The sequence below is a fragment of the Diuraphis noxia genome, unplaced genomic scaffold, assembly GCF_037042655.1.
Source record: "Diuraphis noxia isolate RWA-SAM2 unplaced genomic scaffold, SU_Dnox_SAM2 contig0002, whole genome shotgun sequence".
Classification (NCBI taxonomy): Eukaryota; Metazoa; Arthropoda; class Insecta; order Hemiptera; family Aphididae; genus Diuraphis; species Diuraphis noxia.
The window spans coordinates 48,473,977-48,611,935 of record NW_028301712.1 but is presented as its reverse complement, the minus strand read 5'-3'; the positions used below and the strand labels follow the sequence as shown (position 1 = coordinate 48,611,935).

At 29.1% G+C, this 137,959-nt stretch overlaps 11 protein-coding genes, 2 long non-coding RNA genes and 2 pseudogenes across 20 annotated transcripts; 8 read left to right on the top strand and 7 right to left on the bottom strand.

Moving 5' to 3' along the window:
• The first annotated feature begins 17,456 nt into the window (after positions 1-17,456).
• On the top strand, positions 17,457-37,306 carry LOC149058597 (uncharacterized). The gene is made up of 3 exons (XR_016190223.1): positions 17,457-17,660; positions 18,842-18,900; positions 37,169-37,306. It is a non-coding gene; the product is annotated as an uncharacterized LOC149058597 (long non-coding RNA).
• A 2,232-nt stretch (positions 37,307-39,538) lies between these two features.
• Positions 39,539-41,113, bottom strand: mRpL24 (mitochondrial ribosomal protein L24). Its single transcript, XM_015517594.2, has 5 exons — positions 40,832-41,113; positions 40,589-40,774; positions 40,313-40,515; positions 40,113-40,249; positions 39,539-39,894 (listed from the first exon to the last, which is right to left on the bottom strand). The coding sequence occupies exons 1-5, from the start codon at positions 40,931-40,933 to the stop codon at positions 39,758-39,760; spliced, it is 765 nt and encodes a 254-aa protein (XP_015373080.1). The 5' UTR covers positions 40,934-41,113; the 3' UTR covers positions 39,539-39,757.
• A 187-nt stretch (positions 41,114-41,300) lies between these two features.
• frtz (WD repeat-containing and planar cell polarity effector protein fritz) lies at positions 41,301-46,563 on the top strand. The gene is made up of 12 exons (XM_015517593.2): positions 41,301-41,691; positions 41,820-41,955; positions 42,026-42,206; positions 42,268-42,565; positions 42,705-42,807; positions 42,868-43,092; positions 44,635-44,894; positions 44,949-45,157; positions 45,283-45,406; positions 45,479-45,818; positions 45,880-46,006; positions 46,122-46,563. The coding sequence occupies exons 1-12, from the start codon at positions 41,609-41,611 to the stop codon at positions 46,199-46,201; spliced, it is 2,166 nt and encodes a 721-aa protein (XP_015373079.1). The 5' UTR covers positions 41,301-41,608; the 3' UTR covers positions 46,202-46,563.
• An 874-nt stretch (positions 46,564-47,437) lies between these two features.
• Positions 47,438-48,901, bottom strand: mRpL48 (mitochondrial ribosomal protein L48). Its single transcript, XM_089219335.1, has 4 exons — positions 48,555-48,901; positions 47,963-48,204; positions 47,794-47,896; positions 47,438-47,733 (listed from the first exon to the last, which is right to left on the bottom strand). Exons 1-4 carry the CDS (start codon positions 48,573-48,575, stop codon positions 47,542-47,544), a joined length of 558 nt encoding a protein of 185 aa, XP_089075461.1. The 5' UTR covers positions 48,576-48,901; the 3' UTR covers positions 47,438-47,541.
• A 34,060-nt stretch (positions 48,902-82,961) lies between these two features.
• Positions 82,962-84,927, bottom strand: LOC149058596 (uncharacterized; annotated as a pseudogene).
• Positions 84,928-85,715: 788 nt separating this feature from the next.
• Positions 85,716-86,191, top strand: LOC149058595 (uncharacterized; the record flags this gene model as incomplete). Its single annotated transcript, XM_089220920.1, has 1 exon — positions 85,716-86,191. A coding segment is annotated over exon 1 (459 nt), but the record flags the coding sequence as incomplete, so codon positions are not given.
• A 23-nt stretch (positions 86,192-86,214) lies between these two features.
• LOC149058594 (uncharacterized) lies at positions 86,215-87,139 on the top strand. The gene has a single exon (XM_089218413.1). It carries the CDS (start codon positions 86,264-86,266, stop codon positions 87,137-87,139), a length of 876 nt encoding a protein of 291 aa, XP_089074539.1. The 5' UTR covers positions 86,215-86,263.
• Positions 87,140-91,659: 4,520 nt separating this feature from the next.
• On the bottom strand, positions 91,660-98,175 carry LOC107170873 (ATP-dependent RNA helicase DHX30-like). The gene is made up of 17 exons (XM_089219093.1): positions 97,953-98,175; positions 97,753-97,826; positions 97,321-97,565; positions 96,911-97,057; positions 96,608-96,671; positions 96,421-96,544; positions 96,141-96,351; positions 95,720-96,064; positions 95,482-95,646; positions 95,202-95,407; positions 93,971-94,175; positions 93,693-93,898; positions 93,382-93,605; positions 93,054-93,246; positions 92,805-92,991; positions 92,658-92,725; positions 91,660-92,059 (listed from the first exon to the last, which is right to left on the bottom strand). The coding sequence occupies exons 1-17, from the start codon at positions 98,012-98,014 to the stop codon at positions 91,897-91,899; spliced, it is 2,889 nt and encodes a 962-aa protein (XP_089075219.1). The 5' UTR covers positions 98,015-98,175; the 3' UTR covers positions 91,660-91,896.
• A 104-nt stretch (positions 98,176-98,279) lies between these two features.
• On the top strand, positions 98,280-104,908 carry Sec5 (exocyst complex component secretory 5). Its single transcript, XM_089219094.1, has 17 exons — positions 98,280-98,589; positions 98,643-98,934; positions 99,007-99,199; positions 99,266-99,383; positions 99,455-99,669; positions 99,743-99,858; positions 101,572-101,705; positions 101,763-101,833; positions 101,909-102,055; positions 102,118-102,326; positions 102,398-102,512; positions 102,584-102,739; positions 102,806-102,910; positions 103,598-103,924; positions 103,999-104,183; positions 104,246-104,305; positions 104,405-104,908. The coding sequence occupies exons 1-17, from the start codon at positions 98,481-98,483 to the stop codon at positions 104,505-104,507; spliced, it is 2,655 nt and encodes an 884-aa protein (XP_089075220.1). The 5' UTR covers positions 98,280-98,480; the 3' UTR covers positions 104,508-104,908.
• Positions 104,909-105,276: 368 nt separating this feature from the next.
• LOC107170874 (ciliogenesis and planar polarity effector 2-like) lies at positions 105,277-108,121 on the bottom strand. Its single transcript, XM_015521083.2, has 5 exons — positions 107,954-108,121; positions 107,693-107,882; positions 107,074-107,339; positions 106,854-106,990; positions 105,277-106,781 (listed from the first exon to the last, which is right to left on the bottom strand). The coding sequence occupies exons 2-5, from the start codon at positions 107,793-107,795 to the stop codon at positions 106,553-106,555; spliced, it is 735 nt and encodes a 244-aa protein (XP_015376569.1). The 5' UTR covers positions 107,796-107,882; positions 107,954-108,121; the 3' UTR covers positions 105,277-106,552.
• A 4,549-nt stretch (positions 108,122-112,670) lies between these two features.
• LOC107170877 (small COPII coat GTPase SAR1B-like) lies at positions 112,671-115,003 on the bottom strand. Of its 5 annotated transcripts, none has more exons than XM_015521088.2 (5): positions 114,825-115,003; positions 114,247-114,305; positions 113,852-113,971; positions 113,474-113,772; positions 112,671-112,847 (listed from the first exon to the last, which is right to left on the bottom strand). In XM_015521088.2, the coding sequence occupies exons 2-5, from the start codon at positions 114,287-114,289 to the stop codon at positions 112,731-112,733; spliced, it is 579 nt and encodes a 192-aa protein (XP_015376574.1). In that variant the 5' UTR covers positions 114,290-114,305; positions 114,825-115,003; the 3' UTR covers positions 112,671-112,730. The 5 variants fall into 5 exon arrangements, with proteins under 5 accessions (XP_015376574.1, XP_089075939.1, XP_015376575.1 ...); XM_089219813.1 differs by having other exon boundaries at positions 113,852-113,987; positions 114,825-115,002; XM_015521089.2 differs by lacking the exon at positions 114,825-115,003 and adding an exon at positions 114,667-114,818.
• Positions 115,004-115,077: 74 nt separating this feature from the next.
• On the top strand, positions 115,078-117,979 carry LOC107170875 (replication protein A 70 kDa DNA-binding subunit-like). 4 transcript variants are annotated; one of them, XM_015521087.2, is made up of 9 exons: positions 115,078-115,308; positions 115,750-115,815; positions 115,912-115,959; positions 116,051-116,253; positions 116,379-116,582; positions 116,650-116,809; positions 116,882-117,062; positions 117,131-117,243; positions 117,623-117,979. In XM_015521087.2, the coding sequence occupies exons 2-9, from the start codon at positions 115,783-115,785 to the stop codon at positions 117,839-117,841; spliced, it is 1,161 nt and encodes a 386-aa protein (XP_015376573.2). In that variant the 5' UTR covers positions 115,078-115,308; positions 115,750-115,782; the 3' UTR covers positions 117,842-117,979. The 4 variants fall into 4 exon arrangements, with proteins under 4 accessions (XP_015376573.2, XP_015376572.2, XP_015376571.2 ...); XM_015521086.2 differs by having other exon boundaries at positions 115,078-115,418; XM_015521085.2 differs by having other exon boundaries at positions 115,078-115,580.
• Positions 117,980-127,270: 9,291 nt separating this feature from the next.
• On the top strand, positions 127,271-129,069 carry LOC107170871 (uncharacterized; annotated as a pseudogene).
• Positions 129,070-129,143: 74 nt separating this feature from the next.
• On the top strand, positions 129,144-130,219 carry LOC149058593 (uncharacterized). Its single transcript, XM_089219809.1, has one exon. The coding sequence runs from the start codon at positions 129,723-129,725 to the stop codon at positions 130,047-130,049; it is 327 nt and encodes a 108-aa protein (XP_089075935.1). The 5' UTR covers positions 129,144-129,722; the 3' UTR covers positions 130,050-130,219.
• A 1,850-nt stretch (positions 130,220-132,069) lies between these two features.
• LOC149058592 (uncharacterized) lies at positions 132,070-132,515 on the bottom strand. Its single transcript, XR_016190162.1, has 2 exons — positions 132,278-132,515; positions 132,070-132,211 (listed from the first exon to the last, which is right to left on the bottom strand). It is a non-coding gene; the product is annotated as an uncharacterized LOC149058592 (long non-coding RNA).
• Between the last annotated feature and the right edge of the window lie 5,444 nt (positions 132,516-137,959).

Here is a 137,959-nt window from a genome sequence, read left to right as displayed (position 1 = left end):
TTGAAATTTTCATTTCAACGGTGTGTCCGTAACTCACCACCATACACGTTGACCACCGACATCGCAGCAAAATAACTTTATACCTTCACTTAAGATTCATTTCCAATCGACCCGATCTGCGCTTGTGATACTAATACCACACTCTCTTTAAGGGACTCTCAATCTCTGTGAAAATACCTAGTACTTACTACTACAAGTTCTCTGGCAGAATCAAACCAAACTGCAGATGAGAGCGACATGTGCTGAGTATTATCTGCATTGTCATTGTCGTGGTTGTCGTCTGAGGTAACAGACTCAGACGAATGATACTGAATCAGTTCTATAGATGAACATACAACCTCATCAATCAGCCCATCGATCAACCCTCTAAGTGAAATTTCTGATAGTACATAAATTATCACATTATCTCTTTAAATCGAACCATTGTCAGCGTTACCAATTTTTGGATGGTTTTTATTTTATACTACTGCCATGATAGTAGTGGTATTTAAGAATTGCCCCTAACGTCAAATATTAATATTATTACTATGTATGGCAATAATATTAATAATTGTACAGTAACGTGTTAATAGAAATATAGGCTAAACACCATCCCCACTAAAAAATCGTTTGTCACATGCGATGATTTAACATTTCAAATTAAAAAAAAGCGTTTAAGTCGTGTATGTCGCTCTGCTATACAGTAGGTTACAAGTGGGTTACTGTAATGGATGGAATTAAATTTGAATCCAATGATATTATATCATTGTATACGAAAAACGATTCTGAGCGAATACGGTTTATCTGTCTAGGATATTTGCATGGTGGATAGAATATACTTATATAAACATTCGGTGAAAATGTCATGTATCAATGGTTTAAAGTTACATCAAAAACCAAAATCGATTTTGTCGAAAAATGAGTGTGCGTAAAATTTCCCGTTTTTCCCTTAATTTTTAGTTTATTTTTCTCGATTATTTAGAAAAGTATTTATAATTCTTCACTTTTGACCCCCCCAAAGTACCAACTAAATTCACTTTCTGATCGAACGAGGTACTGAAGTCAAAAATCCAAGCATTTTTACTGCCCCAAAACGTGATGACAGACACAAAAAAAAAACACACATCATGGTAAAATCGCTCCGCTCAGAATCTAAAAAAATAAATAAACAATGTAATGCGTAAATGTTACAAACATATAATTTATAGTAATTAATACTATATACCGGGTGATTCTCTTATCATTGAATACTCATTATTTCAAAAATTACTAATGTTTTTGAAAATATTTTTTTACATAGTTCCAAATTGTTCAAAAACTAACGTTTTTAATAACAAAATGTATTTTAAAGTATAATTTTTTAATAAAAACGTTGGTTTTTACAACTTGAAACTATATATAAAATAATATTTTCAAAAACATTAATAATTATCGAAATAATAAGTGTTCTATGGTAAAAGAATCACCCGCGGTATTGTAAGTTGTAACCTAATGATAATTAGTCTAATAATTAGATTGATACAGGTTGAGCAAAATTTAAATTTTTATTTTTGCACTACGATAAGACAAACAACATTTTTATTGGAATATTTATAAAATAGATAATACATTAGCGGAGATTAATTAAATGTGACTTAGTGGAGGTAATAAGCCGTAAGAACTACCTCGTGCAGTTTTCACCTAAGCTATTGTGAGTAGCAACTTGCGTTAAAACTGATTTACCACCGAAAACTTAACTTACAGAATCTTGGCATAAACTCGTCTTAATATATTGGTTATTATAATACTATAGAAATAAATTTGCTATAAATAGTTCATAATTTATCTATTTTAGAATATATTAAAACAGACAGGAACTTATATTATTATGCTGTTACTTATCAAAGTTCAAAGTTCCAAAAAATTTGAAATGAAACGAAAAATATTATTGAAAAGTTTATACGAGAAGATGTTGCGCAGAGAATTTCAAAGAGAAAAAGAAACAAAATTATCAACGTATTATAAAAATAGTGGGTAAGTGGATGTCGCTCTGCTGTACATTAGGTGGTGGGGTGGACTTCTGACTAGGGTAGGTTAGATTTGAATGCAATGATAGGTATCATTGTATACGAAAAACGATTCTGAACGGAAATGATTTGTCAGTCTAGGATATATTATATTTAAATATTGTCATATATTCTATTTTGAAACAAATATATTATTTTTCGATTAGGACGCATTTTGCATAAGGCATGGTTAAGCAATTTTTCCAAAAACATTGCATGTAGTTTAGTAGTTATCATAATTCATAATACCTTATATTATCATAGATACCTATACATATACCTGATTTCATAAAAATTTAAAATTCAAACGCACTTAAAATTTTTTCTATAACGACGCTTCGAGTTTTCTCTATAGCTATTTGAAGGAAAACTTAGTGTTATATTTTTAATCCTTAGTTATAAACACAAACATTTTTATGATTTTTCAACTTCAAAATTACTTGTAAATTTTTGCGTTTTCGACAGATTTCGTAAAAATTTTAACTATAAACGCTTATAAAAAAAAATGGTGACTATCGATTTTTAATTTTTTTTAGCTACAATTAGTTCAACTCATAAGGAACCTTGTATTAAATTTTCAAGTTCTATTGGTCGTCCAACATTTTTTTACCGACACTTCAAAAAAAAATTCTCAAAAAAATCGAAAATTTCAGTGGTCTATAAATAACTCAAAAAAAGTCGAAAATATTTGAAAATTAAACTGTATATAGATATCACTTACATTAACATTTGGTGAAAATGTCATGTGTTTACAGAGATTATTTTTTGAATTACAACCATATAAAAAAATCGACTTGGTCGAAAACGCTGGTTTTGCGTAAATTTCCCGTTTTTTGGTCATTTTTTTTTTGTTTTTCTCAATTTCTTTGAAAACTGATGGAAAATGTTAACTTTTGACCTTTATAATGCACTAAGGATATTCACTTTTACATCGGAAACCACCCCCAAAGTTTGAAATTTAAGCATTATTTCGACTAGTTATGCTGTACACAGGCACAAAAAAAAAACACACATCATTGTAAAATCAATACATTCATCACTTCGTTCAGAATCTAAAACCTTGTTTTTAGAATTTAAAAATCGATTCGTGAGTATGGTGTATTAGCAGAGTTCTTACGAAGAATGTCGTTTAAGTTTTAATAATATTTTATTTTATTTTTTAATATCATTTTTTTTTTATGTCACGATACTTACTCGTCATATCTTATCTGTATAGATTGTAAATATACTATTTTAAATTTAAAAAAAAATCTTGTTTTGTAAATATAAAAACAAACAAGAAAATTAAAAACAATTATTTTTAAATTAAATTATTGGGAACAGAGGACATATTTTACAAATTATTATAAACCACTTAATATTAGGTATATTCAACATTATATTTTACATTAACAGTGATTTGTGAAAATCATAGAACCTAGTTCAACCATGATGCAAACATCTACAATGGTAGTCAGTGAACCTCCATTTTTTTAGGAGTATAAATAGAAATTAACTTAAAAAAATGTAATTTTAGATTCATTATATCACATGTGAAAATTATTTTTATTTATATTAATGATCTATTAAGATTGTCAAATATCAATAATAACTATAAATATTATTATTATTAGGTATTGTTATTATATTATTATTGGAGTCTTTTCGGAAAGGCTGATTCAATTTATCTCTTTTCGTGCATTTCAATATTACATTGAATATTTTTCAAAAGCGTAATAGTGTATTATCTTTTTTTAAATAAAGAAAATTGCATTTTCCCTGCTATTTTAAATATACTTAGCAGAACAGCATTTAACATTCTGTAACTATACAATTGAATCTCGTGATTTTTTCATGGTACGAAAATTAAAATTATTAAATTGTAGTTCCTGCATTTATGTTTCGATAAAATTCCGATCTCGTTTTATCTAGTATATTATTATGTATTAAAAATAAATAATATCATAGTAAAATAAATTACAATAAAATCGTTGTACGTTCTATTCTGATTAAACTGCTGTTATCGTTTTGTCGATTAAAACCCTAGCATCAAATTAATAATATCATATACCTAGGTGCCTACATTCGTATCATGAGATCAGTGAAAATAATATTGATTTATGTCGGAAAATATTTTTAAATAGAAACATTTCGATGCGATTCATGATGTTATTAATAAGTATTATTACTGCAATGGCGTTGTTTACAATATACAAATCTAGTTGTGTATAGCATCTGTATGTTCTCGGCATTCTAAGATTTCTAAAGACCGGTGACCCGACTACGGTGCCCAATACTTCGTTGCCAGTGTTCGAGTTATGTTATAATAATAATACATATATATATATAGGTATAGGGTAGGTACCCTGCACACCTAGTTAGAATATAGTTCATATCTGACCCTCGCAAACGCAGCTCCTCGTCTCCACGCCGACTGTGGTTTCTTTATTATTCGCAATGCTGCGAAATTAACGTCCCGGAATCGGAATTTTACCAGTACAATGCCGAGCTGAAAATAAATTGGACAAGTTTTACACTGTGCAACAAAAGTTTTCACAACTCGAAAAACCTGTTAACGACAACATGACTTATTATACGGATGCCCGGCACGCCAACTTTATGATATATACTATATAAATACTGCCATTCCCTTTTTTGTTTAATTAACCTAGCCCTGTAACAGCACTAGGAACCACTGTTGTTATTCATATTCCTACACTGATATAAGTATTTTAAATATACTAAATCCTAATGAAATTTTGGAATTTTTTTACTCTTCACAGGACAAAACAATATCGAGTGACCGTTATAATAATATCATAAACGTCATGTATAATAATATTTAATTTTCGTCATTTTAATATTTTCTTCGCTCATAAAACATATTGATAATCAGCAGAGTTTTACGAAAATAATTATCTTCAAAAAATATAAACTTTTTGCAATTCACATTAATTTATTACAAATTAGCTAACTTCAGAATAATTATTCATTTTTCGATAGAATCAGAAAATAATATAGGTACAGGTAGTCTTTTAAGTAAAGTTTTAATTACACTATAAAAATGTGGCTGGTATAGACAATATCATAATCTGGTATTTCCAGATATCTCTTGAGGAATAAAAAAGCTCTAGTTTTCTAAAAGTATTACCATGCTTTTTGTTTGGTCCTTTTTCTCATTATAATAACAATATTATAATCACCAGCTTGACCATAACAGTTATACTTTTACATTATATTATTAAGTACATAGCTGTTTTATTCATAAAATGTTCTTTTGTCATATCTATTGAAGTAGGTATAACATTTTTAATTTTATGATAATATATTGAGCATTTCGTTTTTGAAACAAATATTTCTATTTATACTGACTAAAATATTCTGGATATTCTAAAATGACCTAAAATTTTCAAAATTTCAAACAAATTAAAGATAAGAACTATAAATTCCACGCCAAGCGCGATCTGTGATTAGTTGTCACGCTTTTATTTGATGGCGCCATCATACCTCACGATTCATCACTTTATTCCATTCGTTCACAGACTTTCTTTGGTTGGTAATAAGTAATAACCATACAGTCAGTTTGTAACAGTAACCCAAAATATCAATGTATCTTGGAAAAACTACTAATTTTGTTTGGTGCGTACCTAATATTATCGTCATCAACGATTCACGCTTATGACCAATCAATACTTAATTGACTGAGAAATTTAGTACATATATTGTAGGTACCTTATATTTTAACTGGTGAATATTATAATGCACTAGTCACACTGGTCATTAGTTAGTTCTGGGATTCCTTTACATAGATTCGGTTCGCTCAGCCGGCACAAGGTTATAATCTCTAATACTGCTCCCCATGTCAAACGTGCCACTCATGCATTGTTTATGAGCGACAATCGGCTTAATTAAACCATTTAAACCGATCGGCCAACTTTGTTTAATAACTCATCTATTGTGGCAATTATATTGACCAATGGCATCAACACGGTACGTTGTCAAAAGGTTTAAAGTGAATTTCATAATGCAAAATAAACATCACGCAGCATACAAATAAACATAAAAACTAACATGAGATCATATGTAGATATTCAATACACACCAGGAGCCTATTTTTGGGGTGCTGGTGGGCTGAAGCCCAAGTTCCAAGAAAATCTAAAAATTATTTCCATAGCCTATGAATGTTACTGGAATAGTTGTGAATTGCGTTTTATAGATTTTAAATTCATATCTTTATTTGTTACCTATTATATATCATCGCAATGTTGCTCATGGGCAAAACTTTACCATGGGAGAACGAATACTGGGTATCATATAGATACTAATTTAGTTGATAACTATCGCCAAGAAGTACGTCACACACTTTTCTGAAAATTATTTTATCAATAATTATTATTTCGTGTACCTATACTGTAGGTATACGAATAAATATTTACTCTATAACAGATGAGCCAGGCGTTTAAACATATTATTTAATACGGACATTTAGTATCTATAATATACATTGTGATGAATTTTATCTCATTAATATATTAATTAATATAATATGTTTATTCTACTGTATTACAATATTCATTAATTTTCATTCAGCACCCCCTCCCCCTCCGAAATAAAATTCTAGATACACGCCTGATACATGCTGACTACCGTTTTATATATCAACAAAAATAATTAGTTGATAGTAACACTTATAGTTTAGTGGCTTAGTTCCATTTGTATTTCAAACTGTCTTGTGAACTTGTCTGAGCTCACTCATCAGCATTTGTCATTTACCACCTCGCATTATCTTCTATCACGGCGCCAACGGTCACGACCGACAATAATGGTCGGCAACACAGTAACGTATTTATCACGGTCTTAGGTTATTTATCATTAATTTATCATGCCATCAGGAGTGTCCGAGTAGGGAGATAAGGCCACGGAACTTTCACTGATACTGAGTTGTATGCACGAAACAATTTCTTTCTTTCATGGACTAAAGTTTAGATCAATTTGATTAAAACTTATTTTTTCCAACTTAACGATTTCGGAAAACCATAGTCGCAAATTTCAAGGGGACTAGAGAGCTTAGTTTCCCAATATCCCATTAGACCTCCCAAAAAACATACGGTTTTTAGTTGTGTTATTAAGCCCACCCTTCACTCAGATTTATGATAAAAAATTTAACTTACCTTGAAATTGTAATGTATATGTGAAAAAAACTCAATAGTAAAAATATTTGAAAATTTAACATATCATAAATAAATAAAAAATTTTGATATCTGTATGATAACTCAGTTGTAATAAGAGTCATTAAATTTGTTAAACTATATATAATTATACCACTCAAGGAAAGATGCAAATAAGTTTGGAAAAAATTTTAAAATAAGTTTTATTGTTAGCAAAATATATTATTATAATACCTAATGTATACAAGTACCTATTATCTATCACCTAATCAAGTGGTATCCATTCTAAGGACGTTATATGTATATTTCATTTTTAATTTCATTATAACTCTGTATTTAGTTATGTACAATATTTAATAGTATACTCGTTTAGTATAATACTATACTAAAAATAAAAAAATATTTTTTTGTGTTTTATTTTCAATCAACTTAAATGTATCATCACGAGACGTTATCAATTTTAATTGAAGTACAAGCAAAACAAAACAAGTACATAAATAATTTACATTTTGCAGCATAAGTAAAATTTTAGATTTTAATACACTCAGAGCCAAAACATATTTCATTTTCTGTGAATATTGATGACATTGAGTTACTAAAACTTCAATCGAAATATTATTACTATAATGAATGAGAATGGCATATTCTTGTGATTACACAATTATTATAATACTATTTTCAAATATTTGCTTTCGTTCTGTGGGTGCTATTATCAAATATCAACCACAATACGTCACCGTGATGAAAATGTATGTATATGCTCAGTGTTCACTATTTAGATTAATCAGTCAACTCCAATCATCTTTAAATTAAACAGCCACCATGCACTATAGCTATTAGTTTTGGCAAAACACAAATTTGTAAATCATTACCAGGTATACTTAACTTATTGATCAATATATTATTATGTTGATAATATCGTTAAAAATTAATTTTTATTTAAATATAATATTATTATTGATCAATAGTTAATAATACTAAAATATAATTTATATAATAATTATCACTCAACAGTTTTATAACATTTTTATTTACTTCAGTAAGTTAATAATAGTTTTTAAGGTTTTTGGGGCTATAAAAATACTATTCAAGTTATTATTCAAATTCAATATAATCATCTCAATTCATTTGAATTAACAAGTAATATGATATTATAATAATAAATAATAATTAATAATTAATAAGATGTATAGTGCTATAAATTATAATATTAATATATTATAATAACTTTGTTGTTACATCGTAGTAAAAATACATGTATTTAAATAAGACTCATAAATAGACTGTACTTTAAATATTCCTAAATATATATATTTATTCAAAAAAAATTTAAAAAAAAAAAATAATAATAATAATACTGAATATCATATGATTTTAATAACTATTTAAAGTTAAGAAAATGTAATCTTTGAATATAGCCAAAAGAAGCTATTAAAAGATTCTATAAGAAATATTTAAATTGATATCATCTATTTTATATTGTTGTTAAATCAATAAAACATTGATTGACGTTTATTTTAATATGACAAACTAGCTGTTCCGGCAATGATTTGCTATTGCTCGTTTTTTAAATATTTTTTTATTATTTTATACATTATTTTTCCTCATTTTATTTTTACATTTTTTCTAAATTTTTATTTTCAGACTTCATTTAATTGTATAGGTTTTTACTTTTATATTTTCCAATTCTTACTCTTAAGCTTCACTGTACACTAAATTGGTAGTGGTATTTGTAGGTGGCAAAAAAACATTGATTTTCAGGAGATCCTACTCGAGAAAGGACAACATAATATTATTACCAGGAGAAAAGCACTCTTTTCTTAGGTCGGAATCGAACTAAGAAAAAGTTTGTCTCTGGGATTTATTTATTGTAAGGGCAATCGATATCTTTAGGAAACTTTGAAAGATATAGGCAAATCCGTGAGCATCATTGAGATTCACGGAATGTGGGTGAGCTATCCGGCCGATAAACCGTTGATAATAAATAATAATTATTGCTGGGCGACGGTATTTATTTTTCTATCAGTACTTATTTTGATGAGATTGACATTTTTAAATTCAAAATATTTTTTGAAGAGGATATCCGATTTGGATAATTTAAAAAATAACCTACAAGTATTGAAACAGTATTGAATACGAAATTATTTATTTGGATTAGGATTATCAATACAAAGGTATAGATTACATGGTCTGATATAAGTCAACATTTCTATTAGCTTTTAAAATTCAAAAAAGTAGTTATAATGACATAACTACAATAGTTGCACATATGCTACCGTGAAGTTTTTTGTATACATTGATATTTTTCTTTAATATTGTAGAACATTTTTTTGTTTTATTGTCATAACAGCATGCGATAAATGACATTTATGACTAATTTTCTTACACATTGGATTACATTATTGAAGTTTTAGTAGGAATCTCTAATTTTTTCAAGTAATAAATATAGCCTATATTACTCAGCGACGATGTACTATTTTAATAGTGAAATAATTTTTTTAATCAGTCTAGAAGTTTTTAATTTTATTCGTTACATACATACAAAAATAAAAATCTTTCCTCTTAATCATATTATAAAGTATACAATAACTAAGTGTCTAATTCAACTAACATTGTTCATAGCAAAAGAATAAACAATTAATTAATGATAAATCAGAAAAATGAATTTAATAAAACCAATTAAATTAGAATTTTACAATAGTATGGGTTGTTTTTTCAAATAAAAAAGTCACTCAGCTATAATTTTTCAAATAATAATCAACTGTGTCCAATCTTTAACCGAAATCTTCCATTAGAGAGATAGATCGAAGCATTTTCTTGATCTAACTAGATGAAAGATACACAAAAATAAAATTTAAGCTGATAGCCTTCGCTCTAAACACAATTTAAGATATGAAAGAGCTGCAAGCCCGCAAAGTTTAATTAGTGTTGAAATTAGAAATATTTCACTTATTGTCGTGTAAGAGTGTGCATTACGAGAAAAAAAGTATCATAAAATATATTTTTTGACACCAAATAATATAGCAATCCCAGAAATCTTAATTGTCCTAATTAATACAGCAGAATCCTCTCGACACAGCTACTCACTAATGACATAACTTAACTGCTGCTAAGACGTATTAGGGTAAGTATCTATATTATAATAAGACCTGTCTTAACTAATTTATTTTGGTTGTTAGCTTACTAATAAACTTGATACTTTTAGTTAACTATGCAGTGCTGGTAATTTATATTATTCTATGTAGCCGAAAACCTTGATTCGTGTCACCTCTAATTTAATTTTTAAGTTTTCAATTAAAAAAACTATTTAGTATCTTAAGTAGTCTAACGTTTTAAAATAACTAATGAGCATACCATTAAATCTATTAAATCAATTACCAAATACTTATTTGAATAGATTTTAATTCTTAAATAAATAAATGCAATTAAATTAACAATGAAATATAATTATGATATAATTTTTTTATAATCAAAAAAAACAATAATATACTTTGGTTTTTTCATCATATATATTCTAATATGTTTATCATATTCTCTAGTAAACTTTTTGTTTGAATCAATAAGGTGTGTACCTACCATGATAATTTAAATTACTGTAAACGGTGAATTAATTATAAATTCTGAATAAGATTAGTGAGATTTTCAAAGATCAAAGAAAAAACAAGCATTGGCTTATAATTAAATAGAATAAAAGTTAGGTAAATAAAAGGAATCTCAACTTGCAGGATTGTTCCAGGCCCCGGATTCTTTAAATGTTATCAAATAATAATCAAATAAGCTGCCATATTTTTGAAAGAATTTAAAGATGTTAAATGTGTATTACCTACCTAATATGTATCTATGACATATTATGTACCTATGATGGCCATACTACACATAAAAAAAAAAAAAATTGTGAATTCACTAATCAGATTTCCCTAGACTTCTTGTTTAATTCTTTTTAACTCTTTATCTGCAGTGTCTAGATTTATTTAATCTGTGATTTGTTCAAGTAATTTAAGAACCGCAGTTCAATGATAATAATATAAAACAATTTCGTCGATTGCTCATGCAAACAAATTAAATTGAAAGATCATAGAAAAACTTTGATTTTTCATAATGCATTTTTTTTAACGTGAAAAAAATAACGAATAATATTTAAATGTATATTATGTGTATATCCATTTACTGGGTATATATAATGTATTCAATGCTCATATTATAGTTTTAATTTTTAACATACTTACTTATAATATTTCAACTACATATTATTTTTGTAAAATAGCCAACATTTATATTTCTCAATCATAAGAACTATAAGTCTACTATGCAAGATAACTTGTTTCCCAATGACTTATGTCATCGCGGATATTGTTATTAATAAGAAAAAGATTCAAGTACAAACGAGTATACAATACTGGGTGTTATTTGCCATTTAGAAAATAGTAAAATAAAAACCCTTAAAAAACCACACCAGCCTGGTAAAAAATTGTAAGACCGAGTAACTTGGTAGGTGAGTTAAGCTTTATACACATTACCCACCAATACACATACACATAATACACACACCATTTTGTATAAGAATAACAAAAATGTATTAATATTCGATCAAATCGATCGAAAAAATTAGTAGTGGTATAACATAATGTTGAAAAAAAACCACTGACTAACATAATATGAGGTTGAGGTCGCTAAATACAAAAACTTGAATATTCAATTTAAGTTCAACATTATAAGTTTAAAATCGGGTTTAAAGAACTTTCAGCACATAAACATATAGTTACGTAATTGAGAAGAAATACTTTAAGTTGAAAGTGAAACTGTATAACTTAAAAGTTAAAAATCTGAATTTAAAAATAAAAATAATAACTAAAATAAAAATAAAAATACGTCTGTCAGTCAATTCTTGTGTGGTATATACTGTATATTTTACAATATTGAAAACTTACGAGTTATGAAAATGATGTAAGATGGGTTTATTTTACAGACTGAACATCCGGCATTGAGAGTGAGTTACCGCTTAGAAAAAAAATCGAAACCCTTAAAAATCAGCAACGGCATGATGGAAAATTTGCGGATGCTTCAAACTCTATACACACATTACACACGCACGCACACACAAATAACACAAACACAATATTCGACCGGGAAAATGAGAGAAGTGGTTGGTGTATAAAGTCAGAAAAAAATCACCGTGTAAATGCGAGCATACGAAGTGCTCACTATTTGTATTGTGCTTAAACACAATACACGCGTACGCGATAGGTAGTTATATACATACACAGTAATGTACATACATAGTATAATAGTATTATTATATTATGTCGTACACGTGTAAAATAATAATAATAATATTAGATTTCAAGCTAGTGGCACCGCGGCGTGCGTGAAATAACAAACGGTCCGCACCGACGGGATTTTTTTTTAAAACAATAGCCCGCGAGCTCCGCGTAAAAATGCATCGGCAGCGTGGAGAATTGTGTGCTAAGCGGACGTGCGGCTGCGAACAAAACAGCTGACGCGATTTGCCATCGGCCCCGATCTCGGCCTTGGTGTGTGGGCAAGGGTCGATGGTGGCGTGGCAAAGAGGTGAGAAGGAGAAGAATAAAAGAGACTATACCATGTCATATATGTATATGTATACAGCTTCAGAGCATCCTTACATACACTGCACACAGCACGCACGGCGGTTATAAAAGAACATTTGACATCGAATATACCCTCTCCTCCCCCCCCCCGTACACACGACCCCTTTTCTTGGCCACTCTCACTCAACCAACCCTCTTCTCGGCCCACACCTTCACTAGTCACGATGAATCGTATGCACCCCAACGCTACACATATACACGCCGCGCGCCGCTGCAGAACCGCTGCCACTGGTCGTGCACTACATACTCGATCTCGATGGACGCTTGATTTATGACACTATTCCCATTGCTGAGTCAAGATTTATTTATAGACCGTTTCAATATTCCACCGCCGCTGCCGACTCGATTTATATCGGATAAAGCAATAATAATAACAATAATATGCCAATATGCGGGAATAATCATCTAGGTACTCTGTGTTTTTTTTCCGACACTCAACGACGTAATTCGAACAAAACACGTGTAGAGATCAATGGAGAGTAATAGCCGAAGGTGGTAGCCTATGATATAGATATATATATATTGTACGCGATTCGTTGACAACAGTATTATTACTTATTATAGCATCATCATTATCGCTAACGCCGCTGCATGCCGAGAGTTGAAAAAAAAGGATAGGTACTCCGCCGAGCAAAAGAAAGAGAAAATGACGTTTTCAGCGATTTCGATGAAAAATGTTTGAACTATTTACTGGCTCCATAACGATAACCGAACATTTTCGAATAAAAATAAGAGGACATTAACAGTCATATATCACATTCGCTGTTGGAGTGAAAAGAATATTATAATGCACGGTCTCGGTCGTTTAATATTATATAATAGTATATTTAACTAAAAAAAAACATAATAGAGATATATTAGAAGAGCACTTAAGAAACATCGTATAAACAATAATATACGGCAAGCACATGTTCAACACGTACTGTAGTGTCATTCTTGTAAAAACACTTTAAAAACTTTGAAGTGATCGAGAATCTAATAATAGATGAACGGATAAATAAGTATTAAAAAACGTCTAAATCGTATATGCAGAGTTGGAATTTGTTCATTAATAGCGTCTAGTTAAAAATTCATAAACATCCGAAAACTAAGTTTTTAATCAAGAATTTAATATATACCTAATACTAATCTACAATTTTGTTTAATAGATGCGATTCGTGGTTATATACGTAAATTTATCATATTAATATATTACTATAGATCACAACTTAATATTATTATGCAAGTAAATAAAGTAGTTCTTGTCATTGTCATTGTCATTGTCTCAAATATAATATTATAGTATAATATACTTTAGAAAAATCATAAACGAATATCGATTAAATAATTAAAAGTAATTATTAATAATATTTGGTGTTAAATAAGTATGATTTTATGTGAACTCGGGGAATTTAAATTTCTTATGACTTGGAACTAAAAATAAAATCGAAAACTTTGAAAAAATTAAAGTTGAAATAAGATACAATCAGCTACTGCCTATATTCTATAAAATAATGTTTTCATTACCATAGTGCAATAATTTACTTATCATTTTTATTTTGAAAATAGTCGTCCACGCGTCATTTCATTAAAAATAATTATGTAGAAGTGCAAGACCCAGCGTAGTTTTTGAAAACGAATAGTAGAACAATATATCTAACCAACCAGAAAAAAAATGGAAATCATACAGGAATGGACAATGATATTATTATTATAATATTATATAACATAACTTATAATGACTTACCTTAAGATAACATTCACCCATTTAAGCCTATAGGCTATTGATGACTACCATTATGTTTAAATTATGGGATAATGCTATACGTATTTTACTTGAGATCATAAGTTTATATTTATTGTTAAACTTTTGAAGTAATATGTTTTACATTTTAATGCACCGGTGATGTTTATGTATAGTCTTCTTAAAAATACGTTTGTACAAAACCACGTATGTATTGTAACATTGTGTACATAAATTAGGTATACAACATACATAAATAATATTTGTATCATATACATATTATATTATAATATAGGTATGTAGATCTTACCTAGATGTGTATCTTCCTTCCTATATATATATATATATATATGTACAATATGCATATATTATACATTATACATTAAATCATAGTGTTATGATTACAGTGATATTCTGCATATTAACAATTCCTAAGCTCATCGTATATTCTGCCTCAATGATGTTTTTATTTGACGTTTGCAATCGTCGTAATTTAAGAGTAAAGCCCGAAATGAGAGCCTTTCCTTAAAAAAGTGAAAACGTCAAGACAATACTTTGACTAAATCAGTCATTAAATATAAACTATTACAATGTTTTAGCGAGTGCAACCTGTTTCATCCATTATTTCACAAACGTATACGGTTTCAAAAACATTTTTAAAGTACTCTGCCTATAAACAGTTTTAAATACGTATACAATATTACTGAAACAAGAAACGCGAATACAATTTAGGTTGTAGCACAATTGTCTTAAATCCAATTTAGTGTAGGTGTCAGTTGTAACTGGATAGTGACAAATGAAAAATTCAATGATACTTATATTTTTGTTTTGTTTTGTTTTATTTTATTTTTTTACTAAGGACAGAAAAATAATTCATGCTGAAACTAAAACATCCAAAAATATATCATTAAAAATCCGTATTAATTCACCAGAGACCTACACACAACAGATGATTAATTAAAAATATACAAATATATTAGAATATTATTTTATGTATTTTTTTTTTCAAATTATAATGAAAATCCATTTTTATTTTTCAGTTTATATTTTCGTACATAAGTTGAAGATGCGTTTAAAATACAAATATAGAGAATATATATTATGTAATATGCTTAATATACTGTATATTATATTATTTGATTTAAAATCTTACCAGATTTCACAGATTTCTTAGAAACTATTTTATCGTTTTAAACGATCCTTCTCGCTAATTTAACTTATTGATTATTGTTTTTATTATTATTATAATATCAAATTGTAGAAAAAAAATATTTATTTATATTTCTTATTTATTAATATAACTATTTCCTTATATACATAAATGTTATACACTATTTTCTATTAAAAATATTACCTAATAACTATAACATTGTTTGATGAAATATTTTATTCTTACTTTCTTATATTTTTTTTACTGTCACTCACAGCCAGCATCATAGGCCCGTTGGGATTTAAGAAATTCTGTTCATATAGCTATCATTATTAAACACGTGATCAATAAACAAAATTAACCGTCCAAACATGAAATTGTACGGACAGAAAACCAGTTCAAAATTAATTGATACTAAAATCAAACAAAAAATACTGCTACAAAAATCTTGTTTAATGTGTGTACTATTACAAAACACTAATTACGAATTGGCTGTTTTAATATTATTTAACATATTTTAATATTATTTTACAAATTCAGCTAAGATATTTTTTAATTTTTCTTCGGACATATGTGAGTTTCATTTGAATCTAATAAAAACCCGAATTGCTTACATTTTACTAATGCGATAAAAAGTATTTTATTACATGCTTCAATTACTCTTACAAATGGGAATTGTAATTTGTTAACTCATCAAAAAGATTCTCTGTTATTCGTTAAATAGAAATGTAAAATACCATATTATATCAAACAAGATGATGAAGAAGCGAAGAGTCAACCATCAAATCACTTGTAGATAATGTTAGCAATGATTCGTTTAACAAAAATATTACTTAGAAACAACAATTTATTCTTCTAAAAATTCCACCCGGTTTAAAAAAATAAAAATAAAAATATTATTAATTATTACACTCTTAAAAATATTGTACGTTTAACCTAGTTCGTTCCTCCTTCGATGGATTACCGGGTATATTGTAATACGCTATATGCATATATACGGTTTGTAGATTCATTTGTGAGTCGGTCAAAGTCTGCCGCTGATTGAATTTTTCAAACCTTTAAAAATTCTTAATCGTTGTTTATTGTTTTTAAAATCTGTTGATAGGTTGAATTCAATTATTTTAAATTAGCAGGGTATATCTATAGCAGATATTTTATTTAATCGCATTAAATACAATCCATCATGCCATTTTTTAATTTAATATTATAATGCCTGATGTCCTAATTAAATTAATCTCGAATAAAATGCAATTTAGTATAGTGTTAAACGTCAACTTATCGTGTTTTTCCACAATAAATTGATTGTCAACTCACACATTTTTATTATTTACAAAAATTAATTTCTCACTAATATTAACTGTTGTAATGAACAAGGTTCGCCAAGTGTAATTATACATGAAAGACAAACACAGCTGTATAAAATAATATGCGAGAATATGGCATATTAATTTGCATGTATTATTACAGAAACCTAAGGCCTTAATGATTTAGTGAAAAAAAATGTACATAAAATAACACTAGGTACGTCATATCCGGAACATTAAATAAATATTTTATTTGTTCTGGTTTTTCAATCCACATTACCTATGCATTTTTACAATTCGTATTATTACATTAGGGGCGTGACTTATTGTTTCAGGTATTGTCACAAGGGTTGCAGAGGTATTTTCAAAGCCAACCAATCAGAACGCTATTTTCTATATCTAACGTAATTTTATTGATTTACGCAATCAGCAAACGATCAATCGCACTCTATTGCATACGGTGACTAAAATGCTACAACACACACGATAATATTATGTTCACTGTTCAGCCTTCGTATTCGTCTATAATACTATATTGATCGAAACCGGAAGTCGTTACTTCGTCAGCGTTTCTTTTAAACTTTGTCCAAACAATAAAGTCGTGGAATTCTGTATCACACTATATCCGTATTGTCAAACTCCTTAGAAGGAAATCGCATTAACACACTCGAATTATTGAGAAAAGGTAAAAAACCTATTGTTAAATAATTATTTACAATTTATTAGGTACTTCGTATTACTTGATACTTTTTTTTGTTAATGCTAAGTTCATTATTTGATCAATTCTCTTCCATAATGAATATAAAATGGCTTATTACCCATCCAAAATTTTCATATTTTTTTAACAAGTGTTTCAATAATAATTGCTAGTTATTGTAAGGAAAATTTGGTGCTTTAAGAATTCAATTTGAATAGGATGGTTTATACTTAACACTTAAGTGTTACGGGAATGTAAGTAATTTTGTAGGTTTTTTAAAATTATGAATACGTATACGTTGATTTTTAGTTTTTTTTTTAACAATCTTATCTCAAGTTTTTTATTAACAATGAATATTTCATTTTGATTTTAAATAATTGTTCGAAATGAATTAAATTAATATCCATAATTCCAAATTTAAGTTATTTAAATAATAACTAAAACCTTTGTTGTATGAAGCTTTATTTTGAAAGTTGTAACTTTTTAAGACTACTAATTTTCAGTTAGAATAAATTAAAATATTAGAAAACCTAGTTTTATTGCTATACAATTTAAATAAAATTATGAATTTTTGTTTTATCTCAATAACACAAACTCAGTAAAGTAAAAACCACATATTTATTATGACGCCCACACCCACATGTATTGTCACCGTCTTACAAGTACGGAACATTGCAAATTTTACGCTCAGCAGTTCATATTTAGCTGCGTTAATTAAAAATTTGGATTAAATTAACCTCATATTAAAAGATAAGAATATTATTTAGACGACCTCATGGGTATTTTACTATATTTTAGTTTTAAAGCGATAGTTATGAGTATTTTAAGATATATAAACAATTTACAATTTTAAAAATAATCATGACTTGCTTTAAAATTAAAATATAATAAAAGCCCATGTGATAACCTAAATGTAACCTTTAATTTTTATAAATGATCAATTCATTCTAAAATTTAAGCTAACAGAGCTAAATTTGAACTCCTACGCGTAAAATTTACTATGTTATGCACTTGTAAGATGAAAACAACACATGCGGGTGTGGCATCCTCTTAAGCGTATTTAAGTATTTTAGATTCAATGTTTTTCTTGCATATTTCTGCAGCAGCATGGCTCTGTTCTTACATGCATATATTTTACATTAAATAATATATGATAAACTTATTTTTAGAAGAGCTCAACTTAGGCGATGACATCGGAACAAGTCTTGGTTCAAATCCAGACAACAAAGTAAGCACCATACATTTTTTCAAAGCAACACAAATGTTATTGAAAAGTCTTTCTGAGGTAGAATAAAGTCCAGACATTAGACAACTACTTTAAGTGGTAAAAATATTCAAGTATGACATCCTCTTAATAAAACAAAAGATTATCACATTATAATACGATGCAATTAAAACCACTAAACACAAGTCTTAAGTTAACTAAATGTAATATATTTTTTCACAAATAATTTTTTAGTTTTTAAATATGAAAGTAAACAATAAAACAACTAGGTACATAATATTAATGTTATTTACACTTGATTATTACACAATTATTATTTTAGTAGGTATTTACTTTTTAAATAAACCAATATTATGTTGATAAATTTCAAAAATATGTGTTGTACCCTGTAGGTGTATCCTAACTTTATTTTATTTATTTTTTTTAAATATCCAAGTACACATTACTTTATTACCTGATGGTCTCATCGGGATCAGAACGAGGTCACATACACCTAGAACAGTTTCCGGATTTCTAGTACTACATTCGCCCCTCAGCGTGTCCATGGGGAAATCTAGCACTGCAGGTATTCTAGACTGATTAGGTACTATGCAACTTATTCCCAGAGCAAGTCCACTAAGAATTTTGGTATTTAATATGAAAATTACTGATATAAATTATTATTTTATTAATACCGTCGTGTACCACAATATACGAACTATTTGAATCATTTAGTTACTATGTATATGATTTACATCATTAATTCTGTACAGCCGAAATTAATAGCTATGTGTGCAAAATAAATTGGTCGTAAATTTAAAATGCAACAATTGTATTTTATAAAGTATTGTTAATAGTTATACCCACATAAACTTGCGTGATAATTAAAATAAAATTACCATGTTTGAAATTATTTTCTAAACCAAAAATCACTGATATTTTATGTAGCTATACAGACAAAATACTGTATTTAACGTATATTATGCATTAATGTTTCCATAGAGATAACTCTTAATTCAGAAAACGCAAGCAATCATTATAATTTATAATATATGCATTAAACTCTAAATGAAAATAAAATTTATAATACAGTATTATATTACGTTTTAACTTTATTCCGTTAATTTTCATTTCTATACGGATATAAATCAATCTGAGAATATCATCAATAATTTTTAAATGGAAATGTTTGGTGATTCAGATAATTCTTTACGAAACAAAGGCTGCAGGTAAAATATAGCTTTTGTGTCTAAATTCAAAGTATAGATAAATTTATTTTCTTTATGAGTAATATTGATAAGTATCTTATATTTCTTCTATTATATAGAACTTAAATCTGAGTAAATGGCATATGGGTCTCTGTGATAAGTGCTCTCATCTGCAACTTATTCTGGTTATATTAAATATAAGAAATTCTATTCATAAAGAAATTTTCAATTTATTTAATATTTGATCATATAAAAATATTTCAATATTCTAAAACTTGGAAAGATAAATATCCAATGTGTAGGTATTTACTTTTACCAATAAAATGCACTCTTAACGTTATATGATTTATTTACCATCGATTTGCGAGCACAGACTCAGTATAGGTAGATATGCACTTAATAGCATGATGATGGTTTTAATTACACAACAACTAAGTAATAAAGCTGCTATTTACTGATAAATAATTTATTTTAATTATACTCTTTTGTGTAGTAGACCAGAAATAAAATGCTAAACATTAGCTGATAATATGTCACTAATAATAAGTCGATAATTATTCGTATGTCTAAAGAATAACAACAATAATAATTAATAATATATATTATATACGATTATATATTATAACTATGATTACACGTGCTACTACTACATTGTAGGATTTGTATTCAAAACCTTTTTGACTTTAATTTTCTTTTGTGGAGGAAAAAATAAAAATAAAAACAAAAAGCAATTGTAATTATCTATCTCAATTCATAACATTGAAAAAGGTTGACAAGTGGGGCAACATGAACGTTTTCAGCCGCTATACCCTTTTTTTCTTCCCTCTCTTTCTATCTCTTTGCTTCCACGTCTATTCCGCTGGCAGTTTTTTAAACAAATTATAATTTGTAAAATACGTGCTACTGAAAATGAATACGAATAACACTCTGCTGCCGAGAGGACGCGGTACGACTGGCGGCGGCGTGTGCGGTTTCGGTTCACGGGACGCGTACAAATGTGTCCGTTTAATTAACAACAGTTAGGCGTAAAAAGTTTCGATGGTGCAAAAAATCACATCGTTAAAGAATGATATAAACAAAACTGTCAGCTAGTGTCAAGTGCAATAAAGACCTTGCACATCTCGTTCTATATAAAGTCAAAAGGTTAACTGTTGATCGTTTATTACGAGCAAAAAAAATACAATAATAATAATAATAATAACAACGAGAATATGGCAAAACAATGTCTATATAAAGCAAGAAAATTAAACATTGTATCAACCTTTTGTGCGTGAATAAATTTTATTGTTTAAACGACTGAAAGACAAAAGAATTTAATGCGATAAATTATTTTATAAATCAAAACCGAATGTGCTGGAAAATATATTTAAAATAAATAAAAATTTAGACATTACAGGTTTGGGAGGAGAGGGGAATTAATACATGTATAGTCGCATAAAAGTCAACGAATAAGACGCATTATGTAGGCATGTTTTACTGACAAATTATATAATTGCAAGCAGGGTGGTTCGTAGTTTATTTCGATTTTTCCAAAAAAAAAAAAAAAAAACAATTAACAAACAAACACAATGAAACTGCAGTTTTTTCTACTATATTCAGACATCGCGGCTTGTTAAGGTGTTCATTAATTCCTATAAGCTGTGCTTATTTATTTATTTCGTTGTCTTAATTAATGTATACAAGACGAAATAATAATATGTACCATGCTTATTGCATCGACATGAAAACTTCAAGTTACAAGATCCTATCAATATGTTTTTCATAATAATATAAGTAATATATTGTGATATTATCCAATATATTGTAATATCATCCAATATCATCCAACAGGAACCCACTCAAAAAACTTAAAATTTTTAAATTATTGGAAGATAATAATATTAATTGAAGATTTTTATACTTTGTTGGTTGTTGTTTTTACCGAGAACTACCAAAATTATCATAGTTTACAATATTAGAACTGGAAAACCTATTATAGTCAATTAATCTTGTAAACTGGGATGATTTAAAACTATTATTCAGAATTTGTGTGCTAAGCAGTAAAAATTGAGTTTACTATAATACATATTATACATCGCAATACAGTAATAAAGGCAAAAACTGTATATTTTTTTTATTGGTTATTAACTTAATATTTAATATGGCACATAAAATAAAAATATTTTTTTTTAAATCGCAGGGATGGCGGGGATTGAAGGTATAATAGTGGCAATTTATTACTATCTATAATTAGTTTAAAAAATAATATCAATCTCATCATGCCGATTAATCCGGTTTTCAATTTCGATTCACGTGCATAAATTTACCGTCGATTCGTATATAATACACTTAGGGCAGCCGCAGCTCGTCGATCATACTCAGTCTGTCACTGCAAGTACCTCTGTGCCTTTATATCTATCTCGTTCGAGTAAAAATACAACTCAAATTGATTTAGCGAAACTTTCCAAACAGTACTATATTGAAGTTATCAAAATGAACATTAGAACGCACGTTTTTCAAATGTCAAAATATATTGTTATGAAAAATAATCTTGACATAATATTAAATTATATAGGATGATTTACAGAGCATAATGCTCTGCACCCCCATTGACCCCTTTTCATTAATAATGCAGTTATTTAAAATCTCGTTTTTGATATTTTTCTATATACGTCACGATTACCTATATTCTCAAATCTCTATGATTATTAACTGTACTAGATACTTAAAGATGATCATATGGACATACAAACTTTTTTTTTTTATGAAAACTACACCTCTTTTATTCTGTATATTTTTAGTGGATATTTTTTCTGAAAAATACCAAACTAAAATTCAAAAAAGTCATTTTTGAGTTATTTAACTCTGTGTACTAAGAATAATAGGTCCATGAAAATGGATTTTATAATATATGAACGAGATTTAAAAATATTATAAATTATAATATTTACATCAATCAGATAGGTTACATTGAATATCTGTTTTGTATGTATTAAGCAATATTATTGGATTAGCCTACAAACACGTATCACTATCAGGTATCTATGATAAAGTATTACACAATCGAGGTATCGGGTCATATTATTTTCTGAATATATATACATTTTCTATTAAAAACCTAATAATTTTAATCGTTTGAGTTCTTGAAATGCGTACCACAAAAATGAAATTTTAAATATTTTTTTATAAATAATTTTTATTCAGTTAAATTTCAAAATAGTAAAGGAAAATTATGATCATCTAGTAGGTAGTTACATTATAAGAGCTTGATTTGAGGAGATAAGACATGGTTTGTTTAGAAGGGCGAGGGATCTGAGTTCCCAAGTCCCACCCTCTTTTTATTCCAATTTCCAATGATTCTGTATAGCTATCATTATTATACATGGTTTTTTTTTTTTTTTTTTTTTTTTATTTTAGAACCATCAGCAATAAAACTATTATAGTTCGACAATTAGATTAAAACGATAAATAGAATTTGTGTGTACAATTTAAACGATAACATTGGTATGAATATAATGTTAATAATAGTTTTAGCATATATAAAATAATAGAGAGAAAAAAGATAAGATAAAAACATAATGAGGTGATTATTGTTAACAATGATAAATAATAACAACTAAGCAACTTTAGTTAGAAGTGAATTGAGGACTGTGGTTAGCAGGGAGATAAGAGGACTAATAATAGCGTTTAGATTGGAAATAAAGTTGGACAGAATGGTTGAGATGGGTGGAGATGAACCATTCGTGTTGTGATTTTTCGTTGCTTCTGCGTAGTTTTTCAGTTTGATAGGAGGAGGTTCGGTTGGAATGTTGGCCGCCAGAGGGACTGCTGGAGGAACCGGTGTATCATTATTATCTGTGTTATTCATTTTTCGTGCAAGGCGCCTCTTGAGATAATATTTTTTTTCCTGCTTGAAGGCTGGGCAGCCTCTATAGTTGGCGGTATGAGCGCCGGAACAAAGTACGCACTTGGCCGGTATGGCACGAGATTTGGTGCATTCATCAGTGGGGTGGTTTTCACTGCATTTGACGCAACGTGGTTGATGGTTACACCAGTTACGAGTATGTCCGTACATTTGACATTTTTTGCATTGGGGAGGTTGGCGAGATTTTCTGGGCTTTTCGATTATAACTATGGAGTTTAATAACTTAGTTACTTGAAATATTTCTAAATTATGTTCCTTTGGTTCAAGGTTGATTAGAAATAGTGGCAACGGTGCCTTTGTTTTTTTATTCTGAATATTGCTAACGTTAAGGACAGAAAATCCCAATTCATCAAGGACTGTCTTGATATCCACGGTGGGAGTGGAGTAGTGTAAGTGGCGGATTACAGCTTGAATTGGACGTAAATGTTGAGGTGTGTGTGTGTGAAAAGACACACGGCTCTTATTAAGAATAGACGCAGCATTAGCAAAAATATTGTAATTGGCCGAACGAATCGTTATGAATGCCATAGAAGACTTAAAGGTAACTGCGTCTGGGCCCAAAATGGAAATAATATCATACTTGAGCTTTGAGAAGTTAGTGACATTTTTAATGTAGATTGTCGGAGCGCTGTGGCTAGATCCGTCGCTGGTCGGTTGAGTAGACGTTTTCTTTGAATTATCCCCTTGAACTAGTAGCTCATCTGTAACTGGGGGTGGACTGAATACCTCTGGTTCGGAAGTTGTGCCATCCTCGAGGGCGGCAAACCTATTTGGGGTGACAAAAATTTTGCTTTTCTTTTCGTCAGTTGTTGGAGAAGACAGAGATGACGATAAATTGCGTTTATTGTGCGTGTTATTTCGATACATATCGAATGGCCGCGTACCTATATAGTTACGCAACAAGCAGGTAATTGAATATAAAACGCATGACGCTATCGGGTAACGATAAGGAGTAACATGCGTGTTTACTCTACGACGGTCGGCACCGAACTCATATTATACATGGTTATTACCTTCACTTTATTAATTTTAATTTTTAATCGGTCTATTAAAATGTATTACCGTCGATTTTATGGTGATTTAATTTAAATTATAAAATCAATAGTATAAGCCATTAATATTAAATTACTATAAAAATTTACTACCCACTATAAATTTGTATGCTTCATTTTCTCCGGTGCTTTTCGTCAAATAATAAACTCAAAACAAGCATATTTACTTTTTCTTTTATATATAAAACTATTAGGTGCATACCATAAACGCACCTACGTAGATCATGTCAATTTTTGTATTTATTGTTCCAACAAATATTTTTATATCTCATTTTTCTAAATTTGATTATTCTAATGATTGGAGAAGAAAGTTTAATAAGGAATTACAGGAAGAACTGGGCCTAGCGCCAGTCACTAGCTACATAAAGGGACAAAGATTACAGTGGTTTGGGCACTTAATGAGGAGAAGCAATAGAAGAAACTATAAGGGCAGTGATAGAATGGCAACCAAAAGGGAAGAGACCTCGAGGCAGACCAAGGAAAAGATGGCTTGACATAATAGAAGAGGATCTTAAAACTGTGGGAGTTAAAGAATTGAAGGAAATTATACAAGATCGAGAAAAATGGAGGGACATAGTGTTGGCGGCAAAAACTCTAATAGAGTTATAAAAGCCAGTTATGATGATGATGATGAATTTTCTAAATTAGGCCTTTAAAACTATAACTATTTATTTTATTCAAGTTTTCACAAATAAATAATATGTATTATTTATAATTTTTCTTTCTTTTAAAATTTTTACTGGGATGGTTTATCGTTTAAGCTATATAATGTGTAGTACTATAAACATGTCAACACAAATTGTTAGTTCACTATTGTTACAGCAATTTATCGATAATAATATAAAAGGAAAACATAAATTTGTGTTTTTGTGTTTATATTATAATGGTGCATATAAATTTTAGTTATATGTACCTATATAAGTGAAGAAAATACGAAAATACGTAAACGCTAATTTATTCTCAATATTTACAATTGTCTTCATATTAAGCTAAAATATTAATACACGTTTTTATCTTAAACCTCCTCGCATGTTATAAAAAAGTTATAACTTCAAGTTACTGTTAGCGTGTTCCATGAATATGTACATTAGACTGATTTAATATATATATTATATGTATATATATATATATATATATATTCTAAAAATATCAAAGATTTCTTAAAATTTGTTTAAATACATAGCACCGAGAAATGTTTAAACGAAGTCACGACGAGTTTAATGGTATAAGTAAAATACATGTATGCATTACAGATAAAATTAGGATAGTAGTATAATTATTAATTATATTTTGATTTAATTTTTAATAATAATAATAACAATAATGATAATTCATAATTTTCAAAAAATAATGTTACAATGTTTGTTTGACTTACTGATTTTGATATAGTTCACCGCTAAGAAAAACCTTTTTAGTAATCCATTATACAGGAAAACTTATTAAAACTCTAATAAGTGTAATTTTATTTAAATATAATAGTATTTTGTGTAAAATATCTAAAAATAACTATTAATTAGATTATAAATTTAAGGTTTAGTCATAAAAGTATAATACTGATTACTGAATGATGAACAGTAGTTTTTGTTTTTGACATACCTATAATGTATATAAATAATACAGCGTACGTTTCTTTTAAGACTTACTTATACATATTACACATTAGATACTTATTAGTGGATAAATGAAAAAAATAGGATTAAAAATTGTACGTGCACACATTATAAAGCACGAAGATTCTATAAAAATATGTTATTTTATTAGCAAACAAATTTATTTCTAAATTTTAACCAAAAATATTTATTTTCTACCATCTTTTTTAAGATCTTCTTCTCGAAATTTGAGTCTTATAACCGAGTTTTTCACAATATCTTAGGATATTTCCGGATCGTTCCAGAAGATTTTGAGTTTATTAAGTGGCTGAAACTTATATCCCCGAGTCTTTTAAGCGGCGTCCATTGTATTATAATATATACAAATTTTAGCTATAACAGAACTTTTGAAGAAAATTTGTAAACTAAAAACAATCTATAATACCTAATGATAATATTTATTTATTTTTTTTTTTTTTTTAAATTAATTGTTTATGGCATCAACTACATAATTATTAGTCGGCGTTACATATTAAATTTACATTAATTACTTACATATTATTTGCTTTCTACTTATTACTTATAGTTAAGGATTTACATTTTAATCTAAGTTTGAATATTTAAATCAGTTGACGCAGTTCTGTTGAGTTGACGAAATTGAGGAGTTTATTGGTCGTCTCGGGAGTGGGTGATAGCGTCTCGTATAGTGTATCAGGTAGTTTTAATTCAATGCGCCTTTCACTGAATCGATGACATTCTGTTAGTATATGCTTGACTGTGATGATTGTTCCACACGTTAGGCATGGTGGAGGGTCTTCTTTGGCCATGCGATATCCGTGTGTTATGCGCGTGTGGCCTATTCGTAGGCGGACAAGAATTACCTCGTCTCTTCTGGACATCTCAAATGATTTGGGCTATGGTAGTATCGAGTGTTTTATTTCCCTTAGTTTATTGTTATCACATTTCGACCAAAGGTTTTGCCATTCATCCATGTACTTGAATTTGGTTGAGTTTATCAAGTCTCTGTCCGATATGAGGGGGCATACTTCAAAAGCGGTGGTACCTGTTGTTTCTTTTGCTTTTAGATCAGCTTCTTCGTTACCTCTTATGCCGACGTGTCCCGGGATCCATGCGAGTGATATACTATTTTTACGTACATAGAGTTCATTAATTATATGGCAGATAATTGGTTGCGACGTATTTAAATTGTATATGCTGATTAAGTTACTTAAAGAATCGGACATTAATAGATATTTCTTATCGTTAGTACAGAGAATGCTTTGAATGGCTATAAGTATCGCTAGGGCTTCTACAGTATAAATACTACATACCTCATCAGTTTTTAATTGTATGTTTATGTCATTAGATATCACGGCTAATCCTGACTTCTGATCGATTTTCGACGCGTCGGTATATTATATCTGTGTGTGTTCGGGGTACGATTGAAGAAGTTCGTAATGTAGACCTTTATAAATATTCTTATCAGTAGTATTTTTGTTGTATAACGATAGACTAAGGTCTATTATATTTTTATTGAATCGCCAAGGGGGTGTGCTTTGAATTGTATTGTTAATTAAGGTTACGTTTTTAATAATGAAATCTTGTTGTCTTTCATAAATTAATCTGAGATAAGATGCATTTATTGGTTTTGCCTGGGACCTTTTTTTAAAGATTTTTTTTGTACACTGGATTCTCTTGGTGTTTGGCTATTTTTAAAATGTACTTGGTTTCGAGCTGTTTTCTTCTTAAAGAAAGAGGAGGTTCTCCAGCCATACACAATATGCTTGGCACTTGGCTACTTTTAAATGCACCTAAAGATAAGCGAATGGCGAAATTTTCTATTGTATTTAGCATTTGCATGGTTCTACGGTTAGCCGCTCCGTAGACTATTGAACCGTAACCAATTTTCAATCTAATTAAGGTTTTATATATTTTAATTAGACTGTCTGCATCAGATCCCCATTCGGTGTGAACTATTGATTTTATAATTTTAATTGATTTGAGCGTATGGATTCTTAACAGTTTGATGTGTTGGCACCAGTTGAGTTTATTATCAAATGTTAACCCAAGAATTTTAACATTGTCGCAGTAGTCAAGTGTTGTCTTTTCAAATTTAATTATAGGTTTGGTTGTTTTTCTTTGACGGGAGAAAAGTATGTATTTGGTCTTGTTCGGAGAAAAAGTGAAACCTGTTTCGAGGCTCCATTTACTTAACTTATCCAGTGTTAGTTGTATTTGATTTTTTATTGAATTCATGTTTTTTCCTTTACAATATATGTCAGTGCATCATTGACGAAAAGTTTGATCACCGTGGATGGAGGGACTTGAGTTGACATTTCATTAATTGAGTTGAGGAATAATGTTACGCTTATAGATGATCCTTGTACTACGCCATTTTCGCTTGTGAACGGTACGGATAAGGTATTTTTAATTTTTACTTGAAATGTTCTATCATAGATGTGATTTTTAATAAATTTGAGCATGTTACCATGAATGTCGAATTGTTGCATAATTTTTAACACCCTATGTCTCCAGACGGTGTCGTAAGCTTTTTTAAGATCAAGGCTTATCAGTATTATATTTTGATGGTTAATTTATTAGCGCGTCACTGATATCCGTCTGCAGTAAGGTTACCAGTATATCATTAGTAGATCTATTTTTTCGAAAGCCGTGTTGATGAGTTGACAGTAAATTATGTTTTTCAAGATACCATATGAGTCAATGATTGACCATCTTTTCTATTATTTTACTCATAGTGTTAAGTAATGATATGGGGCGGTAACCTTCGGTGGTATGCAAGTCTTGACCATTTTCGGTATAGGCACGACTATTGCTTGTTTCCAGTTGTTAGGGAAGTTTCCTTGCACCCATAATTTATTATATATTATTAGTAGAATTTCTTTAGCTTTGATAGGCAAATTTTGAATGAAAACGAACGGAATATCATCAGGTCCACAACTTTTGCTTTTCATTTGATTCAAACTGTTGTTTAATTCTGATAAGTTAAATATATCGTTAGCGCAATACAGTCGTTATTAATATTCATGTTTGGTTCGTATATTATTGGATTATTTTGTTCATATATATTTTTAATTGCGAGGAATCCATCATTGAGTTGTTTATTACTGCTATTCGATTTGAATTTGTCAAATTATGTCAAATGGCTCCGTAACTATAGCTCCGTCATTAACTAGTATTTAGTGTTTTGGGATGTCATAGCTGTGAAGGTTTGTTTGTGAGAAAATGATTGTGTGTTGGAGGAAAGATTATGTTGAATAGGTGGTTGGTTGTGATCCATTTGGATTGGTGTGATACGAACAGTAGTACGTACCTTGTGAGTATATTGCAGTCGCAGATGTAGTGTAGCACACGCGGGAACCGGTTGCGCACGTCTTTACTCGTTGAGCGGTACTCGCGAACTGTAATGATAATATTATAGTGTTCAATGTGTTCATATTACAATAATTACAAAAAAACTTTTTTTTAATAATAAACGTCAGTGAGCTAATGTTCTTAAAAATAAATATTAGAAAAAAAGTTTCTTTTTATATAGAAATATTAACGACCGTGTGTATTCACTTTAGTGTCACTTAGTTTTTAGTATGTGCTAACCTATAAATACTGCCGTGCTGGTATGTCAAATATGTACAAAAAAATCCAACGTTCAAGATGAAAAAAAATATATATATTAGAAAAGTGATTATACCATAGTCTGTGCCATCATTTTAATTTGGGCACATGTAGATGTCCGCGGATAGTATAGAAAACGATCAAAATAATAAATTACCATTTATCCCTTGTCATAAACTCATAGTAACAAAATGATTTTTCAGGACTGGGCAGTCGAACTAACCTGAAGTAATACAAACTTCACAGTGAGTTGTCTACATTCATGAGACGTAAAACACTCATTATTTGTAAAAACTATATACTTTTTTCAAAATTTTAGATACATTATGCTGTTATGAAAGTATATAAATTTTTAATATTTTTCACCCTTATATTTATTAGATAAACCAGTATCAACTTTTGATTTTTAAATGACAACCTATATTAAAAATATCATAAATTAATAAGGCTATATTTTTAATAAATTGTCGCGTTTAAATTTTCATTTTTCGTTAATCCGTTGACGAGATATAGTCTCCCAAAGTTGGATGGTTTTGGGGTGGTGTTTATCCTGTGTAAATGTGTTTACCTATTTTGGGGCAAAACTTAGGCTTAACTATCGTTCTTACTGAATTTATTTGAAAAGTGTATTATTTTTTACGCTAGAGTACAAAAATCCCAATTGCTGCGGCCGTGGTACTGACATAGTATAACACATTTATACACAATAACACCACCCCAAAACCATCCAACTTTGGGAGACTATACCTATAACTCGTCAACGGATTGACGAAAAATGAAAATTTAAACGTGAAAATTCGTTAAAAAAATAGCCTTATGATATTGTAACATAGGTTGACATTTAAAAATCAAAAGTTGATAGTGGTTTACCTAATAAATATAAGGGTGAAAAATATTAAAAATTTATATAGTTTTAGAACAGTATAGATCTAAAATTTTGAAAAAAAAAGAAATTTGAAAAAAGTAAATAGTTTTCATAAATAATGAGTGATTTACACCTCATGGATCACCCTATATATATATCAACAGTAAAATGGCCTATGGTAATGACTAATAAAATATGACGTGCGCGTTATTCCGCTAGTCAAGGTTAAACAGTGAACACCGCAAAAAAATCAAACTATAATGAATATTAAAAATTAGGAATCAAAAATTTTAATTCCAACAAGAATACGATTATAGATAATTTTTAACGAAGAAAACTAGGTATTTGTAAGTTCGTCCATTTACGAGCTATTTATTATTTTTTTTTAACAAAACAATAATTTTAATCGTAATTAGTAAATACAATTATTTTACTTTACGTTATGAAATATAGCGAAAATGAATATGAATATTATATTAAAACAAAACAATCAAACCATGGTACCAATGAACACAAAAATCAATAATATGCAGAATTCAACAAGCCAATTTTAATTTTTCACGTAACTATAGGATTGCATATTAAAAGGTATAATTTTTTACATAAAAATGTCGATCGTTTCCATTTATTAATTTGATTGTATTAAAAATATTATGTCGCATTATATTTTGTTTTTTCTCCAGAAAAATATTTAAACTTAACCCTTAAATTAGTGGTATAGAACTCTCAAGCCTAAACTTTATTTCAGCTGTAGGTTTTACTTTAAAAATACCTTGTGATTTTAGATTCTGAACGAAGTGATGAATGTAAATGTATTGATTTTACAATGATGTGTGTTTTTTTGTTTTTTGTTTTTGTGTCTGTAACTCTGTATACAGCAAAACTAGTCAAAATAATGCTTCAATTTCCAAATCGATTTTTTTATATGGTTGTAATTCAAAAACTAATTACTGTAAATACTTTAAATTTTTACCAAATGTTTATGTTAGTTTTATCTATATACAGTTTAATTTCCAAAAACATTTGACTTTTTTTGAGTTATTTATAGAACACTGAAATTTTCGATTTTTATGAGAATTTTTTTTTTGAAGTGTCGGTAAAAAAATGTTGGATGACCAAAAAAACTTGAACATTTAATACAAGTTTCCTTATGAGTTGTTCTTATCATAGCTAAATAAAATTAAAAATCGTTAGACACAATTTTTTTTATAAGCGTTTATAGTTAAAATTTTTACAAAATCTGTCGAAAACGCAAAAATTTACAAGTAATTTTGAAGTTGAAAAATCATAACATTTTTTGTGTTTATAACTAAGGATTAAGAATACAGCACTAAGTTTTCCGTAAGTTTTTCTTCAAGTAGCTATAGAGAAAACTCGAAGCATCATTATAGAAAAAATTTTAAGCGCGTTTAAATTTTAAATTTTTACGAAATAGCGTAACGATAACGATTTATCCTCAAACGAGTCAAACAAATCATTTTAGTTCAGAATCGATTTTCGTATACAATGATCCTATCATTGCATTCAAATTTAATCCCATCCATTACAGTAACCTACTGTACAGCAGAGCGACATCCACGACTTACCCATTTTTTTTTCTGAAATCACAAATAAATGTTAATTGTTTTTGGGATTTCATTAATACCTAGATAGTTAAACAAAAACTCCTGTGTAAAATAACTTTTTTTTTACTTCGTATATAATATGTTAATGATTTTTTTAATTGTTAGTTAAAATATATTTTACCTAATACATATTTTATTTCCCCGTTTTACCATTCACCATGGAAACCAAGTATTGATTCAATACAAAACATCTTTTTTTCTATTGGTGTACTATATAAATAATTATAATAAATAGTATATACATTCAATATGATGGGTATAACGTCTTAAATCTTAATTCTCAACAAACAACTACAGTCTAGAAAATTATTACGTATTTCTAATGTATACCGATTTATCGTTTTAGTATTGTCAATATTTGAACTCATAAATACGTTTATACTTCAGAATTTAACTAGTATAAATATATTTATATACTAAATATTGTATAGTATTATATACAGGGTGTCCCACGAGGATTTACCCATTGCAATATCTCACGAAATAATGGAGATATTAAAATTCTGGTTTTGTAATAAAACTCACAGAGATAAGAACTACAATTTACTTCAATTATTTAACATATAAATACGGTTAATAATCAATTACCTATTAATTAATAGTGGTATTTTAATTATGTCTCGTTAATCTTGCAACCGCAGAAATCACGGTAGGTACTTGGTATGCTACACCTTGGCATGTACGTAGATAGTAATTTTCCTTGATCCTAACTGTAGTACAAGTAGATATAATATACGATACACTATTGTACAATAATAGGTATGTCGTATATATAAGTATTAAGTACATCCAGGATAGCCGACATGTATACGGTTTTGTTACATCCCCCCTCACAAAAAAGAATGAATATGTTTATTATAAAATAATTTTTCCTTTTTAGAAAAAAATACATTACATAATAATAATACGAGTATCATTGGTGAAACAGAAGACGACGTTAATTTTATTGATGACAAAAAAAAAATTAACGAATTAGTCGTTAATATTCATCTCAGACTATACATTAGTGTTTTTTCTCATATAAAAATAATTGTTGTCCTTATAAAACATAACGTAAATTAAAAATATAAAAATTTATTTTATTTTATGTTGCATCTTTTTACATGAATGCAGTTTAACGCAAATGGTCAAAACAAACAAAATTTATGAACGATTGCGTAAAATTGTATATTATAAAAATATTATTTCATTTGGTTAAAGAATTTATTATCCTCTTGTATATTTATTAATCTAATTCAATCTATGGTAATGGAATGTTAAAAAATTTAAATTCACTGGAAAAGAATGTATTTCATTTGTTTTTTCTTATGTATGCCTGTGAACATTTTTTTTTCTATTTCGGTTAGAGGGAATGCTCCAAAAGTTTCGCGAGATACTATTTAATATCAGGAATCAATTGGTGTACTTCGAATGGAAATTGTTTCACGACATTCTCTCAATAGTTTCCCAAAGTGCGAGGAAAAACTGAATTGGCAGGCGTCGAAGTTTTTGAAGGAATGTCTGCAGCGAGCATGGATTTTACCAAGCTTAGCTCGAAATTGTATTAAGAATTTACTTCGTTGCAGATGCAAAAAAAAAACACATATGACATCGATTAGATGAAAGATAATATTTTACATTATAATATTATTGTTGCTATAAAAAATGTTTATATTTCAATATAATATTCCCTTGACGCATTTACGGTAACACGGCGGTTTGTGTAGGCATTTTGGCTACACCACAACCATGTAGTTCGTCATCTCGATGTCTCGTAAGAACGGTTTATTTAAAAATACGTTAAAGTATGATACATTAATATACCATCTATTATAATAGTTAATGTAAAAGACATATTTTAAGACAGTTAAGGGGCTTGATTTTTTGGTATTTAATCAGATTTTTTTTTTTAGTTTTTTATTAGATATAAACAATCTGTACAATATTAGCACAATAAGCTTATTTGATGAGAGCATAGAAAACAAACAAAACAGAAAAAAAAATTAAATTAAATTAAAAAATAAATAAATAAGACATGAAAGGTGTGATTAAGCAGCCACCCATTAGTGACTCTTGACTATTGATTAATTATTATAACTACATACAGACTTTAGTCATTTAAGTTTTGTAAAAGGTCACAGCACCATTTCCTTTTTAATCTGCGGTTAGGATTTCCTGGGAGTGTAAGGATGGAAAGATCTTTTATGAGAGGGTTTGGATGGGTTTGAAGTCGTTTGTGAAAACGTGTATAAAAAATGTGTGCTTCCTCTACAATAGTTCTCATATGAAGATTGTTATGAAGAGTTTGGTTAGAGATATAAGGCGGGGCATTAGATAGTCGTCGGATTGATATATTTTGGAATGTTTGGATTCGATTAGTGTTGGATTTTTCGGCAGCACCCCACAGTTGGAGTCCATACGTCCAGATTGGTTTAAGTAGAGCTTTGTAGATTAATAGTTTGGTGTTAAGGGTGGAGCACTTATTTCTAATTAAGAGAGGTCTGAGCATGCGCATGCGATTATTTAAAGTTAGTCGTTTGGTTTGTAGGTGTTTATTCCATGTCAGTATTTTATCAAGAATCAATCCTAGATATTTTACAGTATCGGAAGTGGGAATTTGTACATTGTTAAGGGTTACGTTTGGACATATCCCTTGTTTGAGTGTGAACGTTGTGTGTATGGATTTATTTTGACTCGCCATTTTTGGTACCAATCGGATAAGTGATTTAGATGTACTTGTAAGTTGGATGAGGCAGTTAGAGGATTCTTATTAATGGATAAAATTACTTTGTCGTCGGCATAATCGGCTACAATAGTTTGTTGCGTGGTGGGTTGGTCAGCTACGTAGACGTTGAAGAGAAAAGGGGAAAGTATACCACCTTATTGTGGTACACCCGCTTTAATTGGTGCGATTCCTGAAATCGATGAGTTGTATTGGACTTGAAAGTATCGATCAGTCAAATAAGATTTAATTAATAAGTATAATGATGAGGGAAGAAATTTTTTAAGTTTAAATTGCAAACCTTTATGCCACACTCGGTCGAACACTTGTGCTACATCTAGAAAAACACAAGAGCAATATAGCTTTTTTTTCCAGGGATGTAGAAATAACATCAACAACTCGATACACTTGGTGTATTGTGCTATGGGAGTTTCGGAACCAGAACTGAGTATTTGGAAGTACATTGTTACTGATAATATGCGGTATTAAGCGTTTTAAAATAAGTCTTTCCAAGATTTTTGAGAGAAATGGCAAGAGACATAATATTGGATTTAATCAGATGAGACGATATTTTAATCAGCAGGGGAAGATAAATTATTAAAACAGTATATACTTAGAATATTGAACAAACAAAAATAAACTCTTTCTTTCCAATTACATAAAAAAAGTGACTAAATGATGCGTAACTGTGTAATTTTAATATTGTTTTTTAAATTTTTTAAATTTTTCGATACATAATTTGTAATGCAGTAGAAATCATTTATAAGTTTATAACATTGATTTGTTGACATATTATCTGGTTTTATATTGCCTTAAAGTAAAGGTAGATCTGAAAAAATACATAGGTAGGTAAGATTTATATGTTAAATTGTATTGGTAGTTATCAGTTATGCCAATGTCTATCGGTTACACTTGATTTTCTTTAGGATCTATATTAATTTTACCCCTGAAATGTGTGCATTTCCTGTATACAAATTGAATACAATAGTCACCTAAAAATAGCTTAAAATAAAATACTGAGGAAATTTTACTTTCGATCCCCTAAATACCAACTAGATATAATTTTCTACAAGAAACAACCGCAAAGTTGAAAATCAATGCAGTATTTCTACAAAGTAGATTATATCAATCTTTTTTAACCCAGCGATGGTTTACCTAGGTTCTTCCATAATTTGAACATGCAGATGCCGAATTTTTATTTTAGACATTGGTTCCTATAACCCTTAACATATATTGATTTAATACGATAATTGTATAATTTAAATACTTTGGATATTGTATTTTAAAGTAACATACAATAAATAAACAGTGGTGAACACTCTGTCTCTCATGTCTCTGAAGAAAAACAAATTTTAATTTTAATTAAATAATAAAGCAATATATTTTGTCAGCTTAATAAATTACGATATTTGTATCATAACACCGTCGCGTCGTGTCGTAAATCGACTGCAGTGTACAGGCAATGAGTTGAAAAATTGCAAAACCACAAAAATATCATTTTGTTACACTTAAAGTAGTTCACGGGTCATTACAATAATATTGTATAGACGTATAGTAGATTATTTTTTTTATAAAAAAAACACATTTTCGACGACGATGGAGTGAAACTTGAACCTATAGGCAGGTACTTGTAAAGTCCAGTAAATTGTAAAAAACAATAAAAATCAGTGCACAAGAATAACGTGATATTTGTAACCTTTTTGGTATTTGTTTTTCAGCAGTCATAAATGATAATATTTTTGATAAAATACATAGACTAATCGCAGCAAAGGCCACTTTCATATAATTGGATTGGCGACTGGCGAGGATGATTTGCAGTGACAAAAAGCTGCGCCATGGCCCCGTGTGCGGTAGACATTCGGTAAAAAAAATATTTTATATTTTAATATTTATTTTTCAACTAAAAATAAGTTTTAAAAAAAGTCCGGAAGTCATTAAAAAATAAATAAATACTTTCCGCTGAAAATGTTGAGTGGGTTTTTCCACTTCAATGTAGTTGATACACACAAACACACAAAAATATTATATTATATAGTTTGAGAGGTCGATTTCGGACCCTCGGCTTTTGAATATAATAATAGGTATAATATAATAAAGCTGATGGCAAGACTTCCGCTTTCCAGCAATACACTCGTCATCCACAAGACGTCTGTCAATGTTTAGCTGGTTTGTGCACGGTATCATCTTCAAAGGCCTCGATTGTAGTCAACAAAGAAACCTTTTAACACGTCTAATACAATGTACACTATAATCCACGAGTTTTTTTTTTATTGTTAAAAATTTTAACCAGGCACGTATACATCGATGGTGGGGGTGGAAGGTTCACGAAATTATTTTCCCAGTATAGTAACATACCTACTTACTTACTTCTGAACAAAAGACATACATAAAATTTTAATATTTAGCATAATAATAGTCACATTAAAAATAATAAGTAAAGAGGATGAAATTTTCGCTATACAATTTGTATTGCTATATTTTGTAACCCCCCCCCCCCAATTTTTATTCTGTGTACGTGCTTGATTTTAACATAAATTATGGTATACACAATAAGCCATTTGTAAAAACCTTTTTTTCCAAGTCGATTATTTACTCAGATAATAATAAAATATAAAACTGTTTAGTCAAACCCTAAAAAATAATATGCTCTGAAATTTTAGCAATAGGTGATTTTACTCTAAAATTGTTCAATAATCTAATAAACAATTCTACATGCTGCACATAAACCTAGGAGCAAAAAATTGAGCTGACAATTTATTTTTAAGTGTATATTATATAGATAACATTACTATGATTTAATTCATTATAATTATTTTAATAAAACTAGCTAATCCTGTGCACTTGTTGCTCATAAAAAATGGCAACTTTTAGAAATTAGGATTGTTCAATTCCTGTTAAGTGAAAATCGTTACAGTAAGTGTTACTTATCTTGGTAGACAATGTTCGAAAATCTGATTTTATGTATATATGTACAGTAATACCCGGCAACGTACGCAGGGATAGGGTTCTAACCTCTCTTAAAATGTTTTCTTTTTACAAAAAAAAAATTATTTACCACTATTTCAATACTCAGCGTGGATCAATAAAATTGTTGGTAATTTTTATTAGATATAAAATAAATTGTTGATTTATTATTAATTATAATTTGTCATTAACTCATAACTAATTATATAAAAACTGATTACCAAACAATAATGTAAATTATTAAATCATGAAAAACCTTAACTAAACTAAAATCCTGCATACGCTACTAGTTGTACACTTGATCTTCCTAAATAACTAATAACAACCAATAATAAATAAATACTAATTTCTACTAATTATTTATCCTATAACCAACAACCTTTTATAAACAAAAAAAATGTCCACCAAAAATCTTAAAACCCCCATTTGAGCACCTCTCTAGATAATAATAGAAAAGTGGAAAATAGTTTACATCATTCTCTTAGACCTATTGGTGCAGTTGTTTCGGAGGAATTTAGCGACATTCATTTTCTATTGTGACATGAGATATTTATATATTATATGTATATATATTTTATTATTATGGTTTCTATTAAAATGTATTAATTTTAAACAAATACTAAAGATACCATTCTGGATACAATTAACATTACATTTATAAATTAAATTTAATTAATTAATATTTAAACTTAATAACATCAAAATTTGAATTGAATAATAATTGTTTCATACATATTTAATATTAACTGGGTAATCACTGTGCATAACGTTGAAAATTAGAAGTAGGTATTGCCTTTTATTAAGCTCAAAAATTAATGTATATATTTTGAACTCTACTTTTCTAAAGAAACAATCCCAAATAATTTACTTAATGATAAATATACTCCAATAAGTAATAACACTTAAGTTTCAAGTTATATAATCCAAACTAAACATAAAGTATATTATTCTACATAATATATGAAAATAATTCATAAGAACACCATCATAAATAAAATACTAAATACATTATCAAAAATTTTTCAAGTACTTTATTTTTGATGTAGTATTACATCATAATTCAAATTGTGAATAAAATACCACACATTACGCGTTTTGTTATTAAATAATCAATGTACACCATATACTAAGCTTATATTTATTATCAGAAACATTTCAGTCGTACTTTAATGATATTAATATATAACTTGAAAATTATTTTCATAAAACAAATATATATATAATATTTAAATTAATTATAATGGTTTGTTTATTAATAACAATTAACCATTATTCTAAATGAATTAAACATTAATGAATTTATTTAACATAAAACATTTCTAAACTACTTGAATTGTTCACAATCAATACCAATAAGTTGGAGCTGGAATTCGATCTTCTTTAATACCCATTTCATCCATTACATCCATTTCAAATGTTTTCAATAAAGGTGAAAAAGTTATTTTTTTTAAATCGTCTTCTGTAGTATCTTTTACAGATTCTAAAAATAAAGCATACTAATATTAAAACAAAAATTGATGAAAAAAAGTTGTACAACATCAACAGATAAGTTCTTTATATTATAATAATAAATCTCTAAAATGGTTTACTAAAATTAAAGTTAATTGCATTTTAAATGTGCTAAATAAAACTATTGAAAAGTAGTTACAACATTTTGTTCAGATATTCTCATTTTAAATCCACAAAACATATACATACCTTTATAAGTATTCGGTGTCTTGTAATCATAAGTTTGCTTAGCTAATGATGGAATTGGAATTATCTTTCCACTTCTGGTTGACACTCGTACTTTATCACCACTCTCTGTAAATCTCCATTCAACAGAACAACCTTGCCTAAAAATAAAATAAAATCAAAATACCTACTAATTAGGTTATTTAAGTGAAGTGTTTACTCACAAGTCAGACGGATCTACTAATGATACCTCACTAGTGACTAATAGTGGATTTTCTTTCATTTGAACCATGGACAGGTGCCCTTTATAATGAGAAACTTCTTCTAGTTCACAATTTAAACCATCCACAATCACCCAATTGCGTTCTTGAATCACATGTCCAACAATTCCCTGTTTTCCCTTATCAGGTCCAACCAAAATTTCAACCTATACATGAAACATACATAGGTAATCTGTAATTCTGTTGTATTATAAATAAGTATAATTGCTCAATACTAACCCTATCTCCTTTAAAGATTGACCATTCTTTGATCGGTTCCAAAAATACTTTTGGCTCTAAATCTCCAAAATTGTTTTGACTACTAAACGGCAACGTCCAAGGCCTGTGGTCAGAAAAATGATATTTTTTCTTTTTAACGGCCCTTGGCAAGTAACGAGGATTGTTTAAAGGTGTTTTCCATACAACCTAAGTGAAACATTTTCATTAACAGAATTACTTATTTCTCCTCTTTCGCACACTTACCCTTTCCATGCTACGCTTGATGTACGAATCTGGAAGATTCGCATACTTCTTCGTCAATTCTCCAACTTTCTTAAAGTCTCTTAAGCAATCCGTTAGTCTCATCGTGTAATATTCTTAAGCAATAATGAAACTGTACTAGAAAAAAAAATTGTGTATCTAAGACCGTGGTCCGCACTTCCGCAGTAATGATGAGAGACTAGAGAAAATCAGAAATCTTAAGTATATCAGAATTCTTAAATCAGTCTAGGAACATAGATAACCAGATATAAAAGTATATAGCTAATCGCTGCAGCAGCCGCTATATAAGCATAGATAATATATTTATGTATATAAGTGACTATCACATATAACATAATCTATTAATCTGTGCTTGGAATAAAGAATAAACGACGTAGCAGGGAAAACTATTTCTACTGTGCTACTTGTTGATTATATTTCCGCTATGTGATTAAATCACTGATAACGAGCAAATTATTTTGGCAACAATAATAACACAGAATAATAATTTGTTATACTTTCGAATCATAATAATTATTATTCTTTAAATAACTGTAAAGTAAACGGAGGACTCAACTTCCACTACTTCGAAAAAAGTAAAACCTACAAACACCGATCGTTATCTCACGTGCATTTCAATTTTTCGGTTTGAATTATTGGCATTTGGTTTGTTTTTCGCCTATAACTCCATGGTCGATATTATTATGTGACAAATCCATTCGTAGCTCTGAAAAATGTTCAAATACGTCTACACACATTTTATTTGATTAAAACAGTGTAATGCTTACATTCGTTTGTGAATGTCATTACTGGACGTTGAGAAACGATCTTACTGTTAGCTACACAGATCTTAGTCACTTCAAGTACGTACAAGCAATAGTTTCGTCGATCTCGCAAGGTCAAAAACTATTATTTTCATTTCATTTCTATGGGTTCCCCATGTTAATCTATTATATTATGTCATGTCGTTAAATGTATAATATCTGTGCAGATATAATGAGAAAAAAGAAACGGAAACATCTACAGACAAGATCATCAAGAAAAACTATGTGGAAGCGATCGGATGTAATTGGTCTGTGTCTAATAAGAGACCGTTGAAATTGAGAGATTTGTTAAAATATTTTGAAGTGAGTAATTAATAATGCATCTACCTACTATGTCTTTTAAATAATTGATGTTTAACACCTTAATATTCAGAATGAACTAAACGATCACCATTTGATTGCTGTTGAATGGATAAAAAGAGACAGAATCGCATTTATAGTTAGTAACGGATCAACTATATTCGTCACATTTGATCCCGTTACTTGTGATATAATCGAAATTATTACTGATAAATTTTTACAATCAAAATTTCAATGCGAACAATTCATTAACGGTATGTCATGACTCAATACATTGTTTAATAGAGTTATAAAGCCAAATATATTCTTTTCTAGTATCATATGCAAAACAAGTACTTTTATGCTCATTTTCGGATCATAAATTGGGCATCATATATTTTGGACGTTCATTCGATCGCACACTTAATAAATGGTCATTTCTAGATCCAAAAATTGGATTATTTGATTTTAGCAATTTTACTACTAATAGAAAAAATGAACGAAAGATTACATTTAATGTATCTGCAACAATGGTGGCCACTTGGTCCAAGTCATCAATAAATGAAGTTTATCCGTGGAATCCTTTGGTGAAAGATGAACATAGAGCTAATGTTCATGTATATAAAATTATTGGGTAAGACATAAGAAATAAATGTTGACCTTATACTCGTATACTCATATTATACCTGTGCATTTTATTAATATAACATCTAGGAAATAAAAATAAATAAGTACCTACATTGTAACATATTTATCCACAAATTTATGTTTAGGCCTCGACTACAACTTTGTTGCTATTATCATACCAAACAAGATCCTATTATTGTATCATTTAGTAAAACAATATCAAATATTATATTCATTTTGGAACAGAAGGTGAGTATTTTTTTTTAAATAAAAAAAAAATCATTAAATATATAATGTTTTGTTTATCAGAATTGCAACGACCCTCGTTTCGATTTTAGTACGTATGAAGTGACTAATACAAAATTACATCTAGTCAAGGTAGTGACAATTAGTCCATTTGATTGGTGTTCTGCTACCATAATAAATGCCTGGTTAAACAAGGATGACACACGTATATGTTTTTCATATAATGATTCCATACTGTTTATCCACAATTTCAAATTATCTATCACATGTTCAGTAAAAACTGCTTTTGTAAGTAGATTGGTTTTTATTTTTCTTATACTACTATTAAAATAATTTTAAAAAAAAGTGTAGTATCCAAATAACTAACTATCACTTAAAAAACAACTATTAACTTGCATTAATATTATAGTAAGTTAAAAATGCTTAATAAAAGCTTTTTATATCATAATATCCACTTTAATTCTACTACAATAAAATTACAGTAGAACTCCAATTATCCGGACTAATTAATGTCAAGGGTGGTCCGGATAAGCAAATATCCGGATGATTGACATATGATATATCAAAAGTTATATACACACGTAACCATAATTTGATTATACAACAACTGACTTACTAAGAATAATATTTATGTATGTGTGGCAATATTGTAAAATGTTATATGTATATGTATTTTATTATCGATAATTTTTAATATACCTACGTTGGAATGACGGATATTATTAAGAATAATATATATGTAGTACCTATTCTTTATCTAATCTAAAAATGATTATGAAACATGTGTATGAATAACGGCACGTGCCGTATTTTACTCGTCCGGTTAATTGGACGCCCGGATGATTGGCGTTCGGATAATTGGAGTTCTAATGTACTTATCAATTCTCCACATTAGAGATACCTGCATTAATAAATACTATTATCATTGATATATATTAAATTTTAAATAATAATATAATTATACCTAATTGTTTATTTTTCATTATTCATTAAAACTTATCAATTATTATAAACAGGGCTGTGAATTTAATGCATTTGCATGTTTTTTTGCTACACTTTATAAAAAAAATTTTGACTTATTTGTAATTCAAATACTAAATTTTATTTTGCATATTTTCGCATATTTCATGGGTTAGGGCATACAAATGCATGTTTTAATAATATTTTTGTTTAAATGCTTTTTTTTCGTAATATTTACATTTTTTCGGTCAATCTTATAGTAGGTATAAACTATAACTTTTATAGTTTTATCGAAATAATTCTATTTTTACTCGGGTATTTAATGTATAATATTATTGACTACCTATTGTACTATTGAAGTCGAGATTAAATTAATTTGCTGATATCAACTCGACGAAGACCAAGACTAGTTAAGATCAATAACTCATATAATCATATCAAGAAGTAAAAATACTAATATTTAAACTAAAATTAATAAAAAAAACATTTACTAATGAAAAAAAGAAAAATAAAAATTTAATTTTTGTAGTTTTTTTAGCATATTTTAAGAATTTTTAGAGCATATTTTGTCAGATTTTAGTGCATACATGCATGCATATTTAATAGTTTTTAAGTGCATTAAATTCACAGCCCTGATTATAAAATAACTTTTGAATTAAAAATTATAAATGATAATTAATAATTACTTATCATATAGAATATCGCACATAGTAATCTTAAACCCAATTTGTATAAAAATAAAATATATTGATGCTAAATTATGTCAACTTAAGTGCTATATAGGTGTTTGCATGTTAAAAATTCAATTTACAATAAATATATTGAATATAATGTGTTTATTACTAAATTTGTGTATTTTTAATTGACTAGCCTGTAGAGTATTTGGATTGGCATCCCGATGGTAATGTGATTGCTGTGTCAGATAGCAATGGTAATATACAGTGTTACGATTCGTGCTTGTCGTGCATTCGTCTTCAACCATTAACAGAAGAAACAAATTCATCAGCTTGGTTAGATTTTCAATCCAAAGTTGGGAACCGAAAACTTTTCTCCATGAAATGGATGCCATATGAAACAACAAAACAACCTGTGAACCAATCTGATGCTGTTCTTCACCTTATATTTGAAAAGTATGAATATTTTTAATATGTTTGGTCCTTTTAATTATAATGTTATACATTTAGGGGCCCTGTGATTGCCATTAAGGTTCTTGGCATTGGAAAGTTGTGTATAAATCAATTGGTTTCCATGTATTTAAATGAAAATGATGTTGATCATGCGCTTAACTTTCTACTGGGACTAGATTGGCATTCTGATGGGCCACTTTGTTTATCAACCTTGCAACAAATAACAAATTATTTGTTTCGACTGTCATTTACTCCTGTAAGAGAAGGTAATGTGGCTCTTAAGTATTAACTATTAAGTAACCATTAACTTGAATATTTCTAAAATTAAAAAGTAATGTAAAAAAGAATAATTACTTGACTCTTTAATAATCTTATATTATATTTACAACAGTGCAATTACAATCTGCAATTGGTAGTTTCTACCAACCTATTATACCGTTAAGTGAAGATGTCAAACACGAATATTTTGAACCTGTTCGAAATATTGCACGTCGTTTTTTTCATCATTTAGTGAGGTGCTTATAAATTAAATTTATCAACTGCAATTTCCGTTAAAAAATATTTTACCAAAAAATTGTTGATTACAGATATGAACTTTATGAAAAAGCTTACAGTCTAGCTATTGATTTGAATGACAGAGATTTATTTATGGATCTGTATTGGGCTACAAAATCAGGGATTGGCACTAGAGCTATGGCAACCATGGCATTGGAAAAAGCAAATCAAATTGTGTCATCAGAATCAGACGATTCACATTCTAGTCAATCGTCTGATTGTGACTGTACAGACTGTCATTCAAATTCCCCGTCAAGCTCATTAAGGCCACCTTTGCCAAATGTGTCCATCGCAACATCTTCTCCGTCATTGTTCATTCCATCAATATCTAACAACAGATCCCTGAACAATGTTACAACTATAAGTGTACCAGTATGTAATAGTTTTAAATAAAACCATTTTAATTACTTGATTTTTATTTTATTTTTCCTAGTATACTGCTTCTCATGTTGAACACGTTCACACAAAAAATATAGAATTACCAACAACTTCATTGGATAGTGTGCCACACTTAAAATATCCTTTTGAACAGCAATTACTCACCCAAAATACTCGTTTAGGTTTGTATTAAATATTTATTAAATTATTTAAATAATTATACTTTATTCTAATTAAATGTTTTATATATATATATGTGTGTGTGTATTATATATTATCACATATATAATAATTTAGAAAACAATCAACAAAGTCAAATTACAACTAAACCGCAACCTGATAAAACTATTAAAGTCGTCCATTTTGGTATTGTATGATATTTTTCCATCAAAACAATTTATATTTTAATAATATTAAACAAATATATCATTAGTATTAGTATTAACTCTAAAGACTGTCTAAATTTACATCGGTGGGTTATGGATAAATTTTATTTTAGATACTTGTTTATAAAGTAATGTTTGACAACTTTTACAATGCCGTCCATTTAATATAAATATATTTATGGCTAAAAAAATAGATTACATGAATACTCATAATGGTGGTTTGGTATTTATTTTATGAAATATATGATATACTTTTTGTTTTTCTTGCCAATTTTACCAAATTAATGCCATATTATGTACTATTGTTAAAATATATTTTATTTATTATAATATTATTATAAAAATATTTATGTAATAATTATTATTATTGTTACACTGTTTATTTATTAACATATATATATATATTTTTTTTTTCATTATATTATTGTTGTTATGCAGTTTATTTAGATATTTCATTTTACACCAAATTAGTTTTTAATAAAACATTTATTTTTATACCAATATTAAAACAATTTTTTTTTTCTCAGATACCTTATGTATATTTAACTATACTCTCTTTTCACAAGAAAACTTGATTGATTCGAGAGTACTAAATTACCTCCAGCAGGCTCATCTATGAAATACCTTCCACATAGTCAATGACCATATGTTTTTGTAGAAGATAGGCCACAATCAGTTTTTTTCACAATCCAATTTTCTCGGGAAAAAGAGAACGAGTATTTTGTAATTTAAATATTTCAAAATACAATGGAATCAGCTTGTAATGATTTTCAAAAGACCTAGTGATTCAGATTATTATATCCAATTGATAAAAACATTAATGCATGTGTGATATACAACCAACTAAATAAAGGCAGAAAATTGTTATATCCAGAATATCATACAGCAAAGTAATAAGTGAATTCTACTGTAATTTTATTTGATTATTTGATTATTTAAACACTATTAAGTCTATGTTATATGATTCTATTCCAATTTTTAGACTACATTTATGTATAAATTCGATATTCAAAGTTCATAAATCATTTTGAATAACTTACTTGAATGCTTACATCTAGTTATCAGTATCCGCAAGGACATTTAGCTTTTGGGAAGTTAAACTTAATACTTAGTGGTGGTTTTCATACTTATTGTCATTTGAAAGAAACTAAGTGATGAAAGACAGAACAAAATCATTTAAACTAAGGTTTTTCATGAATAAAAGTGTTTACATAAAAAAATACAATATTTCAAATTTCTCAAATTGTATTATATTACTTACAATATAATATTAAGGTACCTAGTACAATATAATGTTACAAAATTAACAATAAAATAAGTATTTTACAAACTCACTTTTTTTTTTTTGAGCCACCCATTTCTTCCAATTGATCTTTTAATAATTTCAGTTCGTTGTCTGGTATATACCTGATTACTTCATGTTCGTCAGTATGTTTGTGAATTGATGCCTTAACACCGGCAGGTAGTGAGTCTTCTATTACTTCAATAAGTAAGGAAAGCTTAGTAGTGGGGACATCAACAACCTAGAAAACAGACAATGTTTAATAAAAATATCGTATTCTACATTTCAGGTTCACGCATACTTGTATATTACGTTCGTAAACACTTAACGTGTATTGGGCTTCTACATTTTCGCTATTGGGCACCAATCGTTTGACATTTATTGTTTGAGGAGGTAAAGCCCACCTAAAATAAAATATTGAATGATTTATATTTCATAGACATAATAAAACTAATTAAACTAGTAATCACCCATCAGATACTTCAAGGTTCATATTTTCTGCAATACTGTGAACAAATTTTTGAAACGATTCTAGTATAGCAAAATCGTAACCTTTAATTTGAATATTTACTTCCTCGTATTCAGGAATGTCTGGCTTTAACAGGTCTAAGTACTCAGGTTCGTAAATACTACCATAACTACGAATAGTTGGCATACAAGCCTTAGCTGATTTAAAAGATTGTAATCTAGCCATCTTGAAACATTGTAGAGCCTACAAAAATGTAAGCATTACAAAATTATATTTTTAACAATAAGTGTATGATACTTAGGAGGTATACAATAAATTCTATTGATATTATTAATGGTTCCTAATGTATTATTGGTTAGGTACCTACTTAAATTTGGTTTAATATTAATAAATAGTATAATATTATACTAATAAAGTAATAAATATGGTTGTAGGTAGGTATAATATGTTAAATGTTTAACTGGAATTTAATTCGGAATTTTGAATTAATCAGTACATACTTAAATGAGATATAAATATTCAACTGTAAAAAGACTATAATACTCAAATTTAATCGATTAACAGACTTTTATTACAAATCAGAGTATACGTACCAAACACTTTGTCACAAACATATTGATTCTTTTGAAAAGACAGAGACACCAACAGAAAAATAAACTTATATGTGCGAAACGAAAAAAAGAAATTCACAATAAATATATATAAATATATTATATAATTAGAATTTATAAAAGGTTAGGTTTATTAATAAAAACTTAAAACTACTATTTCAATGAACCGGCACACCAAAACCAAATGAATATGGATCATATAAATCCAGAATGTTTTTCGCTGAATGATAAGAAAATTTAAAGCTGATAAGTAATATCACAGTTATATGAAACAGTGCCCAAATTTACTGAATAATAACATATTGTTATATTCTGTGATAACATATAGGTACAAACCACAGAATAGGTGAAATATTTAATAATTTAAAAAATTTCACCTATTCTGTGTACAAACACTGAGATAGATAAGAATATTATATTCTTATCTATATTCTCAGTGGGTACAAACCATTATATTATAATCTATTATAGGTATGAGATAATTTGTAATTTTACATATACTTTTAATCAAGTTCAAGTATATTTTTTTGTTTATTTAGATAATAATTACAATGCGTATGTCACTTAAAATATTAAATAGATAATAAATTAATAAATACCTACGTCATAACTATAATTTTTCTTAAATTTTTATAAAATCTTAAATTCAAAAAGTCAATTATACTAGTCAAAAAAGTAAACGAATAAAACTAGTATAGTTTTAAATAGTCGACTAATAAATTATACGTTTAAAAGTGATTGTTAGTCTCACAAAAATCACCTATCACCAGAAATTATTTGTTTCCAGAATTTGAGATTTGGATTAATTTAAAAAAACTATAGTAATGGATTTTGCTTTCAATTTCGTAACTTAATTCTTATAATCCTTAACCACATTCAAAAGTTGTTTTACTTTAATCTGAACAAATTGTCAGTGAATTTCTGTTTTTTTTCTCTGACCCATGCACCACATAGAAAATGTTACGTTCACTATATTATAATAAATACAATCTATAATGATAATCATCTGACTAAGTCCAATAAGAAAAATAATTAATGTTAAACCGATATAGATTTCAGCCTAAACAAATATTAATAATCATTTTTCTATTCAGTAAAACTCATTGACGGTTAAAATATTTGCATACAATACTTTACTAATAAAAAAAACAGTGTTACATTAAACATTTTGAAAAAAATCCAATATGCAGTAATATAAGCAGATTCCATTAAAAAAAAAAAACTATGTCAATATCAGTTTTGGCGAGAAGCCGACGATATAATGTATAAGGTATTTTTAGGAAACAAAATTCAAAATTTCCATTTTATTTTTTTTTACAATACATACTATAGATTTGTATTTACAATTTAATTTACATAAATTATAACATAAAATTACAGTTCTACACAACGGAGGAAATTATCTAATCGAGTCCAGGACATCTACTTAACATTATAAATTTCATACATTAGCGAAAACCCAACTGGTATTTTATAAATTAAATAGTAAAATTTTGTAGTTAATATATTAACAAGCATAATTGGGAATTTTATAGAATAACTAGTTATTCTATAAAATAACGTATTACATACATTTCCGCTACCTAACATATATTATATTAATATATTCCTATATTCATTTTAAATTAGAAATTTATATTTTGTTATAAATTTTAATTTTAATTTAAAATTAAATTGCAAATTCTAATTTCTCATGCTACGAATAATATTCTGTTTCGGAAAATGAAATAAAAATGTATTTTGTCATAAAAAAAGTAATAAATTTGAAAATCGATGACGATGTATTATAGTATCTATCATCCGTGGCAAACGTAAAATCGTATTGTCGTCACTCGACATTTGTTCGAGACGATTCATAATTTTTTTAATTTCATATTTCATTGTGCTCAAGTTATTTTCTTAAAATAATTCGATACTTTCAGACTTCAGTTCAGAGTGAGATGAAGACATATTATGAAAGGAGAGCAGTTCCTTGATATGCCGTTTGAACTCTAGATATTGCTCAGCTGTATTTAACTTGATTTATGTGTAAGTTTGATAGACTATTCTTTTAAAGGCTTAAATAGTTTACTTTTTAGTGTTATAACTAATATTTATTGTCCGATCAATGATCAATCTCCTACGCGGGTGATGTAGATGGGTATTTTATTACTGAGCGCGCAACGCATAAAATACGTATGCAAAAACGACGACGACAAATCCAGATCGTAGAATAATAATATATTTTCACAATTAAAGAGGTACCTATAATAAATAGTGTCGTACATCTAGGCATACTACAGTATTACACCCCGGCGTTCTTATGTCTTGCATGATTAAAAATTGTTTTCACTGTTACACGATAAGCGTTTAGTTAGTACCTACATTATAACATTTAAGCTCTACCCATCCGCGGCGAAAAGCTCAAATTCCGGCGTAAAGTTCTAGGGTTTGGATTGACTTGGGCGAATTGAATAACGAGTGAATTATAAAATAAATTAATATTACGATTACGTCTGCTGTGAACCAATCACGATTAAAGCAACGCCATAATTTATCAAACATTAAATAGTTTTGTAAAGCAGGGAAACTGAGGAGGAAATCAAGTTTTTCAATGTACCTTGTCAACGAGTAGGATGTAATGGATAACCTGAATTCAATAATTTATTATTTTATCTCTGCCTAAAACGATTTTGAAAGAAGATAGTGTCAACCTCTATTTCTAAGTATGTGTAGTTATACAATAGGTAGTCGATAATACATTAACAAGTAGTAAGTCAATTAATTTTCAACCAATATATTGGTAGGTACCTAATATAGTAGCTATAGCTAGTATAAAGACTATAAAGTATACTGAGTGTACTTCTACCAAAAAAATGGTATCTAAATATTATACTATATTATAATTTATTTTTATTATAAAATATTATTGTAATTCACTTATACCAAACTCAGTATTGAAGAGTAACGTATTGTATAATATATTTAATGCCTTTCAATAAAATAGTGAAGGTATTTTACAATAGTGACTTTTCGCAATGAATAAATAATTTTATAATTTTTCATTCTATTATACTAAACATTCATATTTTAATTAAATCTTTTTAAAACTATTCATTTTAGAATTTAACCCTTTTAAAAAATATTCAAAATAAATTGTAAACTGTAACGAAAACACAATTGAATAAAAACTAAAATTAAGTTTAAATATCTATTTTGAAAATTGCTTTAGTGTACTTAAACGTCTTAAACTAACAATACACAAATATATTACGAGGAAGCTTGTATTAAATTTAAAATATTTTTTTTACATTCAGAACACATATTTTTACTTATCGGAATTAAACATGAGAAATTTTAAATTTTAAATATTATTAAATAGTTTAAAATCAAAAATATAAAACATACTTAGATGTTAGATAGTACCTACACTATACAATTAAAATTAACATATTAAAAACTAAAAATTAGGTATTATCCAATTATATTTTAAAATTCATAAAAAAAGTTTTATTAAAATATTTATGTGTTTCTAATATTTCAATACAATCTTAATCAATAATCAAATAAAAAATAATTAAAATACTATTACTATACCTAGGTATATTGTTGTATTTTAAATTTAAAGTTATAAATTATTTTGGTGATTGATATTATATCAAAAACCATTATTTCATTGAGAAAATCGTAAACATTGATCGCCTTGATATAAGAATTGCATTATGATATAATATATCTTTGGATTTATGTGATTGACGTAATATAATAATATACTACATGGCAATTGTCAAAGTAATTGTCAATAGGCGATGCAGTCAATTAAAGATTCTAAAATTTCAATAGCAAAACAGATATGAACTAAAAATATACTGCAATCTGTATGATTTTATTTTCACAAATCATAATATTTTTAGACTTCAAGTCAGTATTTGATGCGTTCTCACTTCAACGTCAGATTTCACAGACGTCGCGGATTCCATCAAAGCTCATCGAAAGAGCCGATGTTTGAGGTAAATTTGTTTTCATGTTCTTTTGGGGCTTAAATTTATTTTTTACGATCAACATAATTATATTTAATGTCACAAAAAAAAAAAAAAAAATGCTACCCATGTATCGTTGACGCATATTTTATTTCTGAGCTCGAAATAAATAAATACGCGAGATCGAATAATTTAAAATATGTGGTAGTCGTTTAGAATAATTATAATTTAATAATTATAACCTAGGTATATAATATATATGTGTTGAAATAAGCATTTTAGTTTAATTAATAGGACTACTAGTTAGGTAGGTATAACTGATAACTAGGGCTGGGAATTCGATGCACTTTGCATTGTTTTCCAAAGCTTACTGTGCGATGCTCGTCTGGTCACAAATTTGTTTTATGTACTTATGAATGAGAATAAGAAAGTTTATTCTGCATTTTTTGGGATTATTTAGTTTTTAGATCATTTTCTTAATTTTTTAGGGCATTTTAGAGTTATTGGAAACCAAGTATGAATTTGAAATTTTATTTTAAGATTTTTACACCAACATGGTTTTTATATGAATATAACAGATTATAAGTATTTAGGTAGGTACTCGTAATTCGTATTATATTATTGGACAAGGTTTGAGTAAACACTACCCGCATTTCCTGTTAAATAATCTTAAATCGGTAAAATCGACATCCGATGATGTCGTTCAACGTTCAGTACGAGTTTTGTCGTCGTAAACACCAGTTTTATTACTCTAGTTATTTTTTTTAAGGTCATTTTTTTGGGTTTTTTTAGGGCATTAACATCCCAGCCCTACTGATAACTGATAACCCATAATTTGTAACTGGTAACTTGTTCAAATCCAACGTTATAAGTAGGTATATTAGGATATATTTATTTATTCGCAAACAAACAATTTTCAATAGGTTATTGAATACAAATAGTCAATAGATGACCGTTTAATCACCTTCTATAACTTAAGCTTGTACCAATTGAAGGTGATGAGTTCCTTAAGTAGTATATCATTAGTTACAATAAACATTAAATAAAATATACATAGGTGCTATAAATAGTCTAAAATCAAACAGATAAAAGAAAATTTTAATTACAATATATCAAAAGAGGAAAATATATATGTATATTATAAATAAGATGATATTAGTATTCATAATAAAATGAATATAACATCATTTGATAAGGTTATAAGATATGATATAATTACTATATAATAATTTGGATATTTGAAATTAGAACAGTTTAGATATGGTATACTTAAAATTATAATTATATATTTCTAGCTATCTAATAGACTACTATAACGTTTATTAAATCTACAACTAACTATCTATAACTTATAAATTAATAACTATCTTTTAGACTTTAGTAAAGTATGATCATTTTTCTGGATTTCATTTATAATTATATTTTTATTTATAGATTTAGATTACCTTCAATCTCATTAGTTAGTTGCTATATTTTTTTAGGGTTATATTTATGATTTTTAAAAAGGTTTTAGACTTTAGTACCTACCTAATGCGTGTTTTTTTTTTTTTTGCTTAATTTAAAATAGTAAGTCAATTTCTATATTTTCTATATTTATTTTTAAATTAATATTGAATGGGCTTAATAATATTTTTTTGGATATTTTATGTTTATTGTTAATTGAGATCACTAATCCTTTGGTTGTCCAAGTTATTATTTTTTGAAGAATTTTGTATTATTTCATCTATTTTGTACAAGAAGCAATTCACACCATCATCACAGTACATTGTATTTATATAATTAAAATTATTTATATATTTTATAATACATTTATCTAATATCATGATTTAAGAACATAATAATGTTATTGTAATACTACGATACTTACTTATTTTGTTATAACTTGGTAATTATTTAGATATAATACAATTTTCGCGAGCCCTGATCCATCCATTTTATTATTAATATCTAAATTAAAGATAGGCATCATCCACTGATTGAAGTTTCAGTAATTCAGTATAGTTGTTTACCTTCTGTTTTCCTAATAAATACGCCATATGAATTTGCCCAGACATATTTCCAATCATATATGCCTCAATAAACTGCTTAGCTAGCCAAAAAAATTTCTTAAGGTATATGTCTTGTTAGTATGATTTATGCTATGAAGACAGTTTTTTTCCGAGAAGATGAAGTGTATATGATTAGATTTCAATGGTTTTTTTTTTGTTTTTATTTCTGATATAAATGCCTCTTCTCTTGAATTAAACTATTGAGAATATAACAATGATTTCAGACTCAACATTACTTTTGGATTTTAAACGAGAGGCGGAATGATATAGGATTTTAGATTTAAGAATGTCTGAAATAAATTTGATTATTTCAATTAGATATTCGTTTTTAGTAATGGGAATACCAGTTATTGAAATATCGTTCATTAGTAGTTGATTTAGATGAACGATTTAGTTATAGTAAAAAGATCGTCCGTTTTTCCTCGTAATCATCCAACTTTTGACAGCAAAAATTATCGGATTTATCTTATTCAATATAAGTATTCGAAAATACCTCTCCAACTTCATTAATAACATAGAAATATCAATTCTATTTAATATAAGGTAATAATAACAAAAGGTTCTTCTATTTCATTAACAATATTATTTCTATTTGATTCAATTTTCCTAGAGATTACATTTTTTTTTTTAAGTTTTAGTAAAAACTGAAGGAGATAGGTCATAGGAAACTATTATTTTAATATAGAATTTTTTTTACTGAAATATCAGGCATATTATAGTGATGTATAACCATTGTTGTTCGCCTAATATCTATACCATAAGGTCCTATACCTTGTACTCCTAAAAAAAAAAAATGTATTACTTATTTTCTAAAATACGATATTACAAAAATTAACATACAATTAATTGGTATAAAATTTAGATATTATTGAAATAAAATAAATACAACAACTAATAAGCAATAGTAATTAATACTAATATCATAAACTATTATTAAAATAAAAATGAGCACCCGAGCTCTGGTAGATAATAACTAAAAGTAAAGAAATTTTATATTCGTATAGGTATCTAAAAAAACTAATAGATTCTTAAATAAAATGTTCAAAACCCAAATTAACACATAATAATAACTAGGCAGGGTCAAAATTAAATATTAAATGGTTATTTTAGATATTTATTATCTGTAATGCCTAAAAACTCATAGGTCATAAAATATTGTTGACCTTTTTACTGAGAGCGTATAATTTCAGAAATGGTATTCGTCGGTGAAAATTTGACAACTAAGAATAAAATATCATATTCAGCAGTGTAAAATGTGTCAACGATACAGTATTTTGAAGATTATGATTCGGACATGGGGTAAGTAGATATTTCTCTATTTTTTAGTAGGTTACCTTTTATATTGTTAATTGATCTGAGGATACATAATTTAAAATTATTTGTATTGAAACCACTGGTATAACACTATTCCGAAAATAAATAGTCATGATAAAAATTAGAAAATTGGTGAGGCATAATATTTTTAAATTTGTTTTTTTTAAATGATTTCCTCAATTATATTTAAATATTTTCAACGATTATCAGGTACGATGACCTGTAGGTACTATAGTGACTGGGAGTGTGAGATTGAGAGAGTTGTGAGAGGGGGAGGATAAAAATGGATTGGAATGGAGAGGCATAAGGAGAATGAGTGATAGGGAAAGAGAGGGATAGGAAGAATGAGAGATAGGAAGAGAGAGGATTAGGGAGATAGATAAATAGATAGAGTAAGGGTGATGGAGGGGTTGAAGAGATAAAGGGGGTATACAGTTATAGTGTGTGAGAGAGGGATTAGAGAGGATTTGAGAGACTGAAAGGGAGTAAGAGAGATATAGGGAGAGATAGTTAGGGTTTAAGAATGAATGTAGAGAGAGTTTGTAAGAGGGCATAGAGGGATGAGGAGCGAGATAGATAGATAGGTTTTGGGTGTCGGAGACGATTAGGTTTGGTTAGGTGGGTGAAGGGGAAATAGTTAGGTAGGTTAGTTATGTTAACAATGCGGAATACGTAGGAAAGGATCTTTAATTGCAAAGGTAACAGACTCTTTGGCAGAAACCACCAAGTCAATAGGTTTACAACTTTCGACTTATTGGATAGAATAAAAAGAAAAGGTTGGTTAGGCCGTTTAAGAGGATGTCGGTGTATCTTTTCTTTCTCTAACCCACGTATATTATACCAAAATTTTCTTTTACAATAATGATAAACGTAAAAATTTGGTATATTGTGCGTCGGTCTAAGAAGAGAGAAAAAAAAATGTACTGGCATCTTCTAAAGTGTTATCAAGTTGAATTGGCTATTGATTGTTGACTGTTTGTATTATAAGAGTTTGTATAGGAATGCCCTGTTACATCTTTAAAATAACAAACATTTTATTTATATTTACAGCGTTGTCAAATATATATTATAGCTTTTTATATATATATATATATATAAAAAAAACTTTAAAATAGGAAACATTAAATTATTATACTTTTATTTTTCAAAAAAAAAAAATCAAATTCTTTAAATAATTTAAATATTTTAAAACAAATTCATTTTTAAAAAAAGAAACCGAACACAAACTACTTATTTAGATTAATACGAAATGTATTCTTTTATGAAATATATAAATTCAGTAAAATGCTTTATTATACTTAATACTATTAGAAGATTAGGTTATTATATTAGGGCATGATGGCAAATTATTATATTCACTAAACATAAAATAATTTATGACTTAAATAGTATTTGTATACTTTTATTAAAGTACTTTTGGACATTAATTATAATTAAAATAATAAACTTGAAAGTAGGAATAATTGGAATTCGTAAGTAGTATAGTTAGAACTGTAGAGCAAGATTTTTTATGCACTAAAAAATTATCAAATGCATGCTATTGAATACGCCCTATTTATAGGGTTAAAAAAATACATACACTTAAACTTGAATTCCAATAAACATTTATTTTTATTTTTTTGTATGAATATACAAGGGTCATTTTTTGCAATAAACTCATGTATAATCTATTTATGGAATGTGCAACATTAATAATTAATTAAATAATAATAATAATTTTGGGTGCTAACGCTAAGTCCCTCCCCTCCATGCCACACCAGATTACGCCTATGTAGGTGTTAAGAGATTAGAGGCAATTTTAACGACCAGTTATATTACACTTATTCAAATTTATAATAATGGAAAGAAATGAGATCTAGTGATAAGTAATTATTTTTTCATATAATATATAGTCTAAATTTCAGAAATTTAGCTTTTTGACAATTATAATACGCTTCTAGTAGGATTGGGAAGGAGTATTATACTAAGCAAATTAACTTGCTAAAATAGATGAAATACAAAAATTGGATATATGTATATGTAGGTAAATGATTTTAGACATTTTTTTTAAATAAATTATATTATGGTTTCTTTATGTTTTAAAAAGTATTTTGGGGACTTGGTATAATAGCAGTATGGTTGACCAAAGTCACATGTTCTGAGGTTACGCATGGACCGGAGTCGCTAGCTCCCGGATGGGTGACCACCTGGGTTCTTAGTGATGATTCCTCTTCCTATTTACATGTGTTTCAAACCAAGCAGTGAAGCCAGGCTAATAACCATGTAGTTGACGCCTTGAGAAAAATGTATATTCCTTTGGCCTGGTATATAGACACTGCAATAGTAGATATTCTTGTACCAATGCCTAGAATAAAATAAATGGGTACACAAAATGTGCATTTTGCGGCGCAGTGTGATGGTGCCGTGTTGGCTGTTATCTTTAAAAACTAAGTCAAGCATTGTCCGGCGTCGCTAGCTCCCGGATGGGTGACCACCTGGGTTTTTAGTGGCAAATCCTTGACAAATATGCTGAAGTGTTTCTAAATCAATCTGTAACCTACAGAATGATAATAGCCATAGATAAAGATGCTAATGTTAAAAAAAAGTCTATTGTGTAATGATAAATATATTACGAATACAAATTGTACATTTCTTAAATCTATTAAGGTACTATAGTTCATAAATAAATAATAAGTCAATAAATAAATAATTCACAAAACGTAAGTCACTTGAGATATAATTTTCTTAGGGACACTTGATAATTATTATATAATACTTCAATATCACATAAAAGAATAGAGGGACTGTGATGTAATGACTACTAATTATCACATGATACATTTAATTGACAAGAAAATTTGTGAAAAAAAAATGTTTAGATTATTTACCTTAGATATCCAAAATTGTAATATTTAATTATTTCTGGTGTGGAGTGTCGTTTTACTAGATACCATAAAAACATAAAATAAAAAGACTAATCTTCTTAGTAATTTTATGAAATATTACGTAAAGCTAAAAGACAAGATGTTTATAAACCATTTAAAAACTTATAATTAAAAGTTTTTTTTGCATAATGGAGAAAATTTCACCTTTCCAAGTATTCATTTTTACATAGCGATAGGATTCGGAGCCATTTATGTATGGTCTAAGTTGTAAGAGGTGAGCAATCAATATATCAACTTGATAAGCAAACACTTATATCGGAAACCAACTAAGGATCTTTTTATTCAAAGTGTCCAAGGGTAACTTCTGTTAGTCACGCGATACCCAAATGCTATTTATTGTTCAAATTGTTTCTTATTAGACTCAGTGACGTAGTATAATCCTGGCTACGGCACTGCCTTCCCCGCGTGACTAGTAGATGGTTACGTAAGTCAGGTGAAAGTTGATAAACCTATAGTGACTATGGTGAGTCGAAGCTATGGTGATGATAGATGACTATCATCACTTGTCGTTCCCTTAGCAATGATCTTTTCCTACTAACTATCAAGGTATTCGACATTGTGAACATAACGATGAGGGAAAATATATAAATATAACTGAGGAAATATAGTATGTTTTAAAGTCATTATAGTGTTCTACCAGTATTTCATAAAAACTAAATTAAAGATATAACAATGAATCCTCTGATCAAATTTCAAAATTTATTAAATTAAATGAAAATAAAAGTATTTAGTATATAATAATTCAAAATAATTATTAAATTATTTAGCCGTGGGGTCCAATGATTCCCTTCTCATTTTTCCTCGATTCAGTTAATCAAACTTAAATTTATTAATTTTATATTTTAAACATTGGTAACCTGGAGTGCTCAGAATAATCATTTTTCAATAATCAAATTTTTATGAATAATTTTTCGGATTAATAATTTTGAAGATTACAGACTGCAGTGTGTAGTGTTTATATCTAATCAATTTTTTCGAATTTTTTTTTTGCTTCTTAAAAAACATTTGCTTACTGGCTCCAGGTATCCCCTTCTCATTTTTTTTTCAATTGGCAGTAAGTTCAATATTTTTTTTGCTTTTTGAAAAACATTTGCCTACGGGCTCCAACTCCCCCCTTCTCATTTTTATTTATTAAATTAAGTATGATAACTTTTGGAGTAGGTTCAAATTTTTTTCGCTTCTTGTAAAACATTTGCCTACGGGCTCCTTGTCACCCCTTCTCATATTTATTCTTTAATTAAATTTTTGTTCAATTTTGAATAAGTTCAAAATTTTTTTTTGCTTCTTAAAAAACATTTGACTATGGGCTCCAGGTATCCCCTTCTCATTTTTTTTGCATTAAATTAAGTATGATAACTTTTGGAGTGGGTTCAATTTTTTTTTGCTTCTTAAAAAACATTTGCCTACGGGCTCCAGGTATCCCCTTCTCATTTTTTTTTTCAATTGGCAGTAAGTTCAATATTTTTTTTTGCTTCTTGAAAAACATTTGCCTACGGGCTCCAGGTATCCGCTTCTCATTTTTTTTTTCAATTGGCAGTAAGTTGAATATTTTTTTTGCTTCTTGTAAAACATTTGCCTACGGGCTCCAGGTATCCCCTTCTCAATTTTTTTTCAATTGGCAGTAAGTTCAATATTTTTTTTTGATTCTTGAAAAACATTTGCCTACTGGCTCCAGGTATTCCCTTCTCATTTTTTTTCCATTAAATTTAGTATGTTAACTTTTGGAGTAGGTTCAAATTTTTTTTTTGCTTCTTAAAAAACATTTGCCTACGGGCTCCAGGTATTCCCTTCTCATCATATTCCCCTAATCTTTGAAAAGTACTTCCCTTAATATTTTGGCTAATATCCCCTTATAAGTTCAGAAAATATTCCCTTATTATTTCGAATAATATGACATTATTATTTCCACAAATATCGAATTTGTTTCGGATAATATTCCTATAAAATTTCTGATAATCCCTTAATATTTCGGACAATATTCCCTTAATATTTCGGACAATATTCCATTAATATTTCGGATAAATATTCCGGACAATATTCCCTTTGATATTTCGGACAATATTCCCTTGATATTTCGGCCAATATTCCCTTAATATTTCGGACAATAATCCCTTAATATTTCGGATAAATATTCCGGACAATATTCCCTTTGATATTTCGGACAATATTCCCTAAATATTTCGACCATATTAAGGGAATATTATCAGAAATATCAAGGGAATATTGTCCGGAATATCAAAGGGAATATTGTCCGGAATTTATCCGAAATATTAAGGGATTTATTGTCCGAAATATTAAGGGATTTATTGTCCGAAATATTAAGGGATTATCAGAAATTTTATAGGAATATTATCCGAAATAAATTCAAGATTTGTGGAAATAATAATTGCATATTATTCGAAATAATAAGGGAATATTTTCTGAACTTATAAGGGGATATTAGCCAAAATATTAAGGGAAGTACTTTTCAAAGATTAGGGGAATATGATCCTAAATATTAAGTTAGTAATATTATCCAATGTATTAAGGATATCTTGAGCCCGTAGGCAAATGTTTTTCAGGAAGCAAAAAAAAATATTCAACTTACTGTCGATTGAAAAAAAAAATGAGAAGGGAATACCTGGAGCCCGTAGGCAAATGTTTTTCAAGAATCAAAAAAAAATATTGAACTTACTGCCAATTGAAAAAAAAAATGAGAAGGGGATACCTGGAGCCCGTAGGCAAATGTTTTTTAAGAAGCAAAAAAAAATTGAACCCACTCCAAAAGCTATCATACTTAATTTAATGCAAAAAAAATGAGAAGGGGATACCTGGAGCCCATAGTCAAATGTTTTTTAAGAAGCAAAAAAAAATTTTGAACTTATTCAAAATTGAACAAAAATTTAATTAAAGAATAAATATGAGAAGGGGTGACAAGGAGCCCGTAGGCAAATGTTTTTCAAGAAGCAAAAAAAAATATTGAACTTACTGCCAATTGAAAAAAAAAATGAGAAGGGGATACCTGGAGCCCGTAGGCAAATGTTTTTTAAGAAGCAAAAAAAAATTGAACCCACTCCAAAAGCTATCATACTTAATTTAATGCAAAAAAAATGAGAAGGGGATACCTGGAGCCCATAGTCAAATGTTTTTTAAGAAGCAAAAAAAAATTTTGAACTTATTCAAAATTGAACAAAAATTTAATTAAAGAATAAATATGAGAAGGGGTGACAAGGAGCCCGTAGGCAAATGTTTTACAAGAAGCGAAAAAAATTTGAACCTACTCCAAAAGTTATCATACTTAATTTAATAAATAAAAATGAGAAGGGGGGAGTTGGAGCCCGTAGGCAAATGTTTTTCAAAAAGCAAAAAAAATATTGAACTTACTGCCAATTGAAAAAAAAATGAGAAGGGGATACCTGGAGCCAGTAAGCAAATGTTTTTTAAGAAGCAAAAAAAAAATTGAACCTACTCCAAAAGTTATCATACTTAATTTAATGCAAAAAAATGAGTAGTGAGGAGTTGGAGCCCGTAGGCAAATGTTTTTCAAAAAGCAGAAAAAAAAATTCGAAAAAATTGATTAGATATAAACACTACACACTGCAGTCTGTAATCTTCAAAATTATTAATCCGAAAAATTATTCATAAAAATTTGATTATTGAAAAATGATTATTCTGAGCACTCCAGGTTACCAATGTTTAAAATATAAAATTAATAAATTTAAGTTTGATTAACTGAATCGAGGAAAAATGAGAAGGGAATCATTGGACCCCACGGGTAAATAATTTAATAATTATTTTGAATTATTATATACTAAATACTTTTATTTTCATTTAATTTAATAAATTTTGAAATTTGATCAGAGGATTCATTGTTATATCTTTAATTTAGTTTTTATGAAATACTGGTATAACACTATAATGACTTTAAAACATACTATATTTCCTCAGTTATATTTATATATTTTCCCTCATCGTTATGTTCACAATGTCGAATACCTTGATAGTTAGTAGGAAAAGATCATTGCTAAGGGAACGACAAGTGATGATAGTCATCTATCATCACCATAGCTTCGACTCACCATAGTCACTATAGGTTTATCAACTTTCACCTGACTTACGTAACCATCTACTAGTCACGCGGGGAAGGCAGTGCCGTAGCCAGGATTATACTACGTCACTGAGTCTAATAAGAAACAATTTGAACAATAAATAGCATTTGGGTATCGCGTGACTAACAGAAGTTACCCTTGGACACTTTGAATAAAAAGATCCTTAGTTGGTTTCCGATATAAGTGTTTGCTTATCAAGTTGATATATTGATTGCTCACCTCTTACAACTTAGACCATACATAAATGGCTCCGAATCCTATCGCTATGTAAAAATGAATACTTGGAAAGGTGAAATTTTCTCCATTATGCAAAAAAAACTTTTAATTATAAGTTTTTAAATGGTTTATAAACATCTTGTCTTTTAGCTTTACGTAATATTTCATAAAATTACTAAGAAGATTAGTCTTTTTATTTTATGTTTTTATGGTATCTAGTAAAACGACACTCCACACCAGAAATAATTAAATATTACAATTTTGGATATCTAAGGTAAATAATCTAAACATTTTTTTTTCACAAATTTTCTTGTCAATTAAATGTATCATGTGATAATTAGTAGTCATTACATCACAGTCCCTCTATTCTTTTATGTGATATTGAAGTATTATATAATAATTATCAAGTGTCCCTAAGAAAATTATATCTCAAGTGACTTACGTTTTGTGAATTATTTATTTATTGACTTATTATTTATTTATGAACTATAGTACCTTAATAGATTTAAGAAATGTACAATTTGTATTCGTAATATATTTATCATTACACAATAGACTTTTTTTTAACATTAGCATCTTTATCTATGGCTATTATCATTCTGTAGGTTACAGATTGATTTAGAAACACTTCAGCATATTTGTCAAGGATTTGCCACTAAAAACCCAGGTGGTCACCCATCCGGGAGCTAGCGACGCCGGACAATGCTTGACTTAGTTTTTAAAGATAACAGCCAACACGGCACCATCACACTGCGCCGCAAAATGCACATTTTGTGTACCCATTTATTTTATTCTAGGCATTGGTACAAGAATATCTACTATTGCAGTGTCTATATACCAGGCCAAAGGAATATACATTTTTCTCAAGGCGTCAACTACATGGTTATTAGCCTGGCTTCACTGCTTGGTTTGAAACACATGTAAATAGGAAGAGGAATCATCACTAAGAACCCAGGTGGTCACCCATCCGGGAGCTAGCGACTCCGGTCCATGCGTAACCTCAGAACATGTGACTTTGGTCAACCATACTGCTATTATACCAAGTCCCCAAAATACTTTTTAAAACATAAAGAAACCATAATATAATTTATTTAAAAAAAATGTCTAAAATCATTTACCTACATATACATATATCCAATTTTTGTATTTCATCTATTTTAGCAAGTTAATTTGCTTAGTATAATACTCCTTCCCAATCCTACTAGAAGCGTATTATAATTGTCAAAAAGCTAAATTTCTGAAATTTAGACTATATATTATATGAAAAAATAATTACTTATCACTAGATCTCATTTCTTTCCATTATTATAAATTTGAATAAGTGTAATATAACTGGTCGTTAAAATTGCCTCTAATCTCTTAACACCTACATAGGCGTAATCTGGTGTGGCATGGAGGGGAGGGACTTAGCGTTAGCACCCAAAATTATTATTATTATTTAATTAATTATTAATGTTGCACATTCCATAAATAGATTATACATGAGTTTATTGCAAAAAATGACCCTTGTATATTCATACAAAAAAATAAAAATAAATGTTTATTGGAATTCAAGTTTAAGTGTATGTATTTTTTTAACCCTATAAATAGGGCGTATTCAATAGCATGCATTTGATAATTTTTTAGTGCATAAAAAATCTTGCTCTACAGTTCTAACTATACTACTTACGAATTCCAATTATTCCTACTTTCAAGTTTATTATTTTAATTATAATTAATGTCCAAAAGTACTTTAATAAAAGTATACAAATACTATTTAAGTCATAAATTATTTTATGTTTAGTGAATATAATAATTTGCCATCATGCCCTAATATAATAACCTAATCTTCTAATAGTATTAAGTATAATAAAGCATTTTACTGAATTTATATATTTCATAAAAGAATACATTTCGTATTAATCTAAATAAGTAGTTTGTGTTCGGTTTCTTTTTTTAAAAATGAATTTGTTTTAAAATATTTAAATTATTTAAAGAATTTGATTTTTTTTTTTTGAAAAATAAAAGTATAATAATTTAATGTTTCCTATTTTAAAGTTTTTTTTATATATATATATATATATATAAAGCTATAATATATATTTGACAACGCTGTAAATATAAATAAAATGTTTGTTATTTTAAAGATGTAACAGGGCATTCCTATACAAACTCTTATAATACAAACAGTCAACAATCAATAGCCAATTCAACTTGATAACACTTTAGAAGATGCCAGTACATTTTTTTTTCTCTCTTCTTAGACCGACGCACAATATACCAAATTTTTACGTTTATCATTATTGTAAAAGAAAATTTTGGTATAATATACGTGGGTTAGAGAAAGAAAAGATACACCGACATCCTCTTAAACGGCCTAACCAACCTTTTCTTTTTATTCTATCCAATAAGTCGAAAGTTGTAAACCTATTGACTTGGTGGTTTCTGCCAAAGAGTCTGTTACCTTTGCAATTAAAGATCCTTTCCTACGTATTCCGCATTGTTAACATAACTAACCTACCTAACTATTTCCCCTTCACCCACCTAACCAAACCTAATCGTCTCCGACACCCAAAACCTATCTATCTATCTCGCTCCTCATCCCTCTATGCCCTCTTACAAACTCTCTCTACATTCATTCTTAAACCCTAACTATCTCTCCCTATATCTCTCTTACTCCCTTTCAGTCTCTCAAATCCTCTCTAATCCCTCTCTCACACACTATAACTGTATACCCCCTTTATCTCTTCAACCCCTCCATCACCCTTACTCTATCTATTTATCTATCTCCCTAATCCTCTCTCTTCCTATCTCTCATTCTTCCTATCCCTCTCTTTCCCTATCACTCATTCTCCTTATGCCTCTCCATTCCAATCCATTTTTATCCTCCCCCTCTCACAACTCTCTCAATCTCACACTCCCAGTCACTATAGTACCTACAGGTCATCGTACCTGATAATCGTTGAAAATATTTAAATATAATTGAGGAAATCATTTAAAAAAAACAAATTTAAAAATATTATGCCTCACCAATTTTCTAATTTTTATCATGACTATTTATTTTCGGAATAGTGTTATACCAGTGGTTTCAATACAAATAATTTTAAATTATGTATCCTCAGATCAATTAACAATATAAAAGGTAACCTACTAAAAAATAGAGAAATATCTACTTACCCCATGTCCGAATCATAATCTTCAAAATACTGTATCGTTGACACATTTTACACTGCTGAATATGATATTTTATTCTTAGTTGTCAAATTTTCACCGACGAATACCATTTCTGAAATTATACGCTCTCAGTAAAAAGGTCAACAATATTTTATGACCTATGAGTTTTTAGGCATTACAGATAATAAATATCTAAAATAACCATTTAATATTTAATTTTGACCCTGCCTAGTTATTATTATGTGTTAATTTGGGTTTTGAACATTTTATTTAAGAATCTATTAGTTTTTTTAGATACCTATACGAATATAAAATTTCTTTACTTTTAGTTATTATCTACCAGAGCTCGGGTGCTCATTTTTATTTTAATAATAGTTTATGATATTAGTATTAATTACTATTGCTTATTAGTTGTTGTATTTATTTTATTTCAATAATATCTAAATTTTATACCAATTAATTGTATGTTAATTTTTGTAATATCGTATTTTAGAAAATAAGTAATACATTTTTTTTTTTTAGGAGTACAAGGTATAGGACCTTATGGTATAGATATTAGGCGAACAACAATGGTTATACATCACTATAATATGCCTGATATTTCAGTAAAAAAAATTCTATATTAAAATAATAGTTTCCTATGACCTATCTCCTTCAGTTTTTACTAAAACTTAAAAAAAAAAATGTAATCTCTAGGAAAATTGAATCAAATAGAAATAATATTGTTAATGAAATAGAAGAACCTTTTGTTATTATTACCTTATATTAAATAGAATTGATATTTCTATGTTATTAATGAAGTTGGAGAGGTATTTTCGAATACTTATATTGAATAAGATAAATCCGATAATTTTTGCTGTCAAAAGTTGGATGATTACGAGGAAAAACGGACGATCTTTTTACTATAACTAAATCGTTCATCTAAATCAACTACTAATGAACGATATTTCAATAACTGGTATTCCCATTACTAAAAACGAATATCTAATTGAAATAATCAAATTTATTTCAGACATTCTTAAATCTAAAATCCTATATCATTCCGCCTCTCGTTTAAAATCCAAAAGTAATGTTGAGTCTGAAATCATTGTTATATTCTCAATAGTTTAATTCAAGAGAAGAGGCATTTATATCAGAAATAAAAACAAAAAAAAAACCATTGAAATCTAATCATATACACTTCATCTTCTCGGAAAAAAACTGTCTTCATAGCATAAATCATACTAACAAGACATATACCTTAAGAAATTTTTTTGGCTAGCTAAGCAGTTTATTGAGGCATATATGATTGGAAATATGTCTGGGCAAATTCATATGGCGTATTTATTAGGAAAACAGAAGGTAAACAACTATACTGAATTACTGAAACTTCAATCAGTGGATGATGCCTATCTTTAATTTAGATATTAATAATAAAATGGATGGATCAGGGCTCGCGAAAATTGTATTATATCTAAATAATTACCAAGTTATAACAAAATAAGTAAGTATCGTAGTATTACAATAACATTATTATGTTCTTAAATCATGATATTAGATAAATGTATTATAAAATATATAAATAATTTGAATTATATAAATACAATGTACTGTGATGATGGTGTGAATTGCTTCTTGTACAAAATAGATGAAATAATACAAAATTCTTCAAAAAATAATAACTTGGACAACCAAAGGATTAGTGATCTCAATTAACAATAAACATAAAATATCCAAAAAAATATTATTAAGCCCATTCAATATTAATTTAAAAATAAATATAGAAAATATAGAAATTGACTTACTATTTTAAATTAAGCAAAAAAAAAAAAAACACGCATTAGGTAGGTACTAAAGTCTAAAACCTTTTTAAAAATCATAAATATAACCCTAAAAAAATATAGCAACTAACTAATGAGATTGAAGGTAATCTAAATCTATAAATAAAAATATAATTATAAATGAAATCCAGAAAAATGATCATACTTTACTAAAGTCTAAAAGATAGTTATTAATTTATAAGTTATAGATAGTTAGTTGTAGATTTAATAAACGTTATAGTAGTCTATTAGATAGCTAGAAATATATAATTATAATTTTAAGTATACCATATCTAAACTGTTCTAATTTCAAATATCCAAATTATTATATAGTAATTATATCATATCTTATAACCTTATCAAATGATGTTATATTCATTTTATTATGAATACTAATATCATCTTATTTATAATATACATATATATTTTCCTCTTTTGATATATTGTAATTAAAATTTTCTTTTATCTGTTTGATTTTAGACTATTTATAGCACCTATGTATATTTTATTTAATGTTTATTGTAACTAATGATATACTACTTAAGGAACTCATCACCTTCAATTGGTACAAGCTTAAGTTATAGAAGGTGATTAAACGGTCATCTATTGACTATTTGTATTCAATAACCTATTGAAAATTGTTTGTTTGCGAATAAATAAATATATCCTAATATACCTACTTATAACGTTGGATTTGAACAAGTTACCAGTTACAAATTATGGGTTATCAGTTATCAGTAGGGCTGGGATGTTAATGCCCTAAAAAAACCCAAAAAAATGACCTTAAAAAAAATAACTAGAGTAATAAAACTGGTGTTTACGACGACAAAACTCGTACTGAACGTTGAACGACATCATCGGATGTCGATTTTACCGATTTAAGATTATTTAACAGGAAATGCGGGTAGTGTTTACTCAAACCTTGTCCAATAATATAATACGAATTACGAGTACCTACCTAAATACTTATAATCTGTTATATTCATATAAAAACCATGTTGGTGTAAAAATCTTAAAATAAAATTTCAAATTCATACTTGGTTTCCAATAACTCTAAAATGCCCTAAAAAATTAAGAAAATGATCTAAAAACTAAATAATCCCAAAAAATGCAGAATAAACTTTCTTATTCTCATTCATAAGTACATAAAACAAATTTGTGACCAGACGAGCATCGCACAGTAAGCTTTGGAAAACAATGCAAAGTGCATCGAATTCCCAGCCCTAGTTATCAGTTATACCTACCTAACTAGTAGTCCTATTAATTAAACTAAAATGCTTATTTCAACACATATATATTATATACCTAGGTTATAATTATTAAATTATAATTATTCTAAACGACTACCACATATTTTAAATTATTCGATCTCGCGTATTTATTTATTTCGAGCTCAGAAATAAAATATGCGTCAACGATACATGGGTAGCATTTTTTTTTTTTTTTTTTGTGACATTAAATATAATTATGTTGATCGTAAAAAATAAATTTAAGCCCCAAAAGAACATGAAAACAAATTTACCTCAAACATCGGCTCTTTCGATGAGCTTTGATGGAATCCGCGACGTCTGTGAAATCTGACGTTGAAGTGAGAACGCATCAAATACTGACTTGAAGTCTAAAAATATTATGATTTGTGAAAATAAAATCATACAGATTGCAGTATATTTTTAGTTCATATCTGTTTTGCTATTGAAATTTTAGAATCTTTAATTGACTCCATCGCCTATTGACAATTACTTTGACAATTGCCATGTAGTATATTATTATATTACGTCAATCACATAAATCCAAAGATATATTATATCATAATGCAATTTTTATATCAAGGCGATCAATGTTTACGATTTTCTCAATGAAATAATGGTTTTTGATATAATATCAATCACCAAAATAATTTATAACTTTAAATTTAAAATACAACAATATACCTAGGTATAGTAATAGTATTTTAATTATTTTTTATTTGATTATTGATTAAGATTGTATTGAAATATTAGAAACACATAAATATTTTAATAAAACTTTTTTTATGAATTTTAAAATATAATTGGATAATACCTAATTTTTAGTTTTTAATATGTTAATTTTAATTGTATAGTGTAGGTACTATCTAACATCTAAGTATGTTTTATATTTTTGATTTTAAACTATTTAATAATATTTAAAATTTAAAATTTCTCATGTTTAATTCCGATAAGTAAAAATATGTGTTCTGAATGTAAAAAAAATATTTTAAATTTAATACAAGCTTCCTCGTAATATATTTGTGTATTGTTAGTTTAAGACGTTTAAGTACACTAAAGCAATTTTCAAAATAGATATTTAAACTTAATTTTAGTTTTTATTCAATTGTGTTTTCGTTACAGTTTACAATTTATTTTGAATATTTTTTAAAAGGGTTAAATTCTAAAATGAATAGTTTTAAAAAGATTTAATTAAAATATGAATGTTTAGTATAATAGAATGAAAAATTATAAAATTATTTATTCATTGCGAAAAGTCACTATTGTAAAATACCTTCACTATTTTATTGAAAGGCATTAAATATATTATACAATACGTTACTCTTCAATACTGAGTTTGGTATAAGTGAATTACAATAATATTTTATAATAAAAATAAATTATAATATAGTATAATATTTAGATACCATTTTTTTGGTAGAAGTACACTCAGTATACTTTATAGTCTTTATACTAGCTATAGCTACTATATTAGGTACCTACCAATATATTGGTTGAAAATTAATTGACTTACTACTTGTTAATGTATTATCGACTACCTATTGTATAACTACACATACTTAGAAATAGAGGTTGACACTATCTTCTTTCAAAATCGTTTTAGGCAGAGATAAAATAATAAATTATTGAATTCAGGTTATCCATTACATCCTACTCGTTGACAAGGTACATTGAAAAACTTGATTTCCTCCTCAGTTTCCCTGCTTTACAAAACTATTTAATGTTTGATAAATTATGGCGTTGCTTTAATCGTGATTGGTTCACAGCAGACGTAATCGTAATATTAATTTATTTTATAATTCACTCGTTATTCAATTCGCCCAAGTCAATCCAAACCCTAGAACTTTACGCCGGAATTTGAGCTTTTCGCCGCGGATGGGTAGAGCTTAAATGTTATAATGTAGGTACTAACTAAACGCTTATCGTGTAACAGTGAAAACAATTTTTAATCATGCAAGACATAAGAACGCCGGGGTGTAATACTGTAGTATGCCTAGATGTACGACACTATTTATTATAGGTACCTCTTTAATTGTGAAAATATATTATTATTCTACGATCTGGATTTGTCGTCGTCGTTTTTGCATACGTATTTTATGCGTTGCGCGCTCAGTAATAAAATACCCATCTACATCACCCGCGTAGGAAATTGATCATTGATCGGACAATAAATATTAGTTATAACACTAAAAAGTAAACTATTTAAGCCTTTAAAAGAATAGTCTATCAAACTTACACATAAATCAAGTTAAATACAGCTGAGCAATATCTAGAGTTCAAACGGCATATCAAGGAACTGCTCTCCTTTCATAATATGTCTTCATCTCACTCTGAACTGAAGTCTGAAAGTATCGAATTATTTTAAGAAAATAACTTGAGCACAATGAAATATGAAATTAAAAAAATTATGAATCGTCTCGAACAAATGTCGAGTGACGACAATACGATTTTACGTTTGCCACGGATGATAGATACTATAATACATCGTCATCGATTTTCAAATTTATTACTTTTTTTATGACAAAATACATTTTTATTTCATTTTCCGAAACAGAATATTATTCGTAGCATGAGAAATTAGAATTTGCAATTTAATTTTAAATTAAAATTAAAATTTATAACAAAATATAAATTTCTAATTTAAAATGAATATAGGAATATATTAATATAATATATGTTAGGTAGCGGAAATGTATGTAATACGTTATTTTATAGAATAACTAGTTATTCTATAAAATTCCCAATTATGCTTGTTAATATATTAACTACAAAATTTTACTATTTAATTTATAAAATACCAGTTGGGTTTTCGCTAATGTATGAAATTTATAATGTTAAGTAGATGACCTGGACTCGATTAGATAATTTCCTCCGTTGTGTAGAACTGTAATTTTATGTTATAATTTATGTAAATTAAATTGTAAATACAAATCTATAGTATGTATTGTAAAAAAAAATAAAATGGAAATTTTGAATTTTGTTTCCTAAAAATACCTTATACATTATATCGTCGGCTTCTCGCCAAAACTGATATTGACATAGTTTTTTTTTTTTTAATGGAATCTGCTTATATTACTGCATATTGGATTTTTTTCAAAATGTTTAATGTAACACTGTTTTTTTTATTAGTAAAGTATTGTATGCAAATATTTTAACCGTCAATGAGTTTTACTGAATAGAAAAATGATTATTAATATTTGTTTAGGCTGAAATCTATATCGGTTTAACATTAATTATTTTTCTTATTGGACTTAGTCAGATGATTATCATTATAGATTGTACTTATAGATATGTCAATTATCAATGTATTTGCTTAATTATGAATTTTTGTTATTATTTTCCGTAAACAACTTTTACTATATTATATTAAATTAAAATATGAATGTTCAATGATGATCGATAAATATTTATCAATTCATAAATTCACTAATATCGTAAAACTGTAAAAATGTACGCTCACATTATATACGTTATTTTATTGACAGGCAATAATTATATACGATACCTATATATCAGTTTTCGATAATTAGTCAGTGATTAACAAAAAATGTCTGCGGTATGCCAAATTGAACTGCTCTGTGAAATAGAACACAAGTTTATAACTAGTAAAATCTACAATATTTACTTGATTATACAAATTATTTATTTTATAAGCGATGAAATAAAATACCTAATTAAATGTATATTTTTTTTAAACTAAATATCGTTAAACGCGCAACAAAATGTAATACCTTTTCAATATTAGATCTACACATAATATTGAATATTCTTTCTATCTCTCTTAACAGTTAAGCGGTCCATGTAGGTCCATCCATAATACATCCATGTTTACTTTTGACCTCTATAATGCACCAAGGATATTCACTTTTACATCAGAAACCACCCCCAAAGTTTGAAATTGAAGCATTATTTCGACTAGTTATGCTGTACACAGACACAAAAAAAACACACATCATTGTAATATCAATACATTCATCACTTCGTTCAGAATCTAAAACAATACTTTTACAATATAAAAAAAATATGAAATCGTTACCTAATTTACTAGTGAATATTTCATGTCAATAATTTAATATGTTATAAAATAAATTTCTAACCACAAAACAATTTTTTATTGGATTTTTTTATACTATTTAAAAAAAAAAAATCTAATTAAAATAATTTGTCTAACATACAATATTGCACTGGGACACACCTAGTCCTAATATTTTCGTTTGTATTTGTCACAAGCAATTTATACTTCGAATCAAGTATATTGTGATTAATATTTGATGTTGACGGAGATAATATGTTGCAACCCATTTCTACATCATCGGTATTTATTCTAAATAACGAAAAAAAATTGTATCAGTAGCCCAAAATGTGTAAATGTACAAAAAAATAAAATATATTACGAACAATTCAATACTACTTTGTTCTATATGTATATACTCGTTATTTTGATCTTCAATTGGAATAGTCAAACTTTCGGTGTTATCCTACGAAATATTTTGGCAAAAATCAAAAATGAAATTGGTAATGAAACAAACATTTAAGTAAGTTCACTTACTGTTTTTTGTAGGCGATGAGTTTGCCAATTTAAAAGTGATGAAATATTTCCTCTATTTTTTTTCACTTTGGATTATTTTTGTTTTTTATTTCCCATATTACCAAATTATTATAAATAAAACAAATCACGTTTTATAAAAACAAAAAGCGGGTAAGTCGTGGTTGTCGCTCTGCTGTACAGTAGATTACTGTAATGGATGGGATTAAATTTGAATGCAATGATAGGTATCATTGTATACGAAAAACGATTCTGAACGGAGATGATTTGTCAGTCTAGGATATATTATATTTAAATATTGTCATATATTCTATTTTGAAACAAATATTTTATTTTTCAATTAAGACGCATTTTGCATAAGGCATGGTTAATCAATTTTTCCAAAAACATTGCATGTAGTTATCATAATTCATAATACCTTATATTAATTATATTATCATAGATATACTACATATACTTGGTTTGAGGATAAATCGTAATCATTACGCAATTTCATAAAAATTTAAAACTCAAACGCTCAAAACATTTTTCCTATAATGACGCTTCAAATTTTCTCTATAACTATTTGAAGCAAAACTTATGGAAAACATAGTGTTAAATTTTATAACCTTATATATAAATACAAACAATTTTATGAATTTTGAACTACAAAATAATTCGCAAATATTCATGGTTTTGACGAACTTTTGTCAATATTTGAACTTAAAATAAATGCTAATAAAAAAATTGTGTCTATATATTCTTATAATTTTTTTATCACTGTAAGAATAACTTAAGAGGAACTTTGTATTAAATTTTCGAGTATTTTGATTGGGCCAAAAAAAATTTATCGACACTTCAAAAAAATTTTAAAATTTCAGTTGTCTATAAATATCTCAAAAAAAGTCAAAATATTTTGAAAATTAAATCATGTAAAGAGAATGCCAATCTTAATAACTGGTAAAATTTTCAAGTATCTACGACTTATACTTTTTGAATAATAACAAATATTTAAAATCGTTTGAGGATAAATCATTATCGTTACGCTATTTCGAAAAATTTTAAATTCAAACGCATTTAAAATTTTTCCTATGTTGATGCTTCGAGTTTTCTCTATAGCTACCTGAAGGAAAACTTATGGAAAACTTAGTGTTGTATTTTTAATGCTTAGTTATAAACACAAAAAATTTTATGATATTTCAACTTCAAAGTTACTTGCAAATTTTCGCGTTTTCGACAGATTTCGTAAACATTTTAAACATAAACGCTTATAAAAAAAAAATTGTGACTTACGATTTTTAATTTTTTTTAGCTACAATAAGAACAACTCATAAGGAACCTTGTATTAAATTTTCAAGTTTTTTTGGACGTCCAACATTTTTTACCGGTATACTTCAATGATATTTTCATGTTATATTATTATATTATATTTCATTCATACCAAATTATCAATATGACAATATACGCAAGATATCTTATTATAAATTGTACCGTTGTAATACCTAGAATAGTATATAATTATGATTTATAATCTATCTATTGCAGACCGCGGCATGCGATATAGGTGATGGAACGGTAGTAGCGAAGGAACTCTACTGCACGCGGCACGCGCGTACAAGTCACTGCCGTACTGTCACGCGCATGAACGATCCAGAACGTGTGTTTTTTTTTTACTAAAACTATGTATTTTTATTCCATCATATTGATCGATGTAGTAATGCGATAATACTTTTTATAACTGATTTGAATTCGTTATAATGTCTACTTGAGATCGGTCAGTTCACATTTTATGATTTCTGATTTATATTCCGAATAATCAACGTTTGAAAATGCCGACATTTCAAAATATTCAAACCAAATTTTTAGTTGTTAGGGGGGTGAAATTGGAGAAAATAAACTGATCGATCTCAAATAGACATAATAACAAATTCAAATCAGTTTAAAACAGTATTATCGCATTACTACATCGACCAGTATGATGGAATAAAAATTGGATGTTTTGGCTAAAATAACTGTCCGCCACCGATCCCCTTAAGTAGACTTAATACTTAAACTAGATTCTAAACCAGTACTTACTAAGAGTAGTTGATGATGGGGGTAAGTAATTTACATTTACCGTTTATTATAAAATTTATGACACTATTTATAAAAATTATTATTATTATTCTGTGAATGGGCTGCAACTTGCATACTTAACAAATAAAAAGTAATTCGACAACCGCCGAGCTGCTGTACATAATGTATCATATAATTGCTTTTGCGATTTATGCATTGCGCGTTTTGATATAAAATAATTATCTAACTTAGATAGTCTAAGCACTGTCTTCGTTGTTAGGTGTGTACGGTGAGACTACTGTGAAACAATTATCGACTGTCATAGTGTCATATTATAACCACTCATAGAAACACCGAACGGAGCGAGTAGTAGAAGACGCTATAAAGAATCCTTACCGGGTGATGTGTAGAAATGAGCAATGCGTTCGATGGTCTGAGAATAAGGTAGATCCGAGAGCAACATTTGAACTGCAAAAAACGCTATGTGGTCGGACAAGAAGTTGAATAATATGCGCGGATCTTTGTTACCTTTTTTTTTAGAGGCAAATAAAATTGGCCGAAGCCCCGCAACGCATACCTATAGACGAAGTTATCTAGAAAAAATAATGCAATGCGGAGATATACAAGACAGGTTATATTATGTAGTTCGGTGGTAAGATGCTCCAGTCACCTTCTCTTCACCACCCACCAACAGTATTCAGACTGAAAACCATTATAGAGAGTATCAGTTCCACGGTACCACATCATAGATCCGCATTGTGTTATTTATTTTGTCATGTCCTCACGGCAGCTGTCGTCACAAAAAACAAAGACTAACCATTCAGAGGATATCGTCACTCTCAACAAAATAATATGACGCGGAAACTATGACACACGTTTAAAAATCATAAAAATTTGGACAATACCTACACCACAAGTCACGCAATTGTTACAATGGTAAAATTAAATTTTGGTGTAGCTACAGTTGAAGCACACCATAACATTTTTTATAGTTATGAAAGTTTACCATCTTTGATTACGGTGTACAATGTACTCATAGAAAAATAATTTGAAATTTAAAATATTTTTTTGCACTATTCTATCACCAAATCAAACACTGCCACTTGTTGATTGTAATTTTCGCAATGTTTCACAATTTTCAGTTGGAGTTATTTGCAGCGATCGGACTTCAAAAGTTTACTAGATGATTAAAATAAGTGTTAAACTACGTTTTTACTTTTTGCCAAATAATAATCGATGCATTGTTTAATTTAAAAAGTTTAATTACCTTTTTTTTTCGTTAGTATCGAGAACCGGAGGAGGAACCATGGTGCCAATACTTCTCCTCCGGCCCTAATCGTTTATTGATAAAAATAACCAATTACACATTTAAATAGCTGCGACGGGTCAGTCTCCCGTTCGCTAGCTATTACAATAGGATGTTATACAATAATATCGAGAACTTGCCTTCGGCTACATTTTTTAGAAACTTAACTATAGGTATGCGTAATTATTAATTAGTTCGGTGAATTCGGAGGTCTTTCTGCGGCCTGACGACGCCGTTCCTCATCCTCCTTCGTAGTAAGGATGTTTTCCACCATGCGATAGAAAAGTTTAAAAACTTCCTCAGCTTCTATAAGAACCACTTGCTTATATCGATTGGATCCAGCGGCAGAGTCTCGAACACTGGACCGCAGATTATGTCGGGCACGTCGATGGTGTTCGGACGACCACCTAGCCGGGAGGTTAGAGCTTCTCGAAATCCTTCCCAGTAGACGCACTGGAATAACGTGTGTTCGGCGGTGTCCGAGTCGTCTGCACACTGCCAGCAACGTGGACTGGTGGCCCTGCCCATACGATGGAGGTACCACTGGAAAAAGTTTAATTACCTACAGAAAACAGTTTTTACATTGTGAAATATATTTCTCACGTTGTAATATAGAAGGAGCATAGTTTGACCGTTCATTCAAAGCTTTTCTATCATTGTTTAGGACGGAAGATGCACTCATACAAAAATAATTTTAAATTTTAAATAATTTTTTCACTATTGTATCACCAAATCATACACTGACACCTTATCGCTTAGTTAATCAACATAATTTTCAACCTCAGGCAAACATCGTCTAAGCACCTTGAGCTTTTAGGGATTGGCCATTGTTTCTGTTTACCTGCATAATTTGCCAAATGCCGTATGACAGTATTCGTTGTTTATTTTTTTTTAATATTGATACATTTTTATTAGCATTATTGTTGTGCTATTCAAAAACTGTTCGTCTTTGTCAGCAACATAACATAAATTTGCTCGCTGTTTACGCAATAGCCAAATACCATTTGAACGTAGGATCGGGTGCTATATCGTATGCCATAGATTTCAGCAGATTATTTTTTGTGGGACTTCAAGATACCTGTGAGATCAGTGGACGACAAAACATTCTGATTTTGATGTTTTTTTTTATCTGTGTGTCTGTATGTGTCAACGCAACTCGCGTTTTACTCACCGTCCCGGAAATTAAACGCGAACTCCAGTATGTTCATATTTTTCCGTTGATTTTAGCATGCTGTTCGTCGTACGTTACTGTTTCGTCGTCCATCGCATACCGGAAATCAACTCGTCTGTCGTTAACTTTTTGTACTTGTACTGCGTATATGTGTAGTTAAGTTACGGTCCCTTACAATAATTAATGGTTGAGACACGATTGAGTATAAAATATTCCGTAATGTTATTATTTTCAATTTTGAACTGTATTATACAAAAATATGTATTTAAATAATTACAATAATTCAAAATATAACATGCAAAAAAAATAACATGATTATTGCATAGTCAATAATATAGATCTGTTTGTTAATAATAATAATAATAATTATGCTTATAAAAATAAGTTGGTAAAGCTGGGCACGGCTCGCGTCTGGTATAACAATAATTTTATTGGTGTAATAATAACTAAAAATAATAAATAGCAAAATTTCCGCAACGTAAATGTGACAGCATCACATAAAATATTCTACGCTCAATCTTGCTTTTCCGGTTAGGTTAGGTTAACTGAAACCAATTGCATTATTACGATTTGTTCAGTTTATTGTCATGCGCTCGTCACTTAGGTAATAGGTAAAAATTACACCGCAAGTATCCACTTTAACCTGCAATATTAGCCATATTATTTGAATATTTTATTGAAATTGATGTTGACCATCGACTTAATGTTAGTACATATTTACATTAAAATCATATTATTATTTTTTAGTGTACCCGATGTACTTGAGACTTTAGAATTCTGACACATTAAGTTAATACAAGTCGATCGCACTCTAAATAGTGGTTCCTATACTGGCTATAATAGTGACTATACCTGATTTGTAGCTATAAAACTGGTATGAATTCTTGATTCTCTCAGCAGTCAACATAATAACGGATGGCTAAATGAAAAATTAACTTTGTTATAGGTACTTATGTAAGTTCACGATTATGATTAATACCACTGACATTCAACGGTTATAGTAGATTATAAAACAGTCATTTAACAACCATCTGAAAATATGTAATTATACAATTATATAATTACATTTACCATAATATAATATATACATAATTCAACGTACACTTAAAATATATTAAAATATATATTTTTACATCAACCAGTAACATTAACGGGCAAATGTAAACTCCCCTAAAAAATAAAATAGTAAATTCCTCTAAAACATTTTGGTATCGTATTACACTTAAAAATTGCCCTAAAACATTTTACAAAAAAATTAGAACCATTTAACCTAACCCAGAGGACACTACGCGGAGGCGGCTCTAGTTATCCTCCAAAAATATTTATTTTTTTTTTAATTGGAGTTTACATGTGCCCATATTAACATATCGTAGTAGTCTATTTTGACATCTGCAGAGTATTTCGGATGTTTGATCAATTTGAATAAATAACGGTGATACTTTTGCTTAATGAAACACGTTAATATAGTTCCAACATTGTCATCACATTATGTTTTTCATAAAGTTCTAAAACGGCAATTTGATCGTATAACACTATAACATAGTGTTTAAAATAAAATTATTACAGTTTTGTATCGATCATGATGTTTTACCTAGAAAACTATAGTATATAGTATTAGTGTCGTTTGATATTAAATTTCGAACGCGTGTCACGTGATAATCGCCGTAATCGTAACTGAAGGTAGTCCGGACGCACAGTAGCACAGTGTTGACGAGTGGATGACTGATGAGCGACATACATCGTTCATCCCCAGTAATTATTCATTATTCCGCAACGATTGTAATCTGTTTTACGGATGTTCCATGAGTATTCGTTTTGCGAGTTATCTTTACCTCGGAACACGAACCGTTCGACAGTAGTTTGTCGCTAATGTTCCTACCATTAAGAGAGGCGTGTACGGGGTTGACGATTTCATCTCGTTTGCAGTATCCCAAAAAACGGTAGCGGGACGAGCGAGTGATTGATCAGAACGTCATCACCGTGTTTCCCGCAGGTCCACCGAACGACAATAAATCACTGAATTCATGAGTCGTCATCGTCACCACGAACTAAGAGATACTCTTAATTCGTGATCGTCACGTTAGTCATAGAATTGTGATCCTTTGTCCCAATTTATAATACGTATTTGTGTACCCAGATCCATTTTCAAAGAGTTCATATAAAAATCATCAACGCGTTTGAAACGCGAAAAGCGCGAGATACGTCATTTTCACAACACTCGCATTCTTTACAGCCCCCCCCCCCCCCCAATACTCTTTTGTGTACTAAAGTACTGAACACTGATGCGTGCCTGCATCTTCGTCGTCAGGATGGATTAGTATATAATAGTATATATATGATATATTTATATATAGTTGTCGATGACGTGCGTTATTATTGCCAGTCGTATATACATTGTGCAGACGTGCAGTATTGATACTCAATCATGATCCATCACAACTCCTATGCTGCTGCCGAGTGCTGCGATATTGCCGTCGTCAGAATTTTCTAATAAAAACCTACGGCAAAAACACTATTTCCGATTTCGGAATTTCATGTACAGCGCTCACAACAGAGAACATTAAACAAACAATTTAATGAAACCTGTGCAGATGATGGTAAATATGCTGGTCACGTCGAACTTGAATGATTTGTCAACTGTATTCGGATTATAAATTTCGTGTGTATCTAATGATGTTATACCGAATTTGTAAATTATGGTTCGGCATCGCTGCTGCCACGATGAGAGTAGTGGGGATGGTTAAGCGGTGGATCGGGTGACATACATTTTAGGATATTTTCGTTGCGTGCGCAAAAGGTACTTGAACATTTTTGATTATAAATTATAAACCATCTAGCCAATCTGCTTGCGAGTTCTTTTTTTCCCATTTACACAATATATCTACCTAATCGATTGATACTTTATATGTTCAGCCGTTTGCCCTGTAGAGTTGGCCGATGGATTAACAAAAATTAGCACGGTATTTCAACGATACAACTCGGTTTCCTACTATTATACATTTAGTGGCTACAATGCTATTTTTTTTTACTTAGATTCCCGCCATAAGTGGAATAGCTTTGGGGGGAGAGTGTAAGGGGTTTACCCCCCCCCCCCAAACAAAAATCTTTTTATATTGGTATTATATCTTTATTTTAAAGCAATTTTTTTTTTTTGCATTTTTCGACGATTTTAGTGCATTTTTCATAATTTGTTCATATACAATGAACGAAAATTGTTGCAATAATAGACTTCGGCAATCTGCCGACGGCTCGAATAATAAATATAAATTATATAGCACGACAAATTATCGTAGATATTAATTTTATCATAGGGATGCCTTGATAAGTATTACCTAACCTAACCAATTATAAAATCGACAAAAACTTCAAAACGGCCTCCGACGTCTAACACGCAACTACACCTCTACATCAGCACGCTGGTCGATAATTCGATATTACGATCTGTCGACCGTCATAATATTTCATTTGATTTTTAGAGTTTAAAACTTTAGTATCGTCAGTCGTCACATCACTACAACAGTATACAGTATACAACTACGGATAAATTTGTTATAAAGGTAAGTATATTAAACAATATATTGCATTATTTTGTACAATGTTAGTACATTAATATACCTAATAAATTACGCCTAGCTTTAACTCTGAAAACATTATTATTTTATATATTCTAATAAAATAATAATTCAATTTTTGAGTAGTTAACAGTTTTAATATTTAGTATTTAGTATTTATTATTCTATTTTTAAGTTACTGTTTAGTATTTAATGTTTATTTTACACTACATAATATTAGCTTCTATTAAGGTATATTCTTATATTTTAAAATATTATAATATTACTCAACAAATACAATCAATTGATCGAAATATTAATTTTGTATTTTAGAAAACGAAACTAAAAGATCCTTCTATAAAAAATTCATTACCACCTAAAAATGATCTATATAATATTAAGACTCTTGAAACTTGTATACCTTCTTCATATTTTACTTCGGTTAATATAAAGATAAATGACATAATATATGTTTTGTTATCCGTGTATTGTCTCATAGTGAAATTCAAACAGTTTCAAATAATATATGGACAACAGATATAACGTTTGATTTTCCCGTACATAAACATTTTGATAAAAATAAAAAAGGGCAAACAAACAAATTTCATTTTAATTGGTATTTAAAATTTTAAGATAGCAATGGTTAGCATATATTCTGAAAATGAAGACAGTGCATTTTGTAACTTTGTAAGCTTTGTGTTGCTTTTTCCGAATCTTAAGGTGGAATAAATGGTCAGAAACTTGATGCTTTGGTAATAAATAAATTTGACAATTGGAAACACGCAATAGAAAGATTTACTAAACATGATAAACTAAATATCACATTTAAAGTGTAATAGCTTGGGCACGATTGGAAAAAAACAAGATTTCTTTGTATACCCAAAACGAAAAAATATACTTTTACAAGCGATCGAAGAATTTAATGAAACAATTAACGCAAAAACATTAAAACGCAACTGTGCTACAAGATAAATCGAACGTTTTCATTCAGTTCATGATTTTAAAGAACTTGTTGTACCATACAGTCCAGTCGTTACCGGCGATTGCTTTCATCACCAACCACCATCGTTGTCGCGATCGCAGAACACTCGGCAGCCTGCTGGTACGATTCGGGCGAACCACTTGGATCCGATTCTGAAAAGTCTGAAGACGAAATCTTAAAGCCACCGTTGCCATTCAGCCGGTCACCCGGTCGCGTTTCGTGTTGCAGTTTCAGTAACATGTCATACAGTCGACTGCTTTTGCGTCGTCTGGCGTTCAGTTTGCGGCGCAACCGATAATGCTGCAGTTCACTATTATCGCCACGTTCATTATTACAGATGTGGTCAACCGTCACGTTTTCGATACTGTGTTGCACTTGCACGTTTGCCACTGATGACGGCTTCGGACGATCTGACGCGGCCGCTTCCACGCCAACATTGCAACGGCCGCAAGTCGAAAACCGACGAGGTGGCCAACACCGCCGCGCCACTTCTAATATGCAATCTGCCGCCATCACTTATACAGTCCGATGATGTAGAGTGGCACACAGGGTGACGTAATGCAGTTGGACTCTGCGGAATATTCTCGACGGTTATGGTCATCACCTTCTTCGTCACAGTTAAAAAAAACTTAACTTCCGAATAGTCGGGAAACACTGGTGGCGATGTTGTGGTGCGAGCCACGTTTATCGGCATTGACACTGCTGCTGCAATTTTCGATTTCGTACAGGCAGTTGCTGGTGTTTTTGCGGTGCTTAAAGGATCCCCGCCACGGACCAAATCACCAAGATTCCAATTCTCACCTCCTTCGATGTAGATAATGCCACGTCTTTCGATTGGATTTTCTGCTGCAGATGATAACTTGGCCGGTCTCCTTTCTCTCTGCGTTAAGTACCATTATCTACTCAAGATTCTCAATCTGCCGGTTCCACACGCACACATCTCCGTGTTGACCAACTATTGTATAGAGACAGCTCCATCCGTCTGCATCGTCCTCGCAGACGTAAAACCTCAGAACCTGCACCCTCTTCATCTACACGTGTAGTCTCGAGTGGTGTGGAAGGTGGCGATTGTTGTAGTGCAGGTGGTGGACAACAGGAGAACGCTGAACGTTCTATCTCGTCGCCGAACGCGGCCCGCGGATACAGTAACCACGATATCTCGGAGTCGGTCGCAGATGCTTCTTGAAATTCGTAGTGGTTGTCATCGCCGTTTTAGTTTGTCTTATCTTTGATCTGTATGACAAAAAAAAAAAAAATGTTTAAGAATCATTATATTAAAAACAATAACAAACAATGTGTCGTCTGCGGCGTATTTTTCAATGTGATTTCGCATTCGCTGCCATCACCGCACGTTTGTCACGGAAACCGCTTTGGCCGGCGATGTGGCTGCTATAGTAGTGTCAGCAATCGTCGGTTGACGGCTATTGCAAGTCGTGGGTAGTGCACATGGCCACTTCGGTTGTCGGCAATGCCTTGGCAGACCCGTTTTTGTGGTCGGTTCCGCTACCGGTGTGGTCGCAATTATCGTTAGTGTCGTCGCTGTCGGTATCGGATATGTTGCTGCGCTTCTTCTAGTCCTGCGCGAGTTTGGCTACTGACAGCCTGTCTACGCGTCGTCGCTCAGCGTTGTAAACACGGAACCGGAGCTGAAAGTTGCCTGTCCGCAGCTGTCCAACTCGTCGATGTCGATGAGCTGTGTTGTTTATTGTAGTCACCACGATTATGTTGCTGTTGTTGTTGTACTCGTCGACAATATTGTCACTACAATCGTACGATCAATTATGGTGGCGGCCTCGGTTCCGCATGACGCACGGATTCGAAGCTTTCATCAGCGCTGAAGCTGACGTGGACGGAGGCGATCATCGCAAAACTGCACTGTTAACGACGGTCCTTCCATATCGCAACCCCGCTTATTATTATCAGTTAGAACTTATTAATTACGATTATTATATTATACACTTCATAAAAAAATAATATATTTAAACGATATAAATTTGATGCAGGTACCGGAGTGCATGTTGTACGATTAAATCACGTATTGCAATCGAACCGATAACGTCCGCGTGATTTATACATTTATGTGTACCTAATAAAAGAGATTTATTATCGATAGGTAGTGCATGTTAATAGTATTTTTATTGTTATTATTAAATTTATTACTTAACAATTGTAAACAATGCATATTTAAGTTGATTAAATATGTAAAATGATTTAATATAAAATATTCTACTTTAATGCTATATAGTTATAGTACCTATAATATAGGTATTAAACTATTACATTACTAAGTACTAAGTGTTTATATAGATTTATATTTACAACAGATGAAAAAACACAAATATTATGAACTTCAGCGAAGTGGTTTGTGAATCCTAACATTCATCAGTATCCAAAACCTAAGAATAAGATTGTAAACTAATTATTATTTAATATCCATGGTTATAATATATTATCAGCATATTATACAGAGTGTCCCGCGAGGATTTACCCATTGCGATATCTAACGAAATAATGGACAATTCTGGTTTTATAATAAGATTCACAGGAATAAGAACTACAATTGGTGTCACGTCATTTCATCGCGGCTAAATGCATCGTGCGTCAATTCGCCGTGGTCATTTTATCGCAACGTCAATTTATCGCGTTATAAATAAATTGCGCGACAATTTATCGCGTGTTATCGTTTTTATGATTTTTGAACTCTAATGATCTCTGCTAATGCTAGACTCAGTCTTATGACAACTACTGTCAAATCGTCATTTTACCCGTCGTGTATTTATCGAGTACGCTAATTTATTATTATAATAAAATATTATTCTATTATGACTTTTCAAATGCTAAAAACTGAGAAAGGGAAGGATATGCTTTGCTACGATGGCCACATTTTTTTAAAAGAAAAAGAAAATGACACGAAATCCATATGGAAATGTAATCAGTATTATAAAAATAAATGTCGCGGACGACTTCACCTAAGCGAAGGGAAAATATTAAAAAACACTGACCATAACCACGTTCCAAGTTCATCAGAAATTCAGGTAAAAAAAACACTTAATAAACTAAAAGATATAGCCAGTAATAATAGTGATATGAGTACACAATCGGTAATAGGTTCAGCACTTAATCAAATTCCTATTGAATCGTCTGGGCAGTTACCTAATATAAATATACTTAAACGTACTATTCAACGTGTACGTAAGCAAAAATTACAGTTGCCCAACGACCCGACAGACTTAAATTTTATCATACCCGATGAAATGACAAAAACCATAGATGGAAATCTTTTTTTTCAATATGATAGTGGTATTAATACTGAACGAATTTTAATTTTTTCAACAACACGTTTATTGTATCTTATGACACAATGCGACAATTGGTTTTGTGATGGCACATTTTCTAGTGCACCATCATTATTTTATCAATTATATACAATTCACGCTGTTCAGTATTCTAATGTGTTACCGTCTGTTTACATCTTATTGCCAAATAAAAAAGAAAACACCTATAAACGTATGTTTCAAGCACTAAAAACAATTGAGCCTGATCTAAGTCCTAAGATAATTATGGTCGACTTTGAAAAAGGTGCAATGAATGCAATAACTTCTGAATTTCCTGAAGCAAAACTAAAAGGTTGTTTCTTTCATTTGTCGCAATGTATTTGGCGACAAATTCAAGCCGCAGGCCTCCAAAAAAAATATATAGATGACGTAACTTTTGCGCTACAGATTCGTAAACTACCAAGCTTAGCTTATGTACCAGTAAATAAGGTTATTGAGTCTTATGAAAAATTGTTGGACACCAAATACTTTATTGAAAATGACGAACTACTATCACCAATTCTTAATTATTTTGAGGATACTTGGATAGGACGTACTGACAGGCGACAAAAAAGGCGATCCCCTACTTTTAAAATTTCGATTTGGAACTGCTATTCGTTGGTTTCTGAGGATTTACCAAGAACAAATAATGCTGTTGAAGGATGGCACAATTGTTTTACATCGATCTTAAATCAATGTCATCCAAGTATATGGAAATTTATATTAGCATTGAAAAAAGAGGAAAACACGAATAAAATAAAAATTGAACAATATATAGCTGGAGAATGTCCACCAGCAAAAAAAAAGTATCAAGATAAAGCTCAACGTCTTAAGCAAATATGCTATGATTTTGAAAATAGATCTATCGACGACTATTTACAAGGAATAGCTCATAATTTTCAATTGCAATTGTAAATTTTGTAAATAATGTATATTATGTAAACGACAAACAATATTTATTGTGATTAATGTTTTTGTGATTTTTCGTGATTATTTAAATAATAAAATATTATAAATTTATAATAAGATTTGGCGATAAATTGACGTGCGATTAATTGCGACCACGATAAATTGACATGCGATGAATTGACCGCGATCATTTGACGCGCGATGAATTTAGCTACGGTGAATTGACGTATATCCCTACAATTATTTCATTTTTAAATTTATTTTAATGTTTGTGTAAAAAAGTTAAAAAATATATTTTTTTATTTAATTATTTCCAAAAAAAATAAAGATAGACATTTTGTAAAGTTTATTTTTCTGAAAATACTGACGTTTCAAAATTTTATTTTCATTAATTTTCTGATTTTTAATATTTTTTCTAGTTTTGAAGAAATAAAATATAATTATTAATTTATAACTATTAGGAACACGGAAAGTATTCGGCCGGCCGTATGGGAATGCGCGCGGCGCGGTGGGTCACAATATGTTTGATAACATTACGGTGTTAGATAATTCGCAATTTTTCTCGAAACTAAAAAAAATATTAAAAATCAGGAAATTAATGAAAATAAAATTTTGAAACGTCAATATTTTCAACTCTGCAAAATGGCTATCTTTAATTTTTTTTTAAATAATGAAATAAAAAAGTATATTTTTTAACCTTTTTACCAAAACATTAAAATATGAAATAATTGTAGTTCTTATCCCTGTGAGCCTTATTACAAAACCAGAATTTCGATATTACAATTATTTCGGGAGATATCGCAATGGGTAAATCCTCACGGGACACCCTGTATAGATAACTATAACATATAATATGTAAATAATATTTTATTCAATATAGGTACCAATAATTTATTATATGATTATTTCATAAACTGTTAAAAGAATAATTTTATGATTTTAATTTTAATGCTAAACGGGTTTAATGCCTCTGCACGCATGTCGCATTATAATATATTAATTTTTTTATTTACGAAAAATAAAAACTTTTCTATTAAACAAAAAAGAGAAAACCGGTATTCAAAGTTTTAAGTTGTGTACCAATATAGTATTATGTTTTCACAATTTCTCAAGCAGATTCTACACTCAAAAATCTAAAGTATTCAAATTTCTAGATCACATGGCTCAACCTTAGATCTATTTACAATGGATGGATATATATTATATATAAGATAAATACAACCACAGATCAAAATTTTTGATGTTTATGATAGCGACCATAGCCACCAGTCACCAGTTACGTGTACCTTACCGCGTATGTGCAAGTTACCTAACCTAACCGAACGCCGGAATTGACATCTGCAGAGCGATGGAGAGCAAAGCCAAGTACAACGTGGACACCAAGTCTTACGTATTGAATGGTGCCAAAACGTGGATAACCAACGCACCGGTGGCTGACGTGTTCGTGGTGTGAGCCAGGTGCGATGATCGCCACGTCCGACGGGGTTGAAAGAATTATAAACTTATATATATTAGAATTAAGGTTTTCTCAATCTGAGAATTTCTAAAGTAGGTACATTTATTACTACTATTTTAGTACCCTAATTTTTAAGATTGGTAGAGGGCCTCCCCTAAAAATGTGTATAAGTTTCGCCTATTTTAATGTAATATAAATATATGTTAAGTGGTCAGTATACAGGTTAAATTAAACGATGCGTAGATTAAAATAATAAAATCTCACGTAATTTACGACGCGCAAGATAAGCGCAACTAGAAATAACATAATACCTATCACATTGCATAGTAACACGGTGTGATATTGTAACGTTGTCGTGGAAATGCCAACAATCAGATTTGGGAGTTGAAAAATATTAATAATTCGGCAGTTATTGGGAGGACTGTTTGCACGGAGCTACTGGTGAGGTGAATAGCATATCGTGACGAGTGTGGACGACGAGCACGATGAGCTCATATTTTTTTTCTGCTCGCGGCGCGCCCGGAATTTTCCGATCGACCGCCGGCGGACGTCTTCACGTCTTGGAACGTGCGCGCATTCCGTTTAAATTAAAACGGTCTGTCAACACACCACCGGGGGAAAGTCGACATCGGAAAAAAACTGAATTCGACAGAGTCGGTTTACTAAACAATGTATGATAATAATATTATAATTGCCGCCATCCCCCACTCCGGGGCATGGCAGGAACCTACGGGTGCCCCAATAGAAATTCTGCCAAAACTCTCAACCACGTGTAAAACCAACCTACAGTTCCATAAGAACCTACAGTACTACCCCCTTCCCAATGGCCTAAGTTGCCGCGGAAAAATTAAGAAAAAAATAATATAATTTGCTTACACTCTGTATCCGTTCAAAGGACTGCACGATCAAACCATACGATAAAATATTATGATGTATACGCGTGCAAGGAAAATGATGCCATATGGATGGGAAAACGCATACCTTTCGGGAAATATCTAATATTTATTATAATCTTGAGTATAATAACCAGTGGAGGCAGTGGCCTAAATTGGGTGGTGCAAATGTGGCACTTGCACCACCAGAAAATCATAAAAATTTGTAGAGGTACCTATAATTTCTATTTTCAAAAGCATATAGGTATTAGTTAATTAAACAAGTATCTGTAAATATATTTTAATTGGCATCTAAAGTATTAGAATAAAATCATAAAAATTTCCAAACTATTTTGAGTTAGAACTTCATAAACGTTTTAGGTTCTGAGCGGAGCGATGAATGTTATCATTTTACAGTGATGTGTTTTTATTTTTTTGCGTCTGTGTAAGTTAATTTAAAACAAATGACTATAGCATTTTCTATATACGATACAATTTTCAAAATATTTTGATGTGTTTTGAACTGTTTACGGACATTTCCAGTTTCCAATTTGTTTAGTTTTTTTTTGTATGAATGTCAATAACATTTTATTTGTTGGGTAAAAAAGATTGACAATTTAATAGAAAGCTCCTAATATATTGTTACAACGGCAGATGAAAAATATTAAAAATACACAGTCACAATTTTTTTTATAAGCATTTCAAGTCCCCAACCAGCTCATCAAGGACCTTGCTACACCAGCACTTCCCGGAGATCCAACCAGACGACTCAAGCGGAACTGGTGCCGCGACTTAAAAAATTTATAAATTGCTTAAATTAAATGTCATTGTAATAAATTGTAAATATTATTGTAAAGCCACTAGGTGTCTCTAATGAGAGATTTCCTAACATGTTATCTTTAGTTTATAGTTTTTCTTTCTTTTCACCATAATTATTACTTATTGTACAACCCTGTATAGATCGTAATATTTCACAATAAAGTCATATTTAAAAAAAAAGCATTCCAAGTCTTCAAGATCAAATTTTGAAAAAAAAAATAACCGTAGATTTGACTGATAAATGCATGCTTGAAACTTATACCGAGTGATTTCTTTATGTGTGGAGTGGTACGGGGTTACCCCGCAAAATGTTTTTCCACTACTCCACTTCTCTAAACTTTAAATACTTATAACTCATAAACTACTCGTCCAAAATTCGATTTTTACGTATCAAAATACTAAGAAAAATATTCTGCTTTGGAAAATTGAAATTAAAACTCTAGGTTCATTCAAAAAAGTAAAAAACTTAAAAAAATATAAGGATAAAAAATATTAAAAAATATAATTTTTTAATAAAAACATTGTTATTTTAACAACATGAAACTTTGTAAAAAAATATTTTCAAAAACATTGATACTTTTGTAATAATGAGTGGTTCATGATAAAATAATCACCCTGTATATATATATGCACTCAAGTAACTTGATATTACCTAATTATCTTCTTTTGCTGTTTAAGTGTTGTAGTCCAACCCTTGGTGCCGCCACTGCCTACTTAAATAGTAAGAAAAAAATTTTTATCAAATGTCGTAATAATTTTTTTAATAAAAAAAGATTAAGTTGTTGCTCATACCTTTCAAAGTTCACAACTCACCAATTGGGAAACACTGGTTTAGATCATAACAATTTGATTGATTAAAAAACCTCAACATATTTAATAAGTTGGACTAAAGGATGAGATCCCAAAACCTGTCCAATTTGTTGAATGATGTCCTGTTTTTCTTATTTCTCCATCTCAACGTTATTGGAAGATGATAATGTATTTAATAAGGATTAAACATTTAAAAAGTCATCCATTGATGAAAAGTAAATTTACCACAGAATTACCATTTTTGCAGATAAAATAAAAATGTATAATGGAATCCACTATTTAATTGAAATTCTATACAATATTATTGTATTTTTTTTTTTAAACAGTAAATGTTATCATGTTCTTCAATACATTATTTTCATATTGTAAAGAAAAATGATTTTAATGTTGCAATATACAGTTTGCTCACAATTCTGAGTTTCAGAATGGATTTATACAATTTATTGGTCACAAAACTATATTATGTATACTGATTATTATATGGGTAGTTATTATATTTGCATTTTACTGTGTTTTGAACATGATAATTAATACTTAACTTATATAATACCACAAAATAATACACACAATCTGTTTATCATCAAATATTATATTGTAAACTTTGTTTATGATAATAGTAATAATTTTTTTAGCACACAAACTATATTCTTCCAAGATCATACGCAGGCATATCAAAATATAAAATGTATTGTATTTAAATTGTATAACAAGAAACATGTTAAATTCTATTATATAAAAAAATTATACATTATAATCCAACTGTCTATAAACTAATAACATTTACAAAACTATGAGATTAAAAAAAATTATTTTTCAACAAGTTTACACAAGACAGAACACAAGGAATCACGGAAATTCATAATTTCATCAAAACATTGATCATTAGTTTCATAATGTCCATATGTCTCCATTAAAAAATCAATAAAACTCCTTATTATGTTTCTCAGCAATAATAACATTTCCCAATCACTGGAAAAAAAATCTTATTACAAAAAATAATCTGGTACAAATATGAACTACTCTTCAACCAAGAAACAAATATATATATAAGAGGAAAATAGTAAGTGCAGAAATTGTATAATAGACCAAATATTATAGCATTTTAGCAAAAAAATCACAAAAAATAAAAAAATTTAAAATGTTTAAAATATTCAAAAACATTAATCATTATTCATTTTATATACAATCTATTCTTGAATCTTTAGATGTACAGATCAAATGTATAGTGATTGTTTTATTCTGTAGGCTATAATAATTTACAAATGCTATAGAATCTATACCATACACCTAACCAAACTTGTATTAAATGTTGATCCTGAATAAGATATTACATAGGCACAAATGGGGCGGGGCTTTAAAACCCTCCCCATTCAAAAAAAATCTAGCACATACAATTTCATATTATAAATATCTGATTGCCTTATCAGTCTCCTCCCCCTCTCAAATCAAAAAATGAAATTGTGCCTATGGAAATATACCTAGTTTAATTTAATTATATTATAATGCATAAAATATTTTAAAAGAACTATAAAATCATTAACTTGATTTTATACAATACATTACTTACCCTTTAGAACAAGAAATATTAACACGCTTTCCATTTTGTATGTATATCAAACAATTGTTGTGTCCATCCTGTGGTAAAAATGTATTTGAAATGGTGAATAAAAAATAAACTATAATGTATCTAAAACTATTTTAATTTTAAACTTACATGCTTAAATGATGCTTGACCATTAAAAAACAACACAGCAAATATTGGAGGGACATATGAAGATTTATTAAGCATTACAACATCATGGTCAAGAGATCTACCTTCTCTAAAATAGGTTAATAACTCATTTTCTTTATCTTTATTATAATTTACACTTTCTGAATGATGTACAACTTTTATTCCAGCACTAAAAAAAAAAAATAAGTAGCATAAAATTTAAATTATTTGTAAATATTATAAATCGCATACTCGTTAATAAATGTATAATCTAAACGTCCATTTCGTCGCATAAATGATCTTCTGAAAACTAAATTTCCAAATCCAGAAAGTAATATAGCTGGTATAAGCTGATCTAAGGATTTTTCAGAGTTGATATTATTTATGTCTTTGTCTTCAACAAGCATACTATTGTACAAATGTTGTATAAATAAATTTTTCAATTCTGTAAAAAAATGTAAATAACACTAAGTTTAAGAAACTCAAAATAATATATCTATTGGATATTTTTGATGTATTTTTTTTAAATATATAAAAATAATAACTAATTAGTAATAAACTAAATAAATTTAATACTCACTATATATAAGTGTAAGATTATTTCTTGATAATGAAGAATTACTGTTATTGTTATAATGGTTATTTGTACTGTTCCATTCAGAAAATATTTTTGCCACAGCTAGGTGATCACTACACGAGGAATAGTTCTTTTTTATTATTCGTGAATCAGCTGCAGTTGTTTCTTTAAATATATTCACATTACTTGATAAGTAGGTTATGATTGTTAGTGTAGAGTCTAGACATCTAAAATAAATAAATTAATTGTAATAGAAATTTAATAAAACCCCCAAACTATCACAGAATATAACTCAATGAAAAACTACTGCTTACTTTAAAAATACAGAATTAACTAAAGCTTTTGAAAGACATGGATCAAATGGGAATGCAGCTATTCGTTTTCCTAATGCTGTTAGTTTCTCTTCATTGTCTAATGCCCCAAGAAGTTGTAATTCTGAAACGGCAATATCTATGGTTTCTATACTAGGTGAATTCAAAAGCTTTGATAATACAACCTTTGCTTTATCCTGGCTATGTATCTAGATAATATTAACAATTATTAGATATTTTGCATAACATGATACAGGATAAAATGGCAAGGTTATAATTACCTTGAGATTAATAATAGTATGTTCAAGAGGAGTTAATTGAATCTCTGGTGTAGGATACTCTGAGCAGTTATTGAATCGATCCAATGTGTATAAATGATAACATTCTCCGGGTTGAGTTCTTCCTGCACGGCCTCTCCTTTGTTTTGCATTAGCCTGAGAGACCCAACAACGATCTAATAATTTAATACCTTTCTCTGCGTTCCAACTATAAAATTATTATTAATATATAAACTTTTAAGTACTTTAAATTAAAATAAATATAGTTTCAATAACTATAGTCAGCGTAAAACAAAAACTGGCCAGTGAACCCCGTCACCTGCCCTCCATATATCAGTGGTTAGCCATAGGTTCTCAAGTTTCATCACACGGCTGCGATATTATATACAAAATATACGTATTTAAATAATTTTTCATATTGATTAATTTTAAACCATTTTACTCTCATAATTTGTATAATAATAAATTGATACAATATACCAAATTAATAAATTAACTTAAAAAAACAAGGTAATTATTTGTACATGTATGACGTATGAGGACCACTGATAGGAAATGATCGTTAGAACCGCCCAGTTTTTGTAGCACGGATTATTAGATATAAGATTGTATTTATTAGTTGGAGTACAAACAATATAAATATTTTAGAATTATATATAAATAACAATGGATAACTAAATACATTGGTAGTTAGTTATTTTTTAACAAATAGAGATTCTATGTAATTCATTTCAATGATATATAAATGCAAATTCTAAGAATTGTTGAAATATATTATATTAATAAAAAATGTAAATATAATATCTAACAATTAAAAAAAAAAAATTTAAACTGTGGGTATACATCTGTATAATAATCTAAATGATGTATTTTGGGTACAACCAACACTAAACAAAATACTTTAGTCATAAACTATTTTTTTTTTTTTAAATTGGGGTTGAGGCATTGACAGCAAAAGTCATTAGCTGTGGAACTGTTGGTTAGAACACTTGGATGTTTGGCAGAATTTCGAATGGGCATTCATAGGTTTCTGCCATGTCCGAGTGGGGGGAGGGGGGCAACCTCTCTTTCTAGACAGCGTGAACTGTCTGGAAAGCGATGCTGCCCAAAACGGGAATTCAAACCGACGACGGTGCACGTCACAACCGACGCCTTAATCCGCCCGGGCACTACACCCCCAAAATGAACTATTTATAATTATTAATTACTAATTAGCAATAATTTAAATCCTTACCTAGATATATTTTGCATACCAGTGTCAACTACATATACTACATCATTAATTGTAATACTGGTTTCAGCAATATTTGTAGCTAGTACAACTTTTCGTCTTCCATTACTAGCAGGGTTCATGATTTCTATTTGTTTTTCAGGTGTCAATTTAGAATGGGCAAACATAATATCAAAATTATGAGGCCTTTTTTGTAGCAGTTTATTCACCTAACAGTCAAACAAAAATTTAATATGATAAGGTGATCAGATAATTAAACACAGCAAGCAAAATGTTATATTACATCAATTATGTCTTGCCAACCAGATACAAAACACAGTATAGCTCCAGGTGATTTATTGTTATGTATCCATTTTATTACATTTGCAATGAGTTGTGGATTCCAATAAGGTTTACCATTTTCTTCGACAGTTGTATCATATATACCCCATTCCTTAGCCAATTGATTCTAGAATTAAACATTAAATAATAAATATTTATTTCAACACCAAATATCAAACCCATTAGCATTTATAATTTACCGATAAGAAATGAGTTTTCACAGGATGTGTGAAACCTGGTATTTCAATGGTTGAAGCTGAGTGACCATAATAGTTTTGGAAGTGTTCGGCATTTAACGTTGCACTCATTATAATCAATTTTAATTTATTATTTAACTGTAAAGCATTTTTTGTAAGCATCAGCAATAGTTCTGTGTTTATATCCTGTTCATGGGCTTCATCAATAATAACGTGTGAAAATTCTTTAAGTCCAGGGTCTGATTGTAGTTTCTGAAGCAATATGCCACTAGATGCAAATACTATAGATCCTGGTTTTCTGGGCAATATTTGTTTTAACCGTACTTGAAAACCAACCACATTCCCCAACTAGAGAATTAGGTAAAATTATTCATCAATCTAATTAACATTATAAGCAAATTTTATTTTATTTTTTAATTTATACTTCTTCTGAACGTTCCTCAGCAACTCGATTAGCAAGAGTTAGTGCACTTATTCGTCTTGGCTGAGTAACATATATGTTGCATTCGCTTCCTTTTCTTTCTTGACTATATTTTCTCAAAATGAAATTAGGCACTCTAGTACTTTTACCACAACCTGGTTCTCCTTTTATAATGGTAACTTGATTATTTTCAATCACATTAAGTATATCTAATCTAAAATTTTAAAAACATAATTTAGTGTAAATCATTTAAGATTATAAATTATATTCATACTAAACATACGCATATTTGTCTATAGGTAATTGGACTGATTTGTTCAATGTTTGTGTAGAATTTTTATAGAGGTATTCGTTTCGATTGACATAGTCAAAATGTGAAAATGAAGGTAATTTAAAATTTAACTCATCTAAAATTAAAACATATTATTACATTATTGATGAAATGGGTATAATTAGTTACTATAATTTACCCTTATTAGTTTGGTCATCTTCAAATAATACTGATTTTCCTTTATTTATTAATGGTTTAATTTCCTATGGTAATGAAGTATATTCTTTAATGTGTTATAAACAACCAACATTTTTATTCTACATTCAACAAGAGAACACGTCAGTTTTACACATTTTCTTAAGTCACCCTGCTATCAAAACCGGTAGCGGAATATAACATAGGGATGAGCAGAAAAACCAATTTTAGTTTTAAGACGTGTTCTCTAGTGGAACAGACTATTGATATTTATTTGATTATTATTTTTTATAAGAATATGGCTAACCTGATTATATTTTTGCACTAAGTTTGAAATTAGTTCAACATTTTGTTTGCTTACATCTATTGAAGCAATTGGTGATGAAGCCACATCTATACGTTGTTTGTTTGATACAATCAATGGTTTTCCTGAATGATCAAGTTTTTCCATATCCTGAAAACATATTTGTACCTAGTTATTTTTTATTTATTAAGATCATGATCACAATTTCAGAGAACATCAGCTTCAGAATGGTTAGTGTTTTGTGAAAAAGGAAAAACTCAGAACTTACAAGTAAATGATGGAATTTTTTTTATACAAGATAAATGTCAAGAATAACTAAGATTTACAACTTTAATAAATTATCAAGCAAAATGCTTGTTTAACATAAAATTGCTAAAAAAAAAAAATACCAATCATTTTGATAATTATTTTACTTGTAACCACTGAATAGCATTTAAAGACACTATTTCTCCAGCTTTGGCTTTGGTAGTAGCCACACTTGAAAATACAATGGGGTTGGGCCATTGAACACTTAATTTGCAGGTCCATTGATTTTTTTTGTTCTTGTTAAAACCAAAATGACAACAAGTCTTTATATTCTGTGTTCGTTCAACTTGATTATAAAAGTTTGAAATAATATTACGTGGCGAAGAAAATTTTCTTTTTAGCCTTGTTATATCTAAATGTAAAAAAACGTTTATTGTGTTAATATTATCTTCAGATTTTTTTTTGAAATTTTATATTTTATTTAACTTCTACGCACATATTCTACATACATATTAATATAAGTAAATAAAAAAATTCTATATTCTTAAAGTTCTAAATGTTAACGAATAAAACATTTAATTAAAAATACAAAACCTTACCTTCATCAGAAATTTTATATACTGATTGTGGTTGAACAGTTGAGAATTGTAGGCATATCAATCTTAAATGTCTTCTGAAAATAATAATGCATGCATAAGTGTGCCGTCATATTATAATTGCTAATAAATTAAAGAATTAGTAAGATAAAAAATACTGATTGTTAGCAATGGCACAACATCGTGCAAATATTTTTACTCACTGGGTTACAGAAAAACGAGATATTACATTTTGTAATCCGATAAAAGACTTGAGATTAAACATTTTAATACTTTAAAAACTTGGCATTCCTATATTTAAGTTGATTGAATAGTTAGTTAATTATTCCTTAACTATTAATTACTCTTAATAATTCAAAAACGACAAAGAACCATGTAAAATATTAAAGTTTAATATTTATACCCTGAAAAAATGAAAACCGGAACTTTTTAATAAATAATAATAATAATAATAATATACATGTGCGATGTGCAAATGACTGATAAAATGATATAATATGATAAGCGATATTATTATCAAAACTATATGAATTTTATTAATTTTAAGAGTTTTGGAGAATTTGATTGATTTGAATCATTATTCATTGATATTTCTAATGTTTAAACCGCAACTGAGTTGTCGAATTCCACCTTCTGGCTTCAAACTATCTATTTAGGTTTTTTATTTTCAGTTCGAGACGTCCAAATGGCACTGTAATTAATTTTGTAAACTGTTCGCTGTTTTTTTACCGATGGCTAAAAGTCCGGTCGTAACGGGAATTTCCCCGAAAGAAGGGCCACCAGGGACAAGGGTGACAATCAGAGGGGAACATTTGGGCATCAACCCCAACGACCTATCGAGTAATTATGTCAATTAATCTTATAAAAACACTCTGACTAAATGGTGTTTATAGGTTTGAAAATATGTGACTGTGAGTGTATGCTTTCGGCTGAATGGAAATCGCCAAATAAGATCATTGCACGATCTGGCCCGGGAAAAGGACGCGGCGATATAATTCTAGTCACTAAATCGGGTGGTGTTGGTACAAGTACTGTACAGTTTCGTGGTTATCACGAAACAATTGGCCCTTTGAAAGAGAGTGCAGTGTGGGTGGAAGAAGCACCACTTAATTGGGGCAGGCAAAACAGTTCGGTCACCATATTTCAATTGGACGATCCTTTGGGGTTGTCTGTTGAAGGAGATGAGTATGTACATATTTATTGATTTATTAAATCAGTCAAAACTTGACTTATATATTATTTTAATTACACAATAAGGAAATTTCCTGAAAATGAATTAACTGAATTATTTCCGGATGGTTCTGGCGATTTACTATCTGAAAACTTTGAACCTGCCTGGTTCTTACTTGAACACCACCATGGGACATCTTTTGATGATTTACGGGTAGGATTATCATATTTGAAGAGAAAGGTAGATTCACAAAATGAAGGACAGCTGTCTTTTTTGAAAGTAAGTAATTAAAAAAAAATTAAACATTAATTTAATTTAAATTATTTTGTTTATTATACTGTATAGGATAATGTTGGATCAGTTATGGAACAATTAGACACTCTTTTTACATTAAAACAAAATTATGAAGCTGATTTTGAAAGAAATAATGAAACTCTCTTTAGAGTTGAAGAAGCGATCAACCGTAAATTTTTAATTATTAAATAATAAATATCTTGTTGTTTAAACTTAACATTATTGAAAATATAATTTTAGAATCTTTAAAGGAAGCAACTCATTTATTTCATGGTGTTTTAACCAGACGAGAAAAAGCTGAAGCTACTAGAAATGCATTAGCTGTTATGACTCGATATAAATTTTTATTTCAATTACCAATCAACATTGATCGTAATATTAAAAACGAAGATGTAGATGTAATTATAAATGATTACGCGAGGGCTTTAAATTTGTTTGGTAAAACTGAAGTTTCGGTAAGTATAAATTAACAAACTATATTGTTGGTAAAAAAAATATTGAAATATTTTTTATTTATTTCATTAAAAGGTTTTCAAGAAAATATTAGAGGAAGTTGAAACCAAAATACTGAATATACGAATCAACCTGAAGTCAAAGCTTCATCAAATGCCTACAACACTTAAACAGCAAAAGAAGATAATTAGGTAATATCAAGTTACTTGAGTAACCACTCATTATTACAAAAGTATCAATGTTTTTGAAAATAATTTTTTACAAAGTTTCACGTTGTTAAAAAAACAATGTTTTTATTAAAAAATTATATTTTTAAATATTTTTTATCCTTATAATTTTTTAAGTCTTACTTTTTTGAATGACAACCTAGAGTTTTAATTTCATATTCTAAAGCAGAATATTTTTCTAAGTATTTTGATACGTAAAAATCGAATTTTGGACGAGTAGTATATAAGTTATAAGTAGAGTTAGGATGTTGATGACTTTTGCATTTTTTTCCTTTTATTCTGTACAATGCTATCCTAGCTAAAAATTTGTTTCATGCTCCCTTGATGCAGAATATTCTAATTTTATTTTGCATTTTTCTGCATTTTTTGCATTATTCTGCATTTTTAGCTATAAATGCATTTTTTTGTTTTTTAACATCATTTTTCAACATTTTTAAGTCATTTTTTCATCTTTTAGGGCATTTTTTGTACTTTTTATACAATGTGAGGCATTTTTCACAAATTATAGATTTTAAGGCAAATGTTACACCCAAGTTTGGAAACAAATTAAATTCATTTAAAATATAACTTTAGATTTGGACTATTAGTAAAAAATAATTTTAACATTAATTAAATATAAATTTTAAATTTATTTATACCCATATCTCTAATAAAAATTATTATTTATAAAAAAGTTTTTTCACTTACTTAATTAATATTTCAGATAATTTTTAAGGTCATTTTTTGAAGTTTTCAGTGCATTTTTGCACTTTTTTTAGGGCATTTGTGTGTTTTTTAGGTCATCAACATCCTAACTCTAGTTATAAGTATTTAAAGTTTAGAGAAGTGGAGTAGCTAGTGGACAAACATTTTGCGGGGTAACCCTGTACCACTCCACTCTGCCAATTTGAACTTTAAATACTTATAACTCATAAACTATTCATCCAATATTCGATTTTTACGTATCAAAATACTTAGAATAATATTCTGCTTTGGAATATGAAATTAAAACTCTAGGTTGTTATTCAAAAAAGTAAAAAACTTAAAAAATTATAAGGATAAAAAATATTTTAAAACATAATTTTTTAATAAAAACGTTGTTTTTTTAACAACATGAAACTGTAAAAAAATATTTTCAAAAACATTGATACTTTTTGAAATAATGAGTGGTTCATGATAAAAAAATCACCCTGTATATGGTGTAAAACTGGGGTGGCCAACATGAATACGTCCTTTAACCACATGGATAAGTACAATGATATCAAGAGCCAAAATGTTAATAACTATATTTATAATTTTATTGTTAATAAGTAAATATCCGTTTTTTTTAATTAGACGCGAGATGCAAGTTGGTTACCCCTGGTGTATAAGATGAAAACCATATATTAACGAATAAGATAAGTTTCGAGAATAACAAAATAATTTATGAATCAAAACTATAATGGATATTCAATTGAAATACGAAGAATATTTTATTAATAATCATACTTTTTTGTTATTCATTATTAACATTTAAGAATATGTTACAGTCCATATTATATTTTATAATGATTTTATTCAATATAAGACTAAAAATTAAATTTGATAGTATTTAGGTTCTAAGTGTTTTTACTAATACTTAATACTTATAGGCGTAGAATTAATTACATTATTCTTATAAGTTTATGGCATTTTAAAATTAAAAAATGATCTTTGCAGAAATTTAGTTGCTCTAAATGACGACGGTGACCCAGGCTGGGAAGCAATTATTCATATGAAAAAATTTTTAATTGAGAAAATAAAAGCTAGTTATCAACAGTTTATAACTGAAGAACAAGCAAATGAAACGCCTAGTAAGTCACTTATAATTTAAATCTGAAACTTTTACTTGACACATAAATACATTTTAGATAAAAGCAATAGACATCCACACAATAAACATAAAAGAAATATTAGTTTGTCACAGCAAATAGAACTCCAAGTATGTTATATCACATTTTATTATTTAAAAAAAATTATGTTAATTAATGTTGATCATTATTTTTTTTTTTTACAGAACATTGAGCCTAAAAAAGTATTATGCATTGATGAAATAGCTACCGTTATTTCGGATTATTTTCCAGACTTGTGGAAACTTGGACAAAATTACTTTGTTGGTGACTTAGCAGTGAAGCCAGATTGCAGCCATGAAATGGATTTCAAAGTATTTCTACTTATATTTTCAAAAATATTGTACATGCATAACCTAATTTTTATCATTTATAGGAAATGATATTAGACATAATTGTAACTGTGTCTGATATATATAGAACAATTATGTTACCTACTACTACAACTAGTTCATTTTCACCTGTGCCTATCATATGGTTGCCTCATTGCTTAAAACAAATTCGATCGGTATTTACAGTACTGATGGCTTTGGATCTTCCTAATGAAGCTTTAAATAAGATTTCCAGTGTTATATTTGATTTAAGGTCAACTTTCTTTTTTATAATTTTTAAAAATCCGTTGTATTTCATTTAAATATTCTTAATTGTATTAATAGGTTACACTGTTTAAATATTTTATTTAAACAAGCGTCAGAACAAATTATACAGTTAAAAAATAATGAGACGTGGAAACTGGATTATTATTCAAAACAAGGAACTATATCACAATTAGTAATTTTAATTCTTCAATATTAATAATTAAATAAAGTAAATTCTATACTTATAATTATTATTATTTTCAGCCAAATGATTTCTACAAAATCATAATGGAAGCAATGAATTTAGCCAAAGAATATGTTATTCGTGATGAGCGTAGAGAAACTGCACTTGTTGATAATGAAACTGCAAAAAATGAAATACAACTATTGGTTCACAAATGTTTTTGGAACTTTTCACAGGTTTTAAACTATATTATGTTTAAAAAAAAAAGATTTTAGATTTAATAAATAATTTTTATATTTAAGGTTTTAGAACAAGTGGGGTTAAATGCGGATACTAATTGTTCAACTACTACAGTTATGTCCTTGAGTGGATCTTCAGTTACAGGGTTTAAATTACACAATGATCTGGTAAGCTTTATTTTTGAAAATGTTAGTGTTATAATATAATTGTTAGGAGCATAATTAATGTTTAAAGTATACAGTGAATTCATGGTAAGTCAAAGTTCAGGGAAATAAGATTTTTTTAATTTAAACATTTATTGATTTCAACAATATTCCCAGATGTTGCATAGAGACTTTTTATTGAAGTCTGTTCGCCTTCAGTATTAGTGTTTTTATTGTTTTTAATGTAGGTTCCAATGTTATATCTTCCCCAGTTTCATATTATCTAAAGCATTTAGCAATTAACAATTTTTGTGCACAGAATCTTTCATTCACTTCTGATATTGCCTTTTGTAAACGACCAATTGCAACTGATAACAAACTGAACATATCAGATATTGCGTAGTCAGTACTTATATACAGATACCTATATTTGAACATAATGTGTAAGAGAACTGTTGAAAAAAATACAAGTTATTTATAGTTTATTCAATTTATTGTGGTACTTTGGAAGGAAATTACATTACTTTTGAGTTATTAAGCTTATTGATTTATTGATATTCCATTGTCCATATTTAAAATATAAACAAAATGTATTATTTATGTTTAGTTTAAATATTTACATATACTAAGTATATGTGCTAAAATATAGACATATTTATGTCATATTACATAACTGTGTTAATTATTTGTATTATTAATTATGCATTTTAGATGTGGGAACAAAAACTTTTAATAACAATTAGTAATAGTCAATATACAAGAAACATTATGCTACTTAAATTTAAAAAAGAATTTGAAGACAATGGTTTTCCAACTATTGATGTTGTTGTGGCCCGTGCTGTTGAATTACTTGAAAACACTGAAAGTAAATTGCTTGAAACATACATAGAAACCAAAAGTGATCCTTTAGTCGGGACAATAGAACCATCAATGTATGTCGGCAGCTTTGAATGGGACTCTCCCTCACTTTTAGATCTAAAAGAAGTCAGACCTTACGCCAAAGAAATTATTACTAATTTGATTGCATTACATTCTGAGGTTTAGTAGCAATTTAAACCTTCCAATTTTAGCACATGTTCTATTCATTACTAATTATAATTTTTTTCTGTTAGGTTCAAACAATCATACCAGATTTAATGTATGCTGTATTATCAGAAATTGTGGTCACTATATCAGAAGAAATGTCACGTCTCATGAATTGTGTGACACATTTTAGTGAAAATGGGGCTATGCAAGCTAGATTGGATTTGATGGCATTAACATTTACATTATCTAATTTCTTTACACCAAATTCTAAGTATATATTTTAATTTCAGCAATTTAACCTAACAATTATATATCTTAATTATTTATTTATAGAGATTTTTTTTGTGATGCTACAAATGCAGTTCCGCCATTAAAATCAGAAGATAATGAAAAGTAATTCTATTTATTTATGATTTAGTACCATAGATATACTCTAGAGTACTAAATTAATATTATGATATAATTATTAATATATATTTTCTATGTTCCTAGGTATGTTTTGAAATGTTTTGAGCAGTTTAAGACTCGTATGCATTTACAGATCATGTGTTTTTTAACACCTTGCCCTAACAATATTGAAACTAGTATTATATAATATCTTATTACAATTTATATTATAACTCAATTATTTTTATATCACATATTTATAAAAATATTAATGAAATTTATATTTAATTAACTAATAATACACAATATAAATAATTTAATTTATTTTTACAGTCTAAGTGTTATTAGTTAAATTTACAGAATACTTGTCAAGCATGCTGTGTTGTTTGTACAAGTGTACAATTCAAATTTGGTTTTTTGCTGTTTTAACTTAGTCATAACTCATAACTATGGTGACTTGTAAGATTAATATGTTTTTATGTGACAATGTATGTTAAGATAAAGCTAGTTGAGGTTTTATTTAGGGTATGTAAGTAAATTCATCTTTACATTTTCTTGCTTATTTTACAGATTAAAAAAAAAAAAACTAATTATTTCATACTTTCTTCATTGCTGTTTTATATCTTATTTAACAATTGTTAAAATTAATTCTTATATACTTTGAGGGAGGTGCAAAAACATGATATGTCATGTTTCAAGGAGTATATATATGGGAAGGTAGGAAGTCGGGCATTGAGCACATTGCCCGATTTTCATGGGCAAAGTTAACATTAACCGAGCATTGTATACAGTGCCCTATTAGATTTTCCCGGATTTCCTACTTTTGCCCATAATATTTACACCTTTTTCAGTTTATAGATAATGTTATATTCACATTTGAAATTTCATATGGTCAATATTATACAGGATATGCTAATAAACCAGTAACATGATAAAATAAAAAAATAAAAAAAGGAATATAAATAAAATAAAAAATGTAAATGTAAATGTTGCATTTTTATATTGACTGATGAGTATTATAATGAAAAATAATATTTATAAAATACTTAATTATTTTTGAGTAAATTTCTATATTTAAACATTATAAATAGAAAAAAAATACTTTTAACATAGTAAGTCTTAAAATAGTTTTCAATATAGGAATACACTTAAAAAATGTATATGTTAAAATATGTTGTACAGCTATTTTATATTGCTATCATCTTCCGCAGCTATGGGGTAAGATATTAAACCAATCTTAAGATTTGAAAACATAAAAAAACTTCATTGATGAGTAACTTAGAAACTTCAAAATAAAATTTACTGTAAGGAAAAATGATTGAAAACATTAAAAAAAATAGTAATAATTACAATAAAATACACTGTTTTTAAAGCATACCACTATTTGATAAAATGTTCTCACTAATTTACACCTAAGATTTTAATGTAAAATTTCAAGCACTGAGGGCTTTTATGCTTTATCGGACGTGCTGTAATCATAAATAATTTATAAGAAAATAGAATTTGTCATTTTTTTTCTATTCATAATTTTACCCTGTCTTATCCCTACACTTTACAACATGACATATATAATAAATTATATTACTTAAGCTTTAGAATGATTAGATAAATTTGGAGACTCAATTTACATTTGTTGAACATTTTTATTCTGTTTTATTCTATTTGTGACTTATATTCTTTTTTTATATATATAATGTTAATCAAGGTATATGGTCTTCATTTTTGTATATTGAACAAAAAAAAAACTGGATAGGAACTTCTGAAAGTATTACTGCACCCCTTGGTTTTTGTCCTATCATAATATACTTAACTACAACAATTATTTACTTATTATACTATGTTCTACATTTCAAGTATATTGCTACAAAATTATTTCTTTATGAAACATGATATTTTTAATGTGATTAGATAATAATTTTTGAAACTAATATTAATATTATTACCTTATGATACCAACATAATTTAGTCACCATACCATTTTTCAAGAATGATCAAAGTTTATTTTATTAACCAATTACTTGTTGATTCTGTGATTTATAAATATACCATTAAAAGATAAATCACGATCCTCAACACTTAGATCAGTATTTCTTAACCGGTGTACCACAAATGTCTAATATTTGTAATTAAGCTGGTAAAAAATATTGCAAACAGTACTTTATTTTGTTTCATTTGTGTTGAGTGTGCAGCAAAAACTTGTGATGTATAATAATGTGCCATGAACCAAAAAAGCTTGAGAACCACTGACTTAGATCATATAATTTGAAAAGATTCCATTTCTTGATTTAATATATAGTTTTGATCTCTTATCCACAACTGTTCACATATTACATTTAATGTGTAAGCTGTAATCTCCTCAGTAATCTCAGTTTCATTTGAACCATCTGTTTTATTTATTTTCAATATAGTAATTTTTTGTGTTTTTTCAAATTCATCAATATCATCAATTGTAATTTTAGCAGTAAAATCACCAGCACAATACCTGAAATAAACAAATTCAAACCATTAGAATATAATAATATATTTATTATTATTAAAATAACAAAATTCTAACTTTGTGCCAATAACAATAGGAGCCGGTTTACTTTTATCGTTCATGTATATAGGAAGATTTGTTGAGATAGTACTTAATCCACTAGGGTCAGTAAAGGAAAATACAAACACAATGGCATCTGCCTCTTCTTTACATACCTTATCAATTACCAAAGTATTCAAAATAAAAATCAATATTATTGAATAATCAAGAGCAAAAAAAGCTAGAAATAACTATTTACCGGCAATATGTGTCCAAATTTCTTAATGTCTCTGTCACCCGCGTCCCAACATTGCAGTCGAAATAGAATAATTCTATCCCACACTTTGACAGGCCAATAAATGTTACTTTTACGTATTCCACGAGTTTCTACATAGTCTACGTCAACATTTAATATCCCTGCTAATCGAGCAATAGTGGATGATTTTCCTGCTCCACTTTTCCCAACAAAAAACAATTTGTATGACACTTCTTCTATGTTTGGCAGTATAGGTCGTTCCAACAGTCCTAATAAATTCAAAAGATTTTTTCAAGTTTTAAGTTATTATGATATTTAATTAATGAATCACCGAATAATCAACTGAATAGATTATACTTGAAAAGGTATATAACAGAGGTGGCCAACATGAATACGTCCACAAACCACATGGATAAATATAATGATATCAAAAGCCAAAATGTTTATAAATACATTTTATAAATTTTATAATTTTATAATTTTTTATCTTAATAAATAAATATTGGTTTTTTTTAATAAGACGTGAGCCACATACAACTAAGACGAGAGCAGTTGGAGAACTAGTTGACCACTTCTGGAATATAATAAGATGTTATTGGGATTAAAGTCGTTGGTCACTTACCAAAAAATTTTCTACCGTTTGTCTGTGGATTGTAAAAATGTTGCATTATAGTTTCTCCCTCAGCAGTACTCTGCCAATCGAGCTTCACTACGTTCCCAAACATTATGTTAAAGAACGATAGTCATGTTTTAGAGTCCGTCAATTAATGAGTAGCACCATGCTGCCATTGATTATTAATTAAATAATATACCTACACATCATTCATTATAAATGTATTCATATGATTTGATTTACTTGTATCGTCACACTGGACACACTTACTTCAAACCACTGCTACTGATCGCTTTCTATTTTTCTAGAATTTAGTTCAGTGTTAAAACTTTTTATTGTTATAAAAATATTAAAATAAAATAAGACGTTAAGACAGATAAATATCTGTTTAATAAAAAGTTATTTTTGTTCCTGATTGATATGTGAGTTGCTACCATATCAATAACATACATTATAATGATTCAATGATACTATAGTGATAAGCACTTGACACAAATTACAAAACTTCGTGGACACAATTCAATTTATCCGTTTTATGACAATTAGTGTCTTACCATATAATAGATTAAATTTCATCTATTCTCTCTCTGTGGTACAACCGCGATCTTCCCAGATCTTTCTGGTGTTTTACGTTTTCTTTCTATTTTATAATACACGATTTTCAAGTAAAATATTAAAATATTTAATGTAAATATTTTTTATGGATCATACCGTTCTGTAAAATTATGTTCTATTATATTCCATTCTGGGGATGATAAAATAATAAATTCTCATACTATAAAACTCCGAGTATTGGCATAGGCGCAACTAGGGGGGTGCTTGGGGGTTAAGTTTTATATGAAAAAGTTTATTTTGTTTTACGTAAAGTTGTTTAAATATTGAAAGAGATGTTGTTAATAAAACTACTTCTTCAGAAATTTATTCCAATTCCACTAATAAAAGAAAAATAGTCCAGAGCAGATGTTCTTATTTTTTAGTGTGGAAGTAGATACATCCCAGGATGATCCAGCTAGTTTTCTTGTTTTTTATAATGTTATTTCTGGTTTTAAGCTTTGATGCAGTATTTTCTGTATGTATTTTGTAAGTAAGCTGCCTATCTAGTGTCACTCCTAGATATGTAGAGGTCTTATTATTTTTGAGAGTAATACCTACTCTGAGATTATACCTAGTCTTCTGATATTAATATACTATTTTTTCGGTGACTATGAATTTATTGTTTTGTACCAAGATCTATCTTTATAGATTTTGGTTTTGCACTACCAGTGTAATATTATCAGCGTAAATAAATTTCTGTGAAGTTGTGATTGGTAAGTCACTAATATAGAGATTAAACGAGATTGGAGCTAGAATGGACTCACGAGGAAGCCGGGCATTCAGCCGTCTTTAAGTCCTATGTGTCTCTCCTAGATGAACTGTAAATTTACGATTGTTGACTATTTCATTCAATAATTTGTGTAATGTGATAATGTGAAATTAGGGAATAATTCCAGAAGTTTCATAAGGAGGCCCGTTCTCCAGACTGTGTCGTATGCAGCTGTAAGGTCGACTAGTGCAGCTGTAGTTTTCAGATTCTTTTGGTATCCATTTTCTATAAATGTAGTTAAGGCTGCTACTTGGCCTGTGCAGCTTTGGTGGGGTCTAAATCCAGCTTGTTCCTTGGGGACCACTGATCGATAATTGGGATAATGCGATTATAAATCAATCTTTCAAGAAGTTTGTAGCTTACGTTTATTAGTGCAATCCGTCAATAGCTTTGGGGGATATATTAGGTTTCTTTGGTTTTCATACCGCTATTATTTTTGTATTTTTGAATATTACTGGAATTTTCCCATTCTAAAGTATATTGTTAAAGAAAGCTACAATCCATGATCTAATACGTACTCCGCAATGTAAAAGTTCAGGAAATATCTTGTCTTTACCGGTTGATTTCCCATTTTTTATTTTTGTTGTCGCAGAATTTATTTCTTATAATTTGAAGGAGGCAGTTATAGCCGATCTTTTGTCCGATTCTCTTTTGCGTTTAGCGAGTTTGGATTTTGTTTCTTTTGAAAATTGTTTATGCGACGACGATCTTGGATTTTGTCTCTAGACAATCCAAGTATGTGATTTGGATTGATCGGTGGATAGTATCGTTTTGGCTCTCCGTTAAATCCCAGTCTACGAAGGAGTGATTAAGCTTTACGGCTCGAGTGCTGTTTTTTCTACTTATTGTATCCACCTTGCACGGCGTTGATTATTAAGTGCTTCTAGAGTCTTCTCTGCATAATCGGAACTCTCTAAACACTTGAAAGAGGTGTATAGTGTTTAATATTTATCGTTCCATTCGGGAACGTAATTTTTTCTGTAGCCACGAGGAATGCACTTTTTTGCGGCGTTGATGATGAGTTTTGTAAAACGTGGATGGATCCACCGTACGCTGTCATCTAAAATTTTAATAAACAAGAGCAAGTTAGCTTTATGGAAATTCCACTTTGCTTTGAGTAAGGAACTAATCCCTGGTCGGGAATTTATATCCGACTTATATAATTACCGTTCTAGGTTGGGTGTTTGGGAAGTCCATTAAAACTTTTCTTGAAGTTGGTAGAGTAGCGCCATTTTGGTCAGTAGATATAATAAAGCACAAATCCGGATTATACTCCCTGTTCCGGCTGATCGAAACGTTCCTTTTTGTTTAGGGTCGAAAACTAATTCTTAACCCTAGGCTTCACTCCAATCAGAAAGTTTTTCTCCTTGAATGTTATTTTCATTGTATCCCCATATAATGTTATGACTATTAAAGTCACCTATGTAAATAGTAGTGATTAGGTGAGTGGAGTGAAGGGGTAGGCCATTGCCCATTTGACGTTTGGGTTTTATAGATATTGGCTACGTATAGATTTCTAACTTGAGTTTCGATAGTGTATAGATGCTGTTTTCTTCAGAGGTACTGATGTGATTCCATTTTAGGTCACTTTTTATGTAGGTAGTAGTACAATATTTGCTGTGAAAAGTAGCACCAGCAATATGCCCTCTTTTTGCTAGTTGTTTTGATTGGCTGTGTGAGTTTCCTGAACAACTAGTACATCTATTTTTTGTTCTATCGCGATTCTTTCTTGAACTTCCGCCTTAGATTTACTAAAGCCTTCGACATTTAATTTCATAATTTGGGTGGTGCTCTTTCGTCAAAAAGCCCTTACAAATTACAACTATACAAGGGCTGTTTTGGTTTGAACACTGTTTATTTGCTTGCATGAAAGGTGGCGGGAGATGCATAAAGCACAGTCTGCCGACCAGGGTTCCGTATACTTTGGCCGTTTAAGGAAACAAAGTTTCATGGGGAAAGGGAAACCTTCCACATATCTACGTATTTGATCATAGAAAAAAATATAATTTATTAACATCTATATTGAAAAATATCGATATATCAATGTCGACATATATCATAGGTATATGTACCGTGCTGGATTGGTGGATAGCGTGGAATATGAATAGATATTTAGGTTCATGGTAGGTACATAAACGAAAATATCTTAAAATTAATTGAAATTTTGAAATTTTCATTGTTTCAAGAAAATAATAGGTAGTTATAATAAGTCGTTTATTGAAAAATTGTTATTTTTCGTATTCATCAATATTTTAATTTCAAGGGTACTTAAATGAAAAATTATGATTTTTTTCTTTTTAAATTGCAATTTATGATGAATCGTATCTCACATTTTCAACTATTTTTTAAAGCTGGCCATTTTTTTCTATTAATATTTATTGAAAAAAAAGTTAAAATATTCCAAATGTCCAAAATAAATAATATTGTTTTAAAAACTTAATTGTAAATATCCAATGATTATTTAGGCAATAGTTAAATAGTATAATGTTTCAAGCATCTATGATTAACACTTTTAAATCACAACAAAGTAACAAGACCGAGTAGATACCTAAGTACTTACATTGCATTTTTGAAATTGGTAATTCACTATAAAGGTTCTAATTTAACATTCTTAAAATTGCTGATTGAATCAGTTACTTTTCCAAAAAATAAAATTTATTCTTAACAATAAATTACATAATACTTTAGAAATCAGAATCACATGCTAAGTCTACGATTATTCTTCTATTGCAAACTGTTTGTTGCTCGCAATTGCATATCCTACATTATAATACCTAATACAGTATAAAAAATGTCATACACTTCACTAATTTCAATACATTCATTGAGATTGAAAACCATATATTATTGATATTTATGAATTAATCACAATTTCTTATAACAAGAAAATTTTTAGTAAAATTAAAAATGTTAGCATTAGATTTTGAACAACCCAACAAGGCTATTTTTTTATTAGGTTTGATGTGGTGGATTTTATTAAAATTAATTAGGTATATAATAATTTATAACCATTGTCTATTCCTATATAACTTATATATTATAGCTTTGTCTACATATATTCATTGTACCTGATTGTATAATAGACAATCATCAAATGTTAATATACCAACAAAACCTAGCATCAAAGAGTCCGTATCTCCTACAGTAGCAAGAAAGAGACGTTTAGCGGCTAATGTGAGGGAATGTAGACACATGAATGGCTTGAATGAAGCATTTGATAGACTCCGTAAAGCTATACCGATGTCCATACAGAAGATAAACACAAATTATCAAAATAATATGGAAAGCTTACATATGGCTCAAAGTTATATATCAGTGTTATGCAACTTACTGGATCAGGTAAAATGTTTTCGTCACAAAAGAAATATTTTTGTTTATTTAATAAAATAAATAACGAAAAAGCAATTAAATACAATAACTTTTATGTTTTCATTTCTGCACACCTAAATAAAAAAATAATGCAGTACAAGACAAAAAAAAGTGTTACTTCAGTAAAATTTATAATCAACATAAAAACTGAAATGTGTTTATACAAAATTATTCAATTGAAAGTTTAGCCATGTTACATTAAATTGTATACCTTACTGGTAGAGAGAACAGTAAAAAAAAGAATGAATTTAAAAATTAAAATATAAATTTTTTTTAAATATATTTATATATATATATATATATATATTATAAACATTAATCAATATATTGTGCTAGCCATCTGAACCCTTCTCCGTAACCTTGACGTTTCAATACAGAACACATGAATACTTCTAATGGACGGCCTGGAAGATCTGATCTGGGTACTCTAGCCTAAAAATTAAATATCATGGAATGAAAAAATTTTGATATTAAATAGTTTAAATAATAAATAGTAATCACAAATAATTATTTCATAATAAATAAACCACCTTAAATAAATTAAAATTTAGATACTGACAGAAACATCTTTCACTATATTATCTTACTACTTAGGCAAGATAATTTTCAAATGCATAAAATAATGTACTCAAAAAACATTGAAGTATTTAGTTTTAAAGAGATACATAAATTGTAACTTTTCATGTCATTGTGTATTTTTAATTAAAAAAAAAACTCATAAATATAATAATAAAAGGTTACAAAAATATTGACACATTCACACCTTTACGCCTCACAGCAAGATTAATACATGTGGGATGTGACAGAGTTTGTTTAGAACGTTATCACAAGATATTTTGCACATAGGATTTATAGATTGGTTTTTTTTATGCGATTTTTGAGGTAATTGGTATTTGGTTATAATAGTTGGTTCAAATTTTGGACATCAGATACTGTTAGTATCAGTACTTTAAAATATTATAATGTTAGTTGTCTATCGTAAATCTCTCTAATTTACCTCAGGGTCATGAATATGTCAATAGGTTTACAGTCCATATAAAATATCATGGTTTACATACTTTTCCAGTTGTTTGGTTCAATGCAAAATAATTTCTTAATTCTGTTTCATTCAATGCACCTTGTCTATCAATTTTGTTACCAAGAACAAGTACGGGGCAGTTAGATAAGGATTCATCAAGCAATAATGAATCTAATTCATTTTTACTCTCCATAATTCTAGATTTGTCACAAGCGTCTACCAAAAATACAATTGCATCTACAGCAGGGAAATAATCTTTCCACACTTTTCTTGCTTGAGAATGGCCTCCCAAATCAAATGTTGTGAATTTTATTTTTCCAACAGATAATTCTTCAGATGCTATAGAATAAATAATCAAAAATTAAATTTCCAAGTCACAAAAATATAAAACATATATACTTAAACAACAGTTTCATACTTGGATGTAATGTTGGAGTGTGTTGTGCTAAACGATCATCTTTCAACATATGTAATAGAGTAGTTTTTCCAGCATTATCTAAACCAAGGAATAGTAATTTTCCTGATTTTTTCCACAATCCTATAGAATCATAATACTAAAGTACACATAACTTAGCTGATTTATTTTGTACTCATATTATTTAATAATAATAGAAAAATTACAGAATTGATTTAATACCAATATATTATCAATATGTATTACAATAAATAATGAACTATTGAAATTAAATAAGTAAACACAGATATAAATTATATACCTACATTTGAGTCAATTTAAAACATTCATATATTTGTATTACCTAACAAATAATCACATAACAACTAATGAATAGTAGGTAATGAAATATTACTCACCTAAATATCCCAGCACGCCGGTAACCCAATCCCAAAGAAACATTTTTTGATGAAATTATCTGTAATATAAAATAGGTAATCAAATTAATATGTGAATTACACTAAACATTAAGTTTTGTTTTATCTTTTTTTTTCTATTATTATTTAAAATTTTCCTGACAAAGTCATCTAACCTATTTATATTTACAGTATTTTTTAAAATTTTTTTTGCAGCAATTTAACAATGGAAAATGTATAAGATTATTTACAAAAATATTCTATATCTAAGACAAGTAAGATTATTAATAATACAACATAACTTATAAAAATACAGTTTTAAAAATAAGCACCTGTGCTAAGGCCCTAATCAAACATTACCTGTGGCTTTATATATAAATACACAAAAATATAAAATGCATAAAATAAAGTGTAGGTACCTACCTAACAACTTCGAACAAGGTATGTTAAAATATTAAATTTTAAATTTTGCAAACATATAATATTGCCGGGAAGTACATAAGAAAATGTTATAAAAGAAAAGTAGTATATATTTTAAATTTATGTTTAGTATCTTATTTAACTATCAATTACATATTTACATATCAAATAGCGTTTTCCACCACACTGCACTGATTACACTAGTGTAAATTGTTATGTTCTATTGGTTCTATCGGCAAGATTAATGTGCACTGAGTGGACTTTTTATATTTCACCTCAATGCATTATGTCAGTTTTTTGCACTAGGTGCATTGATATTATTGATAATCGCAGTATCGCACGATCTCCAATATCTACTATCAAATATCAATATATCTTATCAATTTTTATAATATATTATTATATTGACGATAGGCTACAGATATATAAAACATTTTATATTATATATTATATATATGTATATATCTGACATCTGTGTGATTGGGATAGGCCATTCGACAAATATTCCCGTGTCTAGAACACGGACTAAGATATACAGGACTGGAAACGGTAGAAACTATAAACAACGTCGTTGTAACCCATTCTCTTCTCTACGTCGTGATGGATCCAATATGTACTACGCTAGCTGATACAACCATAGAATAGGTTAAATTTCATCTATTCTGTGGTACAAGCGTGTACAACCGCGATCTTCCCACATCTTTCTGGTGTTTTACGTTTTAATTTCTTTCTATTTTATAATATATAATTTTCAAGTAAAGTATTAAAATATTTTATGCAAATATTTTTTATGGATCATACCGTTCTGTAAAATTATGTTCTATTATATTCCATTCTGGGGATAATAAAATAATAAATTCTTATACACCCAGTGGGATTTCCTCAATATTATTTGCTGTATTTTTACGTTCTACTGAGTACTGATATACATTCTTATCAATTTACATTCTGCATTTTTATATTTTGTATTTAAAAATTCTATCAATTTATATTCTGGTATTTTTTTCTGATACACTATATTATTATGCATCCAATTTGATTAGTTACACGATTTTTTTTATTGATCTCCTGTTTGATTGTTTACAGTGTATAATTGTGTATAATTTTCAAATACTTCTAATGGCTTTAGAATTGTCAAAAGGCTCCATTGAGGTATGTGTTAATTTTTAATTTTTAGTACTATTTAACAATTAATATTATTTTAAATCTCATTTTTTTAATAAAATCCTTTCCTGTTGCGTGTTGTAGAAATTATGCAATGGTATATTAGTACAACAGCCAATCATCCAATTAATGGTATGTTACTTAAAAGAAAAAAACTAAATTATTCAGGTTAGAAGTTAAGACCAGTATGCTGTATTTAATAACACTTTTGTTCTTACCTCAGGGTTTTGAGGCTGTACAGGTGAAACTCGATAAAACAAATTATCGTTTAGTCTTGTCAGATGGCATTCATATGAACTCTTATTTTTTCCTGTGCAGTCAGTTGAACGATTTGATTGTAAAAAAACAAGTGAAGTATGGAACTATTTTGAGGATTGATGAGTACAAATTTATAAATGGAGAAAATTCTACTGATCATAGTCCGAGGTTGACAGAATAAATAGTTCATTATTAGGTACTTACACTGAACTGTATTGTATTATATAGTTAAGTGGGTACCTATAGAATTTAGCAAGGCATTTAAATTTAATTTGTATACAATTTGTTTATAGGTGGATTATACTTATTCAAAAAGTAACTGTATTGATTCACAGGAATGTTTATGGAAATCCACAGCCTTTAGTAAATATTGAAAAAAAAGAAATGCCGCTAATAAATTTAAATTTGAATAAATGTCCGAGTAGGGTGTTTTATTCTGTTGAACATTTGGAAAGTAATCTTATGAATGTTAAAGATTTGATCACACTATCCAATGGGTAATAAACATTTATTGTATAATATTTTCATAGTTCATAACAGATAAATTTTTAAAAAAAATTACAGGAACTGTCCGTTTGTTCTAAAACTAACTGTTATAAAAAAAAGTCCAATCAATACATACAGTAGTTGTAGTGTTTTAAATGTCAATATGATGGATTCTACGGGTTTAGTTTGTGTCAGTGCATTCAATTCACTTTCAAATAGCTTAAATAAAATATTTGAGGTACCTTTTCTACATTTCTAATACTTTCTAGTTACTTCATATAGTTTATTAAAATCTTATCAATATTTTAAGGAAAACAAAACATATTACATAGCAGACACCATACTGAAACACAACCAATTCGGCGTTGAACTGAAACTCCAATCTCATTCAGTTATAATTGAAAGTATTGATGAAATCCAGCCAAAAATGCAATACATTAAAACATTACATTTTAATAAATTATTGGAAAAAAATCCAAATACATTTTGTGGTAAATACAATTATTGTATATGCTGAATTACTTGAATCTAGGACTGTTATGTAATGTTTATGTTTTAGATTTAATTGGTGTGTGCATAGAAGTAGGTGATGTAGAAGTGTGTAGTAATTCAACGTCGCGAACGGAAATTGCGAAACGAGAAATTGTATTAATTGATATATCTATGGCAACTGTAAGTTTGTACAGTATTTTTTTTTTCAAATTTTAAATGATTTGCATGCAGCTTATTTAATTTATTCATCAAAAATAAATGTTATCAACTTTTTATAAAACATAATATAATTTTAAAAAAATCAAACTGTAATTTAAAAAGTTCTGGACTATGGTGTAACTATAATTTTAAATTAGTTAAGTCATCATAGACATGAATTATTAATAGGCTTGTTGGCTTTACAATGGTCATTATTTATTTGTGTATTCTGAATAGAAAATCAAGAAATAACATATATTTTTAAATATAGTACATGTCATAGTTAATATATAGAGGTTTTATTTTTAATGTTTCTTAACATAAGATATATGTTTAATTTTTGTATTTTTATTTGATTAAGATAACTTTAAAAGTGTGGGGTGAACAAGTTCATAAATTTGACGAGAAATTTGATGACCCACCAATAGTAATGGTTAAGCAAGCTGTACTCAAACAATTCAATGGGATTAAGTTTTTTTCTATGGTCAAATTCAGTGTTCTGTGCATTAATCCAAATTTAGCAGAAGTTCATCAGTTAAAAGAATGGTATAAACAATTGGTTGCAATGGACGATTTTTAACAGTATCATTATATTTAAGTACGGTAAAAGCTTGTTTTTATAAATATTTTTCATGCATAAATAGTTCTGCTGTTATTATTATTATTTTTATTATTGAAATCGTTTAGTTATAAAAATATAATTTATAATGTTTGTTAATTATTATCAGTAAATTATTATTATAATATGTTTAGTGCTGTGATGACTTACAGCCTACACGCACAACTAGTGGTGGTGCTGAAGTACCTTCAACCTCTATTTCAACTTTCCTGATAATTAATGATTCTAATAATTTCATTTAACAAAAAAATAAAATAAGCCAATATTACAGCTAGACTAGTCGTTAAAGTACTGTAGTACATAGCGATCACATTGGAAATTAGTCCTTGGAGTGTACGAAAACCAAGTTTAATAAATTGTAATGCAATTGTAATTATTGTATTATGTATTAATTAAAAAATGGCATTGCTGACGACATAATGATTAAGCAGTTCTGGCAGTGTTGTCAACACACAAAAATAGTATTTGTCATATAAATGTAATATATATTCTCATATATCATCCCTATCCTCATGAAATATCTTGATACTAACATAAAGATAACGTCAGGGATGGCATCAAAAGGAGGCCACAGCCCTCCTCGAAATCACAAGAACAGTTTCATTAAAACCTGCTTATTATCAAATATTTTTTACTATCTCTTATTAGTTATTAGTAAATAGTATGTGCAGTGCGACAAGGCTCAATATTTTATTATATAAATAGTTTATAAAATACCTACTTGGCGTAGAAGTGTAGGAGCAAACATTTCCCAACTTATATTTAAGTCACATAGTTATAGAAAATAAGAACAAATTAATTATTTATAAAAAAACAATATTCATATGACTATATGCTTTGTAAAATGTTATAAATTATTATACCTATGCAGATGTAGAGGAAAGAAGTTTCAAGTCCCCATGATTAATTCTTTTTGTATTACCACAAAATACGTAAGTTTTTTTTTACTTTGTCATAGTAGGTATACTGTCACCAATAATTTATTTCAGTTGGCAGTTGTAAGAATGAGACCCCTATAAGCATGTCAAGTGACAAGTAGAACTTGTAATAGTTAAAGTTTTAGATTTCTGAGAATGCGACGAAATAGTAGGTAGGTACCATGGTATAACCAGGAGTATTCCCATAGGATATAGTACATGTATGTCGTATACTCTCAAGATTTTTTTTCAATATTATGGGTATACTGCGTATGATCTCTATCATAATCGATATTATACCATTATTATATACAATATTTATAAAGATTGACGAAATATAATTATAATATAAAGACGATGATGTATAAAATATTTGGTTTAACATTTTTTTGATATTATTGACATGCTCTTTACTCCTATAAAACCATGAGAAAAATATTTATATTATATTAAATATTTATATTTGATGATATAGTACACTCTCAAAAAAATTAATGGGAACACCTCTGGCATTGATTAAATATACATATATTTAATCAATGTCTCTGGGTATAGCTATGTCATCAGTGTGGATTGGGGTAAAAGTCTAAAATCTCTAAGACCTTGGATGTATTTATAATTACTTACATAATAATATACCTATAAAAGTATAATTCTATGACAGTAGCCTATTTAATATATTCTGTTCGGGTAAATGAATAATTTCATGAAAATCGGTATTAGATACCTATAGCTAGGTACATCCAGTTCAGAGCGTCAAAGATACCTAATTATCGTTTAGCATTCGTAACCGCTTAAACAGAAGTTTCAAGAGAAGAATATCAATATTTTTGTAGGTTTTTTTTTTATATTCTTTTTTTTGAATGGTCTAATATATTCATATAAATACTAACAAGTATTTAAAATACCAAAGCGCGTAATGCATAAAATACACGAAGCAACTACCTTTACAGCAGCTCGATGGTTATCGAGTTATTTTTTATTCATATGTACCTACACCGCAGCCCACTCGTAGATAATCATTTTTGTAAATAGTACTATAAACAGTACACCCTTATGCGGCATAAATTATGCCAAGTAAAATTAAATTATTATTATTTATCTTTTACGCGTATATTTTATTTTAAACAGAAAGTTTTCAGATTACTTCCTACCACAAAAAAAAAAAAAAAAAAAATGCTCAAAATAGGTAGGTAAAAATTCGCATACCTACTCATGAAATATTGAAGATTTTACTACCTAGGTACTTATAAGGTTGTGGACTATTTTGTACGGTTCAGTTTGATATACGACAACCATTTATTTTTTATTTTTATTTACTTATAACTTATTACCGATGACTGACGCATCAAAAATAGTTAAAGCCTGCCAATAAATAAATTAGTGGAATATATCTGTATACCACTTTTACAATAGTGATTTTCGCATCAGTGCTCTCACGAGGGCAGGGAAAACGGGGCATACGCCCAGGGCCTCGTGTATATAAAATAATATAAGATATCGTGTAAATAAAATATTTCCAAACATTTTAGAATATAATCCAGGGCCTGGAATTCTAATGATGCTCAGGATCTCGCTAAAACCTGGGAATGACACTGTTTTGCATTGATAAATAATCAATGATCATTATTAAACATTAACATTTAAATTAAATATTTTTAAAATAAAAATAATTATCGAATTGGCGATGGAGGATGGTGGATTGAACGAGCACAAACTACCTGGACAACCATATCGCATCAATCGATCAAACACGATAGTCACCTTTAGCGTGAACATGCATTATGCATTGAAACTGACAATAGACAAATATTATTATAAGTCTGCTTATTGAATTACATTTACAAAGTTAAGTACCTGCAGGATTAATATCTATCGGAAATAAATTAATGAAATTTAAAATATTCATGAATAGCTTAAAATAAGATAATATATAATTTATCTACCCAATACAATTAATTTATTGTATTAAATGTAGGTAATTGTTAATTTCGTATTCGGAGAAAATGTTTGACATGGAATTTTACAAACTAGCTGGCGTATATGCATATAGGTAGGTATGCTTCTAAGATTTAAACACCTTAATAAATAATCAATTAAATAAATTTAAAAAAACTGATTAAAATAATACCTAGGTATAGGTACCTACTTTTATAAGTATATTATTAAACGTACCTAATTTAAATTTAAAAATCTTAAAATTATAAATTATTTCTATATAATATTATCACATTTCATTACATCAATGAACAAATTGTATTTACGGACATCGTTGATATAAAAGTTATATTAAAAATTAAAATAATATATATATCTGTGGATTTATCTAATTGACTATACTCGTACCTAGCTAATATTATAATCTATGGCAATTGCCAAAATCGTTGCGAAAGACATAGTCGATTAAAGATTCTAACATTTCAATTAGCTAGCAAAACAGACATGAACGAAAAACATACTACGCATTCCGTAAATTTTTTTTTTTCATAAATCACATTAGTTTCAGACTTATTCAATATAGTATATCTAAAGCGTTTCCACGTTAGCGTCGGAGTGCATACCTACACGTTACGAACTCCGCCGAAACCTGAAAGAATCGATAATAAAGGTAAATTTGTTTTCATACCTACTCTTTTATGGCTTAAATTTATAAAATAAATGCAGATACATGTCTGTACACTTTTACAATAGTGATTTTCTTATTGAAAAATAATTAATGATTATCATCATTGAGCATTCATATTTTGATTTAATTTTAAATTCAATATTTTTAAAATTTTCCTTGTATTATAATAATTATAAGCCTTTAAAGAATAAAAATATTCAAAATACTAAATAATTACTAAAATAACTAGTAGGTATATTATACCTTTATGTTAACTCTGAAAATCAGAAATTACATTTACTTAAATTTACATGTTTATTTGATACACATTTTGATAGTTATAAAAAATATGCGTGTGATTCTAATATTTAAAGTTATAAATTATTTTGGTTATTATTATATCACATTTCATTACTTCAATGAACAAAACGAACCTCTTTGTTATAAAAGTTGTATTATAAACACACATGTAGGTACCTATATATTTAGATATGCAAAATGTATAATTTTTGAAAATGCATAAATGGGGGGTAAGCTGTTCCGTCTACACCCGTATATATTGTATATAATAGCTAAACATGCATAGGTTATAAAATATAGTTGGACTTTTTGTTGAAATTTCAGGGTTGGTATTCGTCAGCGAAAATTTTCTAACTGAATATCATATTTAGCTTTGTAGACTGTGATAAATGTGTCAAAAGTGTTTCGAAGATGAAGTTTTATAGTAGATATTGATTCAGATATGAGGTATGTAATTTTCTATTTTTCGGTAGGCTAATTTTTATATTGTTAATTGATCAAAGAATACATTGACCGCAATCTTTAAATCGATTGTTTTGTAACCACTAGTATAACATTATTCCGGTTATCAATTAAATCATGATAAAAATTAGGAAATTTGACAAGTAAAATATTTTAATATTTTTTTTTTTTTAATTATCTCCTCAATGATATTTAAATATTTTCACCAATAAACAGGTACGATGACCTGTGGGTACTATAGTGATTGTAAGTCAGAGGTGGGCATAGAGGGATAGGGAGTGTGAGGGGGAAAGACAGAAAACAGAGGGTAAGAGAGTGGGATTGAGAGAGACCTGTAGATTGAGGGAAAGGGTGTGAGAGGGATATGGTGGGAGAGAGAGACTGTGAGAGAGTGAATTAGAATGGATATGGTGAGTGATAGAGAGTGGTGATGAATAGAGAGTGAGAGGGTTAGGTTTGGTTTGGTAGGTGAAGCGGGAATAGTTAGGTAGTTGAAGGGGGGAATAAATAGGTAGGATAGTTATGTCAACGATGCCGGATATGTAGGAAAGGATCTTAAATTGCAAAGGTCAATCGACCCTTTAGCTGAAACTACCAGGTTAGGTAAGGTTACCTTTGACTTATTGGATAGAATAAAAAGAGAAGGTTAGTTAGACCGGTTAAGAGGATGTCAGCGCAACTTTTTCTCTCTGACTCACGTGCAATATAGCAAATATTTCATTCCCTATAATAATAATCTTAGTAACTCCTAATATTAGAGTGAAATGAATGGTTAGATTATTATCTAGAGCATATCATAAGCTTTTCATTATAGGAACTTTAATTAGTACGCGAGTTATGAGTATTTTAAAATAGGTATTCATAACTCGCTTCAAAATTTAGCCTAAGAAATGCTCTAGATAATAATCATAGGTGCCTTTAAATTTTAAAGGAGATTTCACTATAATTTTAGAAATTATTATAATTATAATATAGTGAACGTAACATTTTCTATGTGATGCATGGGTCAGAAAAAAAAAAACAGAAATTCACTGACAATTTGTTCAGATTAAAGAAAAACAACTTTTGAATGTGGTTAAGAATTATAAGAATTAAGTTACAAAATTGAAAGCAAAATCCATTACTAGTTTTTTTTTAATCAATCCAAATCTCAAATACTGAAAACAAATAAGATCTGGTGATAGGTGATTTTTGTGAGACTAACAATCACTTTTAAACGTATAATTTTAGTCGACTATTTAAAACTATACTAGTTTTATTCGTTTACTTTTTTGACTAGTATAATTGACTTTTTGAATTTAAGATTTTATAAAAATTTAAGAAAAATTATAGTTATGACGTAGGTATTTATTAATTTATTATCTATTTAATATTTTAAGTGACATACGTATTGTAATTATTATCTAAATAAACAACAAGAAATAATTGAACTTGATGAAAAATAGACCTAATAAAAGTACTAATTATCTCATAATATAATAGATTATATTATGGTTTCTATATGTTAATTAAGTAAATTTGGGCACTGGTGTGGTTAGGTCGGCCGAAGTCTCTTATTATTTGTTCAGAGATCAACGCATCGACCGGCGTCGCTAGCTCCCGGATGGGCGATCACCTGGGTTCTTAGTGACGAATCCTCGTCCTATTTACATGTGTTTCAAACCAAACAGTAAAACCCGTTTATGTAGTTGATGCTTTGAAAGTGTTGCCTCTGGTCTGGTACCTATATGCACAGAATAGTCGTATTCTGATGTGAGAATACCACCAATAACCTTTCTAATTCAAATATAGTAGATGGTTATCCAAAAAGTGTAATTTGGGATTGGTGTGGCGCGGTGGTTGGCCGTAGTATTTAACGTTGTCAAGCATCGCCTGGCGTCACTAGCTCCTGGATGGGCGATCACCTGGGTTCTTAGTGACGAATCCTTTCCCCGCATGGCGCATACACACGTGTTTCTAAACAACCCGAAACTACCTACAAAATACTATTGGCCATAGTTGCCAATGTAAATGTTAAACAAAAGTGAAATATCTAATAATAATAAAAACACGAATCCAATAATTGTACTTTGTTTAAGTCTATAAAATATTTTAGTTCATAGTAAAACTTTTCAAAAATAATAATCAACAATAAATATGTAATTTGAGATATTTTAGATGATTGAATTTCTCTGCCTACTGCCACTTAATCTTTATCATTAATTGCATTAATATGCCATAAAAAATACAGACATTGTGACATAAAGATTACCTATCACACAGAAAAATGTTATGCTTAATAATAAATAATACATTTTATGGTAGAAAAAATTGTGTATAAAATTTATCTCAGATTATTTCACTTGAAAATATTCAAAATCGTCATAATTCAACTTCTGGTTGTTACTGGTTACAATATAAAAATACAATGGCATTATCGTGATGGCACATGACATTTTTGGAGCCGAAAAAGAATAATAACAATAATTTTAGTGTTGGAAGGGGACAGAATTTGAATATAATAATCCATTTACATACTTATATTTAAAAGTTGTTTTGATTTAATGAGGACGTCTAAAAATTTTAGGAGGCCCAATATCTTAATATGAAAAAAAAGGCGTACCAAGCCATAGGGTTTGGCCAACTAGTATTGTCTAAGAAGTAGGTACTCCTAAGAGGTCAACAATCATGAGATAATCTTAATAAGCAAACAATTTAATCGGAAAACAACTCAGGATCTTTTTATTCAAAGTGTCTTTGTTAATCATCCGTTTGTCACACGATACCCGAATACTATTTATTGTTCTAACACCACTCAAATTGATGCTTATCAAACCCAGTGACGTAGTCAGCCTTTCCGAGGAATATTGAGTGTATAGTACTGTATACACTTTTCCCCTCTCCAAATCCTAACCCTGGCTACGGCACTGCCTTCCCCGCGTGACAAGCAGATAGTTAGGTATAAGTCATCAGAAGGTTAGGTTAGGTACCTATATAGACTATGGTGAGTTGAAGCACAGGTGATGATAGATGAATATCATCACTGGTCATAACCTTTGCAATGATCTTTTCCTACTAACATTCAAGGTATACGACATTGTAAACATAACAATGAAAGAAAATATTTAAAAATTGCTGAGGAAATGTAAATTTTTTTTTAAAACTAATATTTTAAATTAAATTATTATTATTTTTAAATTATACATTTTTTTAAATTAAAATAAATATTACCATAATTTTTAACATGGTTTTAAAGCCACATAATTTTTGTTATACTGATATTTTCATCACCAACTATTTTCAATCATAATAAATAACGAGTTCTATGATTATGTTATATTTATAAATTTTAATCTACACAATACTATTTGGTTTGTAATTTCAAGTTGATTGCAGTCCATGGCATCAAGCCTTATTTCCTCTTTATAATAATTTTTGCATTTTTTGTATGCAACGTTCTATAACGTTTCCATCCTATTTTAATTAATTAAATTCCAGTTTGATTATTTACAATCTTTAATTACAATAATTAATTTTGGTATATGCATTTCGAAAATATGGATTGCAGTCTTTAGTGTGTAATTTTGTTGTAAAAACGTTAAAATAATCTTTATAGTTTATATCATTACCTTGTGATTACTTACTGCAGACTTCAATGTGTTTCCCATATTGTATAATTTTTTATAAATTTTTTTTTTTTGTTTCTTGAAATTATTTGCCTGCGGGCGTTAAACCTCCCTTTCTCATTTTTTTTTTTTATCAATTAAACTAGTTTATTTTTGTGTACACAAATTTTTAATTTTAATATTAATAATTCCACCATGATTTAATTATTCCTGATAGTTCTTTGTCATTGTCTTTAATTAATATGAGATTACATACTAAAGTCTTCGATGTGTGCTTACCGTATAATTTTTTTCTAAATTTTTTTTTTTGTTTCTTAAAATACTTTTGCCTGCGGGCGCTAAACCTCCCCTTCTCAATTTTTTTTAAAATTAATTAAACTCAAGTTTATTGTATAAGTCTAGTTTATTTATCTATTATTGTTATTATAAATCCATGTATTATAATCCATGTACCCTATAATTAATAACCCCATCATGATTTAATTATTCCTGATAGTTCTTTAAGTTGAATTAATTTAAGATTACTTACTGCAGTCTGTTGTGTGTATTCCTATACAGTATAATTTTTCTCAATTTTTTTTTTCCCGAAATACTTTTGCCTGCGGGCGCCAATACCATTTTCCAATTTTTTTATTTTATAATAAAACTGTTGTTGATTTTTGTGTACACAATTTTAAACTTCCATATGCAGGGCCTCTAAAATATAATTCTATCATGATTTTTATATTTTTAATAGTTATTTGCATTTAATTATTTTGAGACTACGTACTGCAGTCTACTGTGTGTATTCCTATATTGTAAAATTTTTCTAAATTTTTGTTTTGTTTCTCGAAACACTTTTGCGTTTTGTCTGCGGGCGCCATTATCCTCTTCCAATTTTTTTTTTTTTTATAATTAAACTGTTGTTTATTTTTGTGTACACAATATTAAACTTTGATAACCTTTCAATAATTTTTACAAAATGGACTGAATATTTCTTACTGCAGTCTGGTGTGTGTATTCCTATAGGTATTACTGTATAATTTTTCTCAATTTTTTTTCCCCGAAATACTTTTGCCTACGGGCGCCAATACCATCTTCCAATTTTTTTTTTATAATAAAACTGTTGTTGATTTTTGTGTACACAATTTTAAACTTCTATATCCAGGGCCTCTAAAATATCATTCTATCATCATGATTTTTATATTTTTAATAATTATTTGCATTTAATTATATTGAGATTACGTACAGACAAGTAAGAAATATTCAGTCCATGTTGTAAAAATTATTGAAAGGATATCAAAGTTTAATATTGTTTACACAAAAATAAACAACAGTTTAATTATAAAAAAAAATATTGGAAGAGGATATTGGCGCCCGCAGGCAAAAATATTTCGAGAAACAAAAAAAAAATTTAGAAAAATTATACAGTATGATGTGTGTATTACTATGCTGTATATTTTTTCTAAGTTGTTTTTTTTTTACCTCTTAAAAATACTATTTAAATATTATATGTTGTAGGTATCTATATAATATGTTTTAACCATGGTCATTAATTCATAATTAGTTTCTAATCTTATTCTTAGGTTTTGGATACTGATGAATGTTAGGATTCACAGACCACTTCGCTGAAGTTGATAATATTTGTGCTCATTCATCTGTTGTAAATATAAATCTAAATAGACACTTAGTACTTAGTAATGTAATAGTTTAATACCTATATACTATATAGCATTAAAGTAGAATATTTTATATTATATAATTTTACATATTTAATCAACTTAAATATTATGCATTGTTTACAATTAATAAGTAATGAAAAATAACAATAAAAACACTATTAATATGCACTATCTATTCATAAGTCTAATTTTAAACATAAAGGTATAAATCACGAACGTTATCGGTTCGATTGCAATGCGTGATTTAATCGTACAATATGCACTGCGGTACCTGCATTATGACATCGAATTTATATCGTTTAAATATATTTTTTTTTATAAAGCGTATAGTATAATAATTGGAATTAATAATTTTTAGCTGATAATAAGCATGGTAGCGATATGGAATGTCGTCGAATCGTCATTATCGTTGGAGTTTCACGACCGCCCCCGTCCGCGTCAGCTTCATGCCTTCATCGCTGATGAAAGCTTCGAATCCGTGCGTCATGCGGATCCAGGGCCGCCACCATAGTTGATCGTACGATTGTGGTGACAATATTATCGAAGAGTACAACAACAACAGCAACATAACTGCCGTGACCACAATAAACAGCACGACACACCTCATCGACGAATTAGAACAGCTGCGGACAGGCAACTTTCAGCTCCGGTTCCGCGTTTACAACGCTGAGCGACGACGCGTAGACAGGCTGTCAGTAGCCAAACTCGCGCAGGACTAGAAGAAGCGCAGCAACATATCCGATACCGACAGTGACGACACTAACGCTAATTGCGGCCACACCGGTAGCGGAACCGACCACAAAAACGGGTCTGCCAAGGCATTGCCGACAACCGAAGTGGCCATGTGCACTACCCACGACTTGCAATAGCCGTCAACCGACGATTGCTGACACTACTATAGCAGCCACATCGCCGGCCAAAGCGGTTTCCGTGACAAACGTGCGGTGATGGCAGCGAATGCGAAATCACATTGAAAAATACGCCGCAGACGACACATTGTTTGTTATTGTTTTTAATATAATGATTCTTAAACATTTTTTTTTTTTTGTCATACAGATCAAAGATAAGACAAACCAAAACGACGATGACAACCACTACGAATTTCAAGATGCATCTGCGACCGACTCCGAGATATCGTGGTTACTGTATCCGCGGGCCGCGTTCGGCGACGAAATAGAACGTTCAGCGTTCTCCTGTTGTCCACCACCTGCACTACAACAATCGCCACCTTCCACACCACTCGAGACTACACGTGTAGATGAAGAGGGTGCAGGTTCTGAGGTTTTACGTCTGCGAGGACGATGCAGACGGATGGAGCTGTCTCTATACAATAGTTGGTCAACACGGAGATGTGTGCGTGTGGAACCGGCAGATTGAGAATCTTGAGTAGATAATGGTACTTAACGCAGAGAGAAAGGAGACCGGCCAAGTATCATCTGCAGCAGAAAATCCAATCGAAAGACGTGGCATTATCTACATCGAAGGAGGTGAGATTTGGAATCTTGGTGATTTGGTCCGTCGCGGGGACGCCTTAAAGGGGCTAGGTAAATTGAGTCCGAGATAAGTTTGGTACATTTTGAAAGCGGTAAATTGAGTCCCGTGGAAAAATAGGTAGTAGGTAAGTTGAGTCCCGGAAAAAATAAGGCAGTAGGTAATTTGAGTCCCAAGGAAAAACGATTTATTGCATTTAAAATTGTATAGCGCATATTTTTAAATTTTAAATGCATATAAATCGTTTTTCCCTGGGACTCAAATTACCTACTACTTTATTTTTTCTGGGACTTAACTTACCTACTACCTATTTTTCCCCGGGACTCAATTTACCGAGTTAGGGTCATTTGGGACTCAATTTACCAACCCCGGCCTTAAGCACCGTAAAAACTGAAAAACACCAGCAACACTGCCTGTACGAAATCGAAAACTGCAGCAGCAGTGTCATCCCCGGTAAACGTGGGCACCACCACATCATCGCCACCAGTGTTTCCGGACTATTCGGAAGCTAAGTTTTTTTAACTGTAACGATAAGAAGATGACCACAACTGTCGAGAATATTCCGCAGAGTCCAAATACATTTCGTCGTCAGAAGAAGAGACCGTAGATTTGAACGACTGCAGGAGTGACGAAGAGCAGGTGCGGTTAGCAGCTTGTTGACGAGTACGCGGAGATGTCACTGTCGATAGCATCATCGGCAACCACAACAGCCAATCAAGAGTGTTGGTGATTCGGTGAAGATTACTACCATAAATTATACCTAGTCTATAATGTCCTCGTCAGTTAAATGTGGCGATAATAATGAACTGCAGCTATATCCGCAAACTGAAAGCGAAACGACGCAAAAACAGTCGACTGTATGACATGTTACTGAAACTGCGACACGAAACGCGACCGGATGACCGGCTAAATTGCGACGGTGGGTTTAAGATTTCGTCTTTAGACTTCTCAGAATCGGATCCAAGTGGTTCACCCGAATCGTACCTGCAGCAGGCTGCCGAGTGGTCTGCGATCGCGTCGCCGACCTATTGCCGCCAATCCTGTTCGATTTTGGAAGATGATGATGACAACGACGGTGGTGATGAAAGCCATCACCCGCGGTTCCGACTGGACTGTATGGTACAATAATAATAAAAACGACAGCTGCGTGTACGAACAGCGTGAACTTCACGGAAAAAAAAAACTTGGTTGTATAACAAAACAGTATTGTAAATTGTTTTATGGTTGTTGCAGCCAAAATATACTTATATATTTATTAAGGCTTCGACATCAAAGGTAAAATTAATTATTTCTATATAAAACAGGAATAATTCTTAAGTTATTGCTTATAATTTATATCAATTAAGCTATGAAGTATGAATTATTTTATTACTTAATTTTTTTATTAATGTAGGTACCTATTTATTATTCAATAATAATTACCTATTATATATATTTATAATTATTAATTAATAAGTTACTATTTATATTATACCTATATTGTAAACTACATGATTAATAAAAAAATCTTTAAATAAAATAAAATATGCATATAATATATTTTTTGTGTTTTATTTTACTTATTTATTCTACCATTTTCCTGATCATAAACACGGTGCAAATTAAAAAACGGTAATAATAAATCAACTACCTACAGTACCTATGTATAATACAATAAATTGTAATTAGTACAAAATTATAATATGTATTCTGAGTACAATGAAGATTGTTTCCGTAGCACAACACATTGTAAAGGTTATATTTATTACTGGTGGAACAACCAAAATGTATATTGAATTTATCAATATATTAATGCTATTGTTAACGCAATTGCAAAAATTACTATTAATCAGAGTATCTTTTACTAAAAAGCTGCAGTGTTTGGATTACCAAACGATCTGTTAAAATCTAAAACCGACTGTTGTAATAGTTCCACAATGTTTGGCAACTTTTATCAAATATAATTTCTTACCAATTACAAAAGCTTCTATTACCACTATCAAAACCAGTTTACATAAAATACATTGTTAAGGTTGCAGAACGTTTTGCTGTCACGAGCGCAACCAAATATTCTGGTTATAGCAGCAATATTCTGGCTGTATACACAAGTTAGTTTTTTCCGTGATTGACGGCGGTAACGACCACGTAGCTGCAGTAGTTCATCATGTCGTCGGACAAAACCGTCTGCAGCATGTACCTCATCGATCTGTTACACGTGACGCTCCGCGAGGCGTATAGAACGGCTCCGCCGGGCTTTCGTGTCGCTGTCGCAGTATCGGACGGAAAATGCTTCTGCCACAGCGTCGGTCCGTGGTGGGAAGGTGATTTCGTCACCGATGGCGCACAATCACTGCGCCCGAATGAAGGACGACGACAGCGGTGATAGGTAGCACTATCCCTCGGCCCTCGTTATACCTTTACATTATATTTTAAATACAGCTGTTTAATTGTTTTGCCGAACGACCCTGCAGCTTGCAACACGGCAAACGCGGTTATCGGATGTCAATAGTTTCACTTTTGCAGGCTGTTTATTCAGTTATTGTCAGTCATTGTTTCTTATACTTACATGTTTATGAAAAAAAAAACTTTATTCCAAATAAGATCAGCCTTAGGTGGCCGAGTTGTAAGCACGGGCGTGACAGAACAACACGGCTGGATATACAGATAGTTGGCTAGATTGAATGATACGCCGATGATGTTGCCTGACCGCCGTCGGACGAAAACTCGTCGTCGCCAAATGACGATCTTTTTTGGAATAGAATATATAATATGTTTGTATGTTTATTTTTTTTGTTATACATTACATTACAGCACTTTTAAATTTTTATGCGCCAAACAACTATTATTATTATTGTATATTATTAAATTTTTCAATATATATTGCAATATGGTATTATTATAATATTTAATATATTTTAGTATAAAAATTATAATTACAATATAAAATTGGTACCTATTTAAATAATTTACCTGTAAAAGTGTATAAATTTTCCAAAAGGCTTATCTCATCGCGTTTGTACCATAACTATAATGAATAATGAGTTCTGTCTGACATTGTACCGGAATTTTATAATATCCTGCAGTGCGGCGACAATGGAGGGCAGCGTCGTAGATACGATTTTACTCTGGGGTGGGGGGTTTAAAATATATTTATGGTACAAATTACAAGTTATTAGTTAAAATAAATTTCATTTTTATTTTGTTTCAAATTGGTATTAGATATAATAATAATTTTTTTCGTCCAACACTTTCTTTGCATCTACTGATATTTGACGATGAACGGACAGCATTGCCAATCCATTTAATCTTTTCTGAAAATTTAAAATATCATTATTATGTCCTGCATCAACAAGTTCAAAATAAAATTAATTACACACATTATAATATTATATAGCATCTGAATACAGTTGACTAATGCATTCAAGTTCGACGTGACCAGCATATTTTCAGTCATCTGCAGGTCTATCATTGAATTTTCTGTTCGGTGTTCTCTGTTCTGAGTGCTGTACATGAAATGACAAAATCGGAAATAGTGTTTTTTCCATAGGTTTTTATTAGAAAATTCTGACGACGACAAAAACGCAGCAGTAGACATAATAGGAGTAACGAAAGATCATGATTGAGCAGCTAATGGACGTCTGCACAATGTATACGACTGGCAATAACGCACGTCACCGACAACTATATATAAATATATCATATATACTATTATATACTAATCCATCTTGACGACAAAGATGCAGGCACGCATCAGTGTTCAGTACTTTAGTAGTTTAGTACATAAAAGAGTATTGGGGGGGGGGGGGCGTAAAGAATGAGAGTGTTGTGAAAATGACGTATCTCGGGCTTTTCGCGTTTCAAACGCGCGTTGATAATTTTTATATGAACTCTTTGAAATTGGATCTGGGCAGTGGGCACACTAATACATATTATAAATTGGGACAAAGGATCACAATCTTATATGACTAACGTAGTAACGTGACGATCACGAACTAAGAGTATCTCTTAGTTCGTGGTGACGATGACGACGACTCATGAATTCAGTGATTTGTCGTTCAGTGGACCTGCGGGAAACACGGTGATGACGTTCTGATCAATCACCCGCTCGTCCCGCTACCGTTTTTTGGGATACTGCAAACGAGATGAAATCGTCAACCCCGCACACGCCTCTCTTAATGGTAGGAACATTAGCGACAAACGATTGTCGAACGGTTCGTGTTCCGAGGTAAAGATTACACGCAAAACGAATACACATATGGAACATCCGTAAAACAGATTACAATCGTTGCGGAATAATTACTGGGGACGAACGATGTATGTCACTCATCAGTCATCCACTCGTCAACACTGTGCTACTGTGCGTCCAGACTACCTTCAGTTACGATTACGGCGATTATGACGTGACACGCGTTCGAAATTTAATACCGAACGACAAAACGACACTAATAATATATACTATGTAGCCAATTTTCCGATAAAGTTTTCTAGGTAAAATATCATGATCGATATAAAACTGTAATAACTTCATTTTAAATATTGTGTTTTAGTGTTATACGATCAAATTGCCGATTTAGAACTTTATGAAATACATAATGTGATGACAATGTCGGAACTATATTAACGTGTTTCATTAAGCAAAAGTATCACCGTTGTTTATTCAAATTGATCGAACATCCGAAATACTCTGCAGATGTCAAAATAGACTACTGCTACGATATGTTAATGTTACTGGTTGACGTAAAAATATATATATTTTAATATATTTTAACTGTACGTTGAATTATGTATATACTATATGGTAAATGTAATTATATAATTGTATATATAATATATATTGTACATATATTCAGATGGTTGTAAGACTGATTTATAATCTACTAAACCGTTGAATGTCAGTGGCATTAATAAGTGGACTTACATAAGTCCCTATAACAAAGTTAATTTTTCAATTATAGCCATCCGTTATGCTGACTACCGAGAGAATCATGAATTCATACCAGTTTTATAGCACCAAATCAGGTATAGTCACTATATAGTCAGTATGGGAACCCCTATTTAGAGTGCGACCGACTTGTATTAACTTAATGTGTCAGTACTCTAAAGTCTCAAGTATATCGGGTATACTTTAAAAATAATAATATGATTTCAATGTAAATAAGTATTTACTAACATTAAGTCGGTGGTCAACATTAATTTCAATAAAATATTCAAATATGATTATTGGTTAAAGTGGATAATTGCGGTGTACTTTTTACCTATTACCTATACGTGACGAACGCATGACAATAAACTGAACCAACCGTAATAATGCAATTAGCAAAAAGGTGGTAGTGCCGGTAAAGCAAGATTGAGCGTAGAATATTTTATGTGATGCTGTCACATTTACGTTGCGGAAATTATGCTATTTATTATTTTCAGTTATTATTACACCAATTATTGTTATACAAGACGCGAGCCGTGAGCCGATCCCAACTTTATCAACTTATTTTCATAAGCATAAATATTATTATTATTATTATTATTATTATCAGACAGATCTATATTATTGACAATGCAATCATGTTATTTTTTTGGCATGTTATATTTTGAATTACCTATTGTAATTATTTAAATACATAATTTTGTATAATACAGTTCAAAATTGTAAATTATAACATTATGGAATATTTTATACTCAATCGTGTCTCAGACAAAAAATGTTAGGGACCGTAACTTACCAACACGTTTACGTAGGTAGTACAAGTACAAAAAGTTAACGACAGACGAATTGATTTTCGGTATGCGGTGGGCGACAGAACGCAATAACGTACGATGAACAGCAAGCTAAAATCAATATTGCTCATAAAAATTTACCAACATTAAAAAAAAAATGAACAACGAATACAATGATGTGGTATACGGCAAATTCTGCAGGAAAAACTGAAACAATGGCCAGTCCCTAAAAACTCAAGGTGCTTAGACGATGTTTACCTGTAGTTGAAAATTATGTCGATTAACTAGGCGACAAAAGTGGAATACTAAAAATCGATATGTATGTATAACGACTTTGTCATGGCACACTCTTTGTATGTATTTAAATTTATATATAATATATATAGCCATATAGGTATCACGCCAGGGGTATAACTGTGTTGCTGAATATTATTTCATGGCGAGCTTTAAAAAAAGATATTATATTTTCCGTTATTTGACATCTTAAATTAAATATTTTATCGATATTTTTTTGGCAAATAAATAGTTTAATATTTAATTTAACCATTAAATATACTTTTGAAGTCCGATCGCAAATAATTCCAACTGAAAATTGTGGAACGTGCAAAATTGAAATGCCACCGACTATCAACAAGTGTCGATGTCGTTATACAAATGTTAAAAAATTATTTAAAATTTAAAATTATTATTGTATGAGTGCATTGTCCGTCCTAAATAATGATAGAAATGCTTTGAATGAACGGTGAAACTATGCTCCTTCTAGATCAAAATGTGAGAAAGATATTTCATAACATAAAAAATATTTCCCGTTATTAAACGTCTTAAATTAAATAATTTATCGACTATTTTTTGGCAAAGAAGTAGTTTAACACTTACTTTAACCGTTTATTATACTTTTGAAATCCGATCGCAAATATATCCAACTGAAAATTGTGAAACGAGCAAAATTGAAATGCCATCGACCATCAACAAGTGTCGATGTATGATTTCGTGATACAAAAGTGAAAAAATTTATCTAAAATTTAAAATTATTTTTGTATGAGTGCATTGTCCGTCCTAAACAATGATAGAAATGCTTTGAATGAACGGTCAAATTATGCTCCTTCTAGATTCAAATGTGAGAAATATATTTCATAACATAAAAAATATTTCCCGTTATTAAACGTCTTAAATTAAATAATTTATCAACTATTTTTTGGCAAAGAAGTAGTTTAACACTTACTTTAACCGTTTATTTTACTTTTGAAATCCGATCGCAAATAACTCAAACAAAAATTGTGAATCAGGCAAAATTGAAACGCCACCGACCATCAACAAGTGTCGATGTCGTGATACAAATGTGAAAAAATTATTTAAATTTTAAATTATTTTTGTATGAGTGCATTGTCCGTCCTAAACAATGATAGAGATGCTATGAATGAACGGTCAAATTATGCTCCTTCTAGATTAAAATGTGAGAAATATATTTCATAACATAAAAAATATTTCCCGTTATTAAACGTCTTAAATTAAATAATTTATCAACTATTTTTTGGCAAAGAAGTAGTTTAACACTTACTTTAACCGTTTATTATACTTTTGAAATCCGATCGCCATTATTTCCAACTGAAAATTGTGAAACGCTCAAAATTGAAATGCCACCGACCATCAACAAGTGTCGATGTCGTGATACAAATGTGAAAACATTATTTAAAATTTAAAATTATTTTTGTATGAAAGCATTGTCCGTCCTAAACAATTATAGAAATGCTATGAATGAACGGTGAAACTATGCTCCTTCTAGATTAAAATGTGAGAAATATATTTCATAATGTAAAGAATATTATCCGTTTTTTGACATCTTAAATTAAATATTTTATCGATATTTTTTTGGCAAAAACGTAATTTAATATTTAATTTATCCATTTACTATACTTTTGAAGTCCGATCGCAAATAACTCAAACAAAAATTGTGAATCAGGCAAATTTGAAACGCCACCGACCATCAACAAGTGTCGATGTCGTGATACAAATGTGAAAAAATTATTTAAAATTTAAAATTATTTTTGTATGAAAGCATTGTCCGTCCTAAACAATTATAGAAATGCTATGAATGAACGGTGAAACTATGCTCCTTCTAGATTAAAATGTGAGAAATATACTTCATAATGTAAAGAATATTTTCCGTTATTTGACATCTTAAATTAAATATTTTATCGATATTTTTTTGGCAAAAACGTAATTTAATATTTAATTTAACCATTTACTATACTTTTGAAGTCCGATCGCAAATAATTCCAACTGAAAATTGTGAAACGTGCAAAATTGAAATGCCACCGACCATCAACAAGTGTCGATGTCGCGATACAAATGTGAAAAAATTATTTAAAATTTAAAATTATTTTTGTATGAGTGCATTGTCCGTCCTAAACAATGATAGAAATGCTTTGAATGAACGGTGAAACTATGCTCCTTCTAGATTAAAATGTGAGAAATATATTTCATAACATAAAAAATATTTTCCGTTATTTGACATCTTAAATTAAATATTTTATCGATATTTTTTTGGCAAAAACGTAATTTAATATTTAATTTAACCATTTACTATACTTTTGAAGTCCGATCGCAAATAATTCCAACTGAAAATTGTGAAACGTGCAAAATTGAAATGCCACCGACCATCAACAAGTGTCGATGTCGTGATACAAATGTGAAAAAATTATTTAAAATTTAAAATTATTTTTGTATGAGTGCATTGTCCGTCCTAAACAATGATAGAAATGCTTTGAATGAACGGTGAAACTATGCTCCTTCTAGATTAAAATGTGAGAAATATATTTCATAACATAAAAAATATTTCCCGTTATTAAACGTCTTAAATTAAATATTTTATCGATATTTTTTTGGCAAATAAGTAGTTTAACACTTACTTTAACCGTCTATTATACTTTTGAAGTCCGATCGCAAATAACTCAAACAAAAATTGTGAATCAGGCAAAATTGAAACGCCACCGACCATCAACAAGGGTCGATGTCGTGATACAAACGTGAAAAAATTATTTAAAATTTAAAATTATTTTTGTATGAAAGCATTGTCCGTCCTAAACAATTATAGAAATGCTATGAATGAACGGTAAACTATGCTCCTTCTAGATTAAAATGTGAGAAATATATTTCATAACATAAAAAATATTTCCCGTTATTTATCATCTTAAATTAAATAATTTATCGACTATTTTTTGGAAAATAAGTAGTTTAACACTTACTTTAACCGTCTATTATACTTTTGAAGTCCGATCGCAAATAACTCAAACAAAAATTATGAATCAGGCAAAATTGAAACGCCACCGACCATCAACAAGTGTCGA

What these genes read in the sequence shown, in the direction of transcription:
- mRpL24 (XM_015517594.2), bottom strand. Translation starts at nt 40,933, where the DNA reads ATGAGACTAACGGATTGCTTAAGAGACTTTAAGAAAGTTGGAGAATTG. An exon ending in TCAAGCGTAGCATGGAAAGG is followed by an intron (nt 40,775 to 40,831) that starts GTAAGTGTGCGA and finishes TGTTTCACTTAG; the next exon opens with GTTGTATGGAAAACACCTTT. An exon ending in GACACCGAATACTTATAAAG is followed by an intron (nt 39,895 to 40,112) that starts GTATGTATATGT and finishes CTTTATTTTTAG; the next exon opens with AATCTGTAAAAGATACTACA.
- frtz (XM_015517593.2), top strand. Translation starts at nt 41,609, where the DNA reads ATGCTTACATTCGTTTGTGAATGTCATTACTGGACGTTGAGAAACGAT. An exon ending in TATTCATTTTGGAACAGAAG is followed by an intron (nt 42,808 to 42,867) that starts GTGAGTATTTTT and finishes TTTGTTTATCAG; the next exon opens with AATTGCAACGACCCTCGTTT. An exon ending in GTTCAGTAAAAACTGCTTTT is followed by an intron (nt 43,093 to 44,634) that starts GTAAGTAGATTG and finishes TTAATTGACTAG; the next exon opens with CCTGTAGAGTATTTGGATTG.
- mRpL48 (XM_089219335.1), bottom strand. Translation starts at nt 48,575, where the DNA reads ATGTTTGTGACAAAGTGTTTG. An exon ending in TGTTTGTGACAAAGTGTTTG is followed by an intron (nt 48,205 to 48,554) that starts GTACGTATACTC and finishes ACATTTTTGTAG; the next exon opens with GCTCTACAATGTTTCAAGAT. An exon ending in AACCTTGAAGTATCTGATGG is followed by an intron (nt 47,897 to 47,962) that starts GTGATTACTAGT and finishes ATTTTATTTTAG; the next exon opens with GTGGGCTTTACCTCCTCAAA.
- LOC149058594 (XM_089218413.1), top strand. Translation starts at nt 86,264, where the DNA reads ATGACACAATGCGACAATTGGTTTTGTGATGGCACATTTTCTAGTGCA.
- LOC107170873 (XM_089219093.1), bottom strand. Translation starts at nt 98,014, where the DNA reads ATGTTTAATCTCAAGTCTTTTATCGGATTACAAAATGTAATATCTCGT. An exon ending in GGTATGCAAAATATATCTAG is followed by an intron (nt 94,176 to 95,201) that starts GTAAGGATTTAA and finishes ATAATTTTATAG; the next exon opens with TTGGAACGCAGAGAAAGGTA. An exon ending in GTTAATTCTGTATTTTTAAA is followed by an intron (nt 93,606 to 93,692) that starts GTAAGCAGTAGT and finishes TATTTATTTTAG; the next exon opens with ATGTCTAGACTCTACACTAA.
- Sec5 (XM_089219094.1), top strand. Translation starts at nt 98,481, where the DNA reads ATGGCTAAAAGTCCGGTCGTAACGGGAATTTCCCCGAAAGAAGGGCCA. An exon ending in AGTTGAAGAAGCGATCAACC is followed by an intron (nt 99,384 to 99,454) that starts GTAAATTTTTAA and finishes ATATAATTTTAG; the next exon opens with AATCTTTAAAGGAAGCAACT. An exon ending in TTAAATTACACAATGATCTG is followed by an intron (nt 102,911 to 103,597) that starts GTAAGCTTTATT and finishes TATGCATTTTAG; the next exon opens with ATGTGGGAACAAAAACTTTT.
- LOC107170874 (XM_015521083.2), bottom strand. Translation starts at nt 107,795, where the DNA reads ATGTTTGGGAACGTAGTGAAGCTCGATTGGCAGAGTACTGCTGAGGGA. An exon ending in AAACGGTAGAAAATTTTTTG is followed by an intron (nt 107,340 to 107,692) that starts GTAAGTGACCAA and finishes TGAATTTATTAG; the next exon opens with GACTGTTGGAACGACCTATA. An exon ending in CCTATTGTTATTGGCACAAA is followed by an intron (nt 106,782 to 106,853) that starts GTTAGAATTTTG and finishes TGTTTATTTCAG; the next exon opens with GTATTGTGCTGGTGATTTTA.
- LOC107170877 (XM_015521088.2), bottom strand. Translation starts at nt 114,289, where the DNA reads ATGTTTCTTTGGGATTGGGTTACCGGCGTGCTGGGATATTTAG. An exon ending in CGGCGTGCTGGGATATTTAG is followed by an intron (nt 113,972 to 114,246) that starts GTGAGTAATATT and finishes ATGATTCTATAG; the next exon opens with GATTGTGGAAAAAATCAGGA. An exon ending in CACTCCAACATTACATCCAA is followed by an intron (nt 113,773 to 113,851) that starts GTATGAAACTGT and finishes TTTATTCTATAG; the next exon opens with CATCTGAAGAATTATCTGTT.
- LOC107170875 (XM_015521087.2), top strand. Translation starts at nt 115,783, where the DNA reads ATGGCTTTAGAATTGTCAAAAGGCTCCATTGAG. An exon ending in AGCCAATCATCCAATTAATG is followed by an intron (nt 115,960 to 116,050) that starts GTATGTTACTTA and finishes TTCTTACCTCAG; the next exon opens with GGTTTTGAGGCTGTACAGGT. An exon ending in AAATCCAAATACATTTTGTG is followed by an intron (nt 117,063 to 117,130) that starts GTAAATACAATT and finishes TTTATGTTTTAG; the next exon opens with ATTTAATTGGTGTGTGCATA.
- LOC149058593 (XM_089219809.1), top strand. Translation starts at nt 129,723, where the DNA reads ATGAACTGCAGCTATATCCGCAAACTGAAAGCGAAACGACGCAAAAAC.